At 43.6% G+C, this 144,179-nt stretch overlaps 1 protein-coding gene across 1 annotated transcript; it reads left to right on the top strand.

The window, feature by feature from the left end:
- Positions 1-30,673: 30,673 nt before the first annotated feature.
- Positions 30,674-137,052, top strand: SLC27A6 (solute carrier family 27 member 6). Its single transcript, XM_073676552.1, has 11 exons — positions 30,674-30,890; positions 30,980-31,593; positions 51,002-51,211; positions 52,653-52,811; positions 58,376-58,500; positions 89,075-89,269; positions 94,524-94,614; positions 97,338-97,536; positions 112,899-112,996; positions 127,027-127,157; positions 135,715-137,052. Exons 2-11 carry the CDS (start codon positions 31,113-31,115, stop codon positions 135,889-135,891), a joined length of 1,866 nt encoding a protein of 621 aa, XP_073532653.1. The 5' UTR covers positions 30,674-30,890; positions 30,980-31,112; the 3' UTR covers positions 135,892-137,052.
- Positions 137,053-144,179: the final 7,127 nt, after the last annotated feature.

Below are 144,179 nucleotides of genomic sequence, written 5' to 3'. Positions count from 1 at the left end.
AGTCGCGCCCATGTGAGTCAACCAGCATCTTAAGCATCTGCTTAAGGGTACCATTCTATCATTCACACAAACCATTGGTCTGTGGGTGATACGAACTTGATACCAGGTGCTGCACCTGCATTTTCTTAAAGAGAGCTTCCATTAACCGAGACATGAACTGAGTCCCCTGGTCCGTAAGCATCTACCTGGGAAATCCTACTCATGAAAAAATGGCCAGAAGGGCGTCTGCCACCTTATCAGCCCGAATGGAGGACAGAGCTACTGCCTCCGGGTACCGGGTAGCGTAGTCTACCATAGTAAGGATGAACTGTTTTCCAGAGCTGCTCGGGATGGCCAGCAGGCCAATGATGTCCACAGCAATCCTCTGGAATGGCTCCTCTATCACTGCAAAGGGATCAGGGGAGCCTTGGGTGCACGCCCCGACTTCCCCACTCTTTGACACAGGAGCGGCAGTAGTTGGCAACATCTGTCCCCATTTAGGGCCAATAGAAGTGGTGTGACAGCCGGGCCTTGGTTTTGCGGACCCCCAAGTGTCCAGCTAGTGGAATTTCATGGGCAACCCGCAACAACTCCTCCCTAAACTGATAGGGCACGACCAGCTGTCTTTCCCTCACTCACTCCTGTTGGGGGTTACATGGGACCGTTTCCCGGTACAACTTCCCCTTATCCCAGAATACCCTCTCCCTATCGGATTCGGAGATGGGCTTCTCCGCGAGGTCCCTTAATGCCTCTAGGCTGGCATCTGTGCGCAGAGGAGCCTGGAACTCCTGGCTGGAGGTAGCCAGAAGCGACGTTAAGGCCCCAACCTCACTGGAACTGTCTGTGACCGGATCTGGGTCCACAGCCAGTTCTGTTGTCCCACCAGGGGACGAGGGCCCAGAAGGCAACGCATCACGTGCGTTCTGGGTACTCATACTCTGGGTGACAGCGGCTATGTAGGCTGTTTCCCCGGAGGACAACAACCCTTTACCATCAGCCTGACAGGCTGGAGGCACCACCTCCCCGTCATCCCCCAATACCTCAGGAGCCGTGCCAATCATGGGATAGCTACAACCAGCCAAGTCACAGTCTGTCGTGACGCTGGCCGGCGGCACGGGACTGCTGGCTTCAAAGTCTCCTTGCCTGTTCCCATCGCCCTTAGCACTCATGCTGGCTCCATTTTGGGGGTCCTCAGCAACATCACTCCACAGTGCGAAATGGCTGAGCACCCCTGCACCACAAGACATATCATCATTATGCATCATATTATTGTTCATATAATCAGCATTTTCATCACAGACATTATCAGATCTGGGCGGGTTGTCAGGAAAATATTGGGCAATACCGTCCCAGATCAGTCCCCAATAGCACATTTGTCGGGAGGTTCTCGGACGCCCCCAATTCCCCCCGTACCCCAGTCTAGGAAAACCCAGGCCATTGGCAAAGGACGGTGAACACCGCTAATCCAGGTGACAGTCAGGGTTTTCCCGGGGATGAGGTCCAACTCAGGGTGGATGAGGGTCCGTTCGGCTCTGGTGTCCTTGGGCCCCATAGTGACTATATCACCCACAAAGACTGATTGTAAGTTGTCACAGACCCCCCCAAACCGCCCCACCCACAAAAATAACTGCTGCAGTAGGCCCCTGAGCCTTAGGTGTGGGGCTCTTCTTCTGCCTCTGCGGGCAGGTGAGGCTGATGTGACCAGTGGGTCCTAACATTTCCTGCCTGAACGGGAGCAGAGCCGTGACGTGGCAGTGGGCTTCATACAGTCTGATCAGAATGTTAAACTAAGAACCTCACGTTCAGTTTTATATATTTTTGCTGAGAGGCATTAGATCAACGTATGTTTTTGGAGGTGCTGTCCATTCTCTTTTTTTAGCTCAATGCATGATCTGTCCTTTTTCTTCGGATGTGCTCTCCTTACATTTGGCACAGGCGATTTTAATTAGCAGGAAACTGCAAAGAGGGTCTAGCATATTTTTGCTCTCACTTGAGAGCTTGTGGAAGGTGAGTCACAACGCTCCTTTCATGTGGTGCTGGTGCAGTGTGTCGTCCATTGTTGCTGTGGCTTTGTGCTCGTGTGGCGGCGCGGCCTGGAGTCATGGGGACTTGGTCTTGCAGCACGGGTGCTGTGAGGCACCAGGCCGCCCGCCCTGCTGGTGCATCGTCGCGGCGGCAGTGATTGGCGCACGGCTCCGCTCCCATTCAGGCAGGAAATGTTAGGACCCACTACGAGGTTTGCCGTGACGTGGCAGTGGGCTTCATACAGTCTGATCAGAATGTTAAACTAAGAACCTCATGTTCAGTTTTATATATTTTTGCCAAAAGGCATTAGATCAACGTATGTTTTTGGAGGTGCTGGCCATTCTCTTTTTTTAGCTCATAGCAACGGTATGAGTCAGACGCAGGCCGGGTGCTGGAGGATGGGGCAGGACCCGCTGAGATCCGGCTGGCTGGAACACTGAGGGTGGTTGTCGGCTTATCCCCTTTCCAGCTGGCGGAGGATGACTTCCGCACCTCTTGTGTGCGGTTGGCCTTGTAGGTATCCGTGATCTGGGCAGCTTTGGCAGCTTCCTTTGGCTCCTGGTCAAGCACAAACTGTTGTACTTCCACCTGGCAAAGATGTAGAAACTAGTCCTTCACCATCAGATCCTTCAGGTCCTCAAAGGTGGTGACTGACAGTCCTTGGAACCACTGCTGAAAGTTTGTCCAGAGCCCATCTACCACATCACTGTAGCTGTCATTTGGTCCACGCTGGAGAGCTCTAAACTTTTTCCGGTAAACCTCCGGTGTCAGCTGGTACTTTTTTTTATCAGGGCCTGCTTGACGGCCTCGTAGTCTCCATCTTGTTCTTGAGGGAGAGAAGCAAACACTTCCAGAGCTTTTCGTCTGAGCCCTGGAGTTAAGTACCTTGTCCACTGGTCCGTGGGCAGCTGGTACTGCCTGCAGGCCTGTTCAAAGCCGCGCAGAAATATGTCCAAGTCCCCATCCCTTTCCATTAGAGGAAAATGCTCAGGATGGGGTTTAAAGCTGTTGGTGCTGTTGGACTCACGGATCTGCAGAATGGATGGCTCCTTCTGAATCCAGGCTAGCTCCAGCTGGTATTGCTATTCAACTTGCCACTTTCACTCAGCAGCCTCTCGGTCAGCTTTGGCCTGTCACTCCTCTCGGTCAGCTTGGGCCTGGCACTCAGCAACCTCAGCCTTGACCTGTTGCTCCTCTCAGTCAGGTTGGGCCAGTTCCTCCTGGAATTTCAGGATCAGCTGCAGTTGCCCGTCATGGTCATCTGCGGCAAGCTGCTCCAAGGCTATCTGCAGGTGGGGGTCCACACTACCCTGGCTGTGGGTCTGGGACCCCTGAAGCAGAGCCATCCGGGCCTTGGCTGGCCGCCACATCATCAGGGCTCTGCTGTCGGACTGGCTCCGTGGCACCTTGCAACAGTTCAGCAATCATTTGGGCCATGGTTTTGCCCGTGGGGTCAATCTGCCTCAGCTCACAGAGGGCAGTGATAGTGACCTTCGCCTGCTGTTGATACCAGGACTCTCCACGTGTAGCCATCATTGCAAAATAAAAGATAGGACAGAAAAACAAGAGAAAAGAGGGGATACAACTGCTTCACGTACATTAATGTCCCAGATAAAAAATATTAAAACACTGAGTCTGATTTCTTAAAACTCTGCACAGAATTCTCGCAAGAACCGGGCAAGTTTTCAGTGACAGGAATGATTGCTCAATCCAGCCACTGCTGTTCTGTAATATCCCACCGCTGCCACCAATTTGTCAGGGAAGCACAGAGACAACACAGGGGAGATCACACATTATCTCACCGTGCCATCACTCTACCAGGATTTCGTCAGGGATCCGCGAGCACACGGTCCCCACTACTCCCTACAAAGTTATTGGCAAGCGACCAGTGAGCGTATGGATTCCAATGCATGGAATATGTGTTTACGCCCTCTGTACGGTCGCTATCAGCTTCACGGTAGCCCAATTATTATTATTATTCGCAGCCACCACCATCCAGATTTGAAATATAACACAAGCCTGGGAAGACGCCTGCTTTTTGGTAGCGTATGGCTTCGGGGGAGGGAATGATTACAGAACAAAAGAAACAGAACTATTAAATTTTATATTTAATGCAAAAGGGAGGCAGTGTTTAGATAAAATATACAAAAGCTTTTACAAAAGGAGACATTTACAATACATAAGCAGTTACACAAAATAATAAGGATTAAGAAAGAAACTTACTATACGTTCGCAGTGATGACTCAATATAGTTCGAAAGGAGCTCTCCTCTGATTTGACTGTTATCGAACAGGATCCGTTGCATATAATAACTATATATTCCCAAAATGAATATTGATCAATCTCCCTTCGGCTCTTTTATGCCAAAGGGGAAGATCGGCCCACACACCCCTGTTATGATATCATGTGGGCTCGGGCTCCACCCTTCATGTTTGTATTAAAAATCTAGTTTTTGGAATAACTTAACTGACTGGTTGATCCCAGAAGCCCAAAAGTGGTACCATAATTTATATTATGATTTTACCTTCATTTAGAGACCACACATGATATAGTTGCAGTCTGCTATTTTGCTACTTTTGTGACACAGATCCCTGGTTTGGCTTACAGCAATGAGAAAATAAGCATACGTTCCTTGGCTGACCCTGCCACTAAAAATGTAGGTCCCGTTATTATCGGACGTATGGAACTTTAGTTATTCCATATTTCATATCGGCTCTGAATATCCTGCAATCTGTAGCTGGAGAATTGTCCTAATTATTTGTGAGTGCCTTTGAACTTAACGAGCCATTTCCCTTTTCCTTCAATCTCTGGCCTGTGAGAAGAGGGACTGCATTTGTATGTTAATTGGGTCCTGTAGCACTTCTCTTTGTGCCAGCATCTGGCTAAATAGTCACTTTTCCTGTGTGCTGAGACTTGCACACAGGCAGCTGTGTGGAGTGTTAATTTGCATAGGAAACACTTTAGATTGTCAGCTCTTCTCTTGACAAATCCTATAGAGAAGGGGTGAGGGGAGCTTCAGGGAGAAAAGGTTAATATTTCCTTAATATTTCACTGACAGTACATATAAAAGTGTGCCTAGTGTTTACAAGATACAACAGGATACATACTATGTCATTATTTATTTAAGAAAGCAACATATGAAAAAAATAAGGACACACCATGAATTAGTAGCTTGTCTAACATTAAGTTATTGCTTCTAAAGGTGGTTAAAGTAATTCATTTCTATATGACAAAGTGTTTCACATAATTCTGAAGATATTTTAGCCCACTCTTCCTTACAACATTGCTTAACCCTTTTACCCCTGACGGTGGTTTGCACATTAATGACAAGGCCAATTTTTACAATTCTGACAACTCTGGAACGCTTCAATGGATCCCCCTGATTCTGAGATTGTTTTTTTGTGACATGTTGTGCTTCATGATACTAGTAAAATTTTTGATATGACTTGCATTTATTTGTTAAAAAAAAAAATCAGAAATTTGGTGAAAATTTCGCAATTTTCAAACTTTGAATTTTCATGCCCTTAAATCAGAGAGATATGTCGCACAAAATAGTTAATAAATAACATTTCCCACATGTCTACTTTACATCAGCACAATCTTGGAACCAATTTTTTTTTTTTGTTAGGAAGTTATAAGGGTTAAAAGTTGACCAGCGATTTCTCATTTTTCCAACAAAATTTGCAAAACCATTTTTTTAGTGACCACATCACATTAGAAGTGACTATGAGGGGCCTTTATGACAGAAAATACCCAAAAGTGACACCATTTTAAAAATGCACCCCACAAGGTGCTCAAAACCACATTCAAGAAGTTTGTTAACCCTTCAAGTGCTTCACAGGAATTTTTGGAATGTGGAAGAAAAAAAATGAACATTTAACTTTTTTCACAAAAATGTTACTTTAGACCCCAATTTTTTTTTATTTTCGCAAGAGTAACAGGAAACAATGGACCCCAAAATTTGTTGTGCAATTTCTCCTGAGCACGCCAATACCCCATATGTAGGGGAAAACCACTGTTTTGGCACACGACAGAGCTCGGAAGGGAAGGAGCGCCATTTGACTTTTTGAATGTAAAATTTGCTTGAATAATTAGCGAACGCCATGTTGTGTTTGAGGAGCTCCTGATGTGCCTAAACAGTGGAAACCCCCCCACAAGTGACACCATTTTGGAAAAAAACGCACGGTAGGGTTCAAAATGACACCGTTTTTGAAAATAGACCCCTCAGGGAACTTATCTAGATGTGTCGTGAGCACCCTGAACCCCAAGGTGCTTCACAGAGGTTTATAACATGGAGCAGTGAAAATAAAAAAATCATTTTCGGCAAAAATTATCTTTAGCCCCAAATTTTTTATTTTCACAAGGGTAAGAGGAGAAAATGGACCCCAAAAAACTGTTGTGCAATTTCTCCTGTGTATGCCGATACACCATATGTGGGGAAATACTACAATTTGGGCGCACGGCAGGGTTCAGAAGGGAAGGAGCACTGTGTGACTTTTCAAACGCAAAATTGGCTGGAATCGAGAGCAGACGCCATATCTCGTTTGGAGAGCCCTTGATGCGCCTAAACAGTGGAAACCCCCCCACAAGAGACCCCAGTTTGGAAACTAGACCCCTCAAGGATTTTATCAAGGGGTATAGTGAACATTTTGAGGTATGACACAGAATTTGATAACATTAGGTCATCATATTGAATAAGTTGTCATTAGACTTGAGCGCAAGTGCTCGCTACTTGAGTTTACATTGGGTACTCAGGCATGCACGATGTATTGCGGGTGCTCGAGTGACATGCTCTCGCGAGTTTTTTTGGCCGCGAAGCATATGAGGCAGAGATTCGAGCATGTCACTCGAGCACCCGCGATACTCGGTGCATACCCGAGCACCCGATGCAAACTCAAGTAGTGAGCACTTGCGCTCAACACTAGTCGCCATATCGTCATCATTTTTTTTCTTTACTTTTGAAAAAATCCCAACCCCAACACAACCCTAACCCGAACCCTAGCACAACCTGAACCCTAGCACAACCCTAACCCTAGCACAACCCTATGTTAGGCCGGTACGCAGGAGAAGGGCTTTCTCGCGGCGTCCGGCCAAGCCCTTTTGTGCTGGTCAAAAATTGTCAGCATTTAGGTTCCGTTCTAGGGATTCTAAGTGTGGTTTCTGCATTTCTGCTCATGTGCCGCTAAGCCACGCCCCATTGTGGTCTGGTACAGCGTGGTTGGTTGTCCTGGGGGGCTGGGGCTGTCTCTAGTGTATTTAAGGGCTCCGTGGAATCCGAACCGGTGCCTAGTCTATCTCTTTCTAACCTGGGGTGAGGTCTCTGGCAGTAAATGCAGTCTGTGAGAGTCATTGTCAAGGGTTCCTGCTGAAAGCTCCCTAGTCATCCTAGCCTTCAATTAGGGTTAGGGGAATGCTGTGAGCAGCACGCTCTACCGTGTCGGTTCACCAGTTGGTGTCCACTCCACGGAGGCATCCTTGCTACCGATCCAGTATTCAAGGGTCTGCCATTGTATGTGTGATCACACTGCCGCTTTTACACCCATGTGTTGGGTGCTGCAGAGATTCTCCCCCTCTTTAGGAACTTAGGTTCCAGGCTTTTCCTGGTCAGCAGCTATCTGCAGTTCTATACGCCGCCATCTAGTGATCGGGCGTTTCATGCTGCCAAATCCTTCCTGCTCTGTACAGCGGTGTCTTGCAGTGCAGAAGTTTATTAGTTTCGCTTCTGGAGTGTTGTTAACTCCCAGCATTGTACCTTGTTTAGTTACTACTAGTGTGTGCGCTTAACACACTACTGTAGTTCATTTCTTTCTCTGTGCTTAGCTGAACATTCCTCTGGGACTCAGTTGCTGCAGCTCCTCTGCAGTTCGGTGGACCCCGACGTGTCCTTTAGGTTTTATTTTATTTTACTAAAGGACATGCCAGCATAACATTAGACTAGGCCAGGGTCTGGCTGAGTATGACGGCTACTGCACAGAGTCAGAACGGCTCATCCTCGATGCAACGCCATATCCAGCTGCTGAAATCTCGGTTGCAACAAGTAGAACAATGTCCGCCGACTCTGGACATTCCGACTCTGACCGCTCAGGCTGTGGGCCAGATGGTAGCTGCCCTAATACCCTTCCCTGTCCCTACTCCTCGCCTAGTGCTTCCAAGTAAGTTTTCTTGGAGCGCTCGGACCTGGGTTTCTCAATCAATGTGCGGTGCACTTCGAGTTACAACCGCAGGTGTACCCCACTGATAGGTCTAGGGCGGGATTTATATTTTCCTTGCTCTCCGAGCAGGCGCTGGAGTGGGCTACTCCACTCTGGGAACAGTCGGATCCAGTTGTGCAGACTGTAGCCGGTTTCACAACATCCCTCAAACAGGTCTTTTTGGGTCCTGAGGTCACCAATGACACTGCCATGCGTCTTCTCGTTATTAGTCAGGCTATGTCTTCCGTAAGTGACTATGCGGTGCGTTTCCGCACCCTAGCAGCTGAGTTGGATTGGCCAGACAAAGCTCTGATTCCCATTTTCTGGAGAAGTCTGGCCTTCCATGTAAAAGATGCGTTGGCTACCCGAGAGGTGCCAGTAACGATTGAGGCATTGATTAATCTCGCTACCAGAATTGACCTTCGGTTTGGCAAGAGACGACTGGAGGTGACTGCTGAGAAGCTACGGGAGCGTTCTGCTCCAACTTTCTCAGTGCCTCTGAGTGCAATTTCGACTCCTCTGTGCCCATGGAGGTGTCACGCACGGAGGGTCTTTGTCCTCCCAAACTGTCAATAAAATCCGGTTTATTGTCCCACACACCTCGGGGGTCTGGGCGATGCGTCAGTCGCTCTCCGCATGTTAAATGGGGAGTTCTAGTGTCTGTTGGAGGCGAGTCACTAGAAAATGAATTTGTCTCCTCCAAAATTCTGCTGCCTTCCTCAGTCATTCTTGATCAGAACGCTGTGGAGATAGGAGCTTGTGTGGACTCGAGAGCTGAGGCAAACTTTATGTCTGCGTCTTTCGCTCAGAGCCACTCAGTTCCATTAATTTTACTTCCTAATCCAGTTAAAATCCGAGTAGTTAACGGGTTTGTTCTGCCTAAGGAGGTTACCCATCGCACTGAGACTATACAGCTCCAGATAGGAGCTAGCCATTACGAATCTATTTCTTTCCTAGTGATGGAGGAGGGGGTGGATTCGGTACTTTTGGGCCTGCCCTGGCTCCGGAGGCATTCTCCCCATCTGGACTGGTCGACTGGTCAGGTTATCCAGTGGAGCTCTTCCTGCCAGGGGAATTGTATTCGTCCGGCGCTTCCGTTTTCTCGTTCTGAGTTACCTCTGGAGCTGTCAGTGTTACCCGTTCAATACGCGGAGTATGCAGATGTTTTCTCCAAAAAAGCTGCCGAGACTCTACCACCTCACCGGGTGTATGATTTCGCCATAAATTTACTACCGGGTTCGGAACCCCCAAGAGGCAGGGTATATCCTTTGTCGGTCCCTGAGACGAAAGCAATGTCAGAATACATTGCAGATAATCTGGCAAGGGGGTTTATCAGTAAATCTAATCCACGGGCAGATGCTCTGTCTCGCTCTTTTGACCCCCTGGGTGAACAGTCGGAACCGCGGTTTATTGTCCAATCCGAGAGTTTTCTCTCTGTAAACCCTGTTACCTTGCAGGGACTTCTGCCTGGGAGGACCTTTGTGCCAGAGTCTCGTAGGCAAGAGGTTCTCCATTGGGGTCACTCCTCCAAGATTGGAGGGCACTTTGGGGACAAACGGACCAAAGAGCTAATTTCTCGGTCCTATTGGTGGCCCAAGATGTCTTCTGATATTTCCCATTTTGTCGCCGTCTGCGTCTCTTGTGCGCAAAATAAGCCATCTGGGGAACGGTCGGCGGGGCTTCTTATGCCTCTTCCCGCTGTGGAGGATTGGACAACGAATGCCAGGGATATCTGGGATCAGACTCAGAAGTCTTTGCGCTCTTCTAAGGAGCGTATTAGGGTCACGGCCGATAGGCATCGGCATCCTGCTCCAAGTTATGCTCCTGGGGACTTGGTGTGGCTTTCTGCACGCAATATTCGCCTCTGGGTGGTTTCGACTAAATTTGCTCCCCGGTTTTTGGGGCCATTTAAAATCTTGGCCAAAGTGAATGATGCAACCTATCGGTTGAAATTGCCGGCCGCTTGGCAAATTTCTAACACCTTCCATGTTTCTTTACTCAAACCGGTTACTCTCAATGAATTCTCTGGTTCCTTTCTGGCTGAACCAGAATCTGCACAGGATGACTTTGAGGTAAATGAAATCATTGCTTCAAAGGTGGTTAGGGGAAAGAAGTTTTATTTGGTGGACTGGCAGGATTATGGTCCGAAGGATAGGACTTGGGAGCTGGAAGACAACATCAACGCTCCGGATCTTATTGCCACTTTTGAGCGTATCCATAATTCCGGGGGGGGGGAGCCCTAGAGAGGGGGGTAATGTTAGGGAGGTACGCAGGAGAAGGGCTTTCTCACGGCGTCCGGCCAGGCCCTTTCCTGCTGGTCAGTAATTGTCAGCATTTAGGTTCCGTTCTAGGGATTCTAAGTGTGGTTTCTGCGTTTCTGCTCATGTGCTGCTAAGCCACGCCCCTTGCGGTCATGTGCCGCTAAGCCACGCCCCGTTGCGGTCATGTGCCGCTAAGTCACGCCCCCTGCTGTCTGGTACAGCATGGTTGGTTGTCCTGGAGGGCTGGGGCTGTCGCTAGTGTATTTAAGGGCTCCGTGGGCTCCGCCCCGGTGCCTAGCCTATCTCTTTCTAACCTCGGGTGAGGTCTCTGGCAGTAAATGCAGTCTGTGAGAGTCATTGTCAAGGGTTCCTGCTGAAAGCTCCCTAGTCATCCTAGCCTTCAATTAGGGTTAGGGGAATGCTGTGAGCAGCACGCTCTACCGTGTCGGTTCACCGGTTGGTGTCCACTCCACGGAGGCGTCCTTGCTACCGATCCAGTATTCCAGGGTCTGCCATTGTATGTGTGGTCACACTGCCGCTTTTACACCCATGTGTTGGGTGCTACAGAGATTCTCCCCCTCTTTAGGAACTTAGGTTCCAGGCTTTTCCTGGCCAGCAGCTATCTGCAGCTCTATACGCCGCCATCTAGTGCCCGGGCGTTTCATGCTGCCAAATCCTTCCTGCTCTGCACAGCGGTGTCTTGCAGTGCAGAAGTTTATTAGTTTCGTTTCTGGAGTGTTGTTAACTCCCAGCATTGTACCTTGTTTAGTTACTACTAGCGTGTGCACTTAACACACTAGTTCATTTCTTTCTCTGTGCTTAGCTGAACTTTCCTCTGGGACTCAGCTGCTGCAGTTCCTCTGCAGTCCGGTGGACCACGACGTGTCCTTTAGGTTTTATTTTATTTTATTAAAGGACACACCAGCGTAACACCCTAACCCTAGCACAACCCTAACCTTAACCCTAGCACAACCATAACCCTAGCACAACCCAAGAGTTTATTTTTTAATCCGTTCTTCGTGCGGATTAGTAGACTTTTTTCTTTGGGTCGGTGCGATTACAGCGATACCAGATTCATATTGGGTTTTTATGTTTGGCAGCTGTTACACACTAAAAAACACTTTTTTTTGCAAAGACTAGTTTTTGCAATCATTTTTCCATAGTTCGGCCAACAGAGTCATGTAATAGCTTTCTTTTTGCGGGACAAGTTGACGTTTTTATTGGTATCATTTTCGGGCATGTGATATTTTTTGATCGCTTTCTATTCCAATTTTTTGGAGGCAGAATAAAAAAAAAAACAATTCAGGAATTGTATTTTTTTTTTTTTTTTTTTATGCCATTCCGCGTGTGGTAAAATTGATAAGGGTAAAAATTATTCTTCGGGTCAGTACGTTTACAGCAGTACCACATTTATATTTTTTTTTTATGTTTTGTCAATTTTACACAATAAAAACTATTTTAGAGAAAAAAAAATTTTTGCATCGCTTTATTCTGAGAGCTATAACTTTTTTATTTTTTGGCTGATGGAGCTGTATGGCGGCTTGTTTTTTTGCGGGACAAAATGTCGTTTTCAGCTGTACCATTATTATTTACATTTGTCTGTTAGATCGCGTTTTATTAAACTTTTTGCTTGGCGGTATGATGATAAAGCATCTTTTTTTGCTTTGTTTTTTATTTATTTTTTTTCCTTGTTTACTCAAGTGGTTAACTAGTGGGACATTTTTAAAGGTCAGGTTATTCCGGACATGGCGATACTAAATATGTGTACTTTTATTGATTTTTTTTCATACTAATATTTATTTATGGTTACAGTATATTTTTATTTTTGGGGATTATTTTTTCATTTTTTTTATATTTTACAACTTTTTTTTCACTTTCTGACACTTCTTTTTACTTTTACACTGTGTCCCACTACGGGACTTTTTACTTTTTGAAGGCTGATCGCTTGAATAGCATAGAGATGCAGCAGCATCTATGTGCTATGCAGGCTTCAGCCCCTGCACACACAACTAAGCTAGAACCTGCACTAAGCATGATTTAGCTAAATTGCTGATGTGTGGTGACCCGGGTGTCATCATGACGACATCGAGTCACCATGGCAACTACTGGGATCCAGCACAGACAGCGCGGGATGCCGGAGACAAGGTAAGAGGCTGCGCTTTCCTCCGCTTGCTCCTGGAATGATGCGATCGACTTGGATCACAGCGAGCACTGCTCCTGGCACATAGCACCGGTGTCAGCTGTGAGAATCAGCTGACACCCGGCGGCGATCGGCCCGCACCGCTTGTGTGCGGGCGCGATGGCATTGCGCGTAATAGTACGTACCTGGTCCAATAGGCCCAGGGCACAGGGACGTATTATTACTAACAATGTCAGAAAGCGGTTAAAGGGAACCTGTGACATTGCACATGTATTTTGATCTGTGGCCAGCAGAGAAGAAGCTGAGTAGAATGATATATAGGTTTCTTGGAAAAAAAATCAGTATGACATATTTTATTAACTGAAATTTCTGGGGTTTTTATGTATGAGTCGAGTGGGCAGTTCTTCTAATGATTGATAGCTAACTCGACGGGGTAGTCATACTAGTAAGGCTTTCAATCATTGAATAGGACCACCCACTGGACTCATGCATTCAGACGCCAGGGATTTCAATGAATAAAATGCAAGTTTTGCTGAAACTTTTCCCACAAAAAATTGTATATTAATCTGATGAGACCCTATTGCTTTTATAACATCATGGCTGCAGATCAGATACCATTTTCACAATACCGGTTTACTGTAAGTTCATTGTGGTTTATGGGCATTCATTTTTGCACAGCTCTCGTAGCCTTTGTGCACTCGTTTAGTATTTGGTGAGTTTTTAAATTCAGTATTTGTAAGCCAAAACCAGGACAATCAGATATAAAGTATAATAGAAACGTGCACCTTTTCTGCATTTTTTCCCACTCTTGTTTTTGGCTTACAAATACATAGGTACAAAACTTTACCAAATACTCAACATGTGCACATGACCTTAATGTTCTGCCACAACATTTCAATTGGGTTGTGGTCTGGGCTTTGACTGGGCCATTATAATACCTTGATTCTTATCTTTTTCAGACATTCAGACAGTATGTTGGTGTGCTTAGGATTATTGTCCTGTTGCTTTACCATGTTTTGACCAAGCTTTAGCTTTTGAACAAGTAGCCTCACATTTCACTCTAGAATAGTTTGGTATATAGCGCAGTTCACGGAAACCCAAAGACTTCAAGGTGAGTAAGTCATGTGACTTCAAAACAAGCCCAAATCATCACTCCTTATCCAAACATGGCACAGAGCATTTTAACCAAGCATATCCATTTCAGTCTCGCCTGTCCAAAGAATATTGTTCCAGAATTCTTGTGGTTTGTTTAAATGCACCTTTGCAAACTTTAATTGTGCAGACATGTACTTTTTAGAAACCTACCAACTCTTCCAAATAGGCTATAATTATCTCTTTCTAATTATACTGCCATGAATTTAAACATTTGAACAAATGAGGCCTTCAGAGTCTGAGCTGTATCTCTTGTTTTTTTCTTGCAATTTCTCTCACCATTGCATATACTGACCTTGAGGTAAATTTGCTATGACATCCACTCCTGGGATTGTCAATAGTCTTGAATATTTTCCTTTTGTGAAAAATCTTTCTCACTTGAGAATTATGAACTGTAAAAAATAAAAAAAAATATATATTTTTTCAATATACACATTTACCTGTGCATGTCTGTTTTTACCCACAAGTTTTACTACCCAATTTGACAACTGCACATACCATACCTATACTGCAGAATGCTGACACTTTTTTCCTCACTGTACGTGTACCTACCTATCCAGCATTTCTTCTTACATCCTTTTTAGTAAGGGTTCAATAACTGGGGTTCAAAACATTGTCAAAACAGTGTTGTACAAAATGTATGGTAAAAGAAAATGGGAAATGACAATGGACAGGGTAGTGTAAAAGGGAAAAGATCATGGCTAAGAATGTAAGAGCTGCTAGCAGCAGCAGAAGCACTACATTCACCACTAGCACCAACCGTTCAGGCAACATTACTACCAAATGCAGGCAGCATTTAGCCTTCCTTGCCTCCAGGAAGAATATTAATGGGGAAGATGATGAGGGCATTATGGAACATATGGCACAACAACCATCTCAGTCACAGCTGGATGATGATACCTCAGTGACATTTTCAGTTTCAGTCAGTATTCTCCAAAAATGGTCAACCTGATGACAAATGACTAAGAGGGATAATTCTTGAACTGCTTTTAATTTAAGCAGGCAGAACTCTACAGCAAAGCTGACAGCACTACACGCGGACAACTGTAGATGCAAATGTGTTTATAATGAGACAAAGTTAATTTCTGCTGTACTGTATTAGTTCTGCTGTACTATGTTAGCTCTGCTGTACTGTGTTAGATCTGATCTCACTGTAGAGCTGTGTGTCATTATGAGATCAAAGTTTCATTCATTACTTGTTTAACACTGGTAACACCCCCATTCATTTAAAATAAGCTCAGGAGGCAGATTCTAAGGGATTGCAGCTAGTCACTGATGATTAGCTGCAGGGATCACACACAGGGTAGACTGGATATCGTCACTGCAAGACTGGCCAGATCCACCAAGGTCCAATCAAAGACTAATTAGTCATTTTATAGTTAATCCTTTTTTTGTGAGAGCCCAAATTTTGTGAGCCAATCAGCCAATAGCAAAGTGCCTCTTTAAATAGAACTACACACTAAACAGACTTACTTCTCTCAGGCCTAGTTCGCCAAGATGAATACAGTGCAGATAGGATTGAGATTTTTTCTGATAGCCCTAAAAATGTACAATACAAAATAAACAGGCAGCACTGGAATCCTCGTTACTGCACAGAGCTCTTATAACTGTAATCGTAGTGAGAGAGCTGTGCAAGAGCAGGATTCCGGGGTGCTTGTAAGGAAATCAGAAAGGCAGTCTGTGGCACAGGTGACAAGTGCGACTGTAGCGTATTCTCTCCTATACAGGGGTGTGTAAAGAATAAAGCGCTGCAGTCACAGAAAGAGTGCTGTGCAGACCCAGCTCCTACGCCCCTCTCTCTGTGACTACTATATACAAAAAGACTGTGTGCACACCAGGGGTGGATTAAGAGTAGCAAGGGCCCCGGGCAGTTTATCACGTGACATGTCACATGATCCCCTGTGATAGATCATGTGATAGTTCACGTGAAATTAATTTGGCACAATATTAATTATAATATTTTTTTAGGCTGTGTACCCACTATGCGTTTTTTAAGCGTTTCCGCAGCGGCAAGAAACGCTTAAAAAACGCTTGGTAGAAGGTCTGCCATGTTCCCCAAAGATAATCCGCATGTGCTGTGTACATGCTGCGGAAATTTCCGCTGTGGATTATCATTGGCGAAAAATCCGCAGCATTACCAATTATTTTGCGGAAGCGCGACGTTTTCGCCGCCATTGACTTGCATTAGAACGCATGGAATCCGCATCACTGCATCTGTACATGCGGAATCCAAGCGTTTCAATGTGGGGATGGTACCCGGGTGTGGAGGACAGGAGACTCTCCTCCGGACCCAGGTACCATAGAACCTGTAAAAAAAGAATAAAATAAAAAATAAATATTATACTTACCTTCTGATGGCCCCCGGTGTCTTTATCCGATGCGTCCTGGCTTGCCGGCAGCTCGCGATGGTCTGAAAAGGACCTGCCGTGACGTCATTTAGTCATGTGACGGGTCACACAACCGCTGACGTCGGCAGGCCATCAGAAGGTAAGTATATATTTTTTATTTTTTACCATTCTTTTACGGTCACACTATATAAATCCATTCTGGTTGCATGGATTTACAGTACAGACCAAAAGTTTGGACACACCTTCTCATTTAAAGATTTTTCTGTATTTTCATGACTATGAAAATTGCACATTCACACTGAAGGTATCAAAACTAAGAATTAACACATGTGGAATTATATAGTTAACAAAAAAGTGTGAAAGAACTGAAAATATGTCTTATATTCTAGGTTCTTCAAAATAGCCACCTTTTGCTTTGATGACTGCTTTGCACACTCTTGGCATTCTCTTGATGAGCTTCAAGAGGTAGTCACCGGAAATGGTTTTCACTTCACAGGTGTGCCCTGTCAGGTTTAATAAGTGGGATTTCTTGCCTTATAAATGGGGTTGGGACTATCAGTTGTGTTGTGCAGAAGTCTGGTGGATACACAGCTGATAGTCCTACTGAATAGACTGTTAGAATTTGTATTATGGCAAGAAAAAAGCAGCTAAGTAAAGAAAAATGAGTGGCCATCATTACTTTAAGAAATGAAGGTCAGTCAGTCTGAAAAATTGGGAAAACTTTGAAAGTGTCCCCAAGTGCAGTTGCAAAAACCATCAAGCGCTACAAAGAAACTGGCTCACATGAGAACCACACCAGGAAAGGAAGACCAAGAGTCACCTCTGCATCTGAGGATAAGTTTATCCGAGTCACCAGCCTCAGAAATCGCAGGTTAACAGCAGCCCAGATTAGAGACCAGGTCAATGCCACACAGAGCCAGCAGACACATCTCTTCAACAACTGTTAAGAGGAGACTTTGTGCAGCAGGCCTTCATGGTAAAATAGCTGCTAGGAAACCACTGCTAAGGACAGGCAACAAGCAGAAGAGACTTATTTGGGCTAAAGAACACAAGGAATGGACATTAGACCAGTGGAAATCTGTGCTTTGGACTGATGAGTCCAAATTTGAGATCTTTGGTTCCAACCACCGTGTCTTTGTGCGACGGAGAAAAGGTGTGCGACTTCACAAAAGGTGAACGGATGGACTGTACATGCCTGGTTCCCACCGTGAAGCATGGAGGAGGAGGTGTGATGGTGTGGGGGTGCTTTGCTGGTGACACTGTTGGGGATTTATTCAAAATTGAAGGCATACTGAACCAGCATGGCTACCACAGCATCTTGCAGCGGCATGCTATTCCATACGGTTTGCATTTAGTTGGACCATCATTTATTTTTCAACAGGACAATGACCCCAAACACACCTCCAGGCTGTGTAAGGGCTATTTGACCAAGAAGGAGAGTGATGGGGTGCTATGCCAGATGACCTGGCCTCCACAGTCATCAGACCTGAACCCAATCGAGATGGTTTGGGGTGAGCTGGAGCGCAGAGTGAAGGCAAAAGGGCCAGCAAGTGCTAAGCATCTCTGGGAACTCCTTCAAGATTGTTGGAAGACCATTTCCGGTGACTACCTCTTGAAGCTCATCAAGAGAATGCCAAGAGTGTGCAAAGCAGTCATCAAAGCAAAAGGTGGCTACTTTGAAGAAACTAGAATATAAGACATATTTTCAGTTGTTTCACAATTTTTTGTTAAGTATATAATTCCACATGTGTTAATTCATAGTTTTGATGCCTTCAATGTGAATGTCCAATTTTCAGAGTCAAGAAAATACAGAAAAATCTTTAAATGAGAAGGTGCTTCCAAACTTTTGGTCTGTACTGTATATAGTGTAACCAAGTTGTCAAGCACTTTCCAAGTGATGCTAAAATCGCTTGTCAACCCGCATGCGGAAATGCATGTGAAGAACGCTTCACATCCGCTTGTCCCTGGCAGGAAAACGCATGTACAATTCACATGTAAAATCCGCATGTAAAATCCGCATGCGTTTTTTCTGCCAGGGAGATGCAGAAACGCTCAAAAAAAATCCGGAACATTTCTGTATCGTGGGCACATAGCCTTAAATTAATTGCATGACTCAATATTGAGCACACGTAGCCATCTATACACAGCGGGAGGCTGCACGGTGCCATCTATACACAGCGGGAGGCCGCACGTAGCCATCTATACACAGCGGGAGGCCGCACGGCGCCATCTATACACAGCGGGAGGCCGCACGGCGCCATCTATACACAGCGGGAGGCCGCACGGCGCCATCTATACACAGCGGGAGGCCGCACGGCACCCTCCCCAGAGACAGCAGGAGGCCACACGGCGCCATCTATACACAGCAGGAGGCCGCACGTAGCCATCTATACACAGTAGGAGGCCGCACGGCGCCCCCCCAGAGACAGCAGGAGGCCGCACGGCGCCATCTATACTCAGCAGGAGGCCGCATGTAGCCATCTATATACAGCAGAAGGCCGCACGGCGCCATCTATACACAGCGGGAGGCCGCACGGAGCCCCCCAAGAGACAGCAGGAGGCCGCACGGCGCCATCTATACACAGCAGGAGGTCGCACGGCGCCATCTATACACAGCAGGAGGCTGCACGGCGCCATCTATACACAGCAGGGGGCCGCACGGCGCCATCTATACACAGCAGGGGGGCGCACGGCGCCATCTACACACAGCGGGGGCTGCACGGCGCCATCTATACACAGCAGGGGGCCGCACGGCGCCATCTATAGTCAGCAGGAGGCCGTACGTAGCCATCTATATACAGCAGGAGGCCGCATGGCGCCATCTATACATAGCGGGAGGCCGCACGAAGCCCCCCCAGAGACAGCAGGAGGCCGCACGGCGCCGTCTATACTCAGCAGGAGGCCGCACATAGCCATCTATGCACAGCTGGAGGCCGCACGGCGCCATCTATACACAGCAGGAGGCCGCACGGCGCCATCTATACACAGTAGGGGGCCACATGGTGCCATCTATACACAGCGGGGGGCCGCACAGCGCCATCTATACACAGCAGGGGGCCACACGGCGCCATCTATACACAGCGGGGGGCCACACGGCGCCATCTATACACAGCGGGGGGGCCGCACGGCGCCATCTACAGTGGTGGCCAAAAGTATTGGCACCCCTGCAATTCTGTCAGATAATACTCAGTTTCTTCCTGAAAATGATTGCAATCACAAATTCTTTGGTATTATTATCTTCATTTAATTTGCTTGCAAGGAAAAAACACAAAAGAGAATGAAGCAAAAATCAAATCATTGATCATTTCACACAAAACTCCAAAAATGGGCCGGACAAAAGTATTAGCACCCTCAGCCTAATACTTGGTTGCACAACCTTTAGCCAAAATAACTGCGAACAACCACTTCCAGTAACCATCAATGAGTTTCTTACAATGCTCTGCTGGAATTGTAGACCATTCTTTTTTGGGAAACTGCTCCAGGTCCCTGATATTTGAAGGGTGCCTTCTCCAAACTGCCATTTTGAGATCTCTCCACAGGTGTTCTATGGGATTCAGGTCTGGACTCATTGCTGGCCACCTTAGAAGTCTCCAGTGCTTTCTCTCAAACCATTTTATAGTGCTTTTGGAAGTGTGTTTTGGGTCATTGTCCTGCTGGAAGACCCATGACCTCTGAGGGAGACCCAGCTTTCTCACACTGGGCCCTACATTATGCTGCAAAATTTGTTGGTAGTCTTCAGACTTCATAATGCCATGCACACGGTCAAGCAGTCTGATGCCAGAGGCAGCAAAGCAACCCCAAAACATCAGGGAACCTCCGCCATGTTTGACTGTAGGGACTGTGTTCTTTTCTTTGTATGCCTCTTTTTTTTCCTGTACACTCTATGTTGATGCTTTTTGCCAAAAAGCTCTACTTTTGTCTCATCTGACCAGAGAACATTTTTCCAAAACGTTTTAGGCTTTCTCAGGTAAGTTTTGGCCAACTCCAGCCTGGCTTTTTTATGTCTCGGGGTAAGAAGTGGGGTCTTCCTGGGTATCCTACCATACAGTCCCTTTTCATTCAGACGCCAACGGATAGTACGGGTTGACACTGTTGTACCCTCGGACTGCAGGGCAGCTTGAACTTGTTTGGATGTTAGTCGAGATTCTTTATCCACCATCCGCACAATCTTGCGTTGAAATCTCTCATCAATTTTTCTTTTCCGTCCACATCTAGGGAGGTTAGCCACAGTGCCATGGGCTTTAAACTTCTTGATGACACTGCGCACGGAAGACACAGGAACATTCAGGTGTTTGGAGATGGACTTGTAGCCTTGAGATTGCTCATGCTTCCTCACAATTTGGTTTCTCAAGTCCTCAGATAGTTCTTTGGTCTTCTTTCTTTTCTCCATGCTCAATGTGGTACACACAAGGACACAGGACAGAGGTTGAGTCAACTTTAATCCATGTTAACTGGCTGCAAGTGTGATTTAGTTATTGCCAACACCTGTTAGGTGCCACAGGTAAGTTACAGGTGCTGTTAATTACACGAATTAGAGAAGCATCACATGATTTTTCAAACAGTGCCAATACTTTTGTCCACCCCCTTTTTTAGGTTTGGTGTGGAATTATATTCAATTTGGCTTTATGACAATTCTTTTTGTGTTTTTTCATTGAAGACAAATTAAATGAAGATAATAATACCAAAGAATTTGTGATTGCAATCATTTTCAGGAAGAAACTGAGTATTATCTGACAGAATTGCAGGGGTGCCAATACTTATGGCCACCACTGTATACACAGCGGGGGGCCGCACGGAGCCATCTATACACAGCGGGGGGCCGCACGGCGCCATCTATACACAGCGGGGGGCCGCACGGCGCCATCTATACATAGTAGGAGGCCGCACGGCGCCCCCCCCAGAGACAGCAGGAGGCTGCACGGCGCCAACTATACTCAGCAGGAGACCGCACGCAGTCACGCACACACACAAACATATACAGACAAATACATACACGCATAAACACATTTGAAACACAAAAATACATATAAACAGACATCACACAATATCTGCCTACACACACACACACATACACACATAGATACACACACACACACACACACACACACACAGACTCACCATCCCCCGGCTCCATTCTTCCTGCCTGCTCTGACTTCTCCGTTGCAACAGTGCAGGCCGGGCGCGCACTGCGTGACGTCACAGCTAGTAGACACGGCCGCGCACAGGGCCATGTCTCCTAGCAGTGACGCGGCCGGGCCAGCACAGGGAAGTTAACGGCTGCAGTGCTGGCCCGGCCAATGAAGAAGTAGCGGCGGCCGCTGCTGGGGGAGCGGTCCGGGGCCCCCTCTCCCGCCACTGCTACCGGTATGTGCCGCGGCGGCCCACTCATTTAATGAGGGCAATCCGGCATTAGACACCCCACCCGGAGCCGCGGGCCCCCTGCAGGCTCGGGGCCCCGGGCGATAGCCCGGATTGCCCTCATTATAATCCACCTATGGTGCACACTATGAAGACTCTGCTTCTGCCGACTCAGAGTTGGCAGATCCATACTATAGATACAAACTATGCACTTGTCACACCACACTTTAGCACCTATGTCTTCATAAGCAATAAGAATAGGATAATCAACCATATTACAAAATGTATTCAAATAACATTTTTTGGTTTAAAAATCGTCTAAAAATACATAGATAATTATGGGGCTCCATAGAAAAAGTCCTATATATCCCCCTAATCCTAATTAACTTTGATTCCATTTTCATGACCCCGAAAGTGAATGATGCCTGCAAAAGTGCATCCAACACATTATATGATAACCTATGATGGCACACTATGATGAATTGTGCCCCCAACAGAGTATGATGCGCACACAGTACCCCCAACAGAGTATGATATCACCACTGTTCCCACCTCATAGTATTTTGTGCAAGCCGTTCCCCCACACACTTTATGATGCAACCAAAGTGACTCCCGCTCCACAGTATGATGCCACCAGAGTTCCCCCACAGACATTTTGAGGTCGTTAGTGACCCCCCAAAACAACTATTCTCCAACACACAGTATGATGCACCCACAGGGGCAAAATGGTTGAACAGGGAGCCAAAGAATCACTGCTCCACCATCGCGGTCAACTGTATCTGCATCCTGAGAATGCAAATACCATTCAAATAGTGACGTTCGGCCTCTGCCCCCACACCCCGGGCTGTATGGTCTGTCACTGTTAGCAGTATGCCACGGTTATTTACTCTTTAAAGACAATCTGCCTCTGTAAAAATCTGCCTCCTGTGCTGATTTTAAATGAAAAGGGGTGTTACCCGTGTGAGACATGTAGATCACGCAAAAGACTATCAGTCATTACATGTCTCACACTGGTAACGCCCTCTTTCATTTATAATAAGCCCCGGAGGCAGATTCTCGGGAAGATCTCATCCTTCTCTGCTAGATTTCTAAAAGTTAACATGTATAAAACTGAATTCGTCATCTTTCCACAATCTCATTCTACCCCTTCTACCCCTTAACTGATCTATCCATCAAAGTCAATGGCTGCCCACTTTTCCCAGTTCTGCAAGCTCGCTGCCGTTGGGTAACCCTTGACTCCTATCTCTCCTTCAAACCTCATATCCATGCCCTTTCTACCTCCTGCCGACTCCAACTCAAAAAAATCTCCCGGGTCCGCACTTTCCTCAAGCATGACTCTGCAAAAACACTAGTGCATGCCCTCATCATTCCCAGCCTCAACTACTGCAAATTCCTGTTCTGTGGCCTCCCTGTAAACACACTCGCACCCCTTCAATCTATCCTAAACTCTGCTGCCTGACTAATCCACCTGTCACTGTGCTATTCTCCGACTGCTCCCAATTGCCCAGAAACTCCAGTTGAAAACCATAAATTCGGCATACAAAGCCATCCACAACCTGTCTCCTCCATACATCTGTGACCTAGTCTCCTGGTACTTACCTACACGCAACCTCCGTTCCTTACAAGATCTCCTTTTTTTCTTCCCTCTTATCTCCTCTTCCCACAATCGCACACAAGATTTCTCCCGTGCATCCCCCCTATTCTGGAACTCTCTTCCCCAACATCTCAAACCCTCGCCTACCGTGGAAACCTTCAAAAGGAACCTGAAGACCCACCTCTTCCATCAAGCCTACAACCTGTAGTAACCCTCGCTCCACCATACCGCTGCACGACCAGCTCTACCCTCGCCTACTGTATCCTAACCCATCCCTTGTAGTTTGTGAGCCCTCACGGGCAGGGTCCTTTCTTCTCTTGTACCAGATGGTAACTCGTTTTTTTTTTTCAAATTATTGTACTTGTTGTTTGCTATGTATACCCCTTTTCACAAGTAAAGTGCTATGAAATTAATGGTGCTATAATACAACCCCTGGCAAAAATTATGGAATCACCAGGCTCGGAGGATGTTCATTCAGTTGTTTAATGTTGTTGAAAAAAAGCAGATCACAGACATGGCAGAAAACTAAAGTAAATTCAAATGGCAACTTTAGGGCTTTAAGAAACACTAAAAGAAATCAAGATTAAAAATGTGGTACTCAGTAAGGGTCATTTTTTTCAGACCAAGCAGAGGGAAAAAATTATGGAATCACTCAATTCTGAGGAAAAAATTATGGAATCACCCTGTAAATTTTCATTTCCAAAACTAACACCTGCATCAAATTAGATATGCTCGTTAGTCTGCATCTAAAAAGGAGTGATCACACCTTGGAGAGCTGTTGCACCAAGTGGACTGACATGAATCATGGCTTCAACATGAAAGAAGACAATTGAAATAAAGGAGAGGATAATCAAACTCTTAAAAGAAGGTAAATCATCACGCAATGTTGCAAAACATGTTGCTTGTTCACAGTCAGCTGTGTCTAAAATCTGGACCAAATACAAACAACATGAGAAGGTTGTTAAAGGCAAACATACAGGTAGACCAAGGAAGACATCAAAGCGTCAAGACCGGAAACTTAAAGCAATATGTCTCCAAAACAGGAAATGCATAATAAAACAAATGAACAGAGGAAACTGGAGTCAATGTCTGTGACCGAACTGTAAGAAACCGCCTAAAGGAAATAGGATTTACATACAGAAAGGCTAAATATTAGCCATCATTAACACCTAAAAAGAAGAAAACAAGGTTACAATGGGCTAAGGAAAAGCAATCGTGGACTGTGGATGACTGGATGAAAGTCATATTCAGTGATGAATCGCGAATCTGCATTGGGCAAGGTGATGATGCTGGAACCTTTGTTTGGTGCCGTTCCAATGAGATTTTTAAAGATGACTGCATGAAGAGAACATACAAATTTCCACAGTCATGATGATATGGGGCTGCATGTCAGGTAAAGGCACTGGGGAGATGGCTGTTATTACATCTTCAATAAATGCGCAAGCTTACATTGATATTTTGGACAGTTTTCTTATCCCATCAATTGAAAGGATGTTTGGGGATGATGACATCATTTTTCAAGATGATAATGCATCCTGCCATAGAGCAAAAACTGTGAAAACATTCCATGAAAGAAGACACATAAGGTCAATGTCATGGCCTGTAAATAGTCTGGATCTCAATCCAAATGAAAATCTTTGGTGGAAGTTGAAGAAAATGGTCCATGATAAGGCTCCAACCTGCAAAGCTGATCTGGCAACAGAAATCAGAGAAAGTTGGAGCCAGATTGATGAAGAGTACTGTTTGTCACTCATTAAGTTCAAGCCTCAGAGACTGCAAGCTGTTATTAAAGCCAGAGGTGGTGTAACAAAATACTAGTGACGTATTGGAATGTTCTTTTGTGTGTTTGTTTTTCATGATTCCATAATTTTTTCCTCAGAATTGAGTGATTCCATAATTTTTTCCCTCTGCTTGGTCTGAAAAAAATTACCCTTACTGAGTACCACATTTTTAATCTTGATTTCTTTTAGTGTTTCTTAAAGCCCTAAAGTTGCCATTTGAAATGACTTTAGTTTTGTGCCATGTCTGTGATCTGCTTTTTTTCAACAACATTAAACAACTGAATGAACATCCTCCAAGCCCGGTGATTCCATAATTTTTGCCAGGGGTTGTAATATTAATAATAATAATAATAATAACACTGGTCAACACAAAAAAAGTCATCAGCAAGGCAATATGTCTGTTTTATGGAGTTTGATGTGCTGATTCCAAAAATGTGCTTAGTTTTGCTCTATCACATAAAGTTTCTGATATAGAAGCATTTTTGTTATTACGTTATTTCTACATTTTCAATGTATGTGGTTTTTCTATGTTATTCTCATTTCTTTGCTTGTCATACTTAATTGTGAATTTTCTTACAGGGACAACATCAGTAAAGTTTTTAGTGAGTTTTATGGGAAGGAGTATTGACAGTGCAGTCAGCCAATGACTGCTTCTCGGAAAGTCACATGTTATGGGGAGGAGCTAACTGTTTTGAGGTGGTAAGATTTGAGTGAGTCAGAAAAGGATGGTGATGGCAGCAAGGACTGGTATGCGAGACTGTGACAGGAGACAGGCATCTTTCACCGAGATGTAACTGAGTGAGGGTCTCCACAGAGAGAGAACCTGAAAGCAGCCAATATCACACTGAGAAACTGCCTGTCTCCAAGTGTTCATCTGTAAGGAATAGGCTGACCCGTTTACTTCACACCTGCATATAGTTACAGTTGTGCTCAAAAGTTTACAATCTTAGTAACAACCAAAAACATCCAAATGACCCTGAGCAACAGTTCACATACCCTAGTTCTTAATACCATGTATAGTCCCCTTTAACATCAATGACAGCTTGAAGTCTTTTGTAGTAGTTGTGGATGAGGTTCCTTATTTTCTCAGATGGTATTCTTCTTGGCAAAAAGCCTCCAGTTCCTGTAAATTCCTGGGCTGTCTAGCATGAACTGCGTGCTTGAGATCTCCCCAGAGTGGCTTAATGATATTGAAGTCAGGAGACTGAGATGGCCACTCCAGAACCTTCACTTTGTTCTGCTGTAGCCAATGACAGGTCGACTTGGCCTTGTGTTTTGGGTCGTTGTCATGTTGGAACGTCCAAGTATGACCCATGCGCAGCTTCCGGGCTGATGAGTGCAAATTTGTCTCCAGTATTTGCTGATAACATGCTGCATTCATCTTTCCTTCAACTTTTACCAAGTTTCCTATTTGTAGCTCACACATCCCCAAAACATCAGTGATCCACCTCAGTGCTTTACAGTAGGAATGGTGTTCCTTTCATCATAGGCCTTGTTGACCTCTCTTCAAATGTAACGTGTATGCTTGCGGCCAAAAAGTTAAATTTTGGTCTCATCACTCCAAATTACCTTGTTCCAGAAGTTTTGAGGCTTGTCTCTGTGCTGTTTGGCTTATTGTAGGTGAGAGACTTTGTGGCATTTGCGCAGTAATGGCTTTCTTCTGGCTACTCGACGATGCAGCCCATTTTTCTTCAAGTGCCTCCTTATTGTGCATCTTGAAACAGCCATACCGCTAGTTTTCAGAGTCCTGAATTTCAGCTTATGTTATTTGTGGGTTTTTCTTTGAATCCCGACCAATTTTCCTGGCAGTTGTATCCAAAATCTTTGTTGGTCTACCTGACCGTGGTTTGGTTTTTACAAAGATATCTTTTTGTATCCCTTTCCTGTGTTATACAGTTCAACTACCTTTTCCCGTAGATCCGTTCACAATTCATTGGCTTTCCTCATGACTCACAATCCAGAAACGTAGGTGGCTGGATGAAATATGCAAGAGTCTGTCTGGATCCCAGAAACTCACTCAGCTTTTATCCACACACACTGATTACAAGCAAACATGTCACAGATGAGGATGTTACCATTAGTAGCCATTCAAACCCATTTGTGCCAAATTCTGTGCATGTTATAAGGCCAAAATCACCAGGGTATGTTAACTTTTGATCAGGGTCATTTAGATGTTTTTGATTGTCATTAAGATTTAAAAAGAGAAAACACAGTAGTTTGATAAAAAAAATGGCTTCACCGAACCAATAATCATGAGTGGAGAAAAAGTTTTTTTGTTATCATTCATAGTCTCTGAAACAAGGCCAAGAAAGCAAAAATTCTGCCGGGTATGTAAACTTTTGAGCACAACTGTATTTACCAAATTAACTCCAGTAAAAATCAGTTCAAAATACAAGCTGCCTCTGTCATCTCTGGGGAAATATCTACATACCGGCTCATCATATTTTTTTTGAGTTTGTCATCACCATTGAACTGAACTTACTCTACTGTTTGATCTGATTCAAAGGAGAAAAATGCCCCGACAGTGTATCAATCATCCGGTTGCTATGTGTGTGGTTCTTTTACACCAAAAAGCCAAGTACGTTCAATCACTCATGATATTAAAATGATGTACCAGATGTACTTTAACTGTCCACTTGGTGATCAAGACAAAAGCTGGGCCCCTCATGTGATATGATCAAGTTGTTCAAATGGTCTTCGTGACTGGTTGAATATGAGGAAAGTGGCTATGCCATTTGTTGTTCCCATGATTTAGAGAGAACCCAAAAATGATAGTGATGACTGCTACTTTTGTTTTGTCAAACTGAAGGGCTTTTTTACAAAGAACAAACAAAAGATTAATTACCCTGAACTTGAATCTGCGATTAGGCCAGTTCCACATGATGATACCTTGCCAGTTCCTGTACAACCGTTGTCTGGATTAGATTAAATTGAAGTAGAATATGGAGCTGAAGCTATTAGCGAAGGCATGGAGACCTCAAGTCAAGATGAGTATGTACCTGATGGAGAAGCCAAGCAGCCAGAACGCTTTACTCAACATGAATTAAATGATCTCATCAGAGACCTGTCATTGTCAAAAGATAAAGCCGAACTTCTTGCATCTAGGTTGAAAGAGAAGAATCTTCTTATATGATGATGTCAAAGTGTGTATTAGCGAAACAGAAATAACAGTGTAACACAATTTTTCACAGTTGATGGACCAATGGTGTACTGTAATAATGTGAATGGCCTCTTTGAAGAACTGAATCAAGCGTATTTTGTTGCAGATTGGCGATTGTTTATTCACTCGTAGCGTAATTGCCGCCATTGACTTGCATTAAATTGTATAATATCTGTTTGAGCACATGTGCACAAGCGGATATTATGCGATTCAATGTGCGGATGGTACCCGGGTATGGAGAAAGGAGACTCTCATCCAGACTCGGGTACCATAGAACCTGTTAAAAAAATAATTTAAAATAAAAAATAAAGATTATACTTACCTTCCGATGGCCCCCGGTGTTTTCGCCACTGCATCCGGTCTGTTGTATGGGTCGCGGTGGTGTGAAAGGACCTGCGGTGACGTCATTTAGTTATGTGACAGGTCACGCGACCGCTGACGTCGACGGTCGCGTGACCTGTCACATGACTAAATGACGTCATGGCAGGTCCTTTCACACCACCGCGAGCCATACAACAGACTGAACGTAGCGGAGAAAACACCGGGGGCCATCGGAAGGTAAGTATAATCTTTATTTTTTACCATTCTTATTCTTTTTTTTTCTAACTATTACTTGGTCACACTATATAAATCCTTGCTGGTTGCATGAATTAACATAGTGTGACCAAGTTGTCAAGCGCTTTTCCAAGCGATGCTAAAATCGCTTGGAAAAGCGCTTGATAACCTGCATGCAAAAACGCTTGACAAACGCTTCTACCTGGCGGGAAAAACGCATGTAAAACCCGCGTGTGTCTTTCCTGCCAGGGAGAAGCGGAAAAAATATGCAGCATTTCTGCATCGTGGGCACTTAGCCTTAAGTATGGAATTCCCAGAAAAACGTGCTTGTGTCGGCGACCGACATCGCTTGGGAGCTCTCCTCAAGCGATGTCGGTCGCACACACAAGCCCGTTTTTCTGGGAGTTCCATACCTAAAGCATTCAGTTCTGATGAAGGTCTGTATCAGGACCGAAAACGTTTAACGCTTTATGAATGCAAATAAAAGGAACTTATTTTCAAAGAGTTCCAAGTTTTCTGCTCTATATGATATATGGGTTGGATACCCTCCTTGTGCACCTGAATCAGTTACTGCAAGAGTGCCATATATTATCATTTTCTACAGTAGAGCATTATGTTCGACGTGATTGGGGATAGAGAAACACCTATGATCCAGGTAGACACAATGTACAACATAATCCTTTAGTTGCTCCAACAAAAATCTTTCTTCCTCCACTACGTATAAAGTTGGGATTGATTAAAAACTTTGTGAAAGCCATGGCAAAGACAGATTCACAAGTATTCCAGTACATGTCACAGAAATTCTCCAACATTTCACCAGCAAAACTGAAGGAAGGGGTATTTGTTGGTCCTCACATCAGAGAGCTTATGAGAGATGATGTGTTTGAAGGAACTCTAAATGATAAGGAATTGACAGCTTGGAAAAGCTTCAAGTGGGTCTGTGAAAACTTCTTAGGAAAAAATAAATCTCCAGAATATGTTGAAGGTGTTGAGGAACTGCTAAATGCATACCAGTGTCTTGGATGTCGCATGTCTCTGAAAATGCACTTTTTGCATTCACATTTAGATTTCTTCCTTCCAAATCTTGGGTATGTAAGCAATGAACAAGACGAACGGTTTCACCAGGATATTAAAGTAATGGAACACCGCTACCAGGGTTTTTGGAAAGACGCAATGATGGCATATTACTGTTCCATGTTATATAGGGACAACCCTGAAAAATCGTATCAACGACAGTCTAATGTCTAGCACTTTTAATTTTTGCTCATATTTTGGTTTCTACTTTGCATGTGAAATTATTTTGGTTCAATAAAACTGGTAAGGTCAAGCATTTTTTTCTGATATGTAGATTACTGTTTTCTTAATGTCGCCAGTATATTTCCTATACCTTATTATAATGATTCTTCTCCGTGGAAACTATACCTGCTACAGAAAAACTATATACATTTTTGAAATCAGAACAAAAAAATTATTCGGAAAAGTACAAGGTCAACTGCGATGATTACAAAAAATATTTTTTGTAGACCTGTGTAATCTTTGTCCGGGACATACACTTTAACAGCTCATTTCCATATAAGAAAACCATGGGATATTTCTGGAATAAGATATCAGATCACTTTATTCAACTTTGTATGACCTGCATGCCCATATTGACGATTTAGTCTGGTTAATCCTCATGACAGATTATCTATAGGATATCTTTAGTACATTGCATGCTGGGGGCTTGTAAAGTTTCTGTTTTTCTATGAAAGTGAACTAATGTTCGGAAAAGTTATTATTGTGTCACCTTGTTAGGTAGCGTGTTAGAAAACGATAGTTGCAGTCCTATTAAATATTTTAGGACATATTATAGGAATAGGCATTCTTTTGATGCTTTATCTGCGAAGTATGTTCATTAAATAGATGTGATGGAAATAATCAGCTTATTTCCTCCGAGATCCTCCTATGTCCTACCCTGGAAGCCTGAGAAGCTACTTTAGCTTAGTTTATTGTATGACATGCTGCACTTCCCTTCTGCTTCCCCTCCCTCCCTTTCAGCCTTCCTTGCACTGTGAGAGGCGTTTATCTGGGTGTTATCTAAGCTTTGGCTTGTAAACAAGTAGGCAGTGGCATTAGATCATTGGGAGTAGACAGATTCCACAGCTCATGGTCAGGTCCCATCCCCTTTTTTGAAAGAAAGTAGCCCATAATGTTTTCGTCTCAGACTGTGTGGGAGATATTTCAGCCCAGCAGACTTGCAGAGAAAAGCATGGAATCTCAAACAAAGTGTGGACCAGAGCTGCAGAGACAGTGAAAGGAGTGCAGGAGACAAGTTGTCTTATTACTATCCTGTTTTGCAGCCAAAAGGTAGATCTCATCCAGCTCAGAATCCATTTTTGTAACTAATTTTACAGGAAAACTAAGTGGTTTTTGATCCTCTAATTTCGTTATTTCAGGTTCCTGAAGGCATGGACTGTTATCATCACTAGTGATCTATGGCATCTTCCAAACATACCTGCTTCTCTAAATAATTGCTTGTTTTTGTGCCTGCATTTTATTTACACGCGCTTCGTCCTGTGCACTAATTCTATGGCTCTAAGTTGGATAACAGGCCTTGTGACAGGCTTGGCAGCTCTTCATTTCCTGCAGAAGAGATTTTTTCCGTACTTCTGGCTTGATCTGAGATACCTGTTGAAAGTAATCCGCTATGGCTTCCAGATCGAGAAGTATAGGAGGACAGGTCATGTAGTGAGTGTTGTAGATCGCTTTGTGCAGCAAGCCCAGCGCATGCCCGAAAAGGCTTTTCTAATATTCCATGGACAGGTTCACACATATCGTGAAATGGATAGAAGAAGCAATCGGGTGGCCAACGTTTTCATGAAGTATACAGCACTGAAGAAGGGTGACACTGTGGCTATGCTTATGAATAATGAACCAGACTTTATTAATGTTTGGTTTGGTTTGGCAAAACTTGGATGCCTCGTGGCGTTTCTTAACTACAACATCCGTTCCAGATCCTTGTTGCATTGCTTTCATAGCTGCGGAGCAAAGATCCTTATTGTGGGAGCAGGTAATACTGTTAACATGTGATTAGATTTAATAGACTAAATGGATTAACTGATTGGTGATAAAATAAATCATAAAAATATTTAATGTATAGAGACTGGTTGCAGAATGCAGTACACGTACCATACCTTGATGTAAAATGAAGTTCACATAGATTTTAAAGACATGAGCCCAAATTCATCAAGACTGCATTTCGAATGCCAGTCTTGATAAAGGGTTCATGGAGTATGATGTGCCAAATTCATTAATAGACATGCTCCATTTTAATGAATTTGGCTCATCTACAGCTACCATGCATCACCGTAAGAAATTCACTCCAAGGACTGGGGTACATTTCTGTTGTAATTTATGCCAATTTTGTGGCATAAAAAGGTCAAAAGTCACTACATTTTTGCACAACAATTTTGCAACATTTCAAACTGTTTTGCCAGAATTCTGGTGAAAACTGTGTGATAAATTGGAGACTTAGCGGGTGATTCATCAAGACTGGTGATTCTCTGATCTTGATCAAGAGATGTGTTGGAATGGATGCTCCTGATTCATTTAGAGGCATATACTTCTTAATTAATCAGACAAGGTGCATGCGCCCCTGCTGTAATAAGATTTGTGGTGTAGCAAATGTTGTTTTCCCTAATGAATTTTACGAGAATGGTAGGAAAACGTTAGAAGTCACATTTTTTGCCCAACCTTGTATTATTGATTCACAGGGCTGTTTCCCTTGTACTGTTCTCAAAGGGAATCTATAACAGGATAATATGAGTGGTATCTCCATTGTCAATGTAGGACTCAAGAAATCAAGGACAATATGGAAATTTGGCCAGTGGTTTATTCTCTACGCGTTTCGAGGTTGGACCAACTTCTTCATTAGGAGAACTGCAATATTGTGGTTCTCCTGTTGAAGAAGTTGGTCCAATTTCGAAACGCGTAGAGAATAAACCGCTGGTCAAATTTCCCTATCGTTTTTGGTTTCTTGAGTCCTACATCAGCAACGCAAACAACCACCACTAGTCTCCTATTTATTGTACACAATGGCATCTCGAGGGTGCTGCTGCTGTTATACTTGATTCCTCAGTTGTGGGTCAAACAACCCCGTAAGATGAGGAGATCCGTCTCCGTCACCTTGATTTTCCTCCCCAGGATAAGACCCTGTTGTGCTTAGTGTCACTTTTCTGCCTTAAAGGGAACCTGTCACATGATTCATGCTGTATGTACTGCAGTCAATATGAATCAGAGCTTGGCTACATGACTGCCGCCAGGTATGTTATTCTCCAAAGCATAGGGAGAAAGCATAGTTTAAATATCCAGCCGGAAGAGATGAGATGAGTCCGATGTGGCTTCTTAACGCCCCACTCTAGAAAATTGATAAGTCTCCCCCTATATATACATGCATAAAGAGAATTGTCAATGACCTGGAACAGGTTGAAGAGAAGCTGCGTCAGACTCATCTTGTCTCTCCCAGCCGGTACTTTAAACTGTTTAAAAAATATACCTGTCTATAATCGTGCAGCCGGGCTCTGATTCATGCTGCCTTAGGTTTGGGCAGTATGAATCAAGTGACAGGTTCCCTTTAAAGGTGTAATCCCATCTCTGACATTCATGACATAAATGTCAGAAAGATAAGGGTCTTAGACCAGCCACTATCTCAAGAACAAGGCTGAGAGGGAGGGAGAGCTGCCAATGTGGTCCTGTTTTTGAGAGGTGTTGAAGTATGGCTCCATATCTATTAGACATTTATAGCATAGCCCGGGGATATACCATAAATATCTGAAATGGTATCTTGCTTACCCCATTAAGTAAGAACAGGTAATGTGACAAGTTTGTTTTCCGCTTGTATGATGTTGTGCAAACATTGAATCATCAACTGTTAAAAATATTTTAGCTGTTGAATGCAGATTGTGACCACAACAAATGATTATGAGGACTCATACACTTTCAATGACATAATAAAGCCTGCTTTTCTCACTGCACAGGAAAAGCAAATAATTATTGATGATATAACCTATATTTTTCAGTTGCTTAAAGGGGTTTTCCCATCAGAAGCACTTATTACTTATCCAAAGGATGGGGTCTCCAACTACTCAGATCCCATCCATTTAGCAGAACAATGGTCTTTGATTCATTAGTCAAATATAAAACCTTGGTAGGGGGAAGTTTGAATAGGACTGAGGTCAATCATTTACTCTGCCATTTCAATCAAAGATCATGGCATTGAGGAGATAGTAGTCAGACCCCTATCAATCTACCATTTATAACCTATCCTGTAAATAGGTCATAAATGCTTCTGACCAGAAAACCCCTTTAACTTCATGAGCTCTGCCATCACTCATTCCCTTTACAGTGCCAGAGCCTTTGCCACTGGTGGAAACTCTGGTCTTCCTTAGTCTAAAGTCCTTTCCAGTTCTGGACTTTATTTTTACGTAATTCCAATGGATACTGACACAGAATATACTGAAAGAAAATTCACTATAAGTATTTGTCTTAAAGAACAATATGGGCAACCTGTGCAGTGGCACAGGAGCTCAGTAGGTAAAAGGGCCCACTGCTACTCTAATGGTGCCCATACCCCTTAAATAGCTGTAAGTCGACTCCTCTTACTCATGAACACTTGACATTGCATTAATTTGCTTTCAATCCAAAGTACCCAATCCTTGCATCATTTTTAGAGGAGAATCAGGGGTCCCCATGCACAATAGATGGGGACCTTAAGAACATTTTACTACTATCAAATATCTATACTTGCCAACTCTCTCGGACTACAAGAAGAGTCAGCAGATCGCCTAGGCCTTGTCAAAATTGCAGTAACATCTCAGAAACCAGCAATTCCAAATGGCTTAAGGGAAACATGGAGGCAAACAATAGGGTTGGAGAGGCAAGGGAATGAGCGTGTAGGGGGCATGGTGTCAAAAAAGGGGTGTGGAGGGGGCCAAGTACTGGGTGCAAATCCTCCCCCCAGATACTGCCTTAAAAATTGCAGAATATGTTATTTTATTGTATGTAAGGAACTTGACTAATGAATCACACCTTTCTAATATTAGTGTATAGAATGGTATAAGGCAGGGGCAGGGAACCGGCTGTGGGCCCTTTAATTACTCCTTGCAGTGCGAGTACGCACATACAGCACTTGATATTGAACACTGCCGCGCATGTAATAAAGGATTATGTCCTCACGCTGGCCAGTGCCAGCATGAGGGCGTAATTTGTGGGCAGAGTCAGCGTGCTCTAGACTCCCATCCCACCAACAAAGAACACAGCAACAGTCCCAGTCCCTACAGCAAGAGTCCCAGTCCCTCTTGTCATGTGTATGCCTCAGCCCCTACTGTCATGTGTATTCCCAAAGCCCCTTCAGTAACGTATATATGCCCCAAGCCCTCCTGTGATGCATATTCCCCCAGCCCCTCCAGTACCATATATATGCCCACAGCCCCTTGTTTGACATATATGCCCCTAGCCCCTGCTGTGATGTATATGCCTCCAGACCCTCCTGTGATGTATATGCCCCTAGCCTTTCCTGTGATGTATATGCCTCCAGATCCTCCTGTGATGTATATGCCCCTAGCCTTTCCTGTGATGTATATGCCTCCAGATCCTCCTATGATGTATATGCCCCTAGCCTTTCCTGTGATGTATATGCCTCCAGATCCTCCTATGATGTATATGCCCCTAGCCTTTCCTGTGATGTATATGCCTCCAGATCCTCCTATGATGTATATGCCCCTAGCCTTTCCTGTGATGTATATGCCTCCAGACCCTCCTGTGATGTATATGCCCCTAGCCTTTCCTGTGATGTATATGCCTCCAGATCCTCCTGTGATGTATATGTGGCACCCCAGGGGTCTGGTTTTCCACAGTAATGTAATGTTATGTCTGAGAGCAGGTGGGAGGTCCTTTGGTCAGGGATCCTGTGCATGCCACACCTCCTGCCCAGTCTTGGGAGGGGAAGAACTTCCCCTGTATAAACCCTGGGCTGAGGCAGGGTTAGTCAGTCAAGGAGAGTAGAGACAAGAAACAGTCACAGGAAGAAACAGCAGAAGCTCAGTGGGAGCAATACTACTACAAGTCAGAGGCTGGCAGCTGCAGAGCTCGCCCTGACTGAGAAGCTTTCTTACCGGACCCGGCGTCCGAGGCTGTGGGGGACTAACTCTTACCCAGCAGCAGAAGCCGACCGGCAGGGGATCTCAGGTCCTCAGGCCCAGAAACCCGAAGGCCCCGAGTCACCGGCCATACGGGTGAGCACCACACGTTACACTCAGGGACGTGGGCTACTTATATCCGCTTCTAGCAAGGTAGCCAGAAGAGTACAGTCAGTTTGGGAGGCCTACAACTCCGCCTGGCCAGGGGAGATCCCATCTGCTCAAGGACTGACCAGGCCCCGTTCACTAGCAAGTACTCCGGGAGGGTCTATCGTTGTTACCAGTAAAGACCCTGAATTACACCGCACCGTCTCTGAGTGGTTCCTGCTACCCCCATCATCCACATCTGCTGCCCTGAGGCCATACCCCTCCCGTTGGGGGTTATACCATCTACGCTGCACCATCCATCCACCGGCCTCAGCGGACTGTCCTGCAGCGGCAGCTCCATAGCTGCATTCAACGGGTGGCGTAGTCGTCCTGCATCTACCGCTGTTACATCGCCGCTCAGTTTGACTCCCTGGGCACGGACCGGGTCACCGCCACGAGACTACAACCCTCAAGAGATCCGGCTCCGGGTAAGCTCCCGCGTGCGCAACGCAGCGCGACACAGGCCCAGGGGCGCGTCAAATTTGGCGTAGTCGGCAGGATTTCGTGCCCGCAACCACCGGGTACTGCGTGCCTGAAAAAGAGACTTTTCAAACTTACCTGTGGTGAAGATTCCCGCCATCCGGCGCCATCTTCAGCCTTCTTCCCGCCATCGGTGAAGTTTCCCGCCATCCGGCGCCATCTTCTGCCTTCTTCCCGCCATCCGTGGAGTTTTCCCGCCATTGGACGCCATCTTGAGGACGCCGCGCGGGAAGAAGAGGGGCGTGGACTCCGAAAGCGCGCGAGAACTGAAGCCCCGCCTCACGTCCGGACGTTGCGTAAGGTCCTGGAAGGAGCCCAGCAGACGCCGACGTCACAGGAGCGCGACGGAAGGTCCTCAACCCTGACGATCCACTGCGGAGCCGCGGCCTACGGAACAGGATCATCGCAAGGTAGGCCACGGTCCACTAGGGGGGAGGAAGATGTCGGATACGGAGGAGAGCTTCACTGCCTCAACCCCCGCCAGCGCTACCGCTGCTGCAGTTATGCCCTTCACCATGCCCTATATCCCGGGAGCAGCTTGGCTACCCCAGTACTCAGGGGAGTCACATACCCTGCATGACTTTAGAGAAAAGCTGGATAGCCTCTTCCAGGTGTACCCCCTCACAGAAGAGCAAAAAGTGAGCATCCTGGTGGCCCAACTAACCGGGGCAGCCAAAAGGGAAGTAAAATCCTGGCCACCTGGGAGGAAGACTGTCGCAGGGATACTAACCCGGCTGAAGGACACCTTTGATACCCGCACCTCAGCCGAGATTAAGCTTAGATTCTACGGGTGCAAGCAGCGAGCGCATGAGAGTATAAGGGACTATGCACTAAACCTACAAGAGGCCCTGAGGGCCATTAAGCAGACCGACCCTGATGGAGTGGGAAACGAGGACAGGCTGTTGACCGAACAGTTTATAGAGGGACTGTATTGTAATACCCACCGAACCCAGTTGCGGGCAATGGCCTTACAGGATCCCCATCTGGGCTTTGCACAGTTCAAGGACAGAGCCATCCGGGTGCTCCGAGAACCGGCACCGGGTGGCGTTGTGACCCACAAGCGCCCTGCTATCACTTACCACCAGGAGGCGGCGCCCTTGTCGGCAGGGCCTGTGGGAGCTGATGCGCAGGCTTTGGACAATGACCCGGCTCCAGACCTACACCATCAGGTCCAAGAGCTAGCTAAGAGCGTTGCTGCGCTAACCCGAACTGTGCAGTCTTTACAGGCTTCCACCCCAGGGAAGATCCAGCTGGCATCCGGACCGGAGGACATCCCGTGGCGTCGACCAAGGAGGACCCCACCGGCCAGAGGAAGACCCAGTGACCGATACAGCGAGGACGGACGACCCATCTGCCGCCGCTGCAATCAACCTGGACATATGGCAAGGTACTGTTCTTTAAACGGGCACAACCTGGGGTAGAGGGCCAACCCCCAGGAAAAAGATCACCAGGCCCATCGAACTGGCGCGACAGATATGTGGGAGGACGTCCAGTCTTGCCTGTGGTACTGGATGGCATTCCCATGAGTGCCCTACTGGACACCGGGTCACAGGTCACCACCATCCCGTATGTGCTCTTTAAGCAGTACTGGAATGACTCGGATATTACCCGCTACCCTGACGACGACTTGAGTATCATCGCCAGCAATGGCCAGCCCGTGCCACAGATCGGATTTAAAGAGGTGACCATCAAAATCGGTAGAGTCGAACTGGCAGCACAGGGACTGATCATTGTAGATATTGACAAACATGAGAGTCACCCAAAAATAACTCTAGGAACTAATGTAATTGAAAATTGTCTTGCAGAGGTGATCTTCCTTTTACAGCAGGTTGCCAAGAACGCCAGCTCCGGCGAGCAGCGGGTGCTCCAGAAAGAGATCCGGGCACTGATGCGACGGCAACAGGTGGAACTCTCCGGCGGTGAGATTGGTAGCGTAAGAATGTGTGACCCTTTTCCTATTGCCATGCCCCCAAAAAGTGAAATGATGATTTGGTGCCGGGCAGCTATTAGTCTGAGAGGTAGAGATTACCAGGCAATGGTAGAACCAGTTTACTCAGACAGTAGGCCCACCATTTTGACAGCACGGGGGGTGGTCAATGTACGCCATGGGAGGGTGCCCGTTCGCATAATCAATATCGGGGAGAGGGAAGTGTACCTGCCCCGGTATGCCACGCTAGCCAAATTATATACCATTAACCAAAATGCTATACAATCTGTGGAACCCTTGCCTCCATCTCACCCGGAGGAAGGTAACGGCTCTAAGAAAACAAAGGAGGACTGGTGTCAGCAACTACATTTGGGTACTGACTCCACTCCCTCACATCAGAAACAGGGAGTCTATCGGGTGGTTCAAGAGTACGAGAGAGTGTTTAGTAAACACCCGTTAGACTTCGGGCGAGTCAAGGGGGTAGAACACCACATCCCCACGGGAGACCATCCTCCCATAAAAGAGAGGTATCGACCCGTACCCCCTGCACACTACCAACACGCCAAGGGGATGCTTAGAGACATGAAGGAGGCTGGGGTGATCAGGGATAGCTGTAGCCCCTGGGCAGCTCCACTAGTCTTAGTCCGAAAGAAAGACAACACCATGAGGATGTGTGTAGATTACCGGAAAATCAATCGTATCACACACAAGGATGCGTACCCCTTACCAAGGATAGAGGACTCATTGGCTGCTTTAAGATCTGCTAACTTCTTCTCTACCTTGGACCTCACTAGCGGGTACTGGCAGGTTCCTGTAGCAGAGGCGGACCGGGAGAAGACCGCATTCACCACCCCGATGGGACTTAGCGAGTTCACCTGCATGCCGTTCGGACTCTGCAACGCACCGGGAACCTTCCAACGACTAATGGAGTGTTGTCTGGGCCACAGAAACTTCGAGACGGTCCTGTTGTACCTGGACGATGTCATCGTATATTCCAAGACGTATGAGGACCACCTGAAACACCTGGCGGAAGTGTTCGAAGCTCTGGCAAGTTACGGCCTAAAGGTGAAACCCTCCAAGTGTCACCTCCTGAAACCAAAGGTGCAGTACCTGGGACACGTGGTGAGCGCTGACGGAGTGGCTCCCGACCCTGATAAGATCACCGCAATTAAGGAATGGCCAAGCCCCTCCAGCGTAAAAGAAGTGCGGCAGTTCCTCGGGTTGGTAGGCTACTACCGAAGGTTTATTCCCGGTTTCACCAAAAAGGCAGCACCTATGCAGGACCTCCTGATAGGCCAGTCCCGGAAGGCCAGGAACCAGAAGCCGCCCTTCAAATGGGAGGAGCTGGAAGAAGAGTCCTTCCGCCAGCTGAAGATGGCCCTCACGGGGGACGAAATCCTGGCGTACCCGGATTATAGCCAGCCCTTTATCCTCTACACCGACGCCAGTAACATCGGGCTAGGAGCCGTACTGTCCCAGATCCAGCAGGGGAAGGAACGAGTAATCGCCTACGCCAGCCGAAAACTGCGACCCACCGAAAGGAACCCCGAGAATTACAGCTCATTTAAGTTAGAGTTCCTGGCCGTAGTATGGGCAGTCACCGAGCGCTTTAAGCATTACCTCGCTTCTTCCCGGTTCACCGTGTACACGGATAACAACCCGTTGACACACCTGGACACGGCAAGACTCGGTGCCCTGGAGCAGAGGTGGATGGCCCGTCTGTCCAACTACGAGTTCACAATCAAATACCGGGCAGGACGCTCCAATACCAACGCGGACGCCCTGTCCAGGATGCCCAACCTGCCGGACGGAGGAGAAGATCCGGAGGGACTGGAAGAAGTTGAACTCCCTGCGTTCCACCGTCATGGGACTATCCAGTATTCCCACCGGGTAAGGAGTAAGCAGGCTGCTACGTTGAACCCCTTACCCCACTACAACTGGGCGGAAACGCAAGACAGCGACCCTGCCGTCCGACTGGTGAAGGAGATGCTGACTCGGCCGGAGGCTCGCCTTGAACCAGACGCTCCGGAGGAAGCCAAACAACTATGGGCAGAGAAGAGTCGACTGTTCCTTTACAGAGGGAAGTTGTGCCGCAGAATGGTTAACTCCCGGACGCATGAATTACTCTGGCAAGTAGTGGTGCCACGAAGAGACGCAGCCATGGTGATGGAGGCATACCACGACGGAGCTGGACACTTCGGGTGGAAGAAGCTGGAGTTCCTGCTGTGCGAGCGGTTCCACTGGGTAGGCATGAGGGGAACCATCGAGAAGTGGTGCAGAGACTGTGGCCCGTGCAACCTGAGAAGGAAGGACCGTGCCAGCCAGAAGACTCCCCTGCAGTCCATCGTCACCCGGCAACCGTTGGAACTGGTAGCCTTGGATCATGTAAAACTGACCCCAAGCAGAAGTGGCTACGTCTACGCGTTAACCATCGTGGATCATTACTCCCGGTTTCTGGTTGTCGTCCCCGTCAAGGACTTAACGGCTCAAACAGCAGCTAGAGCCTTCCAGCAGCACTTTTGCCGTCCACACGGGTACCCGGACCAAGTGCTGACGGACCAGGGACCTGCCTTTGAAGCGGAGGTCTTCCAGGAATTCTGCAATCTGTATGGCTGCCGGAAGATAAGGACGACACCCTACCATCCGCAAACTAATGGACTTTGTGAGAAAATGAACCAGGTGGTAATGGATCTTCTAAAAACGTTGCCCCTGGAAGAACGCAGTCTGTGGCCTGAGAAGTTGCCCGATCTGGTGGACCTATACAACCACATCCCGGTAGGTTCCACCAACTGTACCCCGGCTTACCTAATGAGGGCAAGACCTGGTAAGTTACCTGTTGACCTGGAAATGGGAGTCCTGACACCCGAGGACACTTCACCAGAAACAGACTGGGACACAGAGAGGCAGCAGCAGTACCGGAGAGTACAGGAGAGCGTGGAGCGAAGTCTCTGTCAGGCTAGGGAAAGACAAGAGAAAACTTAGAACCAGTATGCTCCCGCTGTTCCCCTGGTACCCGGAGAGCAGGTCTTGAAGAGGAAGAGACGGCTCCACAAGTTGGATGACCAGTGGGAGAAGGACCCGTACACCGTACTGCCCTCAAGCCACGAGAACCCGAAGGTTTGTACCATCAGTAAAGACGGAGGGGAAACCACAGCCATTGTATCCCGGGACCACCTGAAGAAGTGTCCCGAACAACTGAGGAACCCTGAAGAGGAACAAGAAGACCATCGACCCGTAGAGGAAAGGGAAGATATGGTTAGTACTGTGCTCGGGGACTTCCCTCGGTCTTGGACTCAAGTCAATGGTGCAGTTGTGGTACCCGTACTCACCTTCCTCCAACCAGCATCCCAAGCACCTACGGAGCAACAGGTAGAGCTGGAAGAACAGCCGGTCCAGGAGGCAGAAGACTCCACACAAGCAGAACAGGAGGATCAACCCTCTGCTTATAGTGAGCCTGCCGTACCCCTAGTGAGACAAAGAGCCGGTAGACAGCTGCCCAGTTTACCCTTGACAGCTCCTACACCCTGTAGTTCAGGGCTAGACAGTCAGCTCCGTAGGTCCACTAGGGCCACTAGAGGCCAGTTACCCGCACGCTGGAGGATTTGAAGTGTATAAATTGGTTTATTTATGTTTATCTGTGTATTGTTGCTTGTGTATAATTTTGTGTTTCCAGTTATTTTTAGGAATCCTTGGTGGATTTACCGGGAATCCTTGTACATAGTTGGAGCGTAACCCAGGATGGACTAGAGACTGTTAAGGACTCGGGGTAGGACAGACCCCTACCTGGTTACGTCTCCCTGTTTTGGTGAAATGGACACCTTGCTTTCTTCAAAGACTGCACCCGGTTACGGACACGCCGTGACCAGCTTTATGTGTTTCCTTATTGTAATGTTATTGTTTATACTTTGTTATGTTACAAAAATATGTTTAGTCCCGGAGTACTAAATTTCACTAGGGGGGAATGTGGCACCCCAGGGGTCTGGTTTTCCACAGTAATGTAATGTTATGTCTGAGAGCAGGTGGGAGGTCCTTTGGTCAGGGATCCTGTGCATGCCACACCTCCTGCCCAGTCTTGGGAGGGGAAGAACTTCCCCTGTATAAACCCTGGGCTGAGGCAGGGTTAGTCAGTCAAGGAGAGTAGAGACAAGAAACAGTCACAGGAAGAAACAGCAGAAGCTCAGTGGGAGCAATACTACTACAAGTCAGAGGCTGGCAGCTGCAGAGCTCGCCCTGACTGAGAAGCTTTCTTACCGGACCCGGCGTCCGAGGCTGTGGGGGACTAACTCTTACCCAGCAGCAGAAGCCGACCGGCAGGGGATCTCAGGTCCTCAGGCCCAGAAACCCGAAGGCCCCGAGTCACCGGCCATACGGGTGAGCACCACACGGTACACTCAGGGACGTGGGCTACTTATATCCGCTTCTAGCAAGGTAGCCAGAAGAGTACAGTCAGTTTGGGAGGCCTACAACTCCGCCTGGCCAGGGGAGATCCCATCTGCTCAAGGACTGACCAGGCCCCGTTCACTAGCAAGTACTCCGGGAGGGTCTATCGTTGTTACCAGTAAAGACCCTGAATTACACCGCACCGTCTCTGAGTGGTTCCTGCTACCCCCATCATCCACATCTGCTGCCCTGAGGCCATACCCCTCCCGTTGGGGGTTATACCATCTACGCTGCACCATCCATCCACCGGCCTCAGCGGACTGTCCTGCAGCGGCAGCTCCATAGCTGCATTCAACGGGTGGCGTAGTCGTCCTGCATCTACCGCTGTTACATCGCCGCTCAGTTTGACTCCCTGGGCACGGACCGGGTCACCGCCACGAGACTACAACCCTCAAGAGATCCGGCTCCGGGTAAGCTCCCGCGTGCGCAACGCAGCGCGACACAGGCCCAGGGGCGCGTCATATATGCCCCTAGCCTTTCCTGTGATGTATATGCCTCCAGACCCTCCTGTGATGTATATGCCCCTAGCCTTTCCTGTGATGTATATGCCTCCAGACCCTCCTGTGATGTATATGCCCCTAGCCTTTCCTGTGATGTATATGCCTCCAGACCCTCCTGTGATGTATATGCCCCTAGCCTTTCCTGTGATGTATATGCCTCCAGACCCTCCTGTGATGTATATGCCCCTAGCCTTTCCTGTGATGTATATGCCTCCAGACCCTCCTGTGATGTATATGCCTCCAGACCCTCCTGTGATGTATATGCCTCCAGACCCTCCTGTGATGTATATGCCCCTAGCCTTTCCTGTGATGTATATGCCTCCAGACCCTCCTGTGATGTATATGCTCCAGCAGGTTCTTTTCAAAATTCATTGCTAAGACCAAAGAGTCGACTGCACTCCAGACTGACACAAATCTGGAAAATCAGTTGCGAGTAGCAACATCATCAATACCACCTAACATCACAGCCGCACCAAAGAGAATCAGCTCCAGTAGGGATGAGTTAATTACGTGTTTATATAGCAGGATAAATATCAAGTTGATCATTTTCTACAGCCCCTGAAGGATGGTATAAATATCCAAATGACCTCTGGCAGAAAAAAGGTTCCCCATCCCTGGTACAAGGGCACAAACTGTGATAAGCTATTGGAGAACAAGGAACCCATGTACCCTGCTAATACAGGGGCCCTCTTTGAAAGAAGAAGTGTTTAACACATTCCTCAATTCTAATCCACTTCACTACTAACAGTTTTAGGCCTCGTTTACACGTCCGTTTTTTGCATACGAGTGCTATCCGTGATTTTGATGGATAGCACTCTTACCTACGATAGCCTATGGTGCCATTCACAAGTCCAATTTTTTCCTCAGGCCCAGTCAATGTGAGTCAATGGGTTCTTATGGAAATCAGACTGCAATTGTGTTTTTTTAAAATGTATCCATGTATGAGAAAATTGGATCACACTTGTAACACACTCAGATCAGAGTCTGATCAGAATAATCGATCCGATTTTCTTGTATGTGAAAAAAATTGGACGTCTGAATGAGGCCTTATATCTGTGTAAACTGGGTCTTTTAGGCCGGGTTCAGACGGATATATTTTCCAGTCTGTATACGGACTGCAATGCTCTCCCAACAAGGACATACAGTACAGCCTCATAGACACATACTGTACGTTGGGTTGGGAGACCTGTGGTCAGTCCGGGCTTTGCGGTCTGTGTACGGATCGGTACACTATTGGGCAACAAGCAAAACTGCCCTAAATCACGATCTAAGTATAACACGTGCAGCTATTGGTTCAGTGAAGCCAGAGGCGTTATTAGGTGAAGAACCTACAATGAGTTTTTGGTGACTTTTTGACGCTGCGTATTTTTGCTGCCCCAGAAACGCAGAGTCTTACAATTCCAGCATAGTGGATGGGATTTGTAGAGATTTCATGCCCACTGTGCTTTCTTTTTACTCAGCATAAACTGCGGTGCGTGTTTGAAATTCACAACATGTCAGTTTCTCTTGCAAGTACGCTATGTGTTATGTGCGAAGTTTCTCCATAGAATTGCATTAGATGCGGAAAATCCACAGGTACAAAAACAAGTGTGCATTTTAGTCCGTTTACGCTGCAGAAACACACTAAAAACTCATGTAATCCACACATGACTGTATCAATCAAGTTTTTCAAAGCCAAATACCAGGAAGTATCAAAAACAAAGCTGCTTTATTTAAAAAATGATATGCTAAAAAGAGACAGAAACTGAAGCATTAAAAACGCAATAAAAACACGTTAAAAAAATTACTAAAAAACGCAATGAAAAAAAACGCAAGTAACCTAATTTACCTAATAGGTGCAGAAATACTACAGAAAATCTGCACTATCAAAGACTCACCAAATACTGATCTTGTGAATGTCGCCTTAAACTACGGTTGATACTTCACAGGTTATTCTATGAAAAAATTTCCACAGTAGCAGTTTCAATTATATAGTACTGATAAAATATTGGTCAGGAATAAACTTTACTTTTGCTGTTAAAAATTATATTACTGTTAGGGTATTTTTATGCATTTTTTTACTGCATGAAAAATGCAAGCTGTGGCTAAAAAACTTCAGCAGAAATTATCCTAGTTTTTGGTGAATTTTTGCTGCAATTTTTTGTGCATTTTTGATGCATTTTTTTTTTATGCTGAGACATTTTGATTTCAATAGGGAAAAATTGCAGTAAAAACGCTGAAAGAATTGACATGCTGCGTTATTTCAAAAGTGCACCACAGGTTGAAAAACGCAAGGAAAAATATACACTATGTGAATGAGGTTTTAGAAATCGGATTCATTTTGCTGTTATTGTAAAATGCAGCAGTTTTTTTTCCACACGTAAAAATCTACTGAAAAAAATGCATCAAAAACCCTAAGTGTGAACACAGTCTTGAACTTACCGTAATACTTTTGCACGGAAGTACTTTTTGGATTTATTTCACTTGTAATAGCTTGCTCTGTGATGAAGTGGTTAATTCACAGTAATTCAGGGCCTCGGTTAGGGGTAGCCATTCCTGTTCTCTCTGCCATGTGTTCGTCTCATTCATTTTATAATAGAATATGAGCCAAAGGTGCAAAGTGCAAAGACAAATCCTCTGCAAGATGTAAAGATGTAGTCATCTAGTCTGATAATGTATGATGGGATAAAGCTTATAGGTGACATCAATATCCAAAATCATGCTAAAGCCGCATTCACACCTTCAGTATTTGGTCAGTATTTCACATCAGTATTTGTAAGTTAAAACCAGGAGTGGGTGATAAATACAGAAGTGGTGACGTGTTTCTATTATACTTTTCCTCTGATTGTTCCACTCCTGGTTTTGGCTTACAAATGCTGAGGTAAAATACTGACCAAATACTGAACGTGTGAACGTGGCCTTATCATGAAAACGTGATACTTCAGATTTCACTTTGTATGTCTATAAGCCTTTCCTTGTTGTTTATGTGGTATGAAGTTTTGTTGCCTGGCTAATACAGTTTAAAGCCCCTCACAAAGAAGGCAAATACCTGATGATTTTTAGAAATGACAATTATCAAATCTGACCTTTGCGGTAAATGACTACAAAGGCCAAACCATAAAAGAAACAGAAGGTGTAAATGTCCCCTTGGATTCTAGCCCATAGAGCCTCCTTACCCACAGCACCAGACCAGTTCACCATAACCTACATGTACTTTTTAAAACTATAGTGTCATCTATGGAAATAAAAAAAAAAGCATATGAGCGCAGTATAAACCATGATTGCAGTTTTCTCATGAATTTTTGCCCCATTGAATTATTTCCTGAAGCAAAACTACAATCATAAACTTAGAAGGGTTTTTAATTTTCTAACTTTATGAGGCTACAAATATCAAACTAAGCTTTTCATATCCAGCAATGATCCAGTGCAGGTTGTCCATCGCTGCCCCCAATCTTTGTTGATAGGCTGCAGCACTGATATCATGACTGAAATGTATGGGACTGCTGCAGTCAATCACTGGGCTCCAATGGTCTTGTGAATATTATCACAGCATCACTGCTGAGCCCAGTGATTGGCTGCAGCAGTTATGTGCGCTGCAATGGTGATGTCAGTGCTGCAGCCTGTCAATAAAAACTGGGTACATCGGCAGACAAATGTGTGTAAGAAAAGTGTAATTTGTTATTTTTAGGCTGGGTGTATACGGTAACTTTGGCCACAACACAGGTTGCACAGCAAAATATCGTTCTATGCATTGTGACCCTATGGGTAATGCCACCAGAACAAGCAAATCACAAAAAGTCGGAACCAGATGGATTTTTTGCAACTTGCTTGTTGCAGTTGTAGTACTTTGAGGGCCGCAATGTAACTACATTCACCTGTTTTATGCTACAATGTATCAGCGGCATCAGGTGACCTATGGCTGTGCAACCTATGTGAGTCGCCTTGTAGCCACAGCCTTGAAGGGGTTATCCACTACTTGGACTACCCCTTCTTGATCAAAATGTTCAGCGCCAATAAAATAAAAAAGCCTATACTCACCTCCAGTGCCGGTGCCATTCCAGTGGTTTCGGTACTCACGTTCTCAGGGTTCTCGTGCTGGTTGTTGTGACACATGTTCCCGGCGCCCAATCGCTGGCGTCACTTTCTATGCCTACGGACAAATCGAACATCAAGAAGAAGTGAGAGAGTAGCTGGAGTTCTGACTTCTCCTTGATGTTCGACTTGTCCGAAGATGGGGCCAGTGACGCCAGCAATGATTGGGCGCTGGGCACCTGTGTCACAACAACCGCACGAGAGCCCTGTGAACGCAAGTGCTGACACCGCTGGAATGGCGCCAGCACGGGAGGTGAGTATAGGCTTTTTTATTTTATCAGGGCCAAGTGTGGGATATGAGAATAGTGGACAACTTCATTAACTTCTTCAAGCCTCATTAGTTAAAAAAGTCACTGTGTGTAGGGATAGCATGGGCCTTTAAGGTTCTTAGTCCAAGTAATAACTAGTACAACTACTGCTGCACGTTAAGTCAAATTCACACTTTTTATTCTGAAGAAAATGGACTGATTTTCATTAGTGTGCTGGATCTAATTTTCATCCATGTTTATTTCTACCATCTGTGCGTCATGCGTTTTTGTCGTATTGGAAAAAAACAACTAATGAAGTTTTCCAAAGCTTCTCCTAGCAAGCAGCGAGAAATGGACAAAACATGGATGCAACACAGATGGCATCTGTATTCATTCTATTTGTTTTTTTTTATGGGGACCAATTCACATGAATGGGAGCGAAAGTGGTCTGCAAATTGGACCACACACAGACATTTGAAATGGCCAATAGACTAAAATGGATAGATGTTCTATATGCAAAGAAAACGAAGGACAGAATGTAAAACTTAGATGTAAAAACCTGCAGAAAATACTGCTCCGCTATGTGATATCACTTAGAGCTCTGGATCTAATAGCTGAAGCTATACCTCACAGGCTTCCCATTCCGTCTGATATCATGCCTCCTGCACATAATTTATAAGAAATGGTCCGTCCCTGCCAGGGCGCCAGGGACAGTACCAGCAGGTGACAAGCTGCAGTGGTGCGGCCATACATGTGAGAGTTGGAGGCACCATCTGTTTGTCATGGCAGGCTAAATACAGCCTGAGGTGTTGGGACGGCTTGTAGAGCAAGAGATGACCTGCAGAGTGAAAGACATAGTTGGAGAGGGAGATTCCTATCCATAAAAGAGAAAGAAGGGGTCCAGAGGGGTCCAGAGAGGGATTCAGCGGAGGAAGATTGCGTAAGGCCACGGCCCCACTATCAGTATTTGGTCAGTATTTTTTCTCAGGAGTGGGAGCCAAAACCAATTGAGGAACAATCAGAGAAAAGGTATAATAGAAACAAGTACCAATTCGCCATTTATCACCCACTCCTGGTTTTGGCTCCCACTCCTGAGAAAAAATACTGACCAAATACTGATAGTCGGGCCGCAGCCTAAGGAGCAGAAAGAAATCAAAATGCCACAAATATTCACTGGCAGGTGGAGGTAACAAGACTACCACCGGGGTTACCTGTCACCAGGTCGAGTGGAGTGTGCCGCCTAGTCTTGTGCATTGACCCTTGGAGACAGAGCAGCCAGGGTTGCCAACTTGTCTTTTTTTTTGTCTGAACAATTTAACAAAAAATTATGGGCAGAAAATATTTTTTACGGACACATTGTTAATCGCAATAAATCATTATGATTATAAATGATACATGTCTACAGCCCATAATTCGGATAAGAAGACATTAGATGCATTTGCAGTAAACTGTAAAATGATGATAATTACAGTCAAAGTAATTTGCACACGTTTCTTCAGACTTCTTCTGGACGGTTGGCAACCCTAAAAGCAACAGGTGAAAGATGCCAAGAGACAACTGACATGTCCCTGTGATGATCTCTGTTACAGAGACTGTGGTTGTAATGACTTTCTTTTTATCTCGTCACTATAAGGCCTATATGGATTTAATGCTCATGTGTTGTGGCCTTATACTGAGAGACTGAAAACTGGAAGCATACTTCCTTGTAAATATGATTTTATTGGAATCACCATGCTTTTTTTTCTGTTTGCTTCAAGTCTTTTCACTGCAGGTTTAATTGTTGCAAATTTTACACTGCCTTGATGGCTGTGCCATTGCTATAACCTGCATTCTGTGCGGAGGCTGAAGCGAGAGGCTCTTGAGCTACAAAAGCTACTGATGAGCGAATGCGACTTGTGCGGAGGGGGCTCCATTGTGAAAAGTGCTCCCTCCAGTAGTACTGTAGATAGGACTGTGTGGTGAGAGGCCCAGTATACAGACCTCTGTTTTTATGAGTTTTGGATTCTCATGTGTGACATAGTGTGATGCAGACTCTGCTTCAGACAACATCTGTGGGCATACCAAGTCCAAGACTGTGTACCCTGAAAGAAAATATATTGTTTCAAAGTGGCTTCACTAGCTTGACTAGAGATGGCCAGAAATGACCACTGTGGGCCATAAATTATAACCATTATGAATTGTGTCCCATCCAGTTTGTTTGCAGAAAAAGATACTGTCAGTGTCAGAGATGTTATGGACCACCTAGTGAGAATGATTCTCTAAGCCACAAGTTAGGGGGAACAGCGAGGAATGGAGGTGACGGCAAACCACTATACTCACCTCTGGAATGCAGGCACTGTCCCAGCAATGCCAAAACTGGCTATCCTGGGGCTCGTGTGACATTATGTCACGTGAGCCCTGCAGCTAAACATTGGCCGCTTCACTCTCCCCTTCTTTGGACAGTTACGTCCAAATGACGAGAATGTGAAGTAGTGATTGACTGCAGGGCTTTGATATGTCAAATGAGCCCCGGGAAACCCTGTGCCAACACCACTGGAACGGCGCTTGCATCGGAGGTGAGTATAGCAGATGGGGTTGTCGAAGTAGTGGACAACCCCTTGAAATAAAAGGAAAGGTTTTACCTCTACCTCCACAGACAGTACCATAGACATAAAAACATTTTCTGCTTGTTCTACTAAACAATGTCCATTTTTGTAAAATTGGCAAGGCCAGAACAAAACTAACAAAGTTGCAAAGTTTTTAACAAACCACTTAACAATTGTACTTTTTGTTTAAAGAATTGTATTCTTTGTAGTCATGAATCATTCCCTAATGCCTGTCCTTTTCCCTCACCATTGAGTAATGGCTGCAATTTATATGCATGGCACATAGTAAAAAGAGTGAGGGCAAGGGGCATGGGGGGGCTTCTCTCATGAATACAGCAGATGCCCGTGAGTCTGCTCTATTCCTCTTTAGGTGCTGTAAGTCATACAATAATTGTTTCAGCTAATACGGTAGTAGAGCAGACTTATATGTAGACGGTACTTGTTGCTCTTAATTAAAGCAGCATATCATGGTGACAAGTGAAAAAGCCTCATGCACAATTAAACAAGCATCAAAAACACAACAGCAAATGTGCAAGAAGCTTCATTTTTTTACCATTTTAATAAATTTTTTTATGAATTCTTATTTCTCCCAATGTTGAATCTGAGCAGAAATGTCAAATGCACACATTAGGTAAAACTGTCCAATATGATAAGTTTGGAATATGGAAAGCTGGTAACGGCAGAACATCTATGGTATGGACTATTCAACCTTTCAGGTCAAAATAAGGAAAACAATAAACATTGTGGGATCCCTATGATGAGTTGTGTGTTGGAGGACAAGGCATAAACCCTTATACCCAGTAAACCTGATGGTTTGTTCCTTGAGTATCTAATAATGAAATAATTGATCTTGCACTTATTATGGTACTGGTTTATTTTACAAGATATGCTTGAATCTTTGGAAGAAATCTTGCCAAGTCTACAAGAAGACAACATTTCAGTTTGGGTAATGGATGCAGAAACTACACTTCCAGGTGTGAATACTATCCTAGACAGACTGGACACTGTAACAGATGAACCTGTGCCCCAAAATCTGCGATTTGTCAGCAGTATAAAAGCTGCAACACTCTTCATTTTCACTTCGGGGACTACAGGTATGAACATATCGAGGACACAAATTGCTTGTTAAGTACGTAATTTCCATTTATCAAATTCAGAAACCTTAATAAGTCGAGCAAAGTTTTTTGATACTTTGAATAGAATGAATATTACCTGTGAAACGTCTACAGTTGCTCTTACATATTCAATTAACTATATGTTAAATGTCAGCAGGTCTCTTACAATATTATGTTCTGTAAACATTGAGGCTATGTGCCCACGATGCAGAAATGAAGCAGAAAATTTCCGCTTCATTTCTGCATGTCCTTGCCCGGAAAAACGCGTGCGGAATTTGACACGCGTTTTTCACGCGTTTTTGAAGCGTTTTGCACATGCGGAATTGCCGTGCGTTTTTTAATGCATTGAGAAGGCAATTCCGCATGTGTAAACGCACAAATAATGGACATGCTGCGGATTTTTCCGCACATCAAAAACGCTGCGGAAAAATCCGCAGCATGGGCATTGAAATTGCGGATTGTCACTGGGGACCATGGGGGACGGATTACCAAGCGTTTTACAAGCGTTTACGCTGCGCTAATTCCACAGCAAAAACGCTTGAAAAACGCATCGTGGGCACGGACCCTTAGGGTGAATTCACACTTTGCAGATTTCATTGCAGAAATTTCTAAGATTGAAAATCAGTTTTTATTCATCTGAATGGGATTGTCTCAGATGTACGGGACAAATGCAGAATTTTCTGTAACAAATTGTGCAACGTATAAATTCACTCTCGGTAAATGCGCTCCACGTATACTGTGTGGATTTGCTGCCAGTGGATTTTGAAATTTGAATTATATCAATTCTTTCTCCAGATTTTTATTGCAAATGTCACCCTTTCCAACATACAGCTTTACATCCATAAAAAATCCAGGTTTAACATATACTTTTTTTTGCTGATGATTTTAGTTTAGATTTTCTATGGTAAATCCATAGCAAACCCATTTGGCCTCATTCACACTTGAGTATTTGTCACGCGTGAGAAAAACTGACTGATTTTTTATCAAACTTTGAGTGTGGTCCGAGTGTCATCAGTTTTTCTTGTTTGTGGAGGCAAAAGGTTTTTCCACCTTCTCCCATGTGACAGTCCGTGATCCGACTGTGGTCCAATTTTTTCACGGACCCATAGACTTGCATTGCCGATTTTGACCCGACACTTGGATCTTCGATTTTCCCGGACTGCCCTGCATCACCCTGATGATTGGAAGTGAGAATAAAACTTTATTTTCTCTCTGTATCTGCTTTTAAAGTGACACTGCCCAACGTAATTATCTGAAGACTGCCACTATATCTATAGATAAATAGCCTTTTTTTTGCATTGTAATACAGTATCAGTGTACATGTTTCATAACTGCATACATGTGAGATTGCTAAATAAACCCTTTCTATCTACTAAAAACTTAGCATTACATAACAGAAATGTTCTTTTACCTTTCTCAGGTCTCCCTAAGGCAGCTGTTATCAGTCAGCTACAAGCATTGCGAGGGGCAGCGGGCATATGGGCATTTGGAGGCACCCCGGATGACATCGTATACATCACTCTACCTTTGTATCATAGCGCTGCTTCTCTTATTGGGATTGGTGGATGTGTTTATCTAGGTATGCCTGTATTTTCACATTATCTGCAAAAAATCTATTTTTCTAAAAAATATATACAAGTTTGATTGTGCTGTGTCGTTGCCAATTGACAGATTTAAAGAAGATGTCAGGGATATTTGTTATACAGTATGTATAGCTTTCCTATCCTTTAAGTATAAATAGGCTTTCAAATATGTTTATAAGAAATATGGCTTCCAGCCATATGGTGCCTGCATTGCAGCAACTTTCCAATACGTACATGGATGGCCTGCTGTCTCCCTGTCTGTGAAATGTACAGTCCACACTAATATTGCACAGAAAGGCTTCACCTGATGCAATTTTTACATGTGTGATCTGGCTGCTGTAGGGAATTCTGTGCAGTATTTGGGTGCAGGCTCGGACTGGCCCATAGGAGAACAGGAGAATCCTCCGGTGGGCCCCTCTGCAGAAGTGGGCACCACTGTATATGAGCAGTAGTTGGCACAATATACTTGATCCACTATGTACAGACAAAGGCAACATAATTTATTTAAAAAACTGCCAAGTGAATTATATAGATGCATAGGTAAATTTGTTAACGAGGGTAATGAAATATTTGCATATAGCTAAACAGTGGGCCCCTAGAGTCTATGTTATTGGTGGGCCCTTGGTACCTCAGTCTCACACTGTTCGGGTGATTTATACATTTTAAGGAGAGATCGGGCAGAATAGATGCATTGGAGAAGCAATGTATATACTGTGTGAAGCAGCGCTTAGCTCAGTTGGTTCGATTGGGAAGTAGGGCATTTTTTTTAAACTTCATATTGCAAAGGCCTTTTATTCTACAAAATAAAATATATATACAGTACAGACCAAAAGTTTGGACACACCTCATTTAAAGATTTTTCTGTATTTTCATGACTATGAAAATTGTACATTCACACTGAAGGCATCAAAACTATGAATTAACCACATGTGGAATTATATACTTAACAAAAAAGTGTGAAACAACTGAAAATATGTCTTATATTCTAGGTTCTTCAAAGTAGCCACCTTTTGCTTTGATGACTGCTTTGCACACTCTTGGCATTCTCTTGAGCTTCAAGAGGTAGTCACCGAAAATGGTCTTCCAACAATCTTGAAGGAGTTCCCAGAGATGCTTAGCACTTGTTGGCCCTTTTGCCTTCACTCTGCGGTCCATCTCACCCCAAACCATTTCGATTGGGTTCAGGTCTGGTGACAGTGGAGGCCAGGTCATCTGGCGTAGCACCCCATCACTCTCCTACTTGGTCAAATAGCCCTTACACAGCCTGGAGGTGTGTTTGGGGTCATTGTCCTGTTGAAAAATTATTGATGGTCCAACTAAACGCAAACCGGATGGAATAGCATGCCGCTGCAAGATGCTGTGGTAGCCATGCTGGTTCAGTATGCCTTCAATTTTGAATAAATCCCCAGCAGTGTCACCAGCAAAGCACCCCCTCACCATCACACCTCCTCCTCCATGCTTCACGGTGGGAACCAGGCATGTAGAGTCCATCCGTTCACCTTTTCTGCGTCGCACAAAGACACGGTGGTTGGAACCAAAGATCTCAAATTTGGACTCATCAGACCAAAGCACAGATTTCCACTGGTCTAATGTCCATTCCTTGTGTTCTTTAGCCCAAACAAGTCTCTTCTGCTTGTTGCCTGTCCTTAGCAGTGGTTTCCTAGCAGCTATTTTACCATGAAGGCCTGCTGCATAAAGTCTCCTCTTAACAGTTGTTGAAGAGATGTGTCTGCTGCTAGAACTCTGTGTGGCATTGACCTGGTCTCTAATCTGAGCTGCTGTTAACCTGCGATTTCTGAGGCTGGTAACTCGGATAAACTTATCCTCAGAAGCAGAGGTGATTCTTGGTCTTCCTTTCCTGGGGAGATCCTCATGTGAGCCAGTTTCTTTTTAGAGCTTGATGGTTTTTGCAACTGCACTTGGGGACACTTTCAAAGTTTGCCCAATTTTTCGGACTGACTGACCTTCATCTCTTAAAGTAATGATGGCCACTCGTTTTTCTTTACTTAGCTGCTTTTTTCTTGCCATAATACAAATTCTAACAGTCTATTCAGTAAGACTATCAGCTGTGTATCCACCTGACTTCTTCACAACACAATTGATGGTCCCAACCCCATTTATAAGGCAAGAAATCCTACTTATTAAACCTGATAGGGCACACCTGTGAAGTGAAAACCATTTCCGGTGACTACCTCTTGAAGCTCATAAAGAGAATGCCAAGAGTGTGCGAAGCAGTCATCAAAGCAAAAGGTGGCTACTTTGAAGAACCTAGAATATAAGACATATTTTCAGTTGTTTCACACTTTTTTGTTAAGTATATAATTCCACATGTGTTAATTCATAGTTTTGATGCCTTCAGTGTGAATGTACAATTTTCATAGTCATGAAAATACAGAAAAATCTTTAAATGAGAAGGTGTGTCCAAACTTTTGGTCTGTACTGTATATATATATAAATCTGGGGCATATATATATTTATATATAAATCCTCTAAGATTGCCATGCACATTAGATAAATGGCCACCGAACCCACAAATATCAGAGTAATTGGCCATCCCTACCTCAATGCCAGATGCAGAGGGGAGCGAATGAAGCATGTTTGATTTCAATATGATTGCTCCTTTATAGCTAACTGATCCTCAGCACCTAGGCTGCTGCCAAGTGACGAAACTTGTAGCTTATGGGCCCCAATGAAAAAAAAATCTCCAACAAGGCCTCCATGGTAGGATCCTTAATAATATTGTTTCTTCTTTATGGGCCAAAGGGACATTGTACAAAACATGTGAAAAATGCATCAAAACCAGAGTCCAATGTTATTCCAAAACCAAGCAAAGCCACATGTCTTTTCAGATGTTTTTTATGTGAATTTTTCAACTAGAGAAATCCACGTAAAAAACCTGTGGTATGTGCGAACATACCATTGAAAGGTTCTTGAGTTCTTGATGTCGATCTTCGAGCAGAATCCTCTACAGTACTCTTGGAATGGGTCTTTTATTCATTTCAGAAGTAAAACACATTCAAAGTTGACCACCAAATCAACTGGAGCAGAAAAAAAACACTCTATGCAAAAATACAGCCCAAAAAAAGCACCCAAAAATTGATTTTTCAGACAGAAGATATGGAAAATAGCTCAGTGTGAACATCAGAATATGTTGACAAGAAGTTTTTTTTTTTATTTATCTTTCTGGCTGAAAAAAAACGTGTTAAAAGTCATAAAAAACACACCAAAATGTGTTACAATTTTTTAATGTTTTTATTGTTGTCCATGCAGATTTTTTTCTTATTATTATTGACTCTGTAGCCAGATTTGGTTCTTTTTCAGGCAAAAAAATGCCTCTAAAATTGAAATTTTGCTTCTTTTTCACAATGAAAAAAAGTGGAAGAAATGGCACCATGTGCACTATAGATGCATTTCCCGCTGAAATAGAAAGCTTATTCGAAGAGTATTTGACGCATTTTTGATGTAGACTAGTCAGAAAACTTTGCCTGAACATACCTCAAGTCTTGAGTGGGAAAATATTTAACACACACACCAGCCTGAGGCAGTAACATACAAAATGCTAAACAGACACAAACAGACAAGTTATTTGTAGTCAAGCAAAAAAAAAAACTGCCAGTACATGAGAACCTATGAATAAAAGGGGCATTTGTACCCACTGTACCTGGTAGGCACTGGCGTAGCATAAGGACGGGGCGATTGCCTGGGGAGCCAAAGCCTATGGGGGCACAAAATTCACCCCTTACCCACACTGTTAAATGAATGATGATTGCAAGCACCACTTATTTTTAGAGCATGCCCACTTCCGGGTGCTGTCTATGCAGAGCGTAGCAGACGAGATGAGTTTGTCATCAGCTGTTCTACTCTGCATAGGCAGCAATTAAGATGAAAAATTTTAAGTATACTGAAATGAGCTTTGTCATCTTGGTCGCTATTTATACAGAATGCAGCAGTTGATGAAAAACTTGACAGCTACATGCTGCATAGGCAGAAACCGAGATGAAAAGCTGAGCGGATAGTGAATAAAGATAGTATGGAATCATGTGCACTGCAAGAGCTAGGGTTAGGTTTAGGCTGTGTGCCCACTATGCGTTTTTCAAGCGTTTTTGATGCGGATTTTCCGCAGCGTAAACGCTTGCAAAACGCTTGATAATCCGTGCCCCATGATCCCCAATGAAAATCTGCATGTTCTGTGCCCATGCTGCGGAATTTTCCGCAGCGGATTTTCCTTGCAGAAAAAATCCGCAGCATGTCCATTATTTGTGCGTTTCTGCATGCGGATTTGAGGTCCCAATGCACTTGAAATACGCAAGTCAAATCCGCATATAAAAACACTGCAAAAACACGTGTAAAATCCGCAAGCGTTTTTGACTGCCAAGAACATGCAGAAACGCTGCAGAAATTTTCTGCTTCATTTCTGCATCTTGGGCACATACCCCAAGGGTTAGGAATAGGATTAAGGTTAGATTTAAGACTAGGGTTAGGCTGATGGCTAGTTGTAGTGTTAGGGATAGGGCTAGTGTAATAAAAATACCTACTATAAAAAAATGTAATAAAAAAAGAATATTGTAACGTATGTATAATGTATAACTTATTTTTGTTTTTTAATGTTATGTCAGTTTTCAGCAAAAAACAGAAAAAAACTAGGGGGTCAAAGGGCAAATTATAATACTTAAGCCTGAAAGATTTGGAACTGGTGGAAGGGACTCTGGAAATGCAAACAGTTAAAGGTTTAGGGAGCACAAAATACTTGCCATGCCCTGGGCTCTGGTAACCCACTATACCACTGCTTGCAGAACAAACTCTGTGCTGTGCTCTTAGTACCTGGAGTGTTCTGCACATTTTATGTTGTTCTTTACATAGGTCACATGCTTAAAGTATAATACTATAATAGGAGCAAAATAGCTTTGTCAGCAATGGACAAGTTTTAACAGATAACTAATTGTTATAGTTCATTAATGCCTTAAGATGTAAATTCCATAATATCATTTCTCATATAAATGGCAATAAATTGCAAAAGAGCTTTAAAGTCTACTAAAGCTTCGAAGGTAAAGAAATTACCGTACCTAGAAGCCTATATTTTTATGTTTCCTTAGAAATAAAGTGTAGATTTATTCATCAATGTAAATTTTATAACTATTATTTTATCATGAGATTCCTTAACTTTAAAGGGTTATTACCCCCAAAAAACTATCCCATATCCATGGAATATAGAACAACTTGCTTATTGCTGAGGGCTCAACGGCTGGAACCCCCAGCAATTCCAAAAATGGGGCTTTGGAATCCTCAGAACGGGGCTTTGAAGCCCCTTCCTGAATGTAGGAGAGACATGGATGCATGAGTGGCCTCCACTCCATTCACTGGCTAATGGACTAGTTGAGCGCTGCACTTGGCAGTCCCATAGACATTTAATGGTCATTAAGTGGAGCGTTTGGGCACCCAGGGATCAGCAAGTTATTCCCTATCCTATAGAGATATCTTGTTTTTGGGGAATAACCCTGTAAGTATGCAGCCAAATGTCTCCATTTTTCCTGATGGACTTATTTTTATATATGATGAACAGGAACAACCTGTGTATTGAGGAAAAAGTTTTCAGCGAGCCAGTTCTGGATTGATTGCAAAAAGTACAATGTGACAGTGTTTCAATACATTGGAGAGCTGTGTCGCTATCTATGTAAACAGCCTCTGGTAAGTCTGAAATTTTACAATTTACCCTTTTTAACCTTTTAAATGTCTTGTCCTAGTATATATTATCTCACGTTACACTTATGTACTTATCGGAAGGTTAGGCCTCATTGACATGGCACAGTCTTATGAAAGGAGCCTGCGATGCAGCACGTGATCCTTATGGTTCTATAATATGTATCTGTTGGCAATATGGTGATTCTGACAATGTTCCTACCAGAAATTACTTCCGAAATAGAACATACAGAGGAATTGTTTAAGAATTTATAAGAAATAATATGTCTGTTTGCCTCAATATAAAGGTAGGTACACAGAGGATTAGTATGGGCCTATATATATTTATTGGTGTTGGGTTATGGGTTGTTACCACATGAATCCATAATACTTGCCATATGAATAAACCATAACATTGATAAATATAGAGGAATAGGAGTAATAGAAACTGGCTTATACCTGTATTGCAATGTCATAACTTGCAAAAGTCATTATGTACCTGAAAATAGCCTTTACTTGTTATCAGCTGAGAAAAGTGCACGTGGGGAAACACAAATACATGTCTAGATTATTTTCCATACATACATTAATTAAAATAAAAATAGAAGAAACATGGTATTGGGGGTAAACTTTGAATTTATGGTCAACTCAAAATGTAATTATTATTATTATTTATTATCACTAGAGATGAGCGGTGTTCGACTAGAACTGTTCGCCAATCTCAAATTCGAGCTGTTTTGGGCGGTGTTAGAGTCGTTCGACGAACGCGAACGATTTGGAAAAGATTCGGCTGTTCGAGGTTATGCTTGATAACTGTTCATGCACCAAAAGCGTGTCCTGCATGTCTAGCGCTATTTAGAGCACCAATCATGCAGGGATTGTCTGCCACTCACTGTAATGCCACAGCCATGGTGGTTGTTGCATAACAGTGGTTGCCCAAATCGATGAGAACAGTGCTCACAGTGAAACATGAAAAGCCGGCAATTCAGCAGCGGCATACACCGGTACCCGACAATTTAGAACCGAAAGAATAGAGCATCACACATAGATTAGATAGATATAAACATGTCAGTCACATATATGAGAAGTACAGTGACATTATTGGTTACTGTACTTGTCATTTAGTGTTAAAGGATTTATTAAAAAAAATAATAGTGTTTTCATGCACCGTCTCTTTAAAAAAGCCGGCCGGCAATTCAGCATCGGTACCCGACAATTTAGAATAGTAAGAATAGAGCATCACACATAGATTAGATAGATAGAAACATGTCAGTCACATATATAAGAAGAACAGTGATAGTGTTGATTACTGTACTTGTCATTTAGTGTTAAAATAAAGGATTTATTGAAAAAAAAATTGGCGTGGGGTTCCCCGTAATTTTAGTCTCTAGTGGAGGTTAAGCAGATGGCTGGGGCAGATGTTTGAAGCCTGGGAAGGGGCTAATACCCACAGAGCTTCCCAGGCTACTAATATCAGCCCCCAGCTGAATACCTAGTCTTTACTAGCTATTAAAATGGGGGACCCCCAAAAAAATGACGTGGGGTCCCCCCTATTTTAATAGCTAGCAAAGGCTAGGCAGACAGCTGGGGGCTGATATTAATAGCCCAGGAAGGGTGCCATGAATATTGGCCCCCTCCCAGGCTAGAAACACCAGCCGTCATCCGCCCCAGAAATGGCGCATCCATAGGATGCGCCAATTCTGGCACTTAGCCTCGCTCTTCCCACTGCCCTGTAGCGGTGGCAGTGGGGTAATAGGGCTGGGGTTGATGTCAGCTTAAAATGCCAGCTGACATCAAGCCCAGGTTAGTAATGGAGAGGCGTCTATAAGACACCCCCATTACTAACCACATAGTCAAAGTTAAAAAAAAAACACAAACACCCAGAATAAAATCCTTTAATTGAAATAAACACACAATTCTTTAATGTTCTCAATTAAACCATACTTACCATCACGCCCATTCCAGCTGAAGCCAATGTCTTCTGCAATAAAAGTAAAATAATAAACCAACATCATCCTTACCTTTCCATGTTTCCCATGACGGCTCCAGCTCTGCTACATTCACATGACAGGCTGGATCGCAGCTGAAAGCTGCCATCCAGCTTGCCATGCCACAGACACTGAGAAGCGCAGGCATGCTTGCGCTCTGAAGTGTCTGGCTGTGACGGCATCCAGATGAGCCGAGGTCATGTCCAATGAACTCAGCTCACCTCATGCACGTCACTGACAGCGTGGGAGAATTCTCCTGCGCTCAGTGCTTTAGCAGGAGAAATCTCCCACGCTGAGATGGCATTGAGATGACAGGCTGGATCGCAGCTGAGCGCTGCCATCCAGCATGCCATCCTTCATAGACACTGCAGAGCGCAGGCATGCTGGGAAGCTCCGTTGGTAATACCCCCTTCCCAGGCTTCAAACATCTGCCCCAGCCGTCTGCTTAACCTCCGCTAGAGACTAAAATTACGGGGAACCACACACCATTTTTTTTTTTAATAAATCCTTTATTTTAATACTAAATGACAAGTATAGTAATCAACAGTATCACTGTACTTTTTATATATGTGACTGACATGTTTCTATGTATCTAATCTATGTGTGATGCTCTATTCTTTCTATTCTAAATTGTCGGGTACCGATGCTGAATTGCTGGCCGGCTTTTTTAAAGAGACGGTGCATGAAAACACTATTATTTTTTTTAATAAATCCTTTAACACTAAATGACAAGTACAGTAACCAACACTGTCACTGTACTTTTTATATTTGTGACTGACATGTTTCTATCTATCTAATCTATGTGTGATGCTCTATTCTTTCTGTTCTAAATTGTCCGGTACCGGTGTATGCCGCTGCTGAATTGCCGGTCGGCTTTTTTAAAGAGAGTGTCTTCTGAGCAGTTTGTGAGCTTTTGGACACCTTTGAAGGTGTTTTCTATGTGTTTTTGTTTGCCTGCGATTGGTTTTAACGGTGTTCTAAGGTGTTCGACGAACAGTTCCACGAACATCCCGGTGTTCGACGAACCAAACCAAACCCGAACACTACGGGGGTGGCTCAACACTATTTATTACATGTGAAAAAGGGGTATACATACAAGAACAATTACAATAATCTTGAACAAAACGAGTCAGTGACTGGTACAGGAGGAGAGAGGACCCTGCCACGAGGGCTCTCAGTCTACAAGGGATGGGTGAGGATTCAGTAAGTGAGGATAGAGCTGGTCGTGCAGCAGTGTGGTGGAGCGAGGGTTACTGCAGGCTTGTTGGAAGAGGTGGGTCTTCCGGTTCCCTTTGAAGGTTTGGCGAGAGTCTGATATGTTGGGGTACAGAGTTCCAGAGTAGGGGGGAATCACGGGAGAAATCTTTTATGCAATTGTGGCAAGAGGAGATAAGAAGGGAGTAGAGAAGGAGATCTTGTGAGGATCGGAGGTTGCGTGTAGGTAAGTACCAGGAGACTAGGTCACAGATGTATGGGGGAGACTGGTTGTGGATGGCTTTGTATGCCAGGGTTAGGGTTTTCAACTGGAGTCTTTAGGCAATGGGGAGCCAGTGAAGGGATTGGCAGAGGGGAGAGGCCACAATAAACTTCTGTACATTTCCCATGAATGAGTAAAAACTAAGTGTGAACACAGACTTATAAATACTAATTTTAAGGAATTTGACTTAAGGTAGATTGTCAAGGACTTGTATATCGATGGCCTATCTGTAGAATAGTTAATCTATATCAGATTAGTCTGAGTCCGATAACCAACACCCCTATCAATCAGCTGTTACCAGGTCCTGTGGGGAGGGAAGTAAAACAGTGCAAGGCCCCAAAACATCACTGGTCCGTACTGTAAAAGTTATCTATTTGTGGAAACCTAGCAGATCTTAGAAGAGATCCCACGTACAGACTTTGTGCAAGTCACTTTACTTAGCAGGTCCCAGAGGTACCCCGTGGCAGATATTAGACAAAATCAGGAAGCAGGGATGAGGTCAAGAAGAAGGCGAAGTTAGAACCAGGAGGACTGACAAACACAAAGGCAGAATGGTCAGTCCAGGGTCAGCAATAGGTATCAAACAAGCAGGGTCAGATAGCAGGGAATAACAGTAGAAACAGTCAGGTATATATTATACACCTCTAACTGGCAACTCCCAACAATTTAACCCCTTAGTGACTAAGCACAATTTTTCAAATCTGACATGTGGCACTTTATGTGATAATAACTCTGGAATGTCTCCTCATATCCCAGTGATGCTGAGATTGGTTTTCATGGCTCTTTGTACTTTATGTTAAGTTATGTTAGCTTATGCTATGGTTAATATAGGTCGATATGTTTTGCGTATATTTATGAAAATATTGGAAATCTGATGACATTTTAGAACAATTTACGATTTTCAAACGTTTAATGTTTATATCCTTGTCCCTGGGTTGTCATGGCAACCATTGAGACCACATATACTGTGCATGTGGTGTGCCGATGGAGTTACAGAGGGAGCCCGTTTGCTCTGTTAATTTAGATGTCGCTGTTACAGATTCCAGGGGGTTAAAAGGTTACAATCGGTGCTGACTCCAATCTTGCCCAATGCAGCTAACACCCATTGCTTTTTCCAGTCAGGGGGCACTATTCACTTATTCCTTAGATCAGTAAAAAGGTGTAAAGGCAGTCATTAACCACTTCACCCCGGGCCATTTTCCATTTTTGCGCTTTCATTTTTCGTCCCCTTCTTCCCAGAGCCATAACTTTTTTTTCCGTCAATATGGTCATGAGAGGGCTTAGTTTTTGTGGGACAAGTTGTACTTTTGAATGACACCATTGGTTTTACCATATCATGTACTGGAAAATGGGAAAAAATTCCAAGTGCGGTGAAATTGCAAAAAAAGTGCAATTCCACAGTTGTTTTTTTTTTTTTTTTTCTACTATGTGCACTAAATGCTAAAACTGACCTGCCATTATGATTCTCCAGGTCATTTCGAGTTCGTAGACACCAAACATGTATAGGTTCTTTTTTATTTAAGCAGTGAAAAAAAAATCCAAAGTTTGTTTAAAAAAAAAAAAATGTTGCCTTTTTCCAAGACCCATAGCGTCTCCATTTTTCGGGATCTTGGGCCGGGTGAGGGCTTAATTTGTGCGTGTCAAGCTGACGTTTTTATTGATACCATTTTGGGTTAGATACAATGTTTTAATCGCTCGTTATTGCATTTTATTGCAATGTTGCGGCGACCCAAAAATGCAATTCCGCCATTTCTATTTTTTTTTCTTATTATGTCGTTTACTGATCAAATTATTTCTTTTTATATATTGATAGATCGGGCGATTCTGAATGCGACAATACCACATATGTGTATATTTGATTTTTTTTTTATTGTTTTATTTTGAATGGGGCGAAAGGGCGGTGATTTAAATCTTTATATTTTTTCATTTTTTAAATATTTTTAAAACATTTTTTTTAACTTTTTGCATGCCTCAATAGTCTCCATGGGAGACTAGAAGCTGCGATCATCTGTATCTTGGTCACAGATGACAGTTGGGATTAGGATAGTTTAATTAAATTAGTGATGTGTACAATGTACACAATATCTGTGCCCCATGGAGGTGTTAAATTGAACTATCTCTGAGAAACTCAATAGCAGACCATAGTGTGAAAATAAATAGTGTCCTACAAACTCAGTGCATTTCCAGTGTCTTAGAAAAACTATTCCTGAACAGTTCAACTCCCCCACTGTTACATATGTAATTCTGATTAATATGGTTTCACATATATCTTGCATTGGTGACCTGTGTTCATGCTTCTGTTGTGGAAGCAAAGCTGAACTTTGGGATCCTGAAAAACGCACCAAAAACGCACTAAAAAATGCATCAAAAATGCACCAAAACCTGCGTTTTTGATGCAGCTTCTTTCCTGCCAAGAGATCAGGTTTTGCTATAGAAAAAAATCTCCTAGTGTGAACATAGCCTAACTGTTCCTATGCCATACCTATCTATTTCCTGATTATATTGTGCCCTCCACTGCACTCTCCCATTCCTATCTATATCTGCAGCTTTATCCCATACCTATGTCCTAATTTCCTATCCTTATACTTTCTCTATACCCAATACAATAACACTTTACATTTTTATAAAAATACATTTGAGTCATCCACAACAGTAGTAATTAAAACATTCTAAAGCATTATTCATATTACAACATTCACATTAGTGCCCGTGATATTCTATGCACTTGAAATACATTTGTAACACACAAAATGCACCCATTTTATTAGAGAGGCAAAAGAGCATGTTTGTCCCTAACACACTCTTACATCAGTGCAGCCCACATGGCAAGTGTGGTGCCACTTGGCGACAAAATCAGACATTACCGGAGCAGGACCAAATAAAGATGTAATATGTACACCATCTAGTGGCGGTTTCCATGTACTCTAGCTTTGTTCCTATTCAAATCAATAGGAGCTGATCTTCAGTACCCATGAACAACCCCTACACAAGGGATGTAGCTGTGGTGTGTCCAGATTGATATTAAGGATAGGCCATCAATAGCAAAGTCCTGGACAAACCTTTTAAATATATATCGTACATTCTAATGTTTTACCCAGTTATACAGTTGAACTAATTAAGCTCCTGCTCTGTGAATGGAGACAGTAAAGTTGTCCTTTATGTGGAATTTAATAATTAATTCAATGTTAGAAGAATGCTATAAGGGTGTGTGCCTTCTTTGCTGACTGGCAAGGTGTGTCAGAGTTGAGATTACAAAGTAAGGTGTAGAACTTGAGAAAATCCCATGCTATATCGTTTGTGTCAGTGACAGCTTTTATTTAATTGTTATTATTGTCAAAATACAGGACATCTCTTATGTTTAAGAGATGACAGATTTATGGCGAATCTGTCATTGCTTCTGACAAATCAAAGTGATGGTGTTTTGTTTTTATTCAAAGTATGTTTCCAATAATCATTCAAGGAATTTTTAGCTAAAACTCTCACACCCACAAACTGGTTTGAAAATCACCTCCTATTTCCTAAACTACTTTATAGGCTTTTTCTGAAAACCTACATTTTTTACTTCTTAAAGGCAATCTGTCAATAGGATTTCACCCCCAAGCTTTTTATATGCACATGTATCTCTTATAAAGACAAGTCCAGCAATACCTTTACTTAGTCAGCCCTTCCCAATGTTACTGAGAAATCTGCATTTCAATCAATATGCAAATGAGGACATCTCAGAGCTCTCCTCAAGCCTCTGTCACTCCAGCTCTATTCCCCACCTGCGCTGCCTCCTCCTGCTTGACTGAGAGCTGTCTTGCTTGGAAGCACATAACATGTCGGCCAAACAAGAGGAGGCAGTGTTGGGCAGGGAACAGAGCTGCGGAGAGCAGTGGCTTGGGAAGAGCTTCTATTCCCCCAAAACACCTCAGACTCATTTTCAAACGATGATTTCTTTATAATGGAGGAATGCATTGGCTAGCTAAATTCATGGCTGGACAGGTGCTATAAAGCACCCTCTCAACTGAAAATTATGAAATCTCTCAAAACAATAGATGATGGAGATGCAGGTCTGATGGAGTATAATTTTCTCATAATTGGTTTCACCAGCCAAGAATCCAAACACTTTGGAATAATCTAGTAAACCATCTCCAACTAATTTGTTTTTGCAACAAACTATTTTTCCTAAACTGATTATACCTCTTAATGGAAATCCACAGAGTCAGACTCACCTACTCTAGAAAAAGTTCAAATTTCTAGAATGGAAGAACTATCTGGGAATCCAAACCAAATATTTTTCCCTTTGGTAACCTTGGAGAGATTTTTTTAAAGCTTAAAGCTTTGTCATAAACAGTAGTGGGTATGATTAGCAAAATTGATACAGATAAGTATCATCTACAAGACAAAGTGGGAGATTCACTATGCAAATACGATAGTGGTGCCTTTATGTCCTGCTTTGTTGCTTTGATTTATGATTCACTGTCCAAAATAAGCTCTCTGCTATTAAAGGGAACCTGTCACCAGAAATAACGCTGTTAACCTGCAGATATGCGGTTAATCTGCAGGTTAACAGCGTTATTATGCTGCCCGGCGCCTGCACGTAGTCGAACACAGCGGGGAGAAAATTAATTTTATTCTCCCCGCCAGCATTCAGTCATGGGGGCAGGGGTGGCCCTGACTGATACTCGCTCTGCATTGGGGCTCAGATGTCAGTCAGGACCGGGGGCGAGGTTACAGCCACCGCTCTTTCTTGTCAGAGCGGTGACTGAACCAGCGGTCACCTGCCCTTATGACTGAACGCTGGCGGGGAGAATAAAGTTAATTTTCTCCCCGCTGCATTCGGCTACGTGCAGACGCTGGGCAGCATAATAACGCTGTTAACCTGCAGATTAACCGCATATCTGCAGGTTAACAGCGTTATTTCTAGTGACAGGTTCCCTTTAAGAGTTCTAGCTATTCAGCATACTTACCAACTTTCAGGCTATGTGCCCACGATGCATATAGTTACATAGTTTATAAGGCCGAAAAAAGACAAGCGTCCATCCAGTTCAGCCTATTTCTTGTGCACTGCAGCTATTCCGCAGCGTTGATCCAGGGGAAGGCAAAAAAAAAACATGCGGTATAGGCCAATTTACATCATTGAAGAAAAATTCACTTCCCGACACCAATCTGGCAGTCAGATTAAATCCCTGGATTAATTAACTAATTTTTTCTGAGCGTTTCTGCATATCCCTAGCAGAAAAAATGTATGCGGATTTTACATGAGTTTTTCTGCCAGGGACATGCGGATGTGAAGCGTTCTTCACATGCATTTCCGCTTGCGGGTTGACAAGGGCTTTTCAAGCGATTTAAGCATCACTTGGAAAGTGCTTGGTTAAAAATAAAAAACAAATCTATACTTACCTTCCGATGGCCCCCGGAGTCTTTATCCGATGCGTCTCGGCTTGCCGGCGGCTCGCGGTAGACTAAAGAACCTGCCAACGTCAGAGGTCGCGTGTCCCGCATAACTAAATGACGTCACTGCAGGTCCTTTTCAGACCATCGCGAGTTGCCGGCAAGTAGAGACACATCGCTATGGAGACCGGGGGCCATCAGAAGGTAAGTATAATATTTATTTTTTATTTTATTCTTTTTTTTACATGTACTATGGTACCTGGGTCTGGATGAGAGCCTCCTCTCCTCCAGACCCGGGTACCATCCGCACATTGAAACGCTTGGATTCCGCATCTGCAGATGCAGTGATGCGTAATCCATCCACTCCAATGCAAGTCAATGGCGGCGAAAACGCCACGTTTACGCAAAATTAATGGTAGTGCTGCGGATTTTTCCGCAATGATAATCCGCAGCGGAAATTTCCGCAGCATGTGCACAGCACATGCGGATTATCATTGGGGAACATGGCAGACCTTCTGCAAAGTGTTTTTTAAGCGTTTCTGCAGAGGAATTGCCGCTGCGGAAATGCTTAAAAAATGCATAGTGGGCACACAGCCTTATAAAACTGAACATTTAAGCCTCTCCATGATACCCCAAAACCCCAAAATGTTCTAGAAGTCCTGATTTTGAATGGGGTTTACAAAAGCCTCTCTTGTTTTGTACTCCAGTTTCCAAACTGATAAATTTGGCAACTATTATTGTGCAACATAATATATAATATATATAATATGTCTGCAGGGTAATTTGTGTTATTCAAAATAATCAGATTTAAAAAAATACACAGACATAATTTTTAAGCTTGCCCCCATATCACCTGAGATGTCACAAGAAGCTGGAATTGACAGTCCTGGATTGATCATATCAAAAAGAAGGATATGTTAGAGAAGGGGTGGGGAACCTCAGGCCACGATGACTTTTTATCTGGCCCTCCCGGCGGAATCGCACGGACTGTAGTGCTTGGTCCAGCAGATGTGTTTTGATGGCCATCGGCCTTTTAGTTTCTTCTTGCTCTGTGAGCATATGCACGCAGCTTTCACTGCAGAACACTGAGGCACGTGCAATGAAAGATTATGTCCTCACACCAGTGCCAGCGTCAGGACGTACCTTGTGGGTGGAGTTATCGTGCAATTTGTACGGCCCCCGAAGGATGGTATGAATATCCAAATGGACCTTGCCAGAAAAAACATTCCCCACCTCTGCTAGAGGGACTGAGTTGCCCATACAGCAGATGGTGCTCTGTGAATTTTTAGAGTTTGTTAATATTCTAATTTGTGAATTATTTGGTTTGTGTGTGTTTTAGATACAATTGTACTGTATAGTGGGTGATGCGTATGCCCTTTTACTTTGTGCATGTTACTCATTTAAATGGTAATTGTATTTTTAATAAGCTTTGTGTAAATCATTAATAAGCGAACATAACAAACTTTGTAATATAAAGTATCTTATCAGAGAAATCTGCTTTTTCACTTACAGTGCTGCTCACCATTATTGGTACCCCTTCATTTTTTTCATAGACTGTACAATATCTTCAGAAATAAATGGAAATGTACCAAAGTTATATACTCAGGATTTTTTAATTAGTGATCTAAAGTAACATAACAATAAAGCATTGTTTTTCAACTTCCATGTTGTAATTTCAAAGAAAAGACTGAATAAACAGCAAATGCAGCAATAAAGTCACCCCTAATTAATGCTTGGTTGCACACCGTTTGGCATTGATGACAGCCTCCAAACGTTTCTTGTAGCCATGCATAAGCTTCTTGCACTTCTCATCTGGAATTTTCTCCCACTCTTCCTTTGCAGTTTGTTCAAGCTCTTGAATGTTCTATTTCCCAATGGCAGATTTCAGCTCACCCCAAAGATTTTAAATGGGATTGAGGTCAGGATTCATTTCTGGCCATTTTAAAACAGTCAATTTTTTCTTTATCAACCATTCCTGTGTACTTTGTATTTGTGCTTTGGGTCATTGTCTTGCTGGAAGACCCATGATCTTCAGCTCAAACCAAGTTTTCTTACACTGCATAGAACATTTCGCTCTAAAATATCTTGATAATTCTCTGATTTTATGATTCCTGTGATACGGTCAAGGCCTCCAGTACCAGACGCAGCAAAGCAACCCCACAGCATTATGGATCCTCCACTATGCTTAACTATTGGTAAGGTGTTCTATTCCTTATAAGCTTCATTGCACAGTCTGTGAATAAACTGTTGTTTGCAATGCCAAAAAGCTCTATTTTTGTTTCATCTATCCACAGAACATTTTCCCAGAAGGATTGTGGTTTGTCAAAGTACTTTTGGCGAAGATCAGACATTCCTTTTTATGTCTTTTCTTCAGCAATGTTTTTTTCCGTGGCCTTTGCCCATAAAGCTCTGCTTGGTTTAGTGTGCTGCATATGGTACTTGTTGAAACCATGTCCCCGGACTTTTTCAGGTTGGCCTTCAGGTCTTTGGATGTTTGACGTGGTGTTTTTTCCATCATTTGCACCAACCTTTGAAGACATCTCTCGTCAATTTTCCTCTTTTCCCCACGTCCAGAGAGGTTCTTGACGGTTCCATGCATGGCAAACTTCTTAATAACATTGCGCACTGTTGAAACTAGGATACCAAGATCTTTGGAGATGGCCTTATACCCTTTGGAAGTATTGTGTTTGTTAATAATAGCAGTTCTCTTGTCCCCAGACCGTTCCTTTGTCTTCACCATTGTGACAAAGGAACAGGGCCTACCATATGGCTTTTTAAAACACTGAAGTCATCATTCATTGGCTAATTCATGTTTCATGGGCACCGACAATTAACCACAGGTGAATCTCTTTTGCGATTTACCACAGGCAAGTCAAAATGTGTTTCCATACTAAATTAATGTAAAGGGTGCCAATACCAGTGACACAGCAAGCTTTAGGTTTTTCTATTTTTCCCTCCCATTGTTTTTTTGTGTTAAATTATTGTTTATCATTTGCTCTTTTGTATTTAACACGAGTCTCTATACAAAAAAACTGTTTCACTTGATTCATTTTTTTTCAGGAGATATTCCACATTATGTACTTAAACTTCATGGGTGCCAATAATGATGAGCAGGACTGTATAAGCCACTTCTCCCCTTCCCCTTGAACATATTATCCACTTTGAACAGCTGAAATCCATCTTGTTTTGCACAAGACAGACTTTCACCACAGTGAGCTGTCAGGTTACACAGCAGATTGAAGTTTGTGCATGATATTAGGAGGAGAAATAGTGAGTGGGGGATGCTAACAAGCTTATCCCAGTGCTGGATTCATATATACACTGCTCAGTTTTGCTGTGTAATTTTCTCCTTCCTGTTGCTGTGTCTGTGTGCTACACTGATTAGCTCAGAGTCAATTTCCCATAAAGATTAAACCTGTAATCAGGAAAACTGGTTAAAAATGCAGTATGCAAGTCATACAATGGTCAAAAATATTGCTATTACTCATGAGTAGACACGACTGCATATTCTGAAAAGTTACTTGTAAGTGTAGTTTTCTTTTAGTCTTTCCATTGTTTTTATATTTCTTAAAGAAGCACTCCCATCAAATTTTTATCCTCTTAATATATTGCAGTTTTCATAATATATAGCACTGCGCACTTACAATTGCTCATTTTGCCTTTCTACACAGTAAATTCTTCTTTTTTTCTCTGCTCTTTGTGCAAACAGGAAGTTTTTTTTTCCTGCAAAAATCATTCCTCTCTTCAACTCCTGACCCAGCTGCTCCCTCCCTTCACCTGCCAGGGACTTTTGCAGGGACTTATGAGTCATGCAGAGAAAAGAAACTTTATTTTTCTACATAAAGCTTAGAAGGATTCAGTTTGTCTGTTTTTAATCACGTGATATCATAGACCTAACGGAAAACAGAAGAATTAACTGGGTAGAAAGGCAAAATTAGCAATTGTAAGTACACAGTGCTATATAAGATGACTGCAATATATTAAGAGGATAAAAACTTTGATGGGAGGAGGAGTGCTTCTTTAACAGCACCAAGAATTTTCACTACACAGAAGAAATAAAAAAACTATCTCATACTGCCATTAATTTATGGGTGAGGATATATAAAAATCAGTGTTTCAGTAGCTGCTCATTGCAGTTAATCATGTTACAGATTTATTTTTTCTATGGTACGCTAAGAAATGGGAGCTATGATTAGTTACAGTGGGCAACTTCTTCATACTTTGTATCTACCTTGATATTTTGTATGTGAGTATTGGTTTTGTTCTATTGGAGCTTTATTATGCCTAGCAGGCTCTTGTAGTGTACACAGCAGAAAGTAGGTGTTTGCTTAATTTCTGCCAACTACTATAGCTGAAAGCCCTTCTTTGTCATCTACTGCAATGAAAATTCTATTATCCAGTGAATCAAGAACTGGAATGTGGTCCCTCCGCCCAGCGAGCCATGTCTCTGTCTCAATAAGAAAAGGGGATCTCTACTTTTGATAAACTTAGGTGGAAACTAAAACTCTGGACAATTTTTTTAAATGTAACTAAATGGATCTTGAAGGTCATTTACAATTCTGGTCCACCAATGCATGTTTCCAATGTGCTCTGTACACAATGGTTCTGATTCACCAATGTGCTTATGCCACATAAATTGCTTTGAAAAGTCACAAAATGTTTCTGCAACATGGAGACAACTTTTTGAGACAATTGTCATTTTAACGCCAATTTTGCCTGGCTTCGCTAAAGTGAGTGTGATGGAGTCGTGATGCAACAGCTTATCTAATTCATGACGAGCTGTGGCAGTCCTTACGCCAAGAAATCTTACTCCAGTCCCTGACTGGAATAGGATTTGTAGCGAGGTGCACTCAACCTGTTAAACACCTAATTTTTTAAGAGGCATGCGCCTATAAATGAATCAGGAGCATCTGACACTAACACACCCTTCCTCAAGATCGATGTTGTTCACGCAGGTTTTGATGAATTAGGGCTTGGTTCTGTAAAACCACAAAAATAACAAAATGGCTGTGACTGCATATTATTACTGCACATGAACATGCCAAAATGATACTGTCTACAATTTTTCTTTATTGCTAAAATAGTATGTACTGTAGTATCCGAATTATTTCCTTTAATATCCCAAATACTATTGCTATTGTTTGTTCCTACATAAATCAGCTAGGCAATGCTGCAGCAGTTTTGAGCATTGTCATCAGTAACCCACTATACTATTAATGTATGTGCACACGATGAGTGTTTATTCAGGCTTTGACGCATGTGAATTTCTGCATGAATTCCGCACCTCTGCTCTCTTGCGTCTTTTTTATGCGTTTTTGTATGCAGCAAAAACGCATGTGTTTTTTATGCATGCGTTTTTGCAAAGGATAGATAGATACAGTAGATAGATAGATAGATAAGTATTTGATACACTGCCGATTTGGCAACTTTTCCCACCTGCAAAGAATGGAGAGGTCTGTAATTTTTATCGTATGTACTCTTTAACTGTTGAGAAATTAATAAGATTACCGTACGCAATTCCTACCCATTGCCGTTAATTCCTGACTTGTTTAACCAGTTATTGGGGGCCAAGTGGTTCTCTAAAATTGATCTCCCGGGGCATACAATTTGTTACGAGTGAAGGAGGGTGATGAATGGAAAACTGCTTTTAACACTCCTGTGGGTCATTTTGAGAATCTGGTGATGCCTTTTGGTCTTACCAATGCACCTGCATTTTTTTCAGAACCTTATTAATGACATCCTGAGACCTTTGATTGGTAAGAATGTGGTTGTGTAATTGGATGACATTTTGATTTATTCTCCAGATCTGGAGTCCCATTGGCTGAATGTACGTGAAGTTTTGTAGTTATTGAGTGATAATTCACTCTTTGCTAAGCTGGAGAAATGTGAGTTCGCTGTGCAGAAAATTAGTTTTTTGGGCTACATTGTCTCCAGCGAGGGCTTTGAGATGGACCTGGTGAAGGTTCTGGCTGTGCAGGAATGGCCTAGGCCTATTGGTTTGAAATCTATACAGAGAATTTGGGGTTTTGCCAATTATTATAGGAAATTCATTAAGAATTTTTCTGTAATTGTTAAACCTCTAACCGATCTCACCAGGAAAGGTGCGAATACAGTCCAATGGACTACTGAGGCCATTGAAGCATTTAAGTATCTCAAAGAGAGGTTCAGTTCAGCCCCTATCCTTATGCAGCCTGATGAGACCAAGCCTTTTTTGGTCGAGGTCGATGCTTCATCGGTGGGGGTCGGAGGAGTTTTGTCTCAAGCGAACAGGGATGGAGTACATACTTGTGCCTTCTTTTTCAAAAAATTTTCGGAAACCGAATTTAATTATGATGTTGGAAATCGGGAGTTGCTGGATATTAAACTCGCATTTGAACATTGGCGTCATTTTTTGGAAGGCGCTATATTTTCTATTCAGGTTTTCACAGATCATAAGAATTTGATCTATCTGGATACTGTCAAGCGTTTGAATGCCCGTCAAGCTAGGTGGGCACTTTTTTTTCTCGGTTTCATTTTTCTGTTACCTATATCCCTGGTACTAAGAATGTTAAAGCCGATGCTTTATCTCGCACTTTCTCGCCTGCGGTCGGTGCCGAGGAGTAGGAGAGCATTTTACAGAAAGGAGTTGTGGTGGCAGCATTGGACTCCATTTTGGAGAATTGGATTCTAAAAGCTCAAGATGATGCTCCATCTAACACTCCCCATGGGAGGTTGTTCGTGCCTAGAACCTTTAGGAGAGACTTGTTTGTGGAGTGTCATGAGTCTCGGTTGGCAGGTCATCCAGGAATTTCTGAGACTAAGAGACTTATCAGTCACAGTTTTTGGTGGCCTGGATGACAGAAAGAAGTCATCTAGTGGGAGCGTCAATGTACTGTGTGTGCTAGGTCAAAGGCTTCACATACTCCTGCTGCGGGGTTGCGTTGCCCTCTGGAGGTTCCTAGTGCGCCTTGGACGCATCTCACAATGGATTTTATTACTGATCTGCCCGTGTCCAAGGGTTTTACTGTCATCTGGGTTGTCGTGGACCGTTTTAGTAAGATGTGTCATTTGGTTCCATTCATTAAGTTGCCCTGCGCCAAGACACTTGCCAAGACGTTTGTAAAGGAGATTGTCAAGCTTCATGGCGTTCCCACGGATATTGTTTCTGATAGAGGACCTCAGTTTGTGGCTCGCTTTTGGCATGCTTTTTGTGACAGGTTGGGAGTCCATTTTTGTCTGGGTATCATCCTGAGTCTAATGGACAGACTGAAAGAAAGAACCAGGATGTAGAACAGTTTTTGCGATGTTTTGTGGTGGACAATCAAGAGGTGTGGTCTGAGTTTCTGCCTCTCGCAGAATTGCTCTTAACAATCATACATCCTCCTGAGCTGGGTGTTCTCCTTTTTTTTGTTGTACTGGGAGACATCCGTCTTTTGGTTCATTTTCCAAATTGGGGTCGGCGGTGCTGGAGGAGGAGAATTTTTCTGGTGATTTGGAGAGACTTTGGACTAATGTACGTTGCAACCTTCAAGAGGCTAACAAGAAGTCCAAGAAGTATTTTGACAAGAAACGTAAGGAGGTTTTGTTTACTGTGGGTGACATGGATTGTTGTCCTCAAGGAACCTGCGGTTGAGGATTCCCTCTAAAAAACTGGGTCCTAAGTTTGTGGGTCCATTTAAAGTGCTTCAGGTTGTTAACCCTTCTGCGGTTAGGTTGGATATCCCTACTTCCTGGAAGATTAATCCTGTGTTTAATGTTTCCTTGTTGAAAAAGGATGATGTATCTGATAGGGATGCCACTGTCACAGTTCCTCCTGTTGTGGAAGACGGCGAATATGAAATTTCACGTATCTTGAATTCTAGATGGCATAGAGGGAGATTACAGTATCTCGTCTCCTGGAAGGGTTTTGGTCTCGAAGATAACTCCTGGGTAAGGGCGGATGATGTCTCTGCTCCTAGGCTTGTTAGAGCTTTCCACAAGAGGTTTCCGGATAGGCCTGGGCCTGGAGGATCTGGAGGATCCTCTTGAAAGAGAGGGTACTGTTAGAACCCTCCTGTTTGTTTTTTCCATCTTGTGTTTTGTGGTCACGTGACCATCTGCCTTTATATTCCAGCTCCGCCTTTTTGGCTGTGCTGGACTTCAGTGTTGTTTGCCTGTTTTGCTAGCCAGGTGCTTCTGTGCCTATCTCTGGCAGTTCACTTGGTCCTTTTGGGACCTCTAGTACCTTTTTGTCAGTTTATCTTTTTGTGCTCTGCAACAACATTCTCTGTTCATTAGGTGTCCCATTTTTGTTCCAGTCCTTATTTCTTTTAGGGACCCCTTCCCTTTATTCTATAGGTCTTCGTTCAGACTAGCCTAGGACTAAGGCAGGTCCGTTCGCTAGGAACAGGCAGCCCGCTACATCATAGGGACTCAGCTTAGTCTTACTGTAGGGAAAGCTTTCCCCCTCTTTCCTTAGTACTTGTTGCAGATCATAACACCTTCTTCTTACTCCAAACATGGCGAGTGCAATTGATACCAAAATGTTCTATACCACATGGCCTTCTCCCATGTTTCCTCTGGATCATCCAGATGGTCATTGACAAACTTCAAACCGGTCTGGACATGTGCTGGCATGAGCAGGAGGACCTTGAGTGCCCTGCACTATTTTAATCATTGACAGCGTAGTATGTTACTAACGGTAATGTTTGAGACTGTGGTCCCAGCTCTCTTCAGGTCATTGACCAGGTCCTCCCATGTAGTTCTGGGCTGATTCCTGACCTTTCTCAGAATCATACTTACACCATAAGGCGAGATCTTGAATGGAGCCCCAAACCGAGGAAGATTGACAGTCATCTTGTGGTTCTTCCATTTTCTAATAATTGTGCAAACAGTTGTTGCCTTCTCACCAAGCTGCTTGCCTATTGTCCTCTAGCCAAAGAGAAGGAAGTACATATACCCAAAATGATGAACTTAAAACAATCTTTATTGAGTGATTAGATTAAAATAATATTAAAATTTGGTTATAACACAAAAGGGGAAAGTATTGCAAGATTATTAGCATAAAGTTATCCAGATATATCCACCAGTGATACGGTTAGTTCAGAATAGTTTCTGAACTAATCGTATCACTGGTGGATTTTGGGTATATGTACTTCCTTCTCTTTGGCTGCTGTATATTTTGGAAGTACCCCTTTCTATACATTATATGGTCAACTGTAGGTATTAATTGCCTATTGTCCTGTAGCCCATCCCTGCCTTGTGCAGGTCTACAATTTTGTCCCTGGTGTCCACAGCTCTTTGGTCTTGGTCACTTTAGAGATGTTGGAGTGTGATTGATTGAGTGTGTGAACAGGTGTCTTTTATACAGGTAATGAGTTCAAATAGGTGCAATTAACACAGGTAATGAGTGCAGAGTAGGAGGGCTTCTTAAAGAAAAACTAACTGGTCTGTGAGAGCCAGAATTCTTGCTGGTTGGTATGTGATCAAATACTTATTTCATGCAATAAAATGCAATTTAATTATTTAAAATCATACAATAAAAATCATACAATGTGATTTTAAGGATTTCTTTTAAGATTCTGTCTCTCACAGGTGAAGTTTACATAGTTTATATAGTTTTTAAGGTTGAAGGAAGACTAAGTCCATCTAGTTCAACCCATAGCCTAACATGTTTATCTAGAGGAAGGCAAAAAAAACCCATGTGGCAAACACTAATCTCCACATTGGGAAAAAAAATTCCTTCCTGACTCCATACGGCAATCAGACTAGTTCCTTGGATCAACGCCCTATCAAGGAATCTAGTATATATAACCTGTAATATTATACTTTTCAAGAAAGGCATCCAGGCCCTTCTTAAATTTTAGTAGTGAATCACTCATTACAACATCATGCGGCAGAGAGTTCTATAGTCTCACTACTCTTACAGTAAAGAATCCGTGGCTGTGATTATGGTTAAACATTCTTTCCTCCAGACGTAAAAGATGCCCCCTTGTCCCCGTCTCAGGCCTCAGAGTAAAAAGATCAGTAGAAAGGTCTTTGTACTGTCCCCTCATATACTTGTACATAGTAATAAGATCACACCTAAGCCTTCGTCTTGGTATTGCCGACCCCCCAGTCCTCTAATAACCTGGGTCGCTCTTCTCTGCACCTGCTCTAGTTCAGCTATGTCTTTCTTATGCACCGGAGACCTGAACTGTACACAGTATTCTAAGTGTGGTCGCACTAGTGACTTGTATAGAGGTAAAATTATGTTCTCCTCATGAGCATCTATGCCTCTTTTAATGCATCCCATTATTTTATTTGCCTTTGCAGCAGCTGCCCGACACTGGCCACCAAAAGTGAGCTTGTTGTCCACCAATACACATAGGTTTTTTTCAGTGACAGTTTTGACCAGTGTTTTACAATTAAGTATATAATTATTAGAGATGAGCGGTGTTCGACTCGAACTGTGAGCCAATCTCAAATTCGAGCTGTTTTGGGCAGTGTTCGAGTCATTCGACGAACTCGAATGATTTGCAAAAAAATTGGCTGTTCGAGGTTATGTTCGATAACTGTTCATGCACCAAAAGCGTAACTGGATTTTTTCACAGTAATATTGTTAATTAGTGACGAGCGAGCATTCTCGCCACTGCTCGGTACTCGCCCGAGCATCTCAGTACTCGAGATGCTCGGAGCTCGCCGAGTACTTTCGAGATGCTCGAGCGGGAGCTCGGGTCCCCGTCCTGCATGTCTGGCGCTATTTAGAGCACCAATCATGGAGGGATTGTCTCCCACTCACTGTAATGCCACAGCCATGGTGGTTGTGGCATTACAGTGGTTGCCCAAATCGATGGGAACAGTGCTCACAGTGAAACATGAAAAGCCGGCAATTCAGCAGTGGCATACACCGGTACCGACAATTTAGAACAGAAAGAATAGAGCATCACACATAGATTAGATAGATAGAAACATCTCAGTCACATATATAATAAGCACAGTGACAGTGTTGGTTACTTTACTTGCCATTTAGTGTTAAAATAAAGGATTTATTAAAAAAAAAATTGGCGATGGGTTCCCCGTAATTTTAGTCTCTAGCGGAGGTTAAGCAGACCGCTGGGGCAGATGTTTGAAGCCTGGGAAGGGGGTAATACCCACGGAGCTTCCCAGGCTACTAATATCAGCCCCCAGCTGAATACCTAGCCTTTACTAGCTATTAAAATGGGGGACCCAAAAAAAATGACGTGGGGTCCCCCCTATTTTAATAGCTAACAAAGGCTAGGCAGACAGCTGGGGGCTGATATTAATAGTCCAGGAAGGGTGCCATGAATATTGAAAAAAGAGGAAAGTAGATTCAGCTCACCTGATTGCTGTAGGCTTTGGAAGGAAGCACGGGAACGTGTGGCCTCATGTGTTTGCATGAAAAAAAGTTGAAGAAACCAGCTTCCAAAAGTGCAAATATTTGTTGAAGCAAATCCACGCAGTTTAAAAATTTCCAAATTACATCGGGGAATCTCACAAAGAAAAAACGCAATGCGTTTCGAACACAGAGCTGTGTTCCTTGTCAAAGCTGACATGCATATGACATACTATAGTATTATATCCAATAACAACCAATCAGATCGATATACTTGGTCACATGAGAGTGTGAATAAGGTGCATAATTAGTGTGAGCCAATCACATAAAATGGAAAAAGATAATAAAACCATTATAGAAAAAAGGGACAAGAAAGGAATTAAAATTCATTTTAACATAGAGTGTTACATGAAATAGATAAAATAAATTAACAGAAACATGAAGTAAAATCAATAATGAAACCTGATTTCACGGCGTGCATTGAGTCCGTCTGGGAAGCGGGATCCAAGGTTGTAAATCCAAAATGCTTCTCTGGTGAGTAAACGATGTCTGGAATCTCCTCCTCGGCATGCAGGTTTAACCCTCTCTATACCAATGACCTGTAGAGAACTGCACGATCTCTGGTGAAATTGAATAAAATGCCTAGAGGCATGTGAAATATTACGGTTGGTACTAGAAAGAGAAGATATATCAGTTAAATGTTCTGAAATGCAAACTTTAAGATTTCTTGTTGTGCAACCAACATATATGAGATCACAAATTTTACATAGAATTCTCCCACGCTGTCAGTGACGTGCATGAGGTGAGCTGAGTTCATTGGACATGAACTCGGCTCATCTGGATGCCGTCACAGCCAGACACTGAGGAGCTTCACTGAGGAGCTTCTCAGTGTCTGCGGCATGGCAAGCTGGATGGCAGCGTTCTGCTGCGATCCAGCCTGTCATGTCAATGTAGCAAAGCTGAAGCTGTCCTGGGAACCATGGGAAGGTAAGGATGAGGTTGGTTTATTATTTTATTTTTATTGCAGGAGATCGTTGGCTTCAGCTGGAACGGGCGATAAGGTAAGTAGGGTTTAATTTAGAACATTAAAGGAATGTGTCTTTATTTCAATTAAATGACTTTATTCTGGGTGTTTGTGTTTTTTTTTAACTTTGACTATGGGGTTAGTAATGGGGGTGTCTTATAGACGCCTCTCCATTACTAACCTGGGCTTGATGTCAGCTGGCATTATAAGCTGACATCAACCCCAACCCTATTACCCCACTTCCACCGCTACAGGGCAGTGGGAAGAGCAAGGCTAAGTGCCAGAATTGGCACATCCTATGGATGCGCCATTTCTGGGGCGGCTGACGGCTGGTATTTCTAGCCTGGGAGGGGGCCAATATTCATGGCTCCCTTCCTGGGCTATTAATGTCAGCCCCAAGCTGTCTGCCTAGCCTTTCCAAGCTATTAAAATAGGGGGGACCCCACGTCATTTTTTTGGGGGTCCCCCATTTTAATAGCTAGTAAAGGTTAGGTATTCAGCTGGGGGCTGATATTAGTAGCCTGGGAAGCTCCGTGGGTATTACCCCCTTCCTAGGCTACAAACATATGCCCCAGCCATCTGCTTAACCTCCGCTAGAGACTAAAATTACGGGGAACCCCACGCCAATTTTTTTTTTTAATAAATCCTTTATTTTAACATTAAATGACAAGTACATTAACCAACACTGTCACTGTACTTATTATATATGTGACTGACATGTTTTTATCTATCTAATCTATGTGTGATGCTCTATTATTTCTGTTCTCAATTCTCGGGTACCGGTGTATGCCGCTGCTGAATTGCCGGCCGGCTTTTTTAAGGAGAAGGGTGCATGAAAATCGGAGGGCACTAGTGTGTTCCAAGTGCCCAGCTATGTTTTTCATGCACTCTCCTATATACCCTGCCTGCCTGTCTGCCTATATATTCTGCCTGCCTGACGTTTAATTGAGCACTGTTCCCATCGATTTGGGCAATTTTTGACCTTCTGCAGACTGCCGGGGGGGACCGCGAGAAAAATGCTCGAGTTTCCCATAGACTTACATTGGGCTCGTTGCTCGGGTCGAGCACCCGAGTATTCCAATGTGCTCGACTCGAGCTTCGAGCACCCGAGCATTTTAGTGCTCGCTCATCACTACTGTTAATTAATGTTAATAGACAGTTTCAGTGTAGAGTGGGCGGGGGGAGGGGCAGGGGATGGATCTCTGCAGAAATAATGCCGATCTCCATTTTTTTTTTCTTTCCTGCATTTACAGTGGGGCGGTGCAGTCTGTCAGCCTATCAGCAGCGCACACACGCAGCGAAGTGCTTTTTTGGCACACAAGCAAGGGCATGTGTCATTGGCTGTGTATGTCACATGTCCTTGCCCTATAAGACCCAGCTATTTTCCCCGTCGCCACCATTTTCTCACTGCTGCAGCTGAGTGTTAGACGGCACCGCTGCTGCTGTGGGCGCTATACAGTATAACTGTGTGAATTGCGAGCGAATTTCCAGTTACATAGATAGGTTTAGGGAGTAAGGACTAGTTCTAATTGCAGCCCTTTTGAGGGCTAGGTTACAGCAGTTCATAGCACTTTTTGCCAGGCAGGTCTGTGCCACTAATGTGCAAGTGTTTTTCACAGCATTTGGCAAAATGTAGCTCAGCCAATCCTTTTAGGCCTGTAGCAGTGTCTGTTAGTCATTGGAGTAGCCTATCTGTGTTGCAAGCTACACTACCTGTGAATCTAATACCAATTTTTTACTGCATCTAAGCCAGTCAATTCTTTTGGGCCTGTAGCAGTGTCTGGTAGTCAGCGGAGTAGCCCATCTGTGAAGGAAGCTACACCGCCTGTGTATCTAATTCAAATTATTTACTGCATCTAACCCAGGAAATCCTTTTGGGCCTAGTAGCAGTGTCCGGTAGTCAGTGGAGTAGCCCATCTGAAGCAAGCTATACCACCTGTGTATCTAATAACAATTTTTTACTGCATCTAACCCAGTAAATCCTTTTGGGCATAGTAGCAGTGTCTCGTAGTCAGCGGAGTAGCCCACCTGTGAAGGAAGATACACCGCCTGTGTATCTAATTCTAATTTTTTACTGCATCTAACCCAGGAAATCTTTTTGGGCCTAGTAGCACTGTCTGGTAGTCAGCGGAGTAGCCCAGCTGTTAAGCAAGCTACACCGCCTGTAGATCTAATTACAAATTTTTAACTGCATCTAGCCCATGCAATACTTTGGGCCTGGTAGCAGTGTCTGCTAGTCAGCGGAGTAGCCCAGCTGTTTTGCAAGCTACACCGCCTGTAGATCTAATTACACATTTTTAACTGCATCTAGCCCAGGCAATACTTTGGGCCTAGTAGCAGTGTCTGCTAGTCAGCGGAGTAGCCCAGCTGTTAAGCAAGCTACACCGCCTGTAGATCTATTTACAAATTTTTAACTGCATCTAGCCCAGGCAGTACTTTGGGCCTCGTAGCAGTGTCTGCTAGTCAGCAGAGTAGCCCAGCTGTTAAGCAAGCTACACCACCTGTGCTTTGGACACTTAATTTTTTCACAGGAAACGCTTCGGGCCCCCGGGACACTCAGTCAAGAGCATCGGGGAGGCACCCCAAGGCAAAGGGGCTGGGACTGGCGGTAGCACGCCTTGCGGTGGACCGCCAAGCTCGATCCTTATAAAAGCTTTTTAACTGAAGCAGCTTTAGTGGACGCTACTGGAGCTGGAATTGCCGCGGCTGCTGGCACCAGACTTGCCCTCCAATAGATCCTTGTAAAAGGATTTAAAGTGTACTCATTCAAATTACAGAGCCAATTTAAATTACAGAGCTTAGACCTGCCTCCACCGCAGGAGGTCTCGACCCACCAGTGGACAGGCACCAGTATTGGGAGAGGGGGGCTGGCCGTCAGGGTCCACCGCGAGTCTGGCACAAACCCGGCGACACGGAGGTCGCACGGGAAGGAACGGCCTGGCCGTGTCGGCTTCGCACTCCAGCATAGTCCCTCTGCCTGCTCGTGCCCGTAACCTCAAAGGGATGCGCAAGCGGCTTTTCTTCCCAGGGCTGTTCCCCGCCCAGCAGGAAAGTGGGGGAGCTCAGGTCGGCCTTCCACCGTACTCCCTTACCTCCCTCGCCCTCTTTCCTTCTTCCGTTCTCCATCTAATCTCTCGGCTCTGTGGTGTCCACTCTCCCTCCAGCTCTCTCCTTCTCACAGGTGGAGTACCACGTGTATTCACACTGTGGCGAATCTTTTGGGCCCAGGCATAAGAAGTTGTCGAGGTAATGGATAATATGTGCCCCCTTAGAAACGTCCATGACGACCCATTTGAGGAAGCAACTAAACGCCTCAAATAGTGAGCATGATATGGAGCACCCCATGGGCAAACAGCGATCTATATAGTATGCTCTTTCCCAAAAGCAGCCCAATAGGCGGACACTATTCAGAGGCACAGGTGGTAAGTAACCAGAACACCCCCTCAATGTCTGTTTTGGCCATTAGGGTGCCCCTTTCCAACTTCTTGACCCGCCTGATTGCCTTGTTAAAGGAGGTACAGTATATACTGCTGTACTTGGTTCCGCGTCGATGTTGTCGATGTAGTCCGAATGTATTGGGTTCTGTTTTTGGCACGACTCCCAACGGGGATGCCACTACGTCTTGTAAGGAAAGTGTTCTGAATGGAACCGCCATTCTACCTAAAGATGTTTCTTTTTTTAATTTTCTTGTCACGACGTCTGGGTGTTGGTAGGCTGATTTTAGATTTTTACTCCAGCCTTTCTTGATTTTAGAAGGGCATGACATGCCTATATCTGTGTCTCCTCCTCCTTTTACTCCTCCACCTCTTTTCTTTTCGCATGACTATATGTACTTGTCACTTTTCCATGTGTTAGTTGTGTCTTCTGAGCAGTTTGTCAGCTTTTGGACACCTTTGAAGGTGTTTTCTATGTGTTTCTATGTGTTTTTGTTTGCCTGCCATTGGTTTTAACGGTGTTCGACGAACTGTTTGACGAACAAGTGCCAAGCATCTCTGGGAACTCCTTCAAGATTGTTGGAAGACCATTTCCGGTGACTACCTCTTGAAGCTCATCAAGAGAATGCCAAGAGTGTGCAAAGCAGTCATCGAAGCAAAAGGTGGCTACTTTGAAGAACCTAGAATATAAGACATATTTTCACTTTTTTATTAACTATATAATTCCACATGTGTTAATTCATAGTTTTGATGCCTTCAGTGTGAATGTACAATTTTCATAGTCATGAAAATACAAAAAAATCTTTAAATGAGAAGGTGTGTCCAAACTTTTGGTCTGTACTGTACATATATTTTCCCCTATCCCCATTGTTCTTATTTTAAGTATCAACCTTTTGTGTGGAACCGTATCAAAAGCTTTTGAAAAGTCCATATACACAACATCCAATGCATTTCCTTGGTCCAGTCCGGAACTTGCCTCCTCATAAAAACTGATCAGATTAGTTTGACAGGAACGGTCCCTCGTAAACCCATGTTGATATTGGGTCATGAAGTTATTTTTCTTCAGATACTCTAGTATAGCATCTCTTAGGAAACCCTCCAGGATTTTACCCACAGTAGAGGTTAAGCTTACTGGCCTATATTTTCTGAGTTCTTTTTTTGTTCCCTTTTTGAATATTGGCACCACATTTGCTATACACCAGTCCTGTGGTACAGACCCTGTTATTATGGAATCTTTAAAGATTAAAAATAATGGTCTATCTATGACGTTACTTAATTCCTGCAGTACTCGCGGTTGTATCCCATCCGGGCCCGGGGATTTGTGAACTTTAGTGATTTTTAGACGCCACTGTACTTCCTGCTGGGTTAAGCAAGTGACATTTAATGGAGAATTTTTGTTATCACTGATCATGTCTTCTGTCATGCGATTTTCTTGTGTAAATACTGTTGAAAAAAAATCATTTAGCATATTGGCTTTTTCCTCATCCTCATCCACCATTTCACCCAGACTATTTTTAAGGGGGCCAACACTATCATTTTTTAGTTTTTTACTATTTATGTAGTTAAAGAATATTTTGGGATTATTTTTACTTTCTCTGGCAATGAATCTCTCTGTCTTAATCTTTGCTGCCTTGATTTGGTTTTTACAGAATTTATTTAATTTTCTGTATTTATTTAATGCCTCATCACTACCTACTTGCTTTAGTTCTCTAAATGCTTTCTTTTTGTCACTTATTGCGCCCCTTACAGCTCTATTTAGCCATAGTGGTTTCCTCCTATTTCTAGCATGTTTATTCCCTTAGGGTATATATTGTGCACAGGTCCTATTCAAGATGCTAATAAATGTCTCCCATTTGCTTTGTGTAGTTTTATGTTTCAGGATATAGTCACAGTTTATTGCACTAAGATCATCTCTCAACCGTTGGAAATTTGCCTTTACAAGTTTAGTGTCCTTGTAACCCCTCTACTACACATCTTATTAAAGGATACATGAAAACTTATTATTTTGTGATCACTATTACCGAAGTGACCCCCAACTCGTATATTTGATATGCGGTCTGGCTTGTTGGTTAATATTTGGTCTAGCAGTGCACCCCTTCTTGTTGGGTCCTGAACCAGTTGTGAAAGGTAATTATCTCTCATAGTTGTCAAAAACCTATTACCTTTGCTTGAACTACAGGTTTCTGTTCCCCAATCTATTTCAGGGTAGTTAAAGTCCCCCATAATAATAACTTCGCCTTGAGTCGCTGCTTCATCTATTTGCTTTATGAGGATATTCTCGGCTGCTTCCATTTTTTTTGGAGACTTATAACAAACCCCTATCAGTAATTTATTATTTTTCCCCCTCCCCTTATCTCCACGCACAGGGACTCTACATTTTCATTAGATTCACATATATTCTCAAGCAAGATGGGTTGTAAGGATGATTTTACATATAAACACAGACCCCCACCTCGCTTTTTTGTACGGTCATTTCTGAACAGACTATAGTCCTGTAAATTAACTGCCCAGTCATGGCTCTCGTCTAGCCATGTCTCAGATATCCCCACCATGTCATAATTATTTTCCAACAAAATTAATTCTAATTCCTCCATTTTGTTGGTGAGGCTTCCGTCATTAGTGTACATGCATTTTATGTATCTCTCTGTACCTCTATTCCTTCTTACTATATTGACTGTTCTAACCCCACCCCCAATTTCTTTATTTGTGCCCAGGTCACTATCCGCACTATCTTCCCCACCTATAAAATGAATACCCTCCCCCAAATCCCTAGTTTAAGCAACCTTCTAGCCATTTTCTCCCCCAGCACAGCTGCACCCTCCCCATTAAGGTGCAGCCCGTCCCTAGCGTAGAACCTGTAGCCAACTGAGAATTCGGCCCAGTTCTCCAGGAACCCAAACCCCTCCTTCCTACACCAATTCCTGAGCCACTTATTTATCTCTCTAATCTCCCGTCCATTGCATCTCTGGCGTGGCACGTGGTACAGGCAGTATTTCAGAGAATACCACCTTGGAGGTCCTTGCTTTAAGCTTGCAGCCTAATTCCCTGAAATCATCTTTAAGGACCTTCCACCTACCTCTAACTTTGTCATTTGTGCCAATGTGCACCATGACCGCTGGGTCCTCACCAGCCCCTCCCAGTAATCTGTCAACCCGATCAGCGATGTGCCAGACTCGAGCGCCAGATAGGCAGCACACTGTTCGACGATCCCTGTCTTTGTGACAGATTGCCCTATCTGTTCCCCTAATAATTGAGTCCCCCACTACCAGCACCTGTCTGGCCTGCCCTGCTCTCCTATTTCCCCCCTTACTGGAGCTGACACTCCTCTGGATTTCAGAGGACATGCCTTGCTGCAGCGGTGCTGCCCCTGTACTAACACCGGCCTCATCTGCAAACTTATTGGGGTGTGCCAGATCAGGACTAGCCTCCCTGGCACGCTTCCCTCTGCCCCCCCTTCTAACTGTCACCCATCTAGCGGCCTCACTGTCCTGCCGCTCCCTATTACCACCCTCCCCCACATCTACCCCAGTGAGCAGCTGCTCAGTGAGCAGCAGACTCCTTTCCATATTGTCAATGGATCTCAGTGTTGCCAGCTGCTCATTTAGATCCAGTACCTGGGCTTCCAAACGCACAACGTGCTCACATCTTGCACAGCAGTATGCACCCACAAACGGCTGTTCCAGGATTGCATACATGTGGCAAGATGTACACTGGATAGCATTGTCAATAATATAGCTCATTTCCTAATGGGGATTGCACTAGACAGAAATGTTAAGTAAAAAGAAATGTAAAGAATTAATAAAATACAGACAGCAGACCACATTTCTCCCTTCCAAACTCCCTGAATCCAAGTCACTGAAAAACAAGTCACACACTCACTTCCGTTTGCACTTACGCTCCGGTCACACTCAGCTCGTTCACACTCGCTCACACTCGCTAAGGAAGAAGATTTAAAGATTTTTTTATTTTTTTTCCCCTTTAGCAGCAATCCAACTTACAGCTCAATGCACTTCCAAAAGGCAAGTATACCTACGATAAAAATTACAGACCTCTCCAATCTTTGTAGGTGGGAAAACTTGCAAAATCGTCAGTGTATCAAATACTTATTTTCCCATTGTATATACTCCCGGTCAGAGTCCATCCAGTGGGCGCGGCCTTGGTCCATGCACTTGTATGGAGCGACCCTGCACCCCCACTAGTGTTGCGGCAGTCCAGTGCCAAATATTTTGCACCGATTTGCTTTTATGGGCTCTTTGTTTCCCTGCACACTAGACACTGATGTATTCTGTGGTCATAAATCAGCGGAGAGGAGCTCAAAAAAAGAGAGCTAAAAGAGTTACAAACACTCCATCAGACTATCAAAATTAGCTCACTGATGATTTCTCAGTAAACTCATTATAAAAGGCAAATGGTGCAACCCAATTGCATGAATAATTTTTAGCCCAAAACACATATATTTAAGTAAAAGAAAGAAATTTGTATATAAAAGTGGAAAACAATGTTTTAATATGTTTTTAAATACGGTACGTTAAGGTAGCAATTTGTATATTGATTAAAGTGAAACTCAGAATTCTGTTCTCTAAGGTTCCGCAAACTGGAAGTTGGTAATGTTTGTACACATCTGTACCATTCACAGCAGCACAACAATGCAGCTCATTAATATGCCGATATTTACTGCAGGACCAATTAGTCTGTGTTGTAATTGGTTTAGACTTTACAAGGACATGAGTGCTGTAATGATTATATACATGTATTTGTGATCTGTGCCCATGCAGCAGGATGTTATTCAGCATGGCAATACATGCGTGGATGGTACAACTACAGAAGAAGTTGCCCCATGCAGATACCGAAGTAGCAAAGGTTATGACTCACAGTGCTCAATCCTAATAACTTGTCAACGTACGTTATCTCATTTTAGAGGATTAAAATAACTCAATATTGCACAAGACATTGGCTGATGCCAAGTTAGCTATAACCCTTGATAACCTTTGATAAAAATAACCTTAGCTATATGTGTTTGTTATTTACAGTATTTATTTTGCTTTGCTTATATAGCGCCATTAATTCCACAGCGCTTTATTAAATTATCAGTAGTCATGAGCGAGCGTGTTCTGTTAACCCTCTTGGCGAGCATGATCTGGTGCTCGCTGAGTATTTGCGGCGTGCTCGAATGTTATGTTTGAGTCACTCCGTGTGCATGATTTGTGACTGTTTGACAGCTTTTATACAAAACAGGCATTCCTCACATGTATTAAAGATGTCAAACAGTCGCAAATCATGCATATGGAGTGACTCAAATATACATATTTATATATATATATATATATATATATATATATATATATATATATATATATATATATATAGCACGCTGAAGATACTTGGAAACCACACGAGCATGCTCGCTCATCACTAATCAGCACTGTCCCCATTGGGGCTCACAAGCTAAATTCTCTTTTATGTCTTCGGAGTGTGAGAGGAAACCGGAGAACCTGGAGGAAACCCACGCAAATATGGGGAGAACTTGCAGATGTTGTCCTTGGTGGGATTTGAACCCAGGACCCCAGTGCTGCAAAGCTGCAGTGCTAAGCACTGAGCCACCGTGCTGCCAATCCTGCACAACATATTGCAAGAAGGTGCAGCATAATGATATTCATATGAATTCACTACCTTTTAATAATGCCACATTCTGCTTGCCATTTGCCTGCTTGTCCATCATGGATGGATGACTCGACTACTGAGATCAGGTGATATTTTGCCAGTATGGGCAAACTTGAGGTTTCTCATTGGGGTGTCTAGCTGATAAGTTGTTTTCTGGCTGGTTATGGTAACATAACAGTAATGATATACATAGCATGGTGGTAACTAATATTTCTTAACTGCCACTACTTTCTTTCTACTTTAATGCACAACATCTCATATAACATGGGATCAGTTGTTGAGTAATAGAGTGTAATCTGGATTTCATGTAATTTTTTTGTGCTAACTCAGAGAGAAGATGAAAAAGATCACAAGGTGCGCATGGCTGTTGGAAATGGAGTCCGCAGTGACGTGTGGAGAGAATTCATCATGAGATTTGGAGATATAAAGATGTGTGAGCTGTACGGTGCCACGGAGGGTAACATTTGTTTTATGAACCATACTGGAAAAATTGGATCCGTTGGGCGCAGCAATTTCTTTTACAAGGTAAGGCAATTTAAGATTTAGTGAAGAAATATACGGCACTCCTGGTGAACGACTCAGGTGCCCAAGGATGGTTCCAACCCGTAATCCAGTATAAGTAATAAATTTGGCACTCAGATATTTGTAAACGTCACTGCCATACCGCAGCGTCACTGGCCACGTCCTGACCCAGCATTGTCTTTACTCAACTCCGGCTTCCTTCACACGGCAATCAGTTCTGATAAAGGTCTAAATAGACCGAAACGTTATATTGTGGACTGCCAATAAATCTATTACACGTTTACAAATATCTGAGTGCCAGGTTTATTGATTATACTGCAATTTAAGATTTAAGCAGATAACTACCCAAGATATATTTTGTAATTTCCCATTGCTTAAAATTCAGTTAATCTGTGAAGTCATATAAATACTAAACTAATCGGTACTTCGGTACTATAGCAACAGCCCTTGTCATAGCTCCTTTCTTAGGGTGCATTCACATTGTGTTTTGCCACCCGTTCGTTGGTCTTGTCGGAAAATGACGTACGACAGAGTATGCATTCACTCTGTCGGCACCATTGTAATTTTTGGCCCCGTCAGTGCATATGCCTGAATCTCGTTTTGCAGGTGTTTCAGACGTGAGCCCCGATGGGACCAACGAATTAGTGCCAAAACACAATGTGAAAGCACTCTTATTTATAGGGCTCCTGTATAAAAAGGGTTATCCAACCACTGAAATAAAAACCAAACAAACAAGAACGCTGTAAAATATAAAAATTAATATTTAACTTTACCAATCCTGTACTGCTCAGGTCCTACATCATCTCTGCACTTTGTTTGGACTGGATGACTGCAATTGATTGCCAAAATCCACAAGTGCAACAATCCTAATATAAAAAAAAAAAGAAAAAAAGCAATTTAAGCGTTTCCCGTCTTGGACAATTTTAATTTATTGCATTTTTGTTTTTCCTCCCCTATAACTGTTTTCTTTTTCTGTTAACATTGAAAGCTTGTTTTTGTGAGATGAGTTGTAGTTATGAAATGATACCGTTCATATACACTAGAAACTGGGATAAAAAAAATCCAGCTGATGTGAAATGGGGGGAAAAAAATTCAAATCTGCTGCTCGTCGTATATTTTTTGAGGTTTTGATTTTACGGAGTTCATCAAGCAGTAAAAATTACCTGGCAACATGAGTTTCCAGAACAGTATGTATATTGTGACATTATTTTTCTACATATACATATTGAATTTATTTAAATGGTAAAAAAAAGTTTTGAAAAAAAAAGGTTTGCGCTGCCATTTTCTTAGACCCATAACTTTTTTCATTTTTCTGTTGATGTAGATGTGTGAGAGCTGAAGATTTTTTTGGTATAGTTTTGGGGTACTGCAACGTTTTGTTAAATTTTTTATTTCATTTTTTATGGGAGCTTTATAGAGTTTGACATATGAATTGAATAATCAAAAATTTTGATAGATAAAACATGGAAATATTATAATATGTTTTATATATTTATTTTTTATTTATTAAAGTTTTGTGATTATATATACACTGACCAAAAAATAAAGGGAACACTCAAATAACACATCTTAGATCTGAATGAATGAAATATTCTCATTGAATACTTTGTTCTGTTCAAACTTGAATGTGCTGACAACAAAATCACACAAAAATCATCAATGGAAATCAAATTTATTAACCAATGGAGGCCTGGATTTGGAGTCACCCCCAAAATAAAAGTGGAAAAACACACTACAGGCTGATCCAACTTTGATGTAATGTCCTTAAAACAAGTCAAAATGAGGCTCAGTATTGTGTGTGGCCTCCATGTGCCTGTATGACCTCACTACAACGCCTGGGCATGCTCCTGATGAGGTTGCGGATGGTCTCCTGTGGGATCTCCTTCCAGACCTGGACTAAAGCATCCGCCAACTCCTGGACTGTCTGTGGTGCAACGTGCCGTTGGTGGATGGAGCGAGACATGATGTCCCAGATGTGCTCAATCGGATTAAGGTCTGGGTAACAGGCGGGCCAGTCCATAGCTTCAATGCCTTCATCTTGCAGGAACTGCTGACACACTCCAGCCACATGAGGTCTGGCATTGTCCTGCATTAGGGGGAACCCAGCATATGGTCTCACAAGGGGTCTGAGGATCTCATCTCGGTACCTAATGGCAGTCAGGCTACCTCTGGCGAGCACATTGAGGGCTGTGCGGCCCTCCAAAGAAATGCCACCCCACACCATTACTGACCCACTGCCAAACCGGTCATGCTGAAGGATGTTGCAGGCAACAGATTGCTCTCCACGGCATCTCCAGACTCTGTCTCGTCTGTCACGTGCTCAGTGTGAACCTGCTTTCATCTGTGAAGAGCACAGGGCGCCAGCGGCGACTTTGCCAATCCTGGTGTTTTGTAGCAAATGCCAAGCGTCCTGCACGGTGTTTGGCTGTGAGCACAACCCCCATCTGTGGACATCGGGCCCTCATACCACCCTTATGGAGTCGGTTTCTAGCTGTTTGTACAGACACATGCACATTTGTGGCCTGCTGGAGGTCATTTTGCAGGGCTCTGGCAGTGCTCCTCCTGTTCCTCCTTGCACAAAGGCGTAGGTAGTGGTCCTGCTGCTGGGTTGTTGCCCTCCTACGGCCCCCTCCACGTCTCCTGGTGTACTGGCCTGTCTCCTGGTAGTGCTTCCAGCCTCTGGACATTACGCTGACAGACACAGCAAACCTTCTTGCCACAGCTCGCATTGATGTGCCATCCTGAATGAGCTGCACTACCTGAGCAACTTCTGTGGGTTGAAGAGTCCATCTCATGCTACCAATAGTGTGAAAGCACAACCGACATTCAAAAGTGACCAAAACATCAGCCAGAAAGCATTGGTACTGAGATGTGGTCTGTGGTCCCCACCTGCAGAACCACTCCTTTATTGAGTGTGTCTTGATAATTGCCAATAATTTCTATCTATTGTCTATTCCATTTGCACAACGGCATGTGAAATTGATTGTCAATCAGTGTTGCTTCCTAAGTGGACAGTTTGATTTCACAGAAGTTTGATCTACTTGGAGTTATATTCTGTTGTTTAAGTGTTCCCTTTTTTTCTGAGCAGTGTATATATATATATATATATATATGTATATATATGTATATGTGTGTGTTTTTTTTTTACTTTTTTTTATATTACACTAAGACATTCTTTTAAAGAGTAACTAAACTTTCTCTCTGATTTTTCACATTTAACAGGCATTTGAATCCCCCTACAGATCGGTTGGGATGCTGAGATCCCCACTAATCGTGCAATAGACCCCCAACAGGAGCCCACAGCACACAGAAAGCACATGCTACAAACCTATACTTTCTGTTGAATCCATTCTCTGGGCTGTGTGCACACTCAGATAGGACCTGTGCTCTCCTGACTGCTGAGCTGCGTATATCTTGGGGTCTACTTGGCGATTGGTAGGGGGCTCAGAATCTGGACCCCCACTGATGTGTAGGCAATTTAAGCGCTTGCTAAATATAAAAAATCAGATATAAAGCTTAGCGACGCTTTAATCACTTGTTCTATATACTCCAATACCACTCTATTTCAGTATATAGTGTGAGGCAGTGACCGGAGTCGTATACGAGGGACATTATATATCCCCCAGAATGTCTACAGAGACCTATTAAATCCATTGGAGTGCATTGCAGTCACAGACACAGCGGCGGCTGCAATGCAGGAATGAAGGTGAGCAATCACCTGGTCAGACTACCTGGCTAAGGCAGATTAAGTAAAACCGGGCAGGGCCTTCATTTCTTGGAGGAGGTCACAGGAGGCAGTGGGGCGGCCTCCTCCCTCCAACCCGGATTTTCCAGTGGCTCTTGCCACAGGTCCTTTAAAAACTCCTTCACTAAGGTTTAGTGTTGTTCTATGTTGCAACCTGCTAGGAGCACAGCAGGTTAGCTCAGCAGGACTGAGTGTGGCTGAACCACCGCCTAGGAAGGCTCTGCACCTGTCAGGCTCTGAGAGGCCCTGCGTGGCCGTTGTCCCCGGCAACCGTTGTTTATGGACTCATGTTAACCCGGCTGCGAACGGGAGGACTTTCTGTTTAACCGTGAGTTGCTGAATAAAAGCTGTTTATGTTGGACTTGCTTGGGTCACTGCCTCAGTTACTGCACGGTGTGTACACCGCCGCCTTACAATAGTGAAGCTGAATTTCACAGGAGAACCAAGACGGAGGCGATGGGGGCCTTCAGGAGGCCTTCAACTGATATGTCAACTCATTGGCACCCTACAAAAACATCCAAGGCTACCGAACAGACACCCGGGCAGAATCGTGTGCCTTAAATGCCACTGTGAGAGATTGATGGCGATATTTAAGGGATTAAACAGCAATGATCGGAGTTAGCTTCGGTCACTGCTGTTAGAAGCAGATGTACTTGTAGGCACCTACCCTATGTGGAGTGGGTTCTGTTCCAGACTCTGCTCTAAAGCCTGCTCCATAGCCAGCACCTGACATATTGGGAAGGGGTTAAAATAATAAAAAAATCAATTAAAATATCAATGTAACCAAATTCCCAATCTACTGATTCCATGGCAACACTGGTTTAGTTCCACACCTGCTCCTGTTTCGGTAACCTCCAAAGATAATGACGGGTAGGCGCATTACCAGTTTGGTCAATCTCAGGCTGCAGCAATCCCATGTGTTGACATGTCTTTGTTGGAGGTCGGCAGGATCTTGGGGATGAATGAACGAAAGTGAAAAAATGAAAACTAACAACCTTGTTTGTTGTTAATTTCTTTTCTTCGAGATAACTCATGATATATTAAAAGGCATTAAAGTATTAAGTAGGAAGAAAAGTCTTCTCCACCAATGATGCAAAAAGGTGGAATCCTCCTCTAATCATGCAAATCAGGAAATGTCTAGGAAAAAAATAACACAGAGCTGCCTTATTATTAAAAGGGTTCTCCACTATTATACACGTCAATGATAATGGGCTGAGGGTAGAAAAAGTTGAATGTGAAGACTGCAGAGGAAGCTGATTAGTTGAAGTGGTCTTGTGGCATTCCCCAATGTTGATTTTCAGACTCCAACTGGTAAAGCAGTAAAGAATTTGGAGGAACGGTGCTGATCTGGTAGGTGAATATAAGTTTTTTCATACCGACTAAGCCCATTAGGATTAACTTGTATTGTGGTGGAGGCCCCATTTAATATGAGATCTGCACTTTATAATTTATATCACATGCTATTATCATGAACTTATCAATTAATTGATTTGTTTTTATTTCTATTCCCAGCTTGTCTTTCCTTTTGAACTCATTAAATATGACATTCAAAAAGATGAACCAATAAAAAACAAAGAAGGCTGGTGTGAAAGAGTTAAAAAAGGTAAAGTGGTCTGTTTTATGGATAGTTAAAAACTGACGCTGGTGATAGAGTTAGGTCCATATATATTTGGACAGAGACAACATTTTTCTAATTTTGGTTCTAGACATTACCACAATGAATTTTAAACAATACAATTCAGATGCAGTTGAAGTTCAGACTTTCAGCTTTCATTTGAGGGTATCCACATTAAAATTGGATGAAGGGTTTAGGAGTTTCAGCTCCTTAACCTTTGCCACCCTGTTTTTAAAGGGACCAAAAGTAATTGGACAAGTGACTCCAAGGCTATTTCATGGACAGGTGTGGGCAATCCCTTCGTTATGTCATTCTCAATTAAGCAGATAAAAGGCCTGGAGTTGATTTGAGGTGTGGTGCTTGCATTTGGAAGGTTTTGCTGTGAAGTAAACATGCTGTCAAAGGAGCTCTCCATGCAGGTGAAACAAGCCATCCTTAAGCTGCAAAAACAGAAAAAACCCATCCGAGAAATTGCTACAATATTAGGAGTGGCAAAATCTACAGTTTGGTACATCCTGAGAAAGAAAGAAAGCACTGGTGAACTCATCAATGTAAAAAGACCTGGGCGCCCACGGAAGACAACAGTGGTGGATGATCGCAGAATCATCTCCATGGTGAAGAGAAACCCCTTCACAACAGCCAACCAAGTGAACAACACTCTCCAGGAGGTAGGTGTATCAATATCCAAATCTACCATAAAGAGAAGACTGCATGAAAGTAAATACAGAGGGGTCACTGCAAGGTGCAAGCCACTCATAAGCATCAAGAATAGAAAGTCTAGACTGGACTTTGCTAAAAAACATCTAAAAAAGCCAGCACAGTTCTGGAAGAACATTCTTTGGACAGATGAAACCAAGATCAACCTGTACCAGAATGATGGAAACAGAAAAGTATGGCGAAGGCGTGGTATGGCTCATGATCCAAAGCATAGCACATTATCTGTAAAACACGGCGGAGGCAGTGTGATGGCTTGGACATGCATGGCTGCCAGTGGCACTGGGTCACTAGTGTTTATTGATGATGTGACACAGGACAGAAGCAGCCCAATGAATTCTGATGTATTCAGAGCCATACTGTGTGCTCAGATCCAGCCAAATGCAGCCAAACTGATTGGTCGTCATTTCATACTACAGATGGACAATGACCCAAAACATAAAGCCAAAGCAACCCAGATGTTTATTAAAGCAAAGAAGTGGAATATTCTTGAATGGCCAAGTCAGTCACCTGATCTCAACCCAATTGAGCATGCATTTCACTTGTTAAAGACTAAACTTCAGACAGAAAGTCCCACAAACAAACAGCAAATGAAAACCACCGCAGTGAAGGCCTGGCAGAGCATCAAAAAGGAGGAAACATAGCGTCTGGTGATGTCCATGAGTTCAAGACTTCAGGCCGTCATTGCCAACAAAGGGTTTTCAACCAAGTACTAGAAATGAGCATTTTATTTACAATTATTTAATCTGTCCAATTACTTTTGGTCCCTTTAAAAACAGGGTGGAACATGTTAAGGAGCTGAAACTCTTAAACCCTTCATCCAATTTTAATGTGGATACCCTCAAATGAAAGCTGAAAGTCTGAACTTCAACTGCATCTGAATTGTTTTGTTTAAAATTCATTGTGGTAATGTCTAGAACCAAAATTAGAAAAATGTTGTCTCTGTCCAAATATATATGGACCTAACTGTATATTTTATATATTTAAAGCTATTTTAGTCTTGAGGCGCATGCAGCAACTTAAACCCAAGTACATACATATCTCCCACGTATTTGGACTTGACTGTACATCTATCCAGGAAGCACAAACTGCATATTCTACCTGGACATGATAAAGGAATGGCTTATGCTTCAGAAAGGGGAAGATCTGCCAAACATAGTCTATCAGCAGGATGGTTCAGCTCCACATTTCCATTCGGATGTTCACTGATACCTGAGTGAAACTGTACCGAAAGGTTGGATTAGCTGCATCAGAAACAATGATTCACCAATGGCCTCCACCATCACCAGATCGAACAGCCTGCGAGTTCTGTGGGGCTACATCAATGACTCAATGTATCTGTCCCAGCCACAGGTTCTGAACGATATGAGACAACGCATCACTGAAACAGTGGTATCCATATCTGAGGATGTGTTCTCACACGTCTGGACAGAACTGGACTACCACCTAGTCATTTGCCGTGTCACCAAAGGAAATCTCTTTGAACGTCTGTAGTGTAGTAGTGCTGTGTATCCACCTGACTTCTGCACAACACAACTGATGGTCTCAACCCAATTTATAAGGCAAGAAATCCCACTTATTAAACCTGACAGGGCACACCTGTGAAGTGAAAACCATTTCCGGTGACTACCTCTTGAAGCTCATCAAGAGAATGCCAAGAGTGTGCAAAGCAGTCATCAAAGCAAAAGGTGGCTACTTTGAAGAACCTAGAATATAAGACATATTTTCAGTTGTTTCACACTTTTTTGTTAAGTATATAATTCCACATGTGTTAATTCATAGTTTTGATGCCTTCAGTGTGAATGTATAATTTTCATAGTCAAGAAAATACAGAAAAATCTTTAAATGAGAACGTGTGTCCAAACTTTTGGTCTGTACTGTACGTTGGATAGATAGTGTGTCTTTTCATGTTGATAAATTTGTGTTATGTTCTCTTGATTCTAAATACTAATGCTATAATTTTTCACCATCCTTTTTCATTCTACTCCAACCCAAAGGTGAAACTGGACTTCTCATTTCCAAAGTGAATCATTCTAATCCTTTCTTTGGTTATGCCGGAAATAAAAAACACACAACCAAGAAATTGTTGTGTGATGTATTTAAGAATGGAGATGTTTTTTTCAACACTGGAGATTTGATGGTTCAAGATCACGATAATTTTCTCTACTTTCGTGACAGAATTGGAGATACGTTTAGGTCAGTAACAACAAGTTGATGTTTTCCTGGCTTCATTCATTTAGGCCTCACTTCAAAATTAGATGTTTGCTTAGAGGAGAAAAAATAGGCAAGTTAGATATTAGCAAGAATTCTATTATAGTTGTGATTTATGAAACCACCAAAGTCACCAGCAGCAATCTATCTCATAGTGAAACACTAAAGTCACAAACTTGTGGTAATGATTGCATAAGACATGTGTTTCACATCTGCCTAGGATGAAACTTCATATCTTTAGTCACAGTACTTGGTCAAGGGCACAATCGGCTATCTTTATACAGCCCTGAGAGTTTTCGGTCTCTTTCAACCACAAGAATCGCAAAGGACACAGTGCTTTTCTTGATGTCAAATTATTGGACACCTTGGCAGAACATCATAATAAGTTTGTAATAGTCTATCCAGTACCACATATCCTGCACTGCATCATGGTATCTACTGTAAATGAAACAGAATTTAAATGCATTCTTGATCTTGGGCATTATTTTACTTGCAAGTCTCTACAGCAGCTCCCTGCCCTATAAAGGAGAATAAAGATATTTTAGAATTTTATGAAATGCCAAATAACACATTCTGATGGAATTCATGACATGTCCACTTTAGAGGATGCACCTTTTCATTTCTGAACACTCTTTTTTATTATTATTTAATTAACAAATTCTTAGCTATTGAAAGATACTAATGTAATAATAATATAATTACTACTAGTGTTGAGCGAGCACTAAAATGCTCGGGTGCTCGAAGCTCGGGCCGAACGCACCATGATACTCGGGTGCTCGACCCGAGCAACGAGCCCAATGTTAGTCTATGGGAGACCCGAGCATTTTTGTGGCGGCACCCCCGGCAGTCTGTAGAAAGCCTGAAAAGTGCCCAAAACGATAGTGACAGTGCTCAAATGACATGGGGACAGCATGGGGTTCGCCCCAGGAAGCATTTCTGACCCCCAGGTCACTGCTGTCAACAACGTGGTCAGAGGTATTAAGTCACTTTTACGGGTTCACAATAAAACGTTCAAAAACGAAACTGAAACGGCTTTCCTGTGAAATATGTTAAGGAACTTCCTTTCCAGGGTAAAGACTTGTGTATAAGGTAAAATAAATAACCAAAAACAAAAATACTCCTCCACACCTTGGGCTATGTTCACAAGTAGCATTTTTTATGCGTTTTTGCACTTTTGTATTGCTTTCAACCGTGACAAATGCATTCACCGGGAAATGTCATTTTAAAAATTTATAACCATATCTGGCCATGTGCTGTGTGACACATGCATACAATGCTGAAAAGACATGGGAACAGCATGGAGAAGACTCCTGGAAGCATCTCTGACACCCAGGTCACTGCCTAAAAGTGTGCCCATCAGAAGTGATCCTTACCGCATCAGAAGATGCAGACTTGCAACTATCCCCGTGCAAGTCCTTGTCCCTGGGCAGTGTTCAATTGTACCTCCCCCATTCCTTGCAATGCAAGCGCAAGTATGCAGCCAACAACCCACCAATCCCCAGGCTGCAATACCATATTGCTTGCTTGCTTGCACTTGAAATTGGGCCTTTTAGGCATGTGGAGGCGGAATCTGGCCACCACGTCATGGCTGCGTCGGCGGCCTGGTATCCATACTCAGTCCCCAGCCGCCCGGCTGCCAGGTGTCCATATTCGGTCCCCAGCCGCACCCCTATTTGTCCCGGTAACCTTCCCCACACTTTTCTTAGCCTGGCCTGCTTTAGGGCAGCATTGGCCGAGCCAACCAGACAACCAGACTCCTCCGGTGGGCCCTGGCTTCTCCATCAGGGGAGTTGAGAGTGTCAAGGTGAGGAGCATGATGATGATGATAGAAGTTAGCATCTGCTTTGTTTTCTTGGAATGCAAGCGAAAGTGTGCCACCCACTCACCCCCAGGCTGCAATACCATACTGCTAGCTTGCTTGCACTTGAAATGAGGCCTTTTAGGCTTGTGGAGGCAGACGCCGGCCACCACGTCCTGGCTGCGTCGGCGGCCTGGTATCCATACTCAGTCCCCAGCCGCCCGGCGGCCGGGTGTCCACGCTTGGTCCCCAGCCGCCAGGGGGGGGACGGGTGTCCATACTTGGTCCCCAGCCGCCCCTATTTGTCCCGGTAACCTTCCCTACACTTTTCTTAGTCTGGCCTGCTTTAGGGCAACATTGGCCAAGCCCACCAGACAACCAGACTCCTCCCGTGGGCCCTGGCTTCTCCATCAGGGGAGTTGAGAGTGCCAAGGTGAGGGGCATGATGATGATGATAGAAGTTAGCATCTACTCTCTTTTCTTGGAATGCAAGCTTAAGTGTGCAGCCTGACACCCACCCACCCCCAGGCTGCAATATCATACTGCTACCTTGCTTGCACTTGAAATTGGGCCTTTTAGGCATGTGGAGGCGGAATCTGGCCACCACATCATGGCTGCGTTGGCTGCCTGGTGTCCATACTCAGTCTCCAGCCGCCCGGCGGCCGGGTGTCCACACTCGGTACCCAGCCGCCAGGGGGCGGCCAGGTGTCCTCGCTTGGTCCCCAGCCGCCAGGGGGTGGCCGGGTGTCCATACTCAGTCCCCAGCCGCCCCACGGCCGGGTGTCCACACTCGGTCCCCAGCCACCAGGGGGCGGCCGGGTGTCCATACTCTGTCCCCAGCCGCCCCTATTTGTCCCGGTAACCTTCCCCACACTTTTCTTAGCCTGGCCTGCTTTAGGGCAGCATTGGCCGAGCCCACCAGACAACCAGACTCCTCCGATGGGCCCTGGCTTCTCCATCAGGGGAGTTGAGAGTGCCAAGGTGAGGAGCATGATGATGATGATAGAAGTTAGCATCTGCTTTGTTTTCTTGGAATGCAAGCGTAAGTGTGCAGCCTGCCACCCACCCACCCCCAGGCTGCAATACCATACTGCTTGCTTGCACTTGAAATTGGGCCTTTTAGGCATGTGGAGGTGGAATCTGGCCGCCACGTCATGGCTGCGTCGGCGGCCTGGTATCCATACTCATTCCCCAGCCGCCCGGCGGCCGGTTGTCCACACACGGTCCCCAGCCACCTGGCGGCGGCCGGGTGTCCATAAATGGTCCCCAGCCGGCCCTGTTTGAAGGACAGCCTAACCACAAACACGTGGACAAGTGAATGTGGCCAGGGATGGTCCATCTCACTGACGCCTTCACACTGGGTTAATATTGTGGAAACCGGGACACAGTTGGACACTGGGATGCAACACGTCCTGCAGACATAGAGGATTGCGGGTCCTGGGTCAATCAAGCTTCAACACAAAGTTCAGAAGGTAGACAGCAGCAGTGGTCAGCCTCCTACACAACGAGTAAATTATTCATGATCATGAGGCCATCCATCTCCTTAGCTTTCTGTTCCTTGGAATGCAAGCGCATGTATGTAGTAGCACCTAGGCCTGAGGTGGTCAGCGTTTTGGCGCATATCCTACCTCCTCCGAGGATTGCTGGATGTCTTCCTGCTACTATCCCAGTTCTATGACTCCCGTTAAAACAAAGCTTCAGGCGATAAATGATGGATGAGGTGGTGGCAAAGGAGAAAGAGCAGGAGGAACAGGGACCATTCACATCAATATCAGGCCAGTCAACCACACATGTCTTGTAGGATATGTTTCTGTACCAAAAGGAGCGGTTCGGCTACACAATTATAGGGCATACAGTGAGTGCAATGCCTACCAAAAATTTTGAGGCACTCCAATGCCCCTTGGAAGTGACATGGAGGTCAGAGGGCCTTAACTAAACCATTTTTTCCATTTATAGCAACTGGGTCTCCAGTACACTGTTGGCCTAAGCAGTGAATGGAAGGCTTTCCAAAAATTATGAGGAACTGCAATGCCCCTTGAAACAGACGTGGATTACAGCGTACTAAAAACCTTCTACCCATTATTGGGGAGTCGATCTCCCTTAGTGTTCGACTATGCATTGAATAGCAAAAGCTGACTAAAATTAGGAGGAATTGCAATGCCCGTTGGAAGAGTCGTGGAGGTTAGAGTTAATTAAAAACAACATTTCAATGCCCCTTGGAAGAGCTGTGGAGTTCAGAGTGGTTTAACAAGACGGTTTTAATGACCCTTCCCCCAGCAGCACTAAAAACATGCTCCGATAACACACTAGCAGCAGGGCAGGCCAGGACCTCCAAGGCGAGAGAGCGAGTTCATTCCAAGTGTCCAGCTTGGATACCCAATAATTAAAAGGCACAGAGGAATCATGGAGGATGCTGGTACGGTCGGCAAGGTACTCCCTCACCATCTTTTGAAACTTTCCACTCCTTGTGAGAGAAAACTGTCCCAGAACGTTGACAGTGTTCCCCTGCCTCTGCTTGATTGGAGTTGCGTCTCTCTAGCCTGTATGCCTTGGTTGGTCAACAAACTGTGACCTCTGCTGCTAGCGTGTTCAGATGGGAATTTTTTTAACAGTTCTGCAGCAAGGGCCTTCTGGTACTGCCCCATTTTTGTAGACCTCTCCACCTCAGGAATAAGAAAGTGAAAGTTCTCCTTGTAGCGGGGGTCTAAAAGTGTCACCAACCAGTAATGACTGTCACCCAACATTTTGACAACGCGAGGGTCACAGTTAAGGCAGCGTAACATAAAGTCAGCCATGCGTGCCAGACTGGTAATGGGCAAGACTTCCGTGTCCTCACCAAGATGACGACTGACCATGCTCTCCTCCTCCCCCTCCTCCCCCCTGTCCTCAGGCCACCCACGCTGAATTGACGGTATGACAGTTGTACAGGTACTACTGTCTACAGCGCATGATACCAGCTCCTGTTCTTCCTCCTCCTCCTCCTCCTCTCCCTCATTGTCCCCCAATGCACGTTGGGATGAGATGAGGCTGGGCTGTGTGTAATCGCCCGCTACGGCTTCTTGATCCATCTCATCATACTCTGGCTGCAATGCCTCCTCTTTAATTCTCTGCAGAGAGCATTGCAAAAGACAGACAAGTGGGATGCTGATGCTAATGATGGCGTCATCGCCACTCACCATCTTCTCCTCAAAGTTTATCAGGATGGTACATATGTCAGACATCCAGGTCCACTCCTGAGGTCTTATGTGTGGAGTCTGACCTGAATATCGACGGCCTTGTTGCAGCTGGTACTCCACAACTGCTTTCTTCTGCTCACAAATCCTTTGCAACATGTGGAGGGTAGAGTTCCAACGTGTGGGGACATCACACGCCAGTCGGAGTGCCGGAAGCTGCAAACGCTGCTGCAACAGCAAGGGCGGCGGAAGCTGTAGCCGACTACCGAAAATGAGCTGACAGGCGGCGTACTTTGACAAGCAGATCTGGCAACTCGGGGTACAATTTAAGAAACCGCTGAACCACGAGGTTAAGCACATGAGCCAGGCATGGTACGTGTGTGATCTCGCCTCGCCTCAGAGCCGCCACCAGGTTACGGCCATTGTCACACAGGACCATGCCTGGATGTAGGTTCACCGTTCTCAGCTACAGATCTGCCTGCTCTTTCACAGCTGTCCACAACTCACAAGCCGTGTGAGGTTTATCACCTAAGCTTGTGAGTTTCAGCACAGCCTGTTGCCGCTTGGCTGAGGCAATACTGCAGTGCTTCCAGCTTGTAACTGATGCGATATCTGAGATGGAGGCTGAAAATGAGGAGCAGGAGGAGGAGGATGCGCAGGAGCTGTACACTGTGGGGGCAACTCTGACTGACATAGGGCCCGCAATCCTCAGTGTGGGGAGGATGTGTTCCGTCCCAAGATCTGACTGGGTCCCGGCTTCCACTATGTTTACACAGTGTGCCATCAGGGAGATGTACCGTCCCTGCCCACAAGCACTTGTCCACGTGTCCGTTGTCAGGTGGACTCTCCCAGTAACTGCGTTATTGATGGCACGGCAGATGTTTTGGGACACATGCTTGTGTAGTGCGGGGATGGCACACCGGGCAAAATAGTGTCGCCTGGGGACCGAGTACCGAGGGACGGCCACCGCCATAAGGTTGCGGAAGGATTCCGTCTCCACCAGCCTAAAAGGCAGCATTTCCAATGCAAGCAGTCGTGAAATTTGCGAATTTAGGACTGTGGCCTGTGGGGCTTTGGCTACGAATTTGCGCTTTTGTTCAAAGGTCTGGGATATGGACAATTGAACGCTGCGGTGGGACGTGGACGAGGACGTTGATGCTGTTTCTTGAGAAACTGCCATAACAAGTGAAGACTGAGAGGAGGGGGCATCTTTGCATGCAGTATGGACAGGGGATTGCCTTGCACGCACAACAGGGGGTTTTCTTACAGACACACCAGCGGAAGAAGCAGTGGTGAAACCCGCTGACACTGGTCGTGGACCCTGGAGTACGCCCCACAAAGTCAGGTGCTTTGCTGACATGTGCCTGATCATACTGTTGGTGGTCAGGCTGGTAGTTTTGTCACCCCTTCTGATGCTGGCCTGGCAGGTGGTACAAATGGCCTTTTTGGGGTTATCAGTAGAGTCTTTAAAAAAATTTCAGACTCTGGAAGACCTACCGGTTGTACTGGCAACGTCCCTTGTGTTGGTGTTACGGGGAACGGTTGCCCGCCTTCTGTCTGCTTCCACCACACTGCTTCTTCCTGCCTGTTGGGGTACTCTGCCTCCCTCCCCCTGTGTGCGGCTGGCCTCACTCTGCGTCTCCTCCTGCCACGTTGGGTCAGTTACTATATCATCCACCACCTCCTTCTCTTCCACTTCCGCACCACGGTCCTCCTCCTCACTTTGTGGCAATTGTGTCTCCTCATCGTCCACCTCTTGTGACAAATTGCCAGCGTCGCCTTCCTGTGGCCGTGGCTGTTCAAATATTTGGCCATCACTACATGGGATCTCCTCTTCCACCACTACAAGCGGAGCAGGCAAGGGGCCCAATTATGGAAATGGACCAGTGAACAGCTCTTCAGAGTGTCCAACTGTGGGATCAGTTGCTCGGCATGGTGGGAGGAAGGAGCATCAGGGTGAGGAGGAGTATGCGGTCGAGACTCACGGCTACTAACACTTGACCATGTGGAAGACAGACCGGAGGTGGTGGTGCCCAGGTGACTGGAAGTATTATCTACTATCCAATTAATAACCTGTTCACACTGATCAGTTCGCAATAGTGGTATTGTTGTGTGCTTCCCTAGTAATTCGGTCAAGAACTGGGAGCGAGAAGATGTGGCTGTTGGTTGTGGCACATTTTCACCTTGGCCACGGCCCCGTCCTCTGCACGCACCATCACCAGAATGTCCAGTTCCACGTCCCTTGCCACGCACCTTGCCCATTGTAAATGAAGTAAAATAGCTTACACTCGCACTATCAATGGCAAAAGGGTAATAAAAAGGAGATTAGAACCATGGAAGAGGAAAACCACAGTTCTAGTTCTCTGGCCTACACCAGAATCTTTTAAACAGATATATTGGTGTCTGAACAGTCAGCGAGACACTGAAAATGTTTTTTTTTTATGCAAAAAAGACAAAAAGTGGATAATACAGAGATTTGAACCGTGGAACTGCAAAACCACAGTTATAATTTCCTGGTGTATACCAGACTTGTTAAAATAGATATATTGGTGTCTGAACAGTTAGCGACACACTCAAACTGTTTTTGTTTTATGGAAAAAAGGCAAGCAGGTTGATAACACCCAGATTTGAACACGGGAAGAGGAAAACCACAGTTCTAGTTCTCTGGCCTACACCAGAATCTTTTAAACAGATATATTGGGGTCTGAACAGTAAGCGAGACACTGAAAATGTTTTTTTTTATGCAAAAAGACAAAAAAGTGAAAGTGGATAATACGGAGATTTGAACCGTGGAACTGCAGAACCACAGTTATAATTTCCTGGTGTATACCAGACTTGTTAAAATAGATATGTTGGTGTCTGAACAGTCAGCGACTCACTCAAACTGTTTTTTTTTATGGAAAAAAGGCAAGCAGGTTGATAACACCCAGATTTGAACCGTAGAAGAGGAAAAACACAGTTCTAGTTCTTTGGCCTACACCAGACTCTTTTAAACAGATATATTGGTGTCTGAACAGTCAGCGAGACACTGAAAATGTTTTTTTTTAATGCAAAAAAGACAAAAAAGTGGATAATATAGAGATTTGAACCGTGGAACTGCAAAACCAAAGTTATAATTTCCTGGTGTATACCAGACTTGTTAAAATAGATATATTGGTGTCTGAACAGTCATCGACATACTCAAACTGTTTTTTTTTATGGAAAAAAGGCAAGCAGGTTGAGAACACCCACATTTGAACCGTGGAAGTGTAATGCAGGTGCCGGGATGCAACTCACAGAGGCACAAGGCGAGAACAGTAAGAGTTAAATATAAACAGTTTATATATATATAACAGGTACACTGAACAAGGGATTGCAACAAGGGTAATAAACAGTAATTCGAAGTATTAGCAAAATGCAAAGTCTCTCAAGGTAATGTGGTGCCCTCGATCATGGGAGACACCACGTGAGTTCCTTAACTGTGCATATGGCTCTAGCGGTGGTCACCGGTTATTCCCGCTAGGCCGTGAGTCTTTTTCCGGATAAATTCAATTAGATCACGTTGAGCTTGTTTAGCCCCAACCGTCCCCCTCCCAACCTGAGTACCTAAACCCAATTGTCCCCGGTACCGTGGGTGAACAGTAGAAGTGACGGCCCTGTTCACGTATGCAGCTCCTCTGCTTTCGCTGGCGTGACTTTCCTGGGGCAGCCGTCTCTCAAATCCTCTCTGCTTGGCCGTTGGAGGCAATCTCTCGAGCCTTGGGTAGGGGGGTCGAGACCTCGTTTGTCGGCGGGCGACGTCGGGTTCCGCAAACTCACTCAGCACCGCAAGCAGGTTCCGAGTCTCCTCAGCAGGCACAGCACTCGGGTCACATCTGTGAGGGATCCGGAGCACCTCTACCGGTGCCCGGCTGTGGCACCTCACAGGCCTCTGGCTTAGGCCTGTCACGCGGGGCTTCTCAGCACGCTGGGAACACGTCTGCTCCTTTCTGCTGCTTGGCGCCAAAGATCACTCAGGTTTGGCGCACTGGCCTCTTATCTCCCCGAACTCCTTCCTGGAAGTCACCTGATTGGGTCCAGCGTCTAAATCTGCTCTCCCTTCAACTTCCCTTGCATATCTTGGTTCCGCTTGACTGTGTCTGGCCAGCAGATGGCAGCCTCTCTCCATCTTTGAAGCATCATGTAGGAGCTCTCTCGCCTTTGCTACAGAAGAGGCAAAACACAGTTCTAGTTCTCTGGTCTACACCAGACTCTTTTAAACAGATATATTTGTGTCTGTACACTCACAGACACATTCAATTTTTTTTTTGGGGGGGGGGGGGGGGATACCGAAAGGTTAATAAGATGGGTATTTGTACAGTCTGACTGAGGAAAAAAAACAAACAAACAGGATTTAGATGAAAAAAAAAAGGATTTTTCCTTGCACCTGAGACCTGGGGCTAAGTTTTAGAAATTTGACCAGCAGGAGCACACAGGACTGTAATGCAGTGTTTGTTGGTATAACCACTGCGTCTCCTATACAGCCTGCCTGCCTGCCTGATATCTGGGATGGATATTAGTCCTGAGAAGGACTGTTTGTTTGATTTTGCAGGCTTTAGAGACCCTACACTAACTATTTTGCAGTATAAATCTCTCCCTAGCTCTGCAGCACTGACCCTACACTGTCTGATCCTGAGCGACTGTGTCCAAGATGGCGGCGCCAGGTTTTAAATACTTGAGGTGACGCTGTGCGGCCAGCCAATCACTGTAATGCCCACAAACAACATGGCTGCGGCATTACAGTGACTGACTGGCAATCCCTGCATGTTCATTGGCTCTATAAAGAGCGCCAAACGTGCAGGGCGGAGACCCGAGCTCCCGCCCGAGTAACCCGGAAATGCTCGGTGCTCGCCGAACATCCCGAGTAGTGAGATGCTCGGGACGAGTAACGAGCAGTGTCGAGCATGCTCGCTCAACACTAATTACTACATAACACTTGCCCTACAGAAGTAACGAGGAACAGTGCAAAGATAAAGTCTTAAAAAGGAAATTGTGAAGCATCCAACTTTCAGATCATTGTGCTACAGGGCTACCAACACTTGGATGACTAGGCTCATTGTGATGGCAAAGATGACACAGGGAGGCTGAGGGGGCTGGGGCTGATTCAGAATGTGCACTATGTTAGAAGCCAGCAGCTAAGATTTCATTGTTTAGGTCAATGACCTTGGAAAGTTTAAAAGGGAACAGAGAGTATTTCGAAACTGCATACCCGTTCACCCATATTATACCAACAATAAACCACTCAAATTCAAAGTCATGTTGTTCTACCAGAAACCTCTTCTAGTGCTTTTTTATAGGATATATTCACTTTGGAAGTACATTGCAATCCTTATTATGTATTGATCCTGAGATGTACCCTTTTATTATAGAATGGAATCACATACCCAGCCTGCAAGACTGAAGTGTCAATCATTGCTTGATTGCTCAATGTCATTTTTATCCTTGGAATTGTACTTTTTCCGCCAAACACTGTACAGTAATCTGTCTCACTGCATTAAACAGTGGAGTAGCTTGGGTTGCCAACACCTGGGGCAAATCAAATATTGTTCTTACCCAAATAATAATGTCCACCGAGTGCCCACTTAAAACAAATAATGTACTTTTAGTGCACCCTTACATAAAAATGATGCCCCCTAAATTCCCCTGTCAAAAGTAATAATGCCTCCTTAGTGCCACCCTCTGCAAAAAATATATATAAAGTTTGTACTCACCTAATCTGAGTGACCAAGTCCTCTTCTCCCCTGCACACAAAGTGGGTCGGCACAGGTGTCACAATGCAGTGATGCACTGTGCCCCCTGCACTGGGCTGCTGACATATTGTGCATATTGTGCTCTGGGCTGCTGAGTGCTGACATATTGTGCATAGTGTGCTCTGGGCTGCTGAGTGCTGATATATTGTGCATATTGTGCTCTGGGCTGCTGAGTGCTGACATATTGTGCATATTGTACTCTGGGCTGCTGAGTGCTGACATATTGTGCATATTGTACTCTGGGCTGTTGAGTGCTGATATATTGTGCATATTGTACTCTGGGCTGCTGAGTGCTGATATATTGCGCATATTGTGCTCTGGGCTGCAGAGTGCTGATATATTGTGCATATTGTACTCTGGGCTGCTGAGTGCTGACATATTGTGCTCTGGGCTGCTGAGTGCTGACATATTGTGCATATTGTGCTCTGGGCTGCTGAGTGCTGACATATTGTGCATATTGTACTCTGGGCTGCTGAGTGCTGATATATTGTGCATATTGTACTCTGGGCTGTTGAGTGCTGATATATTGTGCATATTGTGCTCTGGGCTGCTGAGTGCTGACATATTGTGCATATTGTACTCTGGGCTGTTGAGTGCTGATATATTGTGCATATTGTACTCTGGGCTGCTGAGTGCTGACATATTGTGCATATTGTACTCTGGGCTGCTGAGTGCTGATATATTGTGCATATTGTACTCTGGGCTGCTGAGTGCTGACATATTGCGCATATTGTGCTCTGGGCTGCAGAGTGCTGATATATTGTGCATATTGTGCTCTGGGCTGCTGAGTGCTGACTTATTGTGCATATTGTGCTCTGGGCTGCTGAGTGCTGACATATTGTGCATATTGTGCTCTGGGCTGCTGAGTGCTGACATATTGTGCATATTGTACTCTGGGCTGCTGAGTGCTGATATATTGTGCATATTGTACTCTGGGCTGCTGAGTGCTGACATATTGTGCATATTGTGCTCTGGGCTGCTGAGTGCTGACATATTGTGCATATTGTACTCTGGGCTGCTGAGTGCTGATATATTGTGCATATTGTACTCTGGGCTGCTGAGTGCTGACATATTGTGCATATTGTACTCTGGGCTGCTGAGTGCTGATATATTGTGCATATTGTACTCTGGGCTGCTGAGTGCTGACATATTGTGCATATTGTACTCTGGGCTGCTGAGTGCTGACATATTGTGCATATTGTGCTCTGGGCTGCTGAGTGCTGATATATTGTGCATATTGTACTCTGGGCGGCTGAGTGCTGATATATTGTGCATATTGTACTCTGGGCTGCTGAGTGCTGATATATTGTGCATATTGTGCTCTGGGCTGCTGAGTGCTGATATATTGTGCATATTGTACTCTGGGCGGCTGAGTGCTGACATATTGTGCATATTGTACTCTGGGCTGCAGAGTGCTGATATATTGTGCATATTGTGCTCTGGGCTGCTGAGTGCTGATATATTGTGCATATTGTACTCTGGGCTGCAGAGTGCTGATATATTGTGCATATTGTGCTCTGGGCTGCTGAGTGCTGACATATTGTGCATATTGTACTCTGGGCGGCTGAGTGCTGATATATTGTGCATATTGTACTCTGGGCTGCAGAGTGCTGATATATTGTGCATATTGTACTCTGGGCGGCTGAGTGCTGACATATTGTGCATATTGTGCTCTGGGCTGCTGAGTGCTGACATATTGTGCATATTGTGCTCTGGGCTGCTGAGTGCTGATATATTGTGCATATTGTACTCTGGGCTGCAGAGTGCTGATATATTGTGCATATTGTGCTCTGGGCTGCTGAGTGCTGACATATTGTGCATATTGTACTCTGGACTGCTGAGTGCTGATATATTGTGCATATTGTACTCTGGGCTGCTGAGTGCTGACATATTGTGCATATTGTGCTCTGGGCTGCTGAGTGCTGACATATTGTGCCTATTGTGCTCTGGGCTGCTGAGTGCTGATATATTGTGCATATTGTACTCTGGGCTGCTGAGTGCTGACATATTGTGCATATTGTGCTCTGGGCTGCTGAGTGCTGATATATTGTGCATATTGTGCTCTGGGCTGCTGAGTGCTGACATATTGTGCATATTGTACTCTGGGCTGCTGAGTGCTGACATATTGTGCATATTGTACTCTGGGCTGCAGAGTGCTGATATATTGTCCATATTGTACTCTGGGCTGCTAAGTGCTGACATATTGTGCATATTGTGCTCTGGGCTGCTGAGTGCTGACATATTGTGCATATTGTGCTCTGGGCTGCTGAGTGCTGACATATTGTGCATATTGTGCTCTGGGCTGCTGAGTGCTGATATATTGTCCATATTGTACTCTGGGCTGCAGAGTGCTGATATATTGTGCATATTGTGCTCTGGGCTGCAGAGTGCTGACATATTGTGCATATTGTACTATGGGCTGCTGAGTGCTGACATATTGTGCATATTGTACTCTGGGCGGCTGAGTGCTGATATATTGTGCATATTGTACTCTGGGCGGCTGAGTGCTGATATATTGTGCATATTGTGCTCTGGGCTGCTGAGTGCTGACATATTGTGCATATTGTGCTCTGGGCTGCTGAGTGCTGACATATTGTGCATATTGTGCTCTGGGCTGCTGAGTGCTGATATATTGTGCATATTGTGCTCTGGGTTGCTGAGTGCTGACATATTGTGCATATTGTGCTCTGGGCTGCTGAGTGCTGACATATTGTGCATATTGTACTCTGGGCTGCAGAGTGCTGATATATTGTCCATATTGTACTCTGGGCTGCTGAGTGCTGACATATTGTGCATATTGTGCTCTGGGCTGCTGAGTGCTGACATATTGTGCATATTGTGCTCTGGGCTGCTGAGTGCTGACATATTGTGCATATTGTGCTCTGGGCTGCTGAGTGCTGATATATTGTCCATATTGTACTCTGGGCTGCAGAGTGCTGATATATTGTGCATATTGTGCTCTGGGCTGCAGAGTGCTGACGTTATTGTGCATATTGTACTCTGGGCGGCTGAGTGCTGATATATTGTGCATATTGTACTCTGGGCGGCTGAGTGCTGATATATTGTGCATATTGTGCTCTGGGCTGCTGAGTGCTGACATATTGTGCATATTGTGCTCTGGGCTGCTGAGTGCTGACATATTGTGCATATTGTACTCTGGGCTGCTGAGTGCTGACATATTGTGCATATTGTACTCTGGGCTGCTGAGTGCTGACATATTGTGCATATTGTACTCTGGGCTGCTGAGTGCTGATATATTGTGCATATTGTACTCTGGGCGGCTGAGTGCTGATATATTGTGCATATTGTACTCTGGGCGGCTGAGTGCTGACATATTGTGCATATTGTGCTCTGGGCTGCTGAGTGCTGTCATATTGTGCATATTGTGCTCTGGGCTGCTGAGTGCTGACATATTGTGCATATTGTACTCTGGGCTGCTGAGTGCTGATATATTGTGCATATTGTGCTCTGGGCTGCTGAGTGCTGACATATTGTGCATATTGTGCTCTGGGCTGCTGAGTGCTGATATATTGTGCATATTGTACTCTGGGCTGCTGAGTGCTGACATATTGTGCATATTGTGCTCTGGGCTGCTGAGTGCTGACATATTGTGCATATTGTGCTCTGGGCTGCTGAGTGCTGACATATTGTGCTCTGGGCTGCTGAGTGCTGACATATTGTGCATATTGTGCTCTGGGCTGCTGAGTGCTGATATATTGTGCATATTGTACTCTGGGCTGCTGAGTGCTGACATATTGTGCATATTGTTCTCTGGGCTGCTGAGTGCTGACATATTGTGCATATTGTACTCTGGGCTGCTGAGTGCTGACATATTGTGCATATTGTTCTCTGGGCTGCTGAGTGCTGATATATTGTGCATATTGTTCTCTGGGCTGCTGAGTGCTGACATATTGTGCATATTGTACTCTGGGCTGCTGAGTGCTGATATATTGTGCATATTGTACTCTGGGCTGCTGAGTGCTGACATATTGTGCATATTGTGCTCTGGGCTGCTGACAATGTTGGCCTACAGCTCCCTTCTCTAATATTGGATCCAATTGTATCAGCATGGTATTTATGCTGATATAATTCAAAGAGGCACTCGCCCTGGGATCTTGGGCACTTGGCATGTTGACTGCCTTGAATCGTCATCACTAGTAACATCACTTCTTACCAGTGCAACATTTTTAAAGAAAAAATTTAATGCTTTTGTTTCTTTAAAAACTTTAGACCGTAAAAATTTACTCCCAGGCCAACACCCCTAACCCTCCCTCCGCCACGCTACACCACTTAATTGGAGGAGCTCAGTTAATCTGTTAGAATTGGTTTTCTAATGATACTGAGGTTGTTTCCCATAAGATTCTCCAGAGGATGTAATTCCACGCCCATATTTTTATGACGGCTAATGTTGCAGTTTATGTTCACACCATCATTTGGCTCCATCTACACATACAGCAATATGACAGGTGGTTGTAGTGTCCATTTTACTTAGATATTTATTTTCCTAAGTACCTTCTTTGAAGAGTGCAATGTTTCTTTGACAATAATTAAAAATGTACTTCGTGGAAATATGAAACATTTTAATGAAATTATGCTTCCTCTTTCTAGATGGAAAGGTGAAAATGTCGCTACGACTGAAGTGTCTGATATAATTGGAATGCTTGACTTCATACAAGAAGCCAACGTCTATGGAGTTGGTATATCAGGTAATAATATAAGCTACATAAATTATATAAGCTCTTGTACATAATCTAACCATAATATAGGAGAGAGGAAGATTCTGCGCTCATTTTGATTATCTTCTGTATTTACACATAAAAAGGTGTATAAATGCTGTGAGGACTTAAAACTTACCGCTGTAATCCTCAGAATAAAATATTTATTGTATTTATAGCTTTCACTCCTTTCAGCCTTTTCCTTACCGCCTTGAAATTATTCATGACAAGTTTTTTGAGAGTTTGCTGATATTTTCTATGTCTCAATCGCTGTACAATTTGCGCACTATGGGCTATGTTTTGTTTTAGACCCCATTCAGACATTCATGTTTTTTCACATACAGAAAAAATGGCATGAGGGTTGCGAGTGTTTTGGATCCATCAGTGTTTTTCACATTTGCATATATAAATTACAATGCTTCTCCTATTCTTTACATTGTTAATAAGGGACTGCACATGGATTGTACACTGATGCCAGCATAGACGTACAGGATGAGTCAGCTCACTGCGACTATTGAATGCATGAACTCCAGTATTGTTGCAAATGTTAAAGACGTAAGATATTTAGTTAGCATTTTTTGATCAAAGAGCACAAAAGCCATGTCAAGGTGACCTTTTAATATTGATGGTCCCGATACACTAAATGTCTTACCTCTCCATGTGCCAAAACAACCTCGTGTGAATGGGGAGTGAAAAGAAAACCAGGCATAGCTTGCATATAAAACCTTATGTGGGAAAAATGGGTGGATAAGGGTGTTGGGCCCTGGGGATGTGTGGCCCCTTGAAAGAGTTGATGGGAAGATGGATGGAGCTTAATACAGGGCAATCCTGGAGAAAAACCTGTTAGAGACAGCAAAAGATTTGAGACTGAGGCATAGGTTCACCTTCCAGCAGAACACCGACCCTAAACATACTGTCAGAGCTACAATGGAATGGTTTAGATGGTTTCCCAATCCTCATCCTCACAACACTACAACGCATCATGTTTTCAGGATTTTCTTAGTATTGCACAGCCACATATGGGGTATTTCTACATTCAGCATAAATTGTGGGACACATTTTGATGCCATTTTTACTCATTTCCCAGTATAAAAATTAAAATTCTGGAGCTAAAATAAAATTTTGGTGGTAAAAATGTAATTCTTTTTTTCTTTATTTCTTCTCTGCCAATGGAATAAAATTCTGTGACCCACCTGTGGTGTCAATATGATCACTGTACCGCTAGATTAATTCATTAGGGGTCTAGTTTCCAAAATGGGGTCACTTGTGGGGGTTTTCCACTGTTTAGGCACAACAGGGGCTCTCCAAACACGACATGACACCCACAGACCATTCCATCAGAGTTAGCTTCCTTTCTAAGCCCTGCTGTGCGCCCAAACAGTAGTTTTCCCCTACATATGAGGTATCTGCGTACTCAGGAGAAATTGCACAATAAACTGTATGGTGCAATTTTTCCTGTTACCCTTGTGAAAATAAAAAAATTGGAGCTAAAATATTTTTGTGGAAAAAATGTCATTTTTTTTATTTTCACGACTCAATGTTATAAACTTCTGTTAAGCACCTGGGGGTTAAAGGTGCTCACCACACATCTATATAAGTTTACTGAGGGGTCTAGTTTCCAAAATGGTGTCACTTGTGGAAGGTTTCCACTGTTTAGGAATATCAGGATCTCTGCAAATGCGACATGGCGCCTGCTAAATATTCCAGCAAATTTTACATTCAAAAAGTCCAATGGTGCTCCTTCCCTTCCAAGCCCTGCTGTGCACCCAAACAATAGTTTTCCTCCACATATTGAGTATCAGCATGCTCAGGAGAAATAGCACAATATTTTTTTTAGTCCATTTTCTCCTGTTATCCTTGTGAATGTTTATTTTTTCCTTCCACATTCCATTAATTCCTGTGAAGCACCTGAAGGGTTAATAAACTTTTTGAATGTGGTTTTGAACACCTTGAGGGGTGAAGTCTTTAGAATGGTATCACTTTAGGGTATTTCTGTCTTAAAGACCCTTTAAAGTCACTTCAAATGTGATGTGGTCCCTAAAAAATGGTTTTGTAAATTTTGTTGGAAAAATGAGAAATCGCTGGTCAACTTTTAAATTTTAAAATTATGTTTCAAAAATTGTGCTGATGTAAAGTAGACATGTGGGAAATGTTATTTATGAACTATTTTGTGTGACATAACTCTCTGATTTAAGGCCATACAAATTAAAAGTTTAAAAATGACAACATTTTCCAAATTTTAAACAAATTTCCGTTTTTTTCCACAAATAAACGCAAGTCATATAATAAAGAAGTTTTGCCACTATCATGAAGTTCAATATGTCATGTAAAAAACATTCTCAGGATCAGGGGGATGCGTTAAAGAGTTCCAGAATAATTACCTCATAAAGTGACAGTGGTCAGAATTGTAAAATTTGGCCTAGTCATGAAGGTGCAAGCGGGCTTGGGGGTGAAGGGGTTAAGGTAGTGTAAGGACAAAATGTATAATTATCTATGTACCCCGCTATATTAAATAGTAATACAAGTTAAGTTTTAGGGCTTGTTAGTGAGGGGTTTCTTTTGGGGTTTCCCCAATTGGTTTGAATCTTACATATATATTCCTCCCAAGTCAACAATGCGGCCCCCGTAATTTGTATTTCTAATGGTAAATATTAATTGAATAAATATTATTGGATATCATATCCAACATTTACAACACAAAAATTGGAGACTTTCAAAAAACTTTACTAGAAGCACCCAGGAAGGTCCAGGAACCCAATATGAAGGGTTGATTTGGTCATGCCGTGCCCCTTTGTGGCCTGGTGGTTTGCATGACTCTACCAGTAAAATTTGCACTGTAGATACATATGACTTTATAAGAAGATATAAAGCAGTGGCTAAAGATGTGCAGAATCCAGGACACAGAAGCTTCATTTAAAATGTTAGTTCTCCTTTCATGCATCAGTGTATGTAAAGCTACGTAACACACAGGAGATTTTCTGCACTGGATTCTGGTGCTTTTCTACTGTGATGTAAGATTTCAATTTTCACTCTAGACAGCACTGAATTTATCGATATATTGACACTGCTCCCTTTCCTTAGGATGGAGATATGATAGTACTTGACCTTTGGCCATGCTTTAACTCTTACAAACAAGACCTGATCAGCAAGGACGAATATTTCAAAAGGCGATGTATAGCCTTAGAATCAAAGCTCCTGTTGGTTTCAGTTTTTGAAACCTCCGACTAGTGATGAGCGAACACCAAAATGCTTGGGAGCTTGTTGCTTGGGTCGAGCAAATCGTAATGCTCGGGTGCTCGACCCAAGCAACGAGCCCAATGTAAGTCAATGGGAGACTCAAGCATTTTTCCGGCGCCCCCCCAGAGGTCTGCAAGTGGCCTGAAAATTGGCCAAATCGATGGGAACAGTACTCAAATGATATGGGAACATCATGGGGAAGACCCCTGGAAGCATCTCTGACTCCCAGGTCACTGCTGTGAACAATGTTGTCAGAGTATTACGCCACTTTTACGGACTCAAAATTCAAAATAAAACATACGAAAACAAAGCCAAAATGGATTTTCCTGGAAAAAATGTTAAGGAACATTCTTTCCAGGGTAATGACTTGTATATAAGGCAAAATAAATAACCAAAACCAGAAATGCTCCTCCACACCTTGGGCTATGTTCACACGTAGCGTTTTTCATGCGTTTTTGCACTTTCGCATTGCTTTCAATGTGGTCATGTGGTGTGTGAGACATGATCAGACACCCCTGGGAGCATCTCTGGCTCCCAGGTCACTTCCTAAAACCGTGGTCATCAGACGTGATCCTATATTACTGCGGTAATAATACAGACATTTTTGGCAACGTGACAAATATTAAACTCTATTTAAAATAGGCAAGGCGTGTCTCAAGGGTCGGGGAAGTGGACTTAATGGTGATGGTGCACGCAGAGGCCGAGGATAAGATGAAACTGTGCCTGCTGAGGGAGTACAACAAGCACCCACATCATGTCGACCTAGCTTCCTGTACCACTTTCTAGGGGGCCATGAAATACCACTCTTGAAGCCAGACCAGTATGATAAGGTTGTTGATTGGATAGCATATAAATAATGCTTCCAGTCAGTTTGCAACCACCACCACCCTGTCTTCCACACGGTCCAGTCTCAGTAGCTGTGAGTCTGGACTACATTATTATAATTATTATTGATTATTATAGCGCCTTACATGTGAAAAAGGGGTATACTTAGCAAAAACAATTACAATAATCTTGAACAAAAATGTGACAGGGACTTGTACAGAAGGAGAGAGGACCCTGCCTGCGAGGGCTCACAGTCTATAAGGGATGGGTGAGGATACAGTAAGTGAGGGTACAGCTGGTCATGCAGTATGGTGGAGCGGTTGTTACTGCAGATTGTAGGCTTGTTGGAAGAGGTAGGTCTTCAGGTTCCTTTTGAAGGTTTCCACGGTAGGCGAGAGCCTGATATGTTGGGGTAGAGAGTTCTAGAGTAGGGGGGGTGCACAAGAGAAATCTTGTATGCGATTGTGGGAAGAGGGCAGTAGAGAAGGAGATCTTGTTAGAATCGGAGGTTGTGTTCAGGTAAGTATCAGGAGACTAGTTCACAGATGTATGGAGGAGACAGGTTGTGGATGGCTTTGCGTGCCAAGGTTAGGGTTTTGAACTGGAGTCTCTGGGCAATGGGGAGCCAGTGAAGCGATTGACAGAGAGGAGAGGCTGGGGAATAGCGGGGGGATAGGTGAATTAGTCGGGTAGCAGAGTTTAGGATAGATTGGAGGGGTGCGAGAGTGTTAGAAGGGATGCAAGAGAGCAGGAGGTTGCAGTAGTCGAAGCGGGAGATGATGAGGGCATGCACAATTGGTTTTGCAGATTCTTGTTTGAGGAATGTGCGGATCCGGGAGATTTTTTTTCTTGGAGTCGACATATTCCTCACCCTGATCGTCCTTCCTCCCACCATGCCGAGTGCGTGGAGACAGCTGATCCCAAACTTGGACACTCCGAAGAGCTGTTTTGTTCATCTTTCCATTTATAGATTCTGGCCTCTCGCTCAGTCCGCTTCAACAGGGGCTACAGGAGATTGCATGTAGTGATGCCCAAATATTTCAGCAGCCATGGTCACATGAAGGTGATGGTGGGAAAATACAATTACTGTTGCAAGGGGTGAATGATGATGAGACACAATTGACAGAAAGTCAGGAGGAGGACCAGGTGCGGAAGTGTAAAATGAGGTGGTGGACGATGAAGTCACTGACCCAACCTGGTGAGGTGACATGCATAGTGAGGACAGCAGCGCAGAGGCTGAGGTAGGCGTAGCACCACAACAGGCAGGAACAAGCAGTGGAGTGGTGACAGACACAAGGTGGGCAACTGTTCCCCAAAACACCAATACCAGGAAAGTTGCCAGTTCAACTGCTAGGTCTTCATGAGTCTGGCTCTTTTTTAAAGAATGACCATTTAACCCAAAAAAGGCCATTTGCAACATCTGCCATGCCAGCATCAGCAGGGGCAGCAAAAATACTAGCCTGACCACCACCAGCATGCTCAGGCACATGACAGCAAAGCTCCCGAGTAGTTGGGCCAAACGCCAGGATCCAGAAACAGTGTTTGTGGGTGACACCACTGCCTCTTCCCCTGCTGTACGTGCATGCTAAGCCTCTGTCCATGATGCAGGCGAAGATGCCTCCCACCCTGCACCTCTCGTTGCACACTTGCAACCATCATCGTCAGCAACCACATCCATGTTATTGTCCCAGCGCAGCGTTCAGTTGTCTCTACCCCAGTCCTTGAAAGGCCAGTGCAAATATGCTGCCACCCACCCACCCACAGGCCACAATACTAAACTGTCACCTTTCTCAACTGCTTTCACTAGAAATTTTGCCTTTTAGGCTTGTGGAGGTGTAAGTTTTCTGCAACCTCATGGCGGCTGTCCCTCAGTACTCGGTCCCCAGCCGCCACTATTTCTCCCGATGTGCCATCCCCACCTTACACAAGCATGGGTCCCAGAACATTACCTTAACCTCACCAACGCAGTTACTGTGAAGGACCTCCTAACCATGGACAAGTGCTAGTGGCCAAGGACAGTACATCTCACTGACTGCACACTGGGTTATTATTGTGGAAGTCAACTACAGATTTCGGCGCCCTGGCAGTACTTCAGCAGCGTTTGCAGCTTCCAGCTCACCGACTGGTATGTGATGTTAACACGCATTGGAAATAAATGTTGCAGATGTTGGGAAGGATTTGTGAGCAGCAGAGGGCATTTGTTGAGTACTAGCTTCAACATGCCCGTCGGAACTCAGATGAGCCTCAGCACATAAGAGCTGATGAGTGGGCATGGATGCCTGACATCTGTACCGTTCTCCAAAACTTTGAGGACTCCACCAAGATGGTGAGCGGCGATGACGCCATAATTTGTGTCACCATCCCGCTTCTCTCTCTACTGAAATGATCGCTGCTCACAATTAAAGAGGATGCATTGCAGGCAGAGCACGATGAGATGGAGCAAGGAACTATACAGGTTGATGCTACACAGCCCAGCCTCATCTCATCTCAATGCGGATTCGGTGATAATGAGGAGGAGGAACAGGAGCTGGTTTCCTGTGCTACAGTCGTTACTACCCACACCACATTCATACCGTCTGTTCAGCGTGGATGGCCTGAAGAGAGGCAGAACGAGGAGAGAATGGTGTCCTATAGAGCGGAGCATAGTGAAGAGGAGCTGGTGATCCACAGTGTCAAATGCAGCACAGAGATACAGGAGGAACAGCAGGGAGTAGTGTCAATTGGATTTAGCTGTTTGTAGATCATTACACTATGTTCCAAATTATTATGCAAATAATATTTTCTCAGATTTTCCCAAATTACCTATATGAATTGCAGTCAATGTAAGTTTTGAGTTGAAAATTGTTTGATTTCAGTCTGTAATAACCTGCTGATGCTCATAATTTCAAAAATTACCATTTTTTTGTTCTTTATTAAAATGAAAAGGTTGAAAACTCTGCTGTGCATAATAATTTGGAACATGCATTTTGAGTGCAGTTTGAGTTTTTTATTTTTTTAAAAATCTACTGTTATCATAGGCAGTTTGTACAAAAACCTTTCAGTTGTACTCTAATAGTTATTTGACTGGAAAATTTCAATGACTGCAATTCATATAGGTAATTTGGGAAAATCTGAGAAAATATTATTTGCATAATAATTTGGAACACAGTGTAGAGACTTTAGTGATGGCAGTTTCAGTAGAGTGTGACGAGCGGAAACCAGATTGTAAAGGGTCGAGAAGAGTGCTATTTGAGGGATAGCGGATGAAACGGGAGTAGACCAAGTGTTCCAGGAATTTACAGATGAAATAAAGATTAGAGACTGGTCTGTAGTTAGCAGCGCAGTTCTGGTCCAGGGATGGCTTTCTAAGAAAAGGGGTTAAGATTGCATGTTTGAATGAAGAGGGAAAGATACCCGAAGAAAGAGCGAGGTTAAATATTTTAATTAGGTGGGTAGTAACAGCTGGGGAAAGGAACTGAAGGAGATGTGAGGGAATAGGGCCACTGTTGCAGGTTGTAGGGCGAGAAGAAGCAAGGAGTCTGGTCACTTCTTTTTCTTTGACAGGCTCAAAGATGAAAAGTGACCTTGAGGTGCTAGAAGAAGGGGATCCAGACTCTGAGTGGATTGTGTAAAAATGTCTTGACGGATATGATTGATTTTTTGTAGGAAATAAGTGGCCAGATTGTCAGCGCTTAGGTTGGTGATGATGGGGGTCTGTACTTTAGGGCTCATGAGGGAGTGGAAGGTTTCAAAAGTCATTTAGGATTGTTGGCTAGAGATGTGATGAGAGTGGTAAAGTAAACTTGTTTAGCCAGATGGAGAGCAGAGTTATAAGTTTTGAGCATGAACTTATAGTGGATGAAGTCTTCTGCTGAAAGTGATTTTCTCAACAGACGCTCTGTGCACCTTAAGCAGCGGTGGAGAAAACGTGTTTGCATCGTGTGCCAGGACTGCCATCTATGCCGAGTCATTCTGCGTGTAGCAGGTGCTGCTTCATCCAGGGCACTCTGCAATGTGTTGTTATAGTGTGACAATGCTGAGTGAGGACAGGAGAGGGAGAGGTTGGGAGCTAAAGATGACTAGATTGTTCATAAGCTGCTGGATATTGATGGCACGTACATTTCTGTGTATATGGTTCTAGACCAATGCTACAAGGAGAACTACTACACCCACGCTACAAGGAGAACTTTCTATCTCTCCTTCCCGTGGCGGTGAGGTCTAATAAAATGTTGCAGCACCAGAAGGCCCTTGTTGAAGAATTATTAAAAAAATTCCCATCTGACAATGCTGGCGGCAGAGGTCACAGTTCCTTGAGGAGTGCAGGCGAGGAGACACAAACCAGATGCGGCAGAGGCAAGGAAACACTGGCAAAGGTCTGGGACAATTTTCTCAGACCATCCCAGCTCCTAGACCCTGATACGCAGGGTACTCTGACAAGGAGGGAAAAGTTTTGGAAGATGCTGAAGGACTACCTTGGCGACCGTACTAGCGCCCTCCGTAATTACTCTGTACTTTACAACTATTGTGTATCCAAGCTGGACACATGGCATGAACTGTCTCTTTACGCCTTGGAGGTCCTGACCGCTAGCGTTTTGTTAGAGATGTTTTTTTAGTGCCGCTGGGGGCATTATAACTGATATAACTGAAGGCGCATCCGCCTGTCAACTGAAAATGCTGACAGGTTGACTCTTATCAAAATGAACAAGGGCTGGATTGGACCAGACTTCTCAACACCACCAGATGATAGCATTGGAACATGAACTCAAATCCAGTGGGGGTTTTTTTGGGGGGGGGTCTGTTCCCATGCAACCCTTAACACACAGACATGGGTATACACTTCAGGATTTCTTCTATTTTATGCTACCCTTCTCCTTTTCCTCATCCTCCACCACCATACAGTGGGTACGGAAAGTATTCAGACCCCTTTAAATTTTTCACTCTTTGTTTCATTGCAGCCATTTGGTAAATTCTAAAAAGTTCATTTTTTTCTCATTAATATACACTCTGCACCCCATCTTGACTGAAAAAAAAACAGAAATGTCAAATTTTTTGCAAATTTATTAAAAAAGAAAAACTGAAATATCACATGTTCATAAGTATTCAGACCCTTTGCTCAGTATTGAGTAGAAGCACCCTTTTGAGCTAGTACAGCCATGAGTCTTCTTGGGAATGATGCAACAAGTTTTTCACAGCTGGATTTGGGGATCTTCTGCCATTCTTCCTTGCAGATCCTCTCACCAGGGTGACCATCATGCAATGCCCACATCATTTTTTAAGGGTGTTTATGATGCGTGTAGGAACTATTTTTAGAGGCCTACCTCTAACTTCATATATAATATATATGTATATCCCCCAAGGGTCAACGTTTTTCAGCCCATGCATGGGCATTACCAGTCTAGGAGACCCACTCCTTAATTATAGAAAAACATTTTTTAACTGAGGCCCTCTACTACGTCTCTTCAAATGTGTATTGGAGTGTGTCCTAATTTTTGGCAGCCCTTGAACTTGCGTACGCAATAACAGTATAGGAGACCCACTCCTTAATAATGGGAAGGCCAATTCAAATAGATTCTATATTCTACAATATTACCTCTCAAATCTGAAATTCGTTTACGGGTTAGCTATCTCAGTATAGATAGCATATTACACCGATCCAGCCAGGTATTATTGCCTTATACTGTGTGCTGCTGGTGTTGCAGAAAAAAAATACAAATCTATTCTATTCCCTATGGATACATCTGTTAGATGCATTTACAATAGGGACAGGTGCTAGATGGTATCATCAGCTCGAGATGAGTTTTCATTCTGGTCGCATACATCTCTTACACAGTCCATAACTTAATTTTTTTTCCATGTACTCATTGACATATTCATAATTTTTAAAGAGATCTGTACTCAGAAATAAATCAAGGTTGACAGAAATTTATCATAGTTGACAGAAATTCATCAAAGTTGGCACTGGCAGACAATTTTCATATTTGACAGGAATGAATCAAAGTTAACAAGATTTAATGATTTAATGTGTCATTGCCAGTTTCTCTACAGTTTCTGAATGTAAGAGATAGTGGTGACAGACTTGATGCTACTGGTGCTGGAATTACCACTGCAGAACTCTCCAGTTCTTTGTTTCCATGCATTTATGGGTGGTTCTTAAGGTATGTTTGGGGTCATTGTCCTGCTGGAAGACCCATGACCTAGGATGCAAACCCAGCTTTATGACACTGGGTACTACATTGCAACCCAAAATCCATTGGGAATCTTCACATTTTATGATGCCTTGCACATAGTCTAGGCACCCTGTGATAGAGGCAGCAAAACAACCCCTAAATATCTTCGAACCTCGACCATATTTGACTGTAAGTGCTGTGTTCTTTTATTTGTAGGTCTCATTCCAATTACAGTAAACAGTTGAATGATGTGCAGCAACCAAGTGTGAATAACACACAACTGGCATACTTTAAATGGAGTGAAATATCTGGCACGCTCCCAAAAATGTCACGATTATTACCGCAGTAATATCGGACAAAGTCTGATGACCACGGTTTTAGGCTGTGGACTTGTAGTATGGTTTTGGTCAGTGACCAAGTGTGAATAGGTTGAACCACACACAACTGGCAGACTTTAAATGGAGTATAATATCTGGCACGCTCCCCAAAATGTTATGATTATTACCACAGTAATATCGGATCACTTCTGATGACCACGGTTTTAGGCAGTGGCCAACTAGCATGGTATTAGTCAGCGACCAAGTGTGAATAGGTGTGAACAACACACAACTGTCAGACTTTAAATGGAGTGTAATATCTGGCACGCTCCCAAAAATGTCTGTATTATTACCGCAGTAATATCGGATCATGTCTGATGATGGACAAGTTTCTCTGCTTCCACAATACAGCAATGCGAATAAAATCAGCCAAATCTGGCTGTATTCTGCTAACAAGTATATGGAGCAGTAAAAATTGTGTATTATATTGCTTTTTAAGCAAATAATCAGGATTAAGAGCAACAAGAATATTAGCCCTGATATCTAGTGCTATGGATATCTGTAACAGCAGCAGACAGAACATGAAATGGACCCTATTCTGCTCTATACACTCTCCACAAACTCTGCGTGCCTAACTCCTGCTATCACCAGGATTGATATGCAGCTGGATTAGTCCTTAGAAGGAATGTTATTTCAGATGTATATATATTTTGCTGTGGAATACCTATACTTAACTAATAAACCACCAATTCTCTCCCTAGCTCAGCAGCACCACTCCCTACTCTGCCTGTCTGAAGGGTAGACTGGGACGAGCATAGGGTCACCGGGTCTTAAATAGACCCAATGACGCTATGCGGCCAGCCAATCACTGTAATGCCACAACCAACATGGCTGCGGCATTTCAGTGAGTTGGCAGGCAATCCCTGCATGTTTATTTGCTGTCTAAACAGCACCAAACATGCGGGGCGGGGACTTAAGTTCCCGCCCGAGCATCCAGGATGTACTTGCCGAGCATCTCCAACAATGAGATGCTCGGGCGAGTACCGAGCAGTTGCGAGCACGCTCGCTCATCACTACTTCCGACTAATCTCCTTATAAATCGATACAGTAAACTACACCAATATATCAGCTTAAAAATGTAAATATCTTTTTGCAATTTTATATTCACTACTCATTATTGAAATTGCAACACAAAGAAGGAAAAGTCATAGAATTATGGTAATCTTAGGATGGATAGGCATTTTAAGAATATGCAAATGATGAAAAATTGGGAACAAAAATTTCAAAACATTCACTTGCAGAAATACATGCACTGATGTGTCTTGTATCAATGAGTTTATTAAGAGAGACACTGCAGGCCATGGTTCATGTTCTTGTAATGAAAAACGGCTTCGGGGACACTTTAGAGAAATGGCTGTACCACTGGTTCCATGACCAAATCAATGTAACACCAAGCTGTTAGTGTACCTGGAATAAAGACTAGAGGAGTTCATCTACCGAACATTACGTCACCCCACGTATAATCAGGACTGTTGCGACATAGCCTAATGAAGGCCTCTTCATGGTGTTGCCCATGTGGTTTCCAGACCAATCTATCATTGTGTCTAAGAAAAAAAAAACGAGACTCATTGATGAAGAGGATAGACCACCATTTTTTTTACAGACCCATAGGCTTTAATGACCCAGTGCGATCCGATTATCGGAAGTTAATCATGCATGCTGCGATTTTTTTTTCCTCAGACCACTTGGTCCAAAGAAAAATCAGATATGTGCACTGCCTCATTGAATAACATTGGTCCGAGTGCGGTCCGATGTTTTGACGGATCGCACTTTGACCGAAACTACGGTCGTCTGCACGAGCCCTAGTAGACAAATTCAAGTCAAATGGAGTGCTGTTATTTGCAGGCATTATTCAAGTTTATGGAATTGAGCTATGCTTAATAAAGACCAGTCTCTGTAAAACTCAGGTTTGGAAGGGTTTGACAGCACCCTACCATCTTAGATGCAACTATATATCACCAAGCTTTAACATAAGAATGGTTGTACTACCATTCTGCTTTTCAAGAGTAAAGTGCCCACCAAGTATGAGAGTAGTTGACAAGCATTGTACCTTTCACAGACTGTTACGATTACACATTACAACTATCACACCAGGATTTTCTGTGCTGCATAAAGAGAGAACAATAAATATTTTCTGATTGTGCCACAATGGCTTCCACCCCCCAAATAGAAAGAGCTGATTTGCAATGCATGTACAGATTTTTGGCACAAAGGGCAATGTGTCTACATTATCTATATGTCTGTCTTAGCAATTCTAAAGAATGAGGGCAAAAGGCAGGATTGGCCAAATATATGTAATAAAAGGGCATGTGGGGGGAAGGTATGGATGGTAAAGGGGTTTTCCAGGATTTAGGATAGGTCATCAATAACAGACTAGTAGTTTGGCGACTGGTGTCTGACCCCGGTTGGCTATTTGCAGCTTGTGAGACAACCAAATGTTCACAGTGTACAGAGCTGGAACAGTCTCAGCTCCATACACTGTGTAGTGGCCATTCTCAGGTACTGCAGCTTAGCTCTCATTTACTTCAATTGGAGCTGAGCTGCAGTGCCCAAGAACAGCAGGAGATGTGTTGTCCATCTTGGCACCTCACCAATCAGCTGTTTGCCGCTGTTGAGTGTCAGGCCCCCACCAATTTTGTAAGTGTTGTTTTATTATTCTTTTCATAAATCATACCTGTAATTTCAGATTACTATTCAGAATAAGTTTTAATGTGTATGTATAAGCTATGTAGAGATGTGGGATGGATCCTCTGGAGCCTTTATATATGCTTTGGAAATACAACACATGGATCACACCGGGCTACTTGCAAAGCCTGACGTGGATCACCAGAAAATCAAACAAACCGGGGCATGTGCGTAACAGCACATAAGAAATAAAACTATCTCTGTTTAATATATAAGTAGAATCCTGCATTTGTTACTAGTTTGTTACCCTTCTGCAGGCTCTATCTCTACTTTTCAATTGTCTCTAAGCTAGTGGGTGGAGATTAGCCGCTTTGATGTCTCCCATACACACAGAGATTTGAGGGATTCCTGTTCTCCTCTCTCTATGTATCACATATTTAGCAGCTGCAGCATGGCTAATATTATACTGCAGTACTCAACAGTGTAGCTGTGAAATCAGGTCTAGGATGAGATAAAACACGTACTAGAAAGCAGCACCTGTGTGTGTCTGTCTGCTTCTATCTTTCACTCCCCCTTTCCATAGACTTCTATAGGCATCTGTAATCTGATGCCTCAGTGACTTGGCAGTCAGTCTTAGTTTGATCAAATCAATAGCAAATATCTTAATTGTATTTGTATTTGGTATTGATTTCTGAAAAGTGTGCTGAAATGACAGTGACTATGTAAGCACCATATATAATTTTTACTATGCATAAATTAAACTACAAGTACTTTCCGAGTTTCATGCTTTAATTTTTATTGTTTTTTTAAGGTCATGAAGGAAAAGTTGGAATGGCATCAATTATTCTGAAGCCTGGCATGTCATTACAGTTAAAAAGCGTCTATGAGCATATTGTGAACTATCTACCTGGATATGCATTTCCAAGATTCTTAAGACTACAGGTACTTTTGCCTTTAAAAATGTACTTAAAAGGGTTGTCCACTACTAAGACAACCCCTTCTTGAATACTATATTTCCCAGTGTAAAATAAAAATACCCTATACTCACCTTCTGTACCTGCTTTGTTCCAGTTATGTCGATACTAGGTCTCCTGATCCTCGCATGATATTGTTGTGCCACGTGAGCCATGCAGCCAATCATGTCCGAGGTTCGTCCAAAGGAAGTGACAACACAGCAGCCCAATGGCGGTCACTTATTGGCTACAGGGCTCAGGTGACATAACAATGTCACGCAAGCATCGGGAGACCCAATGATAATATTGCTGGTACAGCACTGATACGGGAGGTGAGTATAGAGTATTTATATTTTACAAGGAGGAATATACTATTTAGGAAATAGTGGATAACCCCCTTTTTTTAAAAAAAAACCCTGATACTTTATTTTATTATTATTTGCCTAAGTGGTACAATTGTTGTTGTCATGATAGCTTAGATGGCAAAGATTAAATGTTTGCAATGCTATACTTTTCAAAAATATCAGGACCATTTTTGAACTTTGAAGGACCCTATTATATGTTAATGGAATAAGTCAAGTGTCATGAGATCCATCCAAAAACCTTCAATTATCTATCTTAGCATGGCCAAAGTCATCTGAAATAATTCCATTTGTTCTTGCCATGATAATTAATCAGTTTATTAAAGTACGTGGCAGCGCTGGATGAGTGCAGAGCGAAATCCTTAATAATCTTGCTCTTTAATGGCGAGTGGGGCGAGGAGAGATAAGGGATCCCGATCTGCGTTCTATCAATAGTCAGGCCGTTTCGGATGGCATTGGAGTTACTTCTGGCTACTTTTTTTAATAGGGTGATATTTAGGAAAATCACCAATGTGTAGATGCCCACTATTTCATTTAATATGAAAGGTAGCCCCAGACTGATGATAGGTACTCTTTATGGGAACATCCAGATGGGAAATACGTATCCACTGTCAACTTTTCTGCTGCTGAAAAACTGCAACTAATCAGCGTTGATAAAATCCACTTATTCACGACAGATTTTACTTAATGCATTGCAAAGTGTGGAATCCCTGTTAAAAATCTGCAGAATAAATAGATATTTTGCAAATGTCATATTTGCAGAGACAGTCAAATTACACTGCCAATATTCTCTGCAGTGTGTGGATTTGACTTTGTGTAATGCCATCCTCATCACTGGTACTATAAGCAGAATTTCCTTCTAGAAAATCTGGAAAGAACATCTGAGGCATATCCAATCTGTGTGGGTGTACCCTTTTCAGTGTCAGTTTTAATATCTTTTCTTCATCTTATTGTGCCCATTCTTTTTACCTCAAGGACATCAAAGGTAAACCTATGTCAAAATCACACTCTTGTAGCATATGATGGGGTCATAGAAATCGTGGGCAAAATAGACTATCATTGGTGGAATCATCCTACTGTATGTAAGGAAAAGAAAGATATTACACATCATTCTGCTGATCCACATGAAGAATTGTCCATCTTAGTGACCTAAGTTCACCTTCACACTTTCAGTATTTGGTCAGTATTTTACATCAGTATTTGTAAGCCAAAACCAGGAGAGGAACAATCAGAGGAAAAGTAGAATAGAAACACGTCACCACTTCTACATTTTTCACCCACTCCTGGTTTTGGCTTATATATACTGATGTAAAATATTGACTGTCACATACACACTTCTCTGCCCGTGACGTGGAGTGCACCTGCATGAGTTAATTTATCTCCCTTCACTCAATCTAGCTCTCAACCTCTGTTTTAGGCTATAAACTGAGCATAAATCGCACCCCGAGACACATCCAGCACACCCCGATTTCTTTCGCTGCCACCACTCATCAAACACACAGGGTGATGAGTCCCCGATATCTATGTTACTGTCAGACAATAAAAAAGGTTACACACTCTCTTAAAGGCTATAGGTTCTTTTAGAGCGAACAAGGATGAACTTATTAATGATTTTAATCTTTAATATAAAAATATACAGTGCTTACAATAAATATATAAAAAGGTAAAATAAAATGACATACAAATATGCAAAACAGTTATAGAATAAAAAGGGAGAAGTAACAGATACCTAAACATTTCCGTCTACAGTTATCCTGTTTTCCTGAGGGAAGGTGATTGAACCATGGAGCACATCAGCCTTTAAGTTGTCCCCACTTGTGTCAACATGTGTCTTTGTGTCAACGAGCTTTTTATAGTCTTGACCACAGACTCATATTTCCAGGATGACCTGGATTGGTCTATTTAAACAATGCTGTCTGTAAATGGCCAATGGGCCAAGTTGTTGAATTTCAAATACCTGTGTCTTCCTATACAGACAATAGGAAATATTCTGCCTAATACTGACCATTTGCTAACCCCCATCTAAGCTCAGAATCAAGGAGCTATGGTGCCAGGATTAATGCATACCTCTAGCAAAAGGTGTGCTTTGTGCTACCCTTTGTGCTTATGTGGCGCCCCTGCGGGTTCAGTCGCCACAGAGGTACTGCATCTCACCCAGAGGTGTGGTATCCCACTCTCAGGTAAGGATGGAGTACTGCTCGGGACCCAAACACTTGCATCCAACACTACACTACTCCAGACCAACAGGAGGGGCAAGATGCGCTGCTCCTCTGCTGAGCGCTGTCCCTGGCTGGAGTGGGGGGAACCAAGAGAGGGGGAACCATGTAGTGGGTGTGGGTGGAGGAAGAAGTTTAGGGGAGCACTTCAGCAGGTGTATGAAAAGGGATGGAACCATCTAGAAGGGTTCCAGTCAGAAGAGGACAGTGAGTGGGAGCAGGAGCTCTGCTCAGACGGAGCGGGCCTAGTGAGAGGCCCAGGAGGTGAGACTGACTGAAGAGAGGAGAGGAGCAGGAAGGAAGGCTCCAGAAGGAAAGAGGGGATCCTAGGGGTACCGGAAGTGCTGGAGGCCACCCGTACGCCCGAATCTACCAGGACGTGGAGGGATCAAGCCGTGGAGGGGACCGGCCTCTAACTAGTGAGAATTGCAACGTTCAGCTAGAAACCGGAGGCTTCTGTACTTTTAGGGTGCAGTTGCCACAGCCACAATTACATCGCCGAAAAGGTGGCCACAGAGGCTCCAGGGGACTGCAGGTCACCCGACAAGATCCGAGGCTACCGGCTCGGGACACTGATTGTGAGGCGCAGGGTGAGAGCCAGCGCAGGAAGACAACTGAGAAAGGCACACAGAAGGGGGTCCCGTCATGTGCTCCTGAATTATCTGAGGGATTGCTGAACCCCTTCCTTGGTGAACACAGGACAACGTGGGCGGTTATAACCCGAAAAAGTGTAACCTGAGGAACTTAACAACTGTGAGTAAACCCTGAAGACTGCACCCCACTGTCTCTGTGAAATATTGCTGCGCCATCATCCCCCTGCACCATACTGCACAGCAACATCTACCTCATACAACATCTACACTGCCCTGGAGCTAAGCTCTACCTGTGGAGAGCTAAACCAACTCTGCTGCATTAACAACAGCTCCAGAGGACCTGCTCCGCAGTGGCGGCTCCCTTTAGCCGCATACCACAGGTGGCGTCACGAACATTAAACTATAAAAACTATAATCCCCTTTTCTTTAAAACCCCCCTTTTATTGACCGCCCTGGGTCACAGACCGGGTCACCGCCACTGTGACATCCCCCAGCACCGACCGGCCCGGCCACGGAGTACCCCACAGCCCAGGGGGCGCGTCACATACAATACTGGTATATCAAGTTTCACCCTTTTGTCAACTAAATGTAACTACTGCTGTTATGATTTCCCTTATTGATTATATATTTTCCTTCACCCCTCTCCCCTTTTAAATGTGCATGGGAGTTTGTCTTACTTGTCAGCTCCCTAGCACGTATCCAGTCCCAGCCCCCTTGGCGAGATAAATCATCGCCATTGCCATGATCAATTCCTTTCTTATGTTGAATTGTAAAATCATATTGCTTCAAAATCAGGCTCCATCTGAGCAATTTCCCATTATCCCCCACTAACCTGTTGAGCCAACCAAGTGGGTTATGATCTGTGATCACTGTGAAGTTGCGCCCATAGAATTCTGGCTGCAGTTTCTGCAGATCCCACACAATTGCTAAACTCTCCTTTTCAATTGTGGCATAAGTAAACTCTCTGGGCAGGAGTTTCTTGCTTAGATAAAAAATTGGGTGCTCTTCACCTCATTGGTTCACCTGGCTGAGAACCGCACCTAGCCCATAAGTGCTGGCATCAGTCTGCATCACAAGTCGGAGAGTGAAATTTGGGGCCTAAAGAATGGGTGAACTAGCCAATGCGGATTTTAGAGCACCAAAGGATTCCTCACATTAAGAAATACAGGAAATCATTTCGGGAAGCTTCTTCTTTGTCAGGTCCATTAATGGCTTATCCTGAGCACTGTACTTTGGCACAAACTTCCTATAATAGCCGGCCGTACCCAGGAAAGACATTACCTGCCTCTTGGTTTGTGAGGTAGGCCAGGCCATGATGGCTTCTATCTTCCCTTGTTTGGGTTTTAGTACCCCCCCACACACACGGTGTCCAAGGTATTGTACGTCCAGCATGGCTATCTGACACTTCCCTGCTATGTTAAGTCTCTGTAGCACCTGAGACAGATGCACAATGTGTTCCTCCCAGGAATTACTAAAAATGGCTATATCATCAAGATAAGCAACTGCAAAACCATCAAATCCCCCCAGTAGCTGACTGACCAACCACTGGAAGGTGGCAAGGACATATTTCATACCAAATGACATCACCAGAAACTCAAACAGACCAAATGGTGTTATAAAGATAGACCTCTATTTTGCCATGGGTATCTGCCAATATCCTCTACCTAAGTCCATAATGGTCAAGTAAGATGCACTAACATGCATGTTCTAACAGCTCCTCTATCCTCGGCATTGGGTAGACATCAAATGTTGTAAGTAAATTTAATTTCCGGTAATTTACACAAAACCGGGTGGTACAGTCTTTTTTCAGGACCAGAACTACAGGTGAAGCCCAGGCACTCTGGGATTTTTGTATTACAAGGCCCAGCATCTCCTCTATCTGTCCCTTCATGTTTGCTTTCACCTCGGCTGATATCTGGTATGCCGATTGCCTCACAGGGGAATAAGTACCAGTGCCTACATGGTGACTTGCTAAATGAGTCCTCCCAGGTTTCCTTGTGAAGACTTCTATGAATTCCCTGAGCACCCCAAGTAGCTCTGACTTCTGACTGTGGGATAGGTCAGGGTTAATCTTTGCTGACTCCAGTGACTACAAACACTGAGTCCCAGCTCCCAAGTCTAGCAATAGGTCACCCTCCCCCTCCTTAGGCATGCTGCAGACAGGTAAGACTCAAGCGTCCCTGTCATAATGAGCTTTTAACATATTCACATGAAAAATCTTCCGATGCTGTGTATGTTCATCCAGGGTCACAACATAGTTAACATAATTTAAATGCTTATATACAGTCATGGCCAAAAGTTTTGAGAATGACACCAAAATTATATTTTCACATGATCTGCTGGCCTCTGGTTTTTATTAGTGTTTGTCTGATGTTTATATCACATACAGAAATATAATTGCAATCATATTATGAGTACCAATAGGTTATATTGACAGTTAGAATGAGTTAATGCAGCAAGTCAATATTTGCAGTGTTGCCCCTTCTTCTTCAAGACCTCTGTAATTCTCCCTGGCATGCTCTCAATCAACTTTTGGACCAAATCCTGACTGATAGCAGTCCATTCTTGCATAATCAATGCTTGCATTTTGCCAGAATTTGTTGGTTTTTGTTTGTCCACCCGTCTCTTGATGATTGACCACAAGTTCTCAATGGGATTAAGATCTGGGGAGTTTCCAGGCCATGGACCCAAAATCTCTATGTTTTGTTCCATAAGCCATTTTGTTATCACCTTTGCTTTATGGCAAGGTGCTCCATCATGCTGGAAAAGGCATTTTTGGGCGCCAAACTGCTCTTGGACGGTTGGGAGAAGTTGCTCTTGGAGGACATTCTGGTACCATTCTTTATTCATGGCTGTGTTTTTAGGCAAGACTGTGAGTGAGCCGATTCCCTTGGCTGAGAAGCAACCCCACACATGAATGGTTTCAGGATGCTTTACAGTTGGCATGAGACAAGACTGGTGGTAGCGCTCACCTCTTCTTCTCCGAATAAGCTGTTTTCCAGATGTCCCAAACAATCGAAAAGGGGATTCATCAGAGAAAATGACTTTGCCCCAGTCCTCAGCAGTCCACTCCCTGTACGTTTTGCAGAATATCAGTCGGTCCCTGATGTTTTTTCTGGAGAGAAGTGGCTTCTTTGCTGCCCTCCTTGGAACCAGCCCTTGCTCAAAGAGTCTCCGCCTCACAGTGCGTGCAGAAGCACTCACATCAGCCTGCTGCCATTCCTGAGCAAGCTCGGCACTGCTGGTAGTCCGATCCCGCAGCTGAAACAGTTTTAAGATACGGTCCTGGTGCTTGCTGGTCTTTCTTGGGTGCCCTGGAGCCTTTTTGACATGCTTCTCCTTGAAGTTCTTGATGATGCGATAGATTGTTGACTGAGGTGCAATCTTTGTAGCTGCGATACTCTTCCCTGTTAGGCCATATTTGGGCATTGCAATGATGGCTGCACATGTTTCTTTAGAGATAACCATGGTTAACTGAAGAGAAACAATGATACCAAGAACCAGCCTCCTTTTAAAGTGTCCAGTGATGTCATTCTTACTTAATCATGACTGATTGATCGCCAGCCCTGTCCTCATCAACACCCACACCTGAGTTAATGGATCAATCACTAAAATGATGTTAGCTGCTCCTTTTAAGGCAGGACTGCAATGATGTTAAAATGTGTTTTGGGGGTTAAAGTTCATTTTCTGGGCAAATATTGACTTTGCAAGTACAGTAATTGCTGTTAAGCTGATCAATCTTTGACATTCAGGAGTATATGCAAATTGCCATTACAAAAAATGAAGCAGTAAACTTTGGAAAAATTACTATTTGTCTCATTCTCAATACTTTTGGCCATGACTTTACAGTGAACGGTCCCTCCCATGCAGCCTGCAATTTATTCTGCAACATAGGAACAAACAACCAAACCTTCTGTCCCTCGTCATAGGCCCTCAGTCTGGCATTATGGTCATACCAGACCTTCTGGTTGATTTGGGCATGGGTCACATTTTCATGAGCCAGGTCGCTAAGTTTCTGAATTCTCTCCTGGAGTATCAGTACATATTCCAACATATTCCATCACGGAGCCTCATGGAGTTTTGGGGTCAACCTCCCAACAGTCCTTAATTTGGAAAGAGCTGAAACATGCCGTGTGGAAAAGGCAACCTTCAAACACGTGCAGAAGTCTCATTGACAGTTACAGGAATCATTTGATTGCAGTGATTGCCTCAAAAGGTTGTTCAACAAAATATTAAGTTAAGAAGAGTACCATCATTTCTTTCCAGGCCTATTTCATGAGTTTAATTAAAAAAAAAAATTCTGTGGAAGCAGGGTTGAAAAGCAATGTCTGACTTTCATTTATTCATTTTCATAGATTTTTAATTTATTATTACTTTTGTCAGATTCAAGTTATTTCTGTGACCACTGTGGGTTTTTCTTTCATTAAACGAGGGGTACCAACAATTTTAAGAACATGTGTAAGTACATTCTTGCACATTGGTGTGCTTTCCTGCATCACACAGGCTCTCAGGTGGGTCACTGGCTTCTACCTTCTCTGTGACATTCATTTGCAAGGCCGGGACATAGTGGCATACCATTCGGCCCAGGTACATTCCTAGAAACACCTTGGTAGGGATAGTGTCTGATACACCCACTTCCCTCAGTTCTTTTCCTGCTCCCCAGTCCAGATACACCCATTGCAGGCCTTATCCCCCCCAACTCCGGTTACAGACTTTGTGTGTCCTGGAATTATATCCGCAGGGTTCACCAGTTCTGGATGCACCAGGGTTACTTCTTCTCCAGTGTCTCTGAGGCCAATGGTAAGTTTACTGCCCACACTGACAGTTCCCATTATTCCTCACATCAGAGCCAGCCACAAATAAGACAGAAGGTGTGGGCCCCGGCGGCTTGGTGGTCATACTAGGGCCTTTCTTCCTATCAGGGCAAACACTAACATGTCAGCTCAGAATCCAGGAGCTAAAGTGCCAGGATTAACAGCTGCCTCAAGCAAAAGCCCCCTTGTGCTTACAATACTTGTATATCCATTTTCACCGTTTTGTCAACTAAATGTTACTTTACTACTGTTATGATTTCCCTAATTGATTATATATTTCCCTTCACACTGACCAAATACTGAACATGTGAAAGTGGCCTTAAAGTGAGAAGATTATTGGAAACCTTTTAGCCTAAATTTTCAGTATGGAGTGAGCATGGATTGAGTCCAGGGCTTGTACACATTTCATCAGGCAGATGGCCTCAGCAGGCCATGGGGCACCTGAATTCTTGCTCTTCCTAAAGGCACACTCATTTACCAGTATTACCAATACAAAAAAAATACATTTCTGACACCAGTCATTCAGTAGACTAAGTGTTTTATGTTTTTAATATTTTGCAGGAAAACATGGAAGTCACTGGGACATTCAAACAACAGAAATTTCGTCTTGTGGAACAAGGATTTGATCCGTCCATCATTTCAGATCCACTATACTTCTTAGACGATTCTCAAAAATCTTATGTGCCAATGACCAAAGACATTTTTGATAAAATCACAGGTGGTCTGTTAAAACTATAAATTTCCTTCAAATATCCGTGCCGTACAGAAATAACATTTCCTCTGGTGGAAATATTGAAAACTGTGATGTTTTAACCTGCTTCAGATGTTTACCCGACACCTCTGCCTCATTAATGGTTACTGATAAAATACGGGGTAGGTATAGTGTCCCTATGTGATAATTGTACATATATAATAACAAAAAATTCTTCATAACTATTCAATTGCACTACTACATCCTCCAAAACAGTGACCTACTTAACACACTTATGCCATCATTTCATGTGTAATGTTATAATACTGAATAATATGGACAATACTATACACAACACTGTACTTGTCTATATATTATTACAATGTTTTTCATTTCTTATAAATCTGTAGGAATGGGAGGAATGATAACCATCAGTGGACAGTCTTACATTTTTTTTAAATATTCAGAAGGGTCTATAGGCTTCGAAGCTTGACAAACTTCTGCTATGCTTAACAGCGGAAAAGTAATAGTCGTTATCCTGTACATGAGTATGAAACACATTTTTCTTATTCTGGTTGTACCATATACAGTAAGCACAGGGGACACAGACATTTAAGCTGTACTTGAGGTCCGGGGGCACAAATACCCTTCTGTCCCCATGAAGAGACTGGTACTATAAATTACAGTGGCTTGGCTTTTTAGTTATTTTGTTACATTACAACCTGTGTTTAAATATTTTTGTAATCCAATTTGTGTGTGATGCATCTGCACTAAATAGTCTAAGTTAGTGAAGTGAGAAAAATATAGGCATGAATTAAATTTATGGGATCAAATAACTAAAAATTGGCAGGTGCATATGTATTCACCCCTTTTGCAATGAAGCTCCTAAAAATTTCTGCTGCAAGTAATTACCTTCACAAGTCACATGCTGTCACGCAAGGTGTGGGAAAGACTTAGTGCAACACAAAGGGAAGAGGGAAAGGAAGCCCAGACTCTAGGGAAAGGGGAAAGTGGAGACCTCCTGGCTGATAGAATATCAGTCTGTATATGCTTAGCTTTAGACAACTCCAGACAACTATACACATGTCCTTAACACCAAAGAGGAAGAAGTACTGCTCTTGCTCAAGCCTTCACAAGGAGTAATGAATATCGCCAACACCTCCCTCTGGAACACAGCAGGTATTTATACACCCAGGCCAGAGTGTTAATTAGCCAGAGGAAGGTAGCCGCTGTGTCCTAGAGACCGCCTCTAAGGTGTCTGTAATGCCAAACGTAGAGATCTCCTGCAACCAACTTCAAGGCGACGATCTGTCACTTCTGACACACCCGTGATACATGCTTAGTGAAACCTGCCAACAAACCTGCCAAGAGAGGGCCGCCCACCAAAACTCTCAGCCCGGACAAGAAGGGCATTAATCAGAGAGGCAGCACAGAAACCAAAGGTAGCCCTGAAGGAGATGCAGAGTTCCCAAGCAGAGACTGGAGTATCTGTCCATTAGACCACAATAAGCCGTACGCTCCATAGAGGTGGCCTTTATGGAAGAGTCGGTAGAAAAAAGCCTTTACTTACACACAAAAATTGTAAGGCATTATCACCACAGTGAAACATGCTTGTGGCAGCATCATGCTGTGCCAATGTTTTTCGACAGCAGGGACAGGGAAAATGGTTTTAGTCGAGGGGAAGATGGATGGTGCGAAACACAGGGATATTCTTGAGCAAAACCTGTTTCAGTCTGTCCGTGAGTTGAGACTGAGACAGGGGTTCACTTTCCAACCAGACAATCACTCAAAGCATACTGCTAAAGCAACACTCAAGTGTTGGAAATACTCAAGGGGAAACGTGTAAATTTTTTGGAGTGGCCTAGTCAAAGCCCAGACCTTAATCCAATTTAAAATCTGTGGTCAAATTTGATGATTGCTGTTCACCAGAGGAAACCATCTAACGTGAAGGAGATCGAGCAGTTTTGCCTTGAGGAATGGGCGAAAATCCCAGCGGCAAGATATGGAAAGCTCATAGAGACTTATCCAAAGTGACTTGCAGCTGTAATTGCCGTAAAAGGAGGCTCTACAAAGTACTGACTTTAGGGGTTGAATAGTTATGCACAGTGAAGTTTTTAGTTATTTTGTCCTATTTGTTGTTTGCTTAACAAAAATGAAAACCAAATGTTCACAGTTGTTGGCATGTTCTTTACATGAACTGATGCAAGCCCTCAAAAAAAAACTGAAATTCCCGGTTGTGAAGTGGCAAAACATGAAAAATGCCAAGGGGGGTTTTGCAAGCCACTGTTTATATGAGGGTTGAGAATAACTTGTCACAGATTTTAAATGGTCTCCAGTGCATTTGCCTAGCTGAACCTGCTAAAGGCAAGATATGCCCCATAGTTTATTGCTGGCTGAAAAAGGTTCCGAGAGATTAAAGAAACATTCCAGTTGTCACAGACTAAAGAAACATTTTCAGCGCATTGCAACAATAATATAATGTATATGCAGCTACCATAAAACTACACCGCGTGTAGAATTATTAGGCAAATGTGTATTTTGATCACATGATACTTTTTATACATGTTGTCCTACTCCAAGCTGCATAGGCTTGAGAGCCAACTACCAATTAAGTAAATCTGGTGATGTGCATCTCTGTAATGAGGAGGGGTGTTGACTAATGACATCAACACCCTATATAAGGTGTGCTTAAATATTAGGCAACTTCCTTTCCTTTGGCAAAATGGGTCAGAAGAGAGATTTGACGGGCTCTGAAAAGTCCAAAATTGTGAGATGTCTTGCAGAGGGATGCAGCAGTCTTGAAATTTTCAAGCTTTTGAAGCGTGATCACCGAACAATCAAGTGTTTCATGGCAAATAGCCAACAAGGTCGCAAGAAGCGTGTTGGCCAAAAAAGGCGCAAAATAACTGCCCATGAATTGAGGAAAATCAAGCGTGAAGCTGCCAAGATGCCATTTGCCACCAGTTTTGCCATATTTCAGAGCTGCAACGTTACTGGAGTATCAAAAAGCACAAGGTGTGCGATACTCAGGGACATGGCCAAAGTAAGGAAGGCTGAAAAACGACCACCTTTGAACAAGGAACATAAGATAAAATGTCAAGAATGGGTCAAGAAATATCTTAAGACTGATTTTTCAAAGCTTTTATGGACTGATGAAATGAGAGTGACTCTTGATGGGCCAGAAGGATGGGCCAGAGGCTGGATCAGTAAAGGGCAGAGAGCTCCACTCCGACTCAGACGCCAGCAAGGTGGAGGTAGGATACTGGTATGGGCTGGTATCATCAAAGATGAACTTGTGGGACCTTTTCTGGTTGAGGATGGAGCGAAGCTCAACTCCCAGACCTACTGCCAGTTTCTGGAAGACAACTTCTTAAAGCAGTGGTACAGGAAGAAGTCGGTATCGTTCAAGAAAAACATGATTTTCATGCAGGACAATGCTCCATCACATGCATCCAACTACTCCACAGCATGGCTGGCCAGTAAAGGTCTAAAATAAGAAAAAATAATGACATGGCCCCCTTGTTCACCTGATCTGAACCCCATAGAGAACCTGTGGTCCATCATAAAATGTGAGATCTACAGGGAGGGAAAACAGTACACCTCTCGGAACAGTGTCTGGGAGGCTGTGGTGGCTGCTGCACGCAATGTTAATCGAAAACAGATCAAGCAGCTGACAGAATCTATGGATGGAAGGCTGTTGAGTGTCATCATAAAGAAAGGTGGCTATATTGATCACTAATTCTTTTGGTTTTTGTTTTTGCATGTCAGAAATGTTTATTTCTAAATTTTGTGCACTGATATTGGTTTACCTGGTGAAAATAAACAAGTGAAATGGGATTATATTTGGTTTTTATTAAGTTGCCTAATAATTCTGCACAGTAATAGTTGCCTGCACAAACAGATATCCTCCTAAGATAGCCAAATCTAAAAAAAAAACACTCCAACTTCCAAAAATATTAAGCTTGGATACTTATGAGTCTTTTCGGTTGATTGAGAACATAGCTGTTGATCAATAATAAAAATAATCCTCTAAAATACAACTTGCCTAATAATTCTGCACACAGTGTAAGTGTATTTAAATTATTGATTTGCTCCCTCCATCCCCTAATGAAGTGCACCATCATCTCAGATGTGAACTGCATTTAAGATTTTAAATGTAAAAAAATTCTATTGCAGATCTAGGGTCACGCTGTCTTCTCAAAAAGGTATATAAAAAAATGACATTAAGATTGGCAATAAAGGGTGAGCTGTCACTATTTAATTGAGCGAGGCCGCGCCCACTAGTCGGGTTTTGGCCGTGAGTTTGCAGAACGCATACGTACCTGCCTGTCCCCACCCAGAAACCGGCAAATCCTCACAGTGCACAGTGCGTGCACTGGGGGGATTCATAAGTCTGCAGTCACAGAGACTTATTAATTTGACTCTGAGACTTGACAGAGACTTATCAATTTGGACTGGACAACACCTTTAACCTGCAAGAAGATGACTTACAGTAGCTGCTTGTTAAGAGTTTATCTGCAAAAGAAAGAATTGTAAAGAGTTAATCTGAGTCTCTAACTAGATATAGTATACACGAGATGAGCTGCCACAGAATTTACCTTAGTTGTTTCTAGCCTCATTCTCTTCCTTTTTCCATTATATGTAGGAATCTATTTTATATCCGTGTGTACATAATAACATCCAACATGAAGAAAGATAACCACACAGATCTGCTCTGTATTTCCATGCTGCCCACTCCCAGTCTTCCAACACTCAATGGTATTCCTGCTCAAAAGCAGAAAGTCTCACACAGCTGTTAAAATAGTGAGACAGCAGAGAGCCGACTTCAACTAACTTGTTTATTTCATAAATTATATATACAGTATTTGAGAATGGTTTTATATTTTGGTCTCCTTTTACTTCATTAAGTTTTCCAGAAGGTGATAGGTCCTCTTTAATTATTTTCCATAAAATATAAATTCTGGAGGATCATTTCTTAGAATTCTGCATTGTAACATTCATATATTGTTCTTCCTAGAACTGTATTGTCATACACTATTCACTTTTTCATGTTTGTACACAGTCTAAAACTGTAAGCGCTCTTTGGACAATGGGCAGAGTATGTTGAGACATGCTACAATAAGAAAGATAATGGTAACACCCATGTGTCAATTTTTCCTTAGATTTTGAAAGAAATAACAGTGGAATGGCTCAACATGGAGATCTAAGCAAAGACTTAAAGGGTTCTCCCTTACTTGGACAACCCCTTCAGAATACCTATATTTCCCCCCAGTAAAATAATAACAAGAATACTCACCTCTCTTCCCGGCACTGTTCACACGATCACTCCAGCCAATCAGTGCTTCCTTCATACTCCTCTCCTATAGCCCTCATACAAATGTAATTGATTGCTGCTCTCTTCCTTCCTCCTGATGTCTTGATTTGACCGAAGGAGGGTAGAGTGAAACCAGCACTGATTAGTCGAAGGGATTGGGAGAGCCAGTGCCAACACCATTGGAAAGTCACTGACACCGGAGGTTAGTATAGGTGTTATTATTTTCCTGGCAGGTGGGGAATATATGGATTCAGAAGAGGTTGTCTGAGTAGTGGACAACCCCTTTAAATAACTGATAGCAATAAAAAAGGTTAAATGACATGTTTGCTACTATATTACACAACAGTATTGTGAAATAATTTGCCTTGAAAATATGGATTTCACAGAGACCACTCACCCTTAGATTACAGGTTTTATCCTCTGTTTTCATGACCATTCTAAATAAAGTATTGATTATTACAACCCCTGGCAAAAATTATGGAATCACCGGGCTCGGAGGATGTTCATTCAGTTGTTTAATGTTGTTGAAAAAAAGCAGATCACAGACATGGCACAAAACTAAAGTCATTTCAAATGGCAACTTTAGGGCTTTAAGAAACACTAAAAGAAATCAAGATTAAAAATGAGGTACTCAGTAAGGATAATTTTTTTCAGACCAAGCAGAGGGAAAAAATTATGGAATCACTCAATTCTGAGGAAAAAATTATGGAATCATGAAAAACAAACACAAAAAAGAACACTCCAATACATCACTAGTATTTTGTTGCACCACCTCTGGCTTTACTAACAGCTTGCAGTCTCTGAGGCATGGACTTAAAGAGTGACAAACAGTACTCTTCATCAATCTAGCTCCAACTTTCACTGATTGCTGTTGCCAGATCTTCTTTGCAGGTTGGAGCCTTGTCATGGACCATTTTCTTCAACTTTCATCAAAGATTTTCAATTGGATTGAAGGCCATGACATTGACCTTATGTGTCTTCTTTCAAGGAATGTTTTCACCCTTTTTGCTCTATGGCAGGATGCATTATCATCTTGAAAAATGACGTCATCATCCCCAAACATCCTTTCAATTGATGTGGTAAGAAAACTGTCCAAAATATCAATGTAAACTTGGGTATTTATTGAAGATACAATGACAGCCATCTCCCCAGTGCCTTTACCTGACATGCAGCCCCATATCATCAATGACTGTGGAAATTTGCATGTTCTCTTCATGCAGTCATCTTTATAAATCTCATTGGAACGGCACCAAACAAAAGTTCCAGCATCATCACCTTGCCCAATGCAGATTCGCGATTCATCACTGAATATGACTTTCATCCAGTCATCCACAGTCCACGATTGCTTTTCCTTAGCCCATTGTAACCTTGTTTTTTTCTGATTAGGTGTTAATGATGGCTTATGTTTAGCTTTTCTGTATGTAAATCCCATTTCCTTTAGGCGGTTTCTTACAGTTTGGTCACAGACATTGATTACAGTTTCATCCCATTCGTTCCTCATTGTTTTGTTGTGCATTTCCTGTTTTGAAGACATATTGCTTTAAGTTTCCGGTCTTGACGCTTTGATGTCTTCCTTGGTCTACCAGTATGTTTGCCTTTAACAACCTTCCCATGTTGTTTGTATTTGGTCCAGATTTTAGACATAGCTGACTGTGAACAACTAACATCTTTTGCAACAGTGCGTGATGATTTACCTTCTTTTAAGAGTTTGATAATCCTCTCCTTTGTTTCAATTGACATCTCTCGTGTTGGAGCCATGATTCATGTCAGTCCACTTGGTGCAACAGATCTCCAAGGTGTGATCACTCCTTTTTAGATGCTGACTAACAAGCAGATCTAATTTGATGCAGGTGTTAGTTTTTTAAATGAAAATTTACAGGGTGATTCCATATTTTTTTCCTCAGAATTGAGTGATTCCATAATTTTTTCCCTCTGCTTGGTCTGAAAAAAATTACCCTTACTGAGTACCACATTTTTAATCTTGATTTCTTTTAGTGTTTCTTAAAGCCCTAAAGTTGCCATTTGAAATGACTTTAGTTTTGTGCCATGTCTGTAATCTGCTATTTTTCAACAACATTAAACAACTGAATGAACATCCTCCAAGCCCAGTGATTCCATAATTTTTGCCAGGGGTTGTAGTATTTTAGAGGCAGGATCAATCTCTTAGAACAATGTCCTTTAAACAACTTAATGAATAATTTGCCATTTTTGTGGTTTGCTAAGCAGCAGGCCGTCATGGCTTAGCAATGAGAATGAGTGACGTCGTTACATTTCAACACAGTGCAAGTTCCGGTTGGCACCAGATTGGGCGCTCATCTCCTTGTTCTCCTGCACCTCCTAGTATGTTGGCGGTATTACTTATAGTTAAGTAAATGCTAACAATCTACTATTAATACACTTGTCTGATAATATATAACATCATTGACCACTTAAAACAGATTGCTAAGTCAATTGTGTGCATTTTAGATAGATAAAACCAACATATCTTGAATTCCAAACTGGTGAATAGGCAGAAAATAGGATTTTTTTGTATTGTTTTCATATGTCAAATGAGTTTTTTGAAGTCTTATTGTACTTGATACCGAGGATGCAATTGTCATAAATACTGTAACTGATCAGTCTAGTAATAAAAGCCTTACAACAGTTATGGTAATCTGTCTTCTTATTGATTTGTGCTCACATGAGTTTCTCGTGGTGTGTCAGCACATAAGGTCTTATGATTGCATAAGAGGCTCAACATCACATGCCAATCTCTTACCATGAATTAGGAAAATGATTGTCATACATCCATATGTATTAACCCCAGGAGCCTCTTAGAACAGGAGCTGTTCAATAAACCTATACCAGATATTACTAGGTCTTACTAGAAATGAATAGACTTTTATTTGGCAGCAAAAATGAAAATAGGATTTTTTTGTGGAAGTTACTTACAATTCATTTAACTTGAAGAGAAACTATCCAGGATAATAGTGAATGAGACAATTAGCTATTGTCAGGAAAGGCTGTAAAATGGACAAGGAA

The sequence above is a fragment of the Phyllobates terribilis genome, unplaced genomic scaffold (genome assembly GCF_046119375.1).
Source record: "Phyllobates terribilis strain yellow unplaced genomic scaffold, ASM4611937v1 Scaffold_1__5_contigs__length_1240528914, whole genome shotgun sequence".
In the NCBI taxonomy this organism is placed as follows: Eukaryota; Metazoa; Chordata; class Amphibia; order Anura; family Dendrobatidae; genus Phyllobates; species Phyllobates terribilis.
This window is presented reverse-complemented; position numbering and strand designations above follow the sequence as displayed.

Bases quoted from the DNA above. Each gene is read 5' to 3' on its own strand.
- SLC27A6 (XM_073676552.1), top strand. From the start codon at position 31,113: ATGGCTCTAAGTTGGATAACAGGCCTTGTGACAGGCTTGGCAGCTCTT. The intron at 51,212-52,652 runs GTATGAACATAT...TACCTTTCTCAG, and splicing joins TTTCACTTCGGGGACTACAG to GTCTCCCTAAGGCAGCTGTT. The intron at 112,997-127,026 runs GTAATAATATAA...TGTTTTTTTAAG, and splicing joins CTATGGAGTTGGTATATCAG to GTCATGAAGGAAAAGTTGGA.